General features: G+C 35.6%; 6 protein-coding genes and 1 non-coding gene across 9 annotated transcripts; 4 read left to right on the top strand and 3 right to left on the bottom strand.

Moving 5' to 3' along the window:
- Positions 1-21,327: 21,327 nt before the first annotated feature.
- Positions 21,328-21,399, top strand: TRNAT-UGU. The gene has a single exon. It is a non-coding gene; the product is annotated as a tRNA-Thr (tRNA).
- Positions 21,400-23,058: 1,659 nt separating this feature from the next.
- Positions 23,059-26,396, top strand: LOC116001706 (basic transcription factor 3-like). Its single transcript, XM_031241612.1, has 6 exons — positions 23,059-23,231; positions 24,729-24,796; positions 25,143-25,291; positions 25,382-25,438; positions 25,905-25,943; positions 26,036-26,396. The coding sequence occupies exons 2-6, from the start codon at positions 24,729-24,731 to the stop codon at positions 26,206-26,208; spliced, it is 486 nt and encodes a 161-aa protein (XP_031097472.1). The 5' UTR covers positions 23,059-23,231; the 3' UTR covers positions 26,209-26,396.
- A 4,948-nt stretch (positions 26,397-31,344) lies between these two features.
- Positions 31,345-32,361, bottom strand: LOC116001342. The gene has a single exon (XM_031241226.1). It carries the CDS (start codon positions 32,359-32,361, stop codon positions 31,345-31,347), a length of 1,017 nt encoding a protein of 338 aa, XP_031097086.1.
- Positions 32,362-34,843: 2,482 nt separating this feature from the next.
- LOC116001598 (basic transcription factor 3-like) lies at positions 34,844-37,067 on the bottom strand. The gene is made up of 6 exons (XM_031241482.1): positions 36,894-37,067; positions 36,340-36,407; positions 35,853-36,001; positions 35,709-35,765; positions 35,325-35,363; positions 34,844-35,232 (listed from the first exon to the last, which is right to left on the bottom strand). Exons 2-6 carry the CDS (start codon positions 36,405-36,407, stop codon positions 35,048-35,050), a joined length of 498 nt encoding a protein of 165 aa, XP_031097342.1. The 5' UTR covers positions 36,894-37,067; the 3' UTR covers positions 34,844-35,047.
- Positions 37,068-58,088: 21,021 nt separating this feature from the next.
- On the top strand, positions 58,089-61,681 carry LOC116002966 (protein CHLOROPLAST IMPORT APPARATUS 2-like). Its single transcript, XM_031243155.1, has 3 exons — positions 58,089-59,600; positions 61,103-61,255; positions 61,358-61,681. The coding sequence occupies exons 1-3, from the start codon at positions 58,617-58,619 to the stop codon at positions 61,406-61,408; spliced, it is 1,188 nt and encodes a 395-aa protein (XP_031099015.1). The 5' UTR covers positions 58,089-58,616; the 3' UTR covers positions 61,409-61,681.
- Positions 61,682-66,392: 4,711 nt separating this feature from the next.
- LOC116001341 lies at positions 66,393-67,832 on the top strand. The gene is made up of 3 exons (XM_031241225.1): positions 66,393-66,446; positions 66,658-66,801; positions 67,086-67,832. The coding sequence occupies exons 1-3, from the start codon at positions 66,393-66,395 to the stop codon at positions 67,830-67,832; spliced, it is 945 nt and encodes a 314-aa protein (XP_031097085.1).
- A 5,109-nt stretch (positions 67,833-72,941) lies between these two features.
- On the bottom strand, positions 72,942-77,620 carry LOC116001813 (protein LONGIFOLIA 1-like). 3 transcript variants are annotated; one of them, XM_031241762.1, is made up of 5 exons: positions 77,477-77,620; positions 76,387-76,588; positions 74,794-76,281; positions 74,503-74,689; positions 72,942-73,879 (listed from the first exon to the last, which is right to left on the bottom strand). In XM_031241762.1, the coding sequence occupies exons 2-5, from the start codon at positions 76,504-76,506 to the stop codon at positions 73,299-73,301; spliced, it is 2,376 nt and encodes a 791-aa protein (XP_031097622.1). In that variant the 5' UTR covers positions 76,507-76,588; positions 77,477-77,620; the 3' UTR covers positions 72,942-73,298. The 3 variants fall into 3 exon arrangements, with proteins under 3 accessions (XP_031097622.1, XP_031097620.1, XP_031097621.1); XM_031241760.1 differs by having other exon boundaries at positions 76,387-76,584; XM_031241761.1 differs by having other exon boundaries at positions 76,387-76,563.
- Positions 77,621-108,736: the final 31,116 nt, after the last annotated feature.

Raw genomic sequence — 108,736 nt, 5'->3', positions numbered from 1 at the left:
GTTTTTTTCCCCCCCCCCTTTTTTTTTTTTTTTTTTTTACATTTTCAATGTCTCACGAAATTAATGCTTTCAATCCCCTTCACGTTATTTTTTTCATAATTTTTCAGTGCTTGATTGCAGTAATGTTTTTCCTGTAATTTAGCGCTTTAGAACATTGCTTTTTCATAAAAGTTTAATGGTTACGTGCCATAGTAGCCCTTTGAATATGCATTTAATTTGAGGTCTCTACTTACGTATGGAAAGTGCTTGATCTTGTATATTGCAAATTTTTACGAGGGTTTTTATCCACTAGTTTCTATTTTAATCTTCGAGTTTAATTTTTTTTAAAAATCCCTTTATTGTTCACACAAAGATATAAATTTTATGATTTTTTTCGTTTCTCTTTACTAAAATCATCTTTATTGAATCAAGATTGTCTCTATTCTCAGAGATTGTTCAAGTATGCTTCCACAACAAATCCTATATATAATTTAGTGTAGGTTGTAACACGTGCAGTGTATCTTTATTATGTAAACTAGTTATCGCACGCGCGTTGCACGATTAAATCAATGCCCAATGCGTATTTTTAAATTAGTGTTCCTTAATTGGTTAAAGTACTCATATAATAATGAGAGAAAAAAATTCTAAATTAATAAAAATAAAAAAAATAGTCTCGATGCTTATATATTTTAATAAAACATAACGAAATTGTAAAAATTGCAACTAAAGTAAGTAAAAACAAATAAAGCACTTACATGGGAGCAAATGGCGTGTCATCATTGTCACTTGTTTGGACACTGGTTCGACCATTTAAAACCCGTGTGTAATTATATTTGTGATCAAGTACTTTATAGTTCGTCCGGACATGTTTGACAATGACATTTGAGATGATGTACCACTTGTTGGTTTGTAAAGTGATATCATACATTCTAATGTCATTATCAAACAGTATTGATTGAACACGAGTTCCTTGCATTTAGATATAACATTTATAATGATGTTGGTGATGAATGAGAGCATCTTCATAATAATAATAATAATACTAATAATGATAAAAATAAAATAATAATAATAAAAGGAGAAAGTTTTTACTATTTACTTACTGTTTCATCCTCAAGTACGATGAGCATATATTTTTTCTTAGACGTCCAATAGCGTTTTTTGGTTCGTTTTTCTTAATCACAAGAACTGTACAATTCCAACCCACAGTTTGTGTGTCAATATCAATTAACTTTACTGCATTTATCATGACTAATATCCTTGTGCCATGAGAAATATGTTCATAAAGGATGTTATGATATAATATAATGGGAACACAACATAAATTCAAAAACATAGATTAGGAAGTTAGGAGTAACTAAAATGTGTAGATTATAGAGGAATATAATGAGAACCACAACATTACATACAATTATACAAGTATAGATGAACAGATTATACAGTAGATATATTTACATAACGATATTGAAGTTATACTAATTAATGAGTATATCATCATTGATTTTTTATTTTAAAAAAAACTGTAATCATTATGAGTACAAATAATAGAATTAGCATGATAATATTTTGACAATCATACCTATAGAATGTCAAATAGATAGTGTGTTGCAGAATATGTTAGGTTTAGTTTTGGGTGAATACCTGTGAGAAGGGGAAGGGTTTATATACTGTTATTTTGGGTAGAATAATGTTTTAGTTAGCAATCTATACAAAATTGTATTATAGAATCCTATTAAGACTTCAAAATTCTAATTTTAAGTTAGGAATCTATACAGAATTGTGTTATAGAATATTGCCAATTTTTTTGAAAACTGCAATAAAGAAACAAATTGCCTAAAGAATTTAATGTTAAACTTCCGTTATATTTAACGGAAAAAATTTGGTAAAATTATAAAACATTAGGATATATTAGGAATTTAATTGGAGGTTGCACAATAAGAAGAACACAAAGTACAATATGTTATAGCAGACTATATATTACACCAACATTTTTTTAGTTCTAGTTAGGGGTCTAACATTATTAGCTCTTATTATAAGTGTAGATGTTATATGCATGGGCGCAGGTATGCGGGGGTAGGGGGCCACCCCCACCGCCACCGCCACCCACACCAATAATTTTAATAAATATTTATGTATATATTACTATATTAGGAATAAAAATTCTCTTTTGGTCCCCTCAATTTTTAATTTTTTTGTTATATATATATATATATATATATATATATATATATATATATATTAAACTAGTGTTTTACCCGTGCGATGCACGGAAATTTTTTGTTATTATGAATTTAAATAAAAAATTTAAAAACATAAAAATATATTAAAATGTGCAATATAATAATATAGTTGCGTTTTCATATATTTGGTCAAGTATCTATTATCATAGCATACAAAATTAGAATTAAAATTAAAATTTTTTTATGATTAATATAATCTCTAATCATGTACATATTTAGATAAATTTATATAGAAAAATTTACATAATTAAATTGAATTATTCCTAATCGTATTTCACATATATTATAATTCTAACAATATGAATAATAACTAAGAAAATTATACTTAGAAATTTAAAAATGTAAATTTTAAATTTTTTATATGTGATTTTAAACTCTGATCAGGTGCATTTTCATATATAATTGTGCAATACAGTGTATATACAAATAATATTTATTAATATGTATGCATGCAAATTCTATAATATAATTTCTGTAATTATAATTTATATTGATATATTATAATTAAAATAATTAAATTTAGAAATTAAAAAATAGCATTTTAATGTTGTATGATTAATATAGTGCATAAGTATATGTATGTATGCATTTTTTAAAATATAAATATGTATGAACACATATTTTGTTAATTTTATAAGTTTTTAATTATATTTTATTAATTATAATTAAGAAAATTACATTTACAAATTAAAAATAATTTAATTTTTAAATTTATATGCATGGATTAATGTAGTCCCTAACTATATTACATATATTGAAGTCCAAATTCACCAATATTTTTTTTGAGCACTACTGACTCTGTATAAAAAGAAATAAATCAAGTAATTAATTAGTTAATACTGATTATGTATTTTTTTATTATGAAAAAATGACGTTTTTAATCCATTAATTATACTTAAATTGTAGACTCAATCCATGAATTATTACCGTATACAAATTTTTCCCTTTAATTATGCTGAAAGTGGTAGTTTCAATCAAGTATTTATAGATTATGTTAACATTAACAATTTATTTTAAAATTTCAAATTATTAAGGGACATATTGGTTATTTTGTAAATTTTTTTCAAATTTTCTCCATGAATCTTCATATATACGATACTCTTACCGCAAAACCCTTGTTAAATATTGATTTGTATTGATTGAAGAGGAATCCAATAAGCAAAAATGACAAGCAAGAGATTATTTAAGATTGAAGATACGCCAAATTGTAAGTTTAATATGTTATTTTATTACAATTTTTTATTTTGTTGTATGTAAATTACTATTTTTGATATCTCATTGAGTTTATGCATCAATAGGCAATATATGCAATTTAGTTATTTTAATATGTTAATTGATTGTGTATAGATGCTTATATAAAAGGTGAATGCAGTGGATTACTATTTTAATCTAAGTAATATTTTTGTGTATTGTTATATTTCGTTGGAGAAGCAAATCTTTATTTCACCATATCATGACGTTGGTTTTAGATTTAGTGGAAATTGAGTGGATGAGATAACTATCTTTATTGATCTTATGAAGCAAATAATGAAAAAATATATATAATTATCTAGCTTCCACCAATTAGTAGTCAATACACTTAGTAAGATTCAATGTAACCTCCAACATTTGTTATTACTTAGTCACTTCAAACTAGGGAGATTAAAAAAAAAACATCATTCTAATTTTAAGGAGCAAAATAATTGAAATCATGTGCTATGTATTTAGATGAAACTTGTTTTTTGCCAGTTAAACTATGTAACTCAAGTTAGCATTTTGTTGTTTTGGTGCCTATTAAACCATTTGCAAATTAGGTTTTATTTTATGAAAATTACACAAGGATGTTTTTGGTTGTTTTAGTGTCTGTTAAACAAGTGCAACTTAGATTATTATTTTGTGGTCTAGTGGCACCCGATTTACACTCCCACATGGATGGGAGTGGGTTCGAGCCTCTGGAGGCAGGCCACTTCAATAGGTTGAGAAAGTAGCTATGAACAGATACTACATTGTAACAGAGTCAGTAGTACTCAAAAGAAAAAGATTATTATTTTATTTGTGCAACTTAGGATGTTATTTTGCAATAAGAGTAGCGTATATATAAAGTTTCATGGAGGGAATTTGAGAAAATTTTATAAAATTACTAATATGTCCTTTAATAATATGAAAATTCAAAATAAATTGTTAATATTAACAAAATCTATAAATAATGGATTGAAATTGTCACTTTCAAGTTTCAACATAATTAAAGGGAAAAATTTGTATAGGATAATAAGTAATGGAATGAGTCTACAATTAGGTATAAATAATGGACTAAAGCCGTCATTTTGCTTTTTATTATTTATTTACACTTTTAGGATGTAGATTTGCTAATTCAAAAGATTAGTTTTGAAATTGAAAAAAAAAACTAATTTTAATATTAATTCTTTATTTCAAGATTTTGAGTTTGGTCCTTATCCCTCAAATTTTGGAATATTAAGTTAATTAGTAAAATGAATATCAGTTAATTATGTATAAAAATATTACCAACAAAATAATTGACAATTTTTATTTAATAAAAGAGTGATAAGCAAAATTATTATTGTGTATATATTTTGTGTTATGTGGAAAATTATAAAATATCGATCGACATCGATGCCAATCATTAAATAAAGTATCATTAAAAATTATTATCGATAATACGTAGTATAATTATGTATGGTATTGATGGCTTTATTGGGACTGGGTCCACCATAAACCGGGTATAGGGGTACATAATGAGGGGTAGGAAGAAAGCAACTTTATTACCCAGGACGCTAGGTCCGAAAAAGCACATACAAAGCCCGAGACATTGGCCCAAAACGACAGTCCAAAGGATACATAAATAATAAAATAAATACTACATCCCTAAGGAATTGAATATGGCCCAAAATGGAAGCCCGAATGATAAATAAATATATAAATAAACAAGCTATGGAACTAATAAATAAAATATAACTAAATACGTTACCAACAAGATTTGAACCCAAGCACACTAGTAGGGAGGAGAAGACTCAGACTACCTGACCAAGGAGAAGATTATATTGTGTTTTGAGTGATGTCCTAAACAAACCGCATCCCCCCCTTTTATACTATTCCAAGAGCAATCTGCACCACACACGTGTCCAGGGTCTTACCCTCACGCCCCTACCGTTCGACACCACCCCTAGCGCATACGCATATGCAGGGTCGTACCCCCCGACATGTACACACCACCACCCTTGCATGGTCGTACCCCCCTCGCGATGCACACCCTGCCGCCCTTGCATGGCCGACCGGTCGTACCCCGCCGCCAACAGCATGTATAATCGCCACACGCCTACACGCCATCGCACACCCTCACCAGTCACACACCCACACCCCTAGGTGCCATGCACCCTTCGTACACCCTCACCCGTCACCTAGCCGTTGTAACCCATGTCCTAGCATGCCACGAGACATGTCCAGCCGCCATGGGACGTGCCTAGCTGCCCATACCCCAGCCGCACGCTCATCACCACCCCCGCATGCACAACCATACCCCCAACCGCCTTGTACACGTCTGTCACCACCCATGCATGGTCGTACCCCAACCGTCATGACACGTACCCCAGTCCCCACTGCCATCCACCCCTCCTTCTTGGGCTCCTGCTTGCTTGCTTCCATGCATGCCGCCCACGTCACATGCCTTCCTAGCCCAACAAGATATGGGCCCAACCTCTTTCCTTCACCACCCCGATTTGGGCCCATGCTTAGTTCAATAAAATGGGCCCAGGGTCTCATGGCCCCATCAGGTATATATAATGATATCATGCATAAATGTATTGATGTTGATTGATATTGTAAATTTTTGTTATAATTCTGGTCCCCTAACATGAATTTTCTAGCTCCACCCTAGTTATATGTATGTGCATTGATATCTACTATTTTATACAATAATTTACCCCTTATTTTGATTGTATTTCCCTTATCCTAGTGAAATTGGGAATTGTTTGTGTGTTATATTGTCCAAATGTTGAATTATCTACAAGGAACAACAAAGGAGGAATTTTGGAGCATTTTGGACAAGTTCTGGAAGAAAAGGGAATTACAAGGAAGAAAGGAAACAAGAATACAAATGGGAAAAGAATTAGAAGTTGCCTAATGGGCCAAGGCCCATTTATCTCCTATATATTCTACCTATTCTCTACAATTGCAGAGGTTCCCTTACAGAGTTCTGAACCCTAGCTTTTAGTTTATATTTCCCTAGCATAGTTTAGATCAGTTTCACATTAGATTAGTTAATTTCAAGATTGGAATCAAAGATTGAAGATTGGATTTGTTCTTTATCAGTTAAGTTCTCTTATTCCTTTATTACTTTCTTGCAATGTTTATGGTTATTAATTATTGCTTTGTTTTGTTTACTCCCATCATGCGGGAGTAGTTCGTTTATGGGTTTGGATTAGGGATCCATTGTTAATCTTGATGTTCAATTGGTAATTAATTGCATAAAGGGATTGAATCTTTTACCTAGGGTTTATGTTGAATTGGGGATTTCTTTGCACTAGTTATTGGTTTGTGGCCAGAATTAATTGCTAGTCTAGGAGAGGGATTCATTACAACGACAGTTGGATGGAGACCTCGAGCCTTACCAATTTCAACCTAATTTTACTGCTATGAAAGTAGAGGTAATATTGGGGGCTACAATACTTAGGTGCTTAAGGTTATGATTGATGCATCACGACAGTGGGGCAATCTTAGCCTAATTCTCTTATTGATTACGAAAGTAGCTGAGTAGAATTATTTTGTGCATTGCCCATATATCCCTTGGTTAATTATGCTTTCCCTAATCTTGAGCTTGTTAGAACATCAAGGTTACAATCCCCCTAATCTGGCCCATACTTTTATCATACAGTTTACACCTTAATCAATTGCTTTCTTTTACACCATTCAGTATTTGTTGCTTGGATTCTATAAATTCATATACTCTAGTGCCTGGTAATTCACACAGTTTCGTGCCATAACACCAATCCTCAGCGAAACGACATTACACCCTTTTTACACTCATCATTTGTGCTCATCATACATTAGGCATAATTTCATATTAATAAGTGGTATCTAAACTTCCCCTATTTGATTTATGTATAATTTAAGTTCTATTGATTTAATTTAAAATCTATACTTTTTTTTTTGGAAAACCAGAAACACACTTTCATAAAACTCAAACCATAGTGTTCATACAGACCGAAGCCGAAAGAATGCGAGGAATATAATCAAAACATTCGACCCTACTATTATCCGTATGACATAAAGCCTGCTTTGCTAAAATATAGGTAGTCTGATTACCCTCCCGCTGCACAAAGCGAAACTGAACCAACGGTAACTCCTGCAAAAGTTGTCGAATCTCACAAACAATGCCCCTGAATGGCGTCAAATTATCTCCACGAGCGACCGCATTCTTCACAACCTGAGCATCAGTTTCAAGAATCACCCGCTGCCAACCCTTCCGCTTTATCCAACTCAGAGCTTCCCTTGCCCCTATGGTCTCAGCTTCACGAACGGAATACAGACCATCAAGAACAAACAGCACAACCCCCAACATCGCACCAATAGCATCCTGAACACTCCACCCAAAACCCATTCGGCGTTTTCCTTGATGCATAGCTACGTCGATATTTACCTTAACAAAAGGCGCAGGCGGTAACTCCCAAGTAATATGAAGCAGCTGCGTACATTGGGTAGGAGAAGACAGACCATCGCGAATGGAGCTCCAATTTTGAGCATAGACTAAGGCATGTCTGACCATTGTACTGGAGTCCACACATTCATTCCTCCAAACCATTCCATTTCTATTTTCCCAGATTGCCCAGCATATCATAACAACTTTCACAAGCATCTTAGTATACAGAACATCCCACATTTCTTCAATCCAAGCAGCAATAGAGTCAGCTTAGCTCAAACTCCAACTATCTAACTATCATTTAATGTATGCCAACATTCACGTGCAAAGTCACAGTTTGCAAAGAGGTGAACAACAAATTCATTTTCTTTTCCGCACAATACACAAACTAGATCACAATGAACCTGCTTAATAAGTAAAGCATCCTTAGTAGGGAGGCGAGAAGTGCACAGTGCCCAAAAAAACATTTCACTTTGGGTGGTAAATTCAGCTTCCACACACCCGACCAACTACTTCCATTCTCCCTCATCTCACCCCCCATGGCAACCCTATACCCGCTGTTTATAGTATACACCCCACTTTCCTCACTTGCCCAGAACATTGAATCGTCAATATCCAAAGAAGGACTATGTAAACTAAGAATAAGCCGGATATCCCGTTGACAAAAAATGTCCCTCAACAAATCAGCATCCCAAACATTTGTGCCCGGGTAAAACAAAGAAACCGCAAAAGGATTGTTTAAGTGGGTATATTCCGGAGTTGAGATATAAGGATTACTAGAATCAGGGAGCCACAGATCCCCCCACACCCTCACTCGACCCCCATTCCCAACCCTCCACCTAACGTCTTCCCTCAACAACCCCTGCGATTCCCGAATACTAGACCACACAAACGAAGGGTTCGAACCTGCCCGTGCTTCAAGAAAAGAACAGTTTGGAAAATACCGCGCTTTAAACACCTTTGTTACCAGGGCCATAGGATCAGTAAAAAACTTCCACCCCTGTTTCCCTGACATTGCCACATTCATTTCCCTAACTGTTCTAAAACCCAAACCCCCATATTTTTTCGGTCTACATAAATCTTTCCAAGTACTCCACCGAATCCCCTTACCCTCCTTTTGCTCACAACCCCACCAAAATGAGTTCATAAGTTTCTCAATCTTATCAGAAAGACTCTTAGGTAACAAGAAAACGTTCATAGCAAAATTTGGGATACTTTGAAGAACCGTTTTCAATAAAACCTCACGACCCCCTCTAGACAAAAATCTATTCCCCCAACTCATTATTCTTGCTCTCACCCTATCCTTAACAAAACCCAATATTTCTCGCTTTTTACGCCCCACATAACCCGGTAAGCCCAAATACTTCCCCGCCCAGTCTGTTCATGAATTTCTAAAATTTCACAAACAGCCTCTTTATCCTCCCGATGCACATTCCTTCCAAACACTATGGATGACTTCCCCAGATTCACACTTTGCCCACTAGCCAGTCCATACTCATTCAAGACCGCCCTCACAACCCCCGCCTCAAGACTATTTGCCCGAAAAAAATAAACAATCATCTGCAAAGAACAAATGAGAAATCTCTGGTGCACCCCTTGCTACCCGAACCCCATGAATACCACCCTCTCTCTCCTGAACCCGAATCATAGCGCTCAAACTCTCAGCAACCAAAATAAACAAACAAGGCGACAAAGGATCTCCTTGACGGAACCCCCTAGCCGGAATGATTGGACCCCACTCCCTACCATCCACGAACACCCGATAACTAACTGTAGAAACACAAATCTCCATCAACCGAACCCAATGAGCACTAATCCCCATCCCCTGTAGGACCTTCCCCAAAAAGTCTCATTCCACCCGGTCATAGGCCTTACTTATATCAACCTTCAAAGCCCCAAAAACCCCCTTCTACTGCTCTGCTACTTATTTAGCGTATGAGCCGACTCAAAAGCAATCAAAATATTATCGACAATAGACCGACCCGGAATAAAAGCACTTTGAGCACTAGAGATTACAGAATTCAGTAAACCCCTCAAACGATTTGCTAAAACTTTAGCTAGGATTCGGTAAATAACATTACACAAAGAAATGGGGCGAAAATCAGACATAGACTCAGGGTTCTTTATTTTTGGGATTAACACGATATGTGTAACATTTATACTGTCAAGCAGGATTCTAGAGGATATAAAGTTTTGACAGAAGGAAACTACCTCGTCACCAAGCGTACTCCAATGAGTTTGAAAAAACGCTGGAGACAAACCATCTGGACCTGGGGATTTGTCCGGATGCATCTCGAACACGGTCGCCTTACCTCATCCGCTAAAACCACCCGAAGAAGGGTCGCATTCTGTTCAGCACTAATAGATTGCACCAAACAGTCCAGAACTGGTTTCGCATCCCCTCCCTCAGCCGAGAACAAATTAAAGCAGTAAAATAATCAACCATCACCCCACCCATCGACTACTCATTTGTAACCCAATCACCACCAGAATCCCTTAACCTGTGAATCCGATTTTGCGTCCTTCTGTTAATAGAGTTGTGAAAATAACGAGTGTTACAGTCTCCTTCCGTATACCACATTTCTTTCACCCTCTGCCTCCATCTATCATTTTGATTTTTAAGAAGAGTCAAGTATTTCCTTTGAGTCTCCTTAAACTGATGCAAACCCTCCTCATCCCTTCTACCCCTCGCACACCCCATACTCTCCTCACACTATTTCAACGCCTCCCAATCTCCCCTGCTCATCTTACGACCCCATTCCCAAACCTCCCTTCCACACTGCTCTAACCGAACTGCAATACCCGCCTCTGAAAAATGAGACCGCGCCGATTCAACCATGACAATCAACTTACTTTGTATGGGGTGAGTGAGGTATGTGGAATGTATGTGTAATAATAAAACGAAGAGTCTAAACTCCCCAAGTGTCGGTCTCGAAGGAGGGACGTGGAGGTAAGTCTATGTTATTGCTTTCAATCGAATGAACATGTGATGAGACGTGTGAGAGTGGTGAAGGTGGTGAATGGCATTTATGAAATATGGGTGAGCAAGAGGTAACTAAGATCAAAGTAGTAAGTAATAAGAAATAAGGGGGTAAGGGAATGAATTGTGCTCGGCTATGTTGCTTCCTCGTGTGTCTCAAGTAGTGGTCTATTGATGCAATGGTGTTGGCTATTCAAGAGTGTGTTGTCTTAGTCCTTTTCCACCTTTGTGTACTAGGGCTTCTTAGGCTTAGGAATACCGGTTAGCAACCAAAAGCCTTAAGAGACATTTTATCAAACACCTAGGCTGTACACACTTTCCTACTATTCCCAATCATGGAATTCCATAGGATCTAAGATTGCAAAAAGCTTTAACTCAACTCAAATCAATACCATGGTAGATTCAAGGTCTCAATCTCTCAATAGATTGGCCAAATCTATGCAAGATCTAATAAAAACAACAATCCATAGACAAGAATAGATTTTCTAACATCAAAGCAATCAAATCCACCATAAGAAATAAGATCTTCACACTAGCAACATAAATTCACACAACTCTATCCCTAGATTGAACTAGCCACACATAATCAAGAATTCAAGATCATAAACTAATTCAATCCAAGAACAAGATATGTAAAATAGAAATAAGATTCAAATAGAAATCACCTAGCAAATGAAATGTAGTCTTCAATCCAAGCTTCAATTCTTCATTTACAAGGAGAAATGCAAAACCTAATCTAAAAATGGAAAAAATGATCTAATAGTATTCTCTTCTCTCCAAAAAGGGTCGCCCTGAAAAATTCTATCAAGCCTCCTTAAATAGTCTCCTCCAAATTGCCCTAAAATTAATTTCTCCGCAATGTCTCGTTCACGCGGCCTTCACGCGTGAATGGCCTCGTGGACGCTTACTAGAATGCGTCCACACGACCTTCACGCGTGAATGCCGCATCTTGGGTTCTTCGGGGCTTCTGTCCTGCTCGGTTTGCTCGTTTTGTTCATTTCTTGTTCCTAACAACTCTCGGGAGTTGTGAAATGTCTCAAAATACACCAAGGGTAGCTTTGCGTGTGGTTAATGAATTAAAGCACATAATATCGTAAAGTTAATCACATACAGATACTGAAATGCTATAAATTATCCCTATTTATATCCAAATATATATGTATCGTAGGAGCTTATCAAACCACATTCTGGCAGTTCGGATGTCTCCCCCAAGAATTTTCATATCTCGGCAAACGACGGAAACAATTTCTACCCTCTTGCTTCGTAACAAAAAACAAGGCCATATGATCGCTACTACTCCCCTCCACCGACCATGCCCTTGCTCCGGTAAACAAGTCACGCCACTCCCTTGAAACCAAAATTTTGTCTAACTTCTCCTAGACCCAAGTACTAGTCCCTCTCCCCCTCTCCCAAGTATACTGAAATCCCTCAAACCTAAAGTTCGACAAACCACTCTCCCTCACAGCTTCCCGGAACCCATGCAGCAACCATTGAGGGTGAGCCACCCTACCAATCTTCTCCCAATCCCACATGAGATCGTTAAAATCTCCCATAAGAACCCAATGAAGATTGGAAATAGAGGAAAAATACCTGAGCATCACCCAAGATTCCCGGCGTCGACTATGATCAAGGTTCCCGTAAAACCCTGTGAACCTCCACTGTGGGCGAGCACCATGTTGAGTAATAGTTGTATCTATGTAATGGTTGGAATATCCAACAACCTCAACACTTACCCCCCCCCAAATTCCAAAGGAGAGCAAGGCCACCGCTTCTACCATTGGCATCCACCGCAAAACAATTGTCCTAATGGAGTTTTAACCGAACCCACTCCATCCGACCCGCATGACACAGTTTTTGATAAAAAAAATAATATTAGGCTTTCTTTTATGAGCAAAGCCCAATAATGCTTGAACTGCCAATGGGTTTGGCCATCTTTGTGAATACTTCTATCTTTTCTTTTAGAATCTCAATTTCGTCCTTGGACGGTGGGATATAATCACAAGGATTAGGTGGGGTAAAATATTGAATGGAAGGTGGTGTTTCATAGAGATGTGAATCATTGTTTTCTTCGTGCATTTGTGATGGAGGTGGGTAGTGGTTGTTTAGGTGGGAACATGGGAAAGAATATGGCTCGTGAGTATAGCTTGGATCAATCTTTTTCATCATTTGGACAAGCTTATTCTCAATATTTTGGAATAAATAGAGTTCAACGAGTCATTTTCTTGAAAAATGGGGGGTTGTAGAGGGAATTCTTTTTTATAAGGTGGGGGTGGTGGTGCATATGGTGATGGATGATGGATATGTATATAAGAGGTGGAATATGGATATGGAGGTGGTGAGTAGTGGTGTGTTAATGGATAAGGATTTGGAGGTGGGTAATGATAGGTTGGTGGAGGGTAAACATAGGTAGAATGGGGGTAATAGGGGTATGGTTGGGGTGGAGAATTTCTCCAAGATCGTCCTCCATGGCGTGGATAACTATGGGGATTCATATGAGCACATATTGGCAAGCTTTCAATTAATTTTCAACAAAAATTTCCTGCACAAAGCTTAGCCAACAACAAATCTTTGCAAGTAAAAGTAGTTGCAAGTGAGCAACAAGATGTTCAAGATAATTAAGCTCACTTCTTCAATCAACCAACAAAAATAAGAAAACAAAATAAGCAAAAAGAAAAAGCAATTCAAGAACTCTTAACAATTAACTTGAAAAATGTCAAAACGACTCAAAAACCATTTGCCTTCCCCGGCAACGACGCCATTTTGAAGGTGTTAGTTTTAGCGGTGAGGTGTGTAATGTAGGTGTTAAAACAAAGAGTCAAGATTTCCCGAGTATCAGTCTCTCAAGGAAGACAGATTGGAGTCGAGTATCGTGTTGGCATTCAGGAGGTTGGAAGGAAAAGAGTTACGTGAATGACCAAGACTTCAAAAGACATTTATACAAGGCTTCTAGACTTAAATATACAGGCTAAGAAAGGGAAAATGAAGATTGGGGCTCTTAGCTAGCATTCATGGTCGACTCTACTAACGGATTTGTAAACAACATGATTTGGATTCGGCTAGGGAGTTCACGGCACGTCACCGAGTGGCGTCACACTCGGACTCCCACATCCTCATTCGGTTGGGGCATTTCATTGAGCACCTTGTCTGCCACTCCTCCCGGGCCTCATCCTCTCGGATAGAGGGTGGGGATATGGATGAGTTGGACTCGTGAGAGGACGCTATCGCGCACACACTCACTTTCACAGGGTTTGCTACCTAATGTGGCCACACTTAGGCACAAAGCATATCAAACATCACCCACACAAGCCTTTGAATCTAAATACATCAAGATCACAATTTTTAGAAAATTTCTTAACAAATCAACCACACAACTAGTTTCGGGGCCACTAATCCCCTATCTAATCTAAGCAAACATCAAGGACATAACAAGAGAAAGCAATAAAAGATCGAAAAGAAATAATAGCAAGATTAAATTAAATCAAAGTAAAGAAGAGTTACCATCCATAGCTAATGGATCCTATTACATTTTGCCTTGAATCATCTAGCTATGTCTACCTTTGGAGCATCAATCCAAAACTAAGGAAAAATGGGGTTTTCCCCCAGTGTGATAGACTCACCAGCCATGGTAAGCTCCTCCACAAGCATCTTCACACGACCCAGGAACTCCGCTGGCGTGTTGTCACCTTGGCGCAACTCATGTAGCTGAGTGAGAAGGCCTAGATAATGCGCACGTGTAGTAGAACCAAACGTGCGCACAATATCCACCCAAAGCTATTACGAAGTGGATTGACCAACTGCAAGGTAAAGGACCTCCGCCGATAGGGACGTAACCAGCATAGATAAGATCGCCTAATCTTACTGGACCCAGGCAGCCACCACAGATTCATCAGCCGACGCAGAGTCTTCTGTTGGCGTAGCGTTGTTCGCGGGAGTAGCAGGTAACGACGGACAAGGAAAGGTGCCATCAACGTACTTGAGCAGCCCTTGACCTCGGAGGAAAGGAACTAAAATAATGCACAGCGGAGAGAGACGCCAGAGCAGCAAACGGAGGGGCAGGCGGCGCACCGGGGGTGACCATGCGCTCAAAAGACGCATCAGACTGGACGTGAGAGGCCATCACCAGAATCGGCTAGCGATGATACCAAATGAACGTATAGTGTATTTGTAACACCCCAAAATTCTAAGGCCAAAACAAAGGAATAAATGATAAAGTATAAATATAATATAGGTTTCTAAAAGATTTCAATTGCAGAAGCGAACTCAAAAACCAAACTAAGGGGTGTTATGCCACGCTTGGGTCACAACTAAGCCCAAACACATAGGCTTCAAAGGTTTCTATTTACAACTTCCATTGCAATATTCTTTTATTCAGATCACAACTAACTACAAGACAATTCAAGTCCAATCTACACAAACTATGACATGAACATTTCTCGGGGCTTACAAGTTCTACGTCACGCTCTCAATTAGCCACAAGTCCAAATCCTGAAAACATTCAAGGTTTGGAAAACAAGAGATAAAAATGATTAGCACAGAAATGCTAAGTAAGCTCTACCCCGCCCCGTAAAATAAATACATATATACTTTTGAAATTAGATATACTTTTTAAATAGGTTTTGGAACCATTCAGTAAAAGAATTTGACTCACACCAAAAGTACGTAATATAGATATTTTCCCAAAACAGTTTCACCACACACACTACTCAACGATAATACTATGTTTAATACAAGGTAGTATAGTCCCCAAAACAATAAGATTTACTCTTACAAAATGGTATAACTAGTTTGTAGATTATTCACTCATTTTAAAAAAATAAGTATAAGTACGGAGGGTTCATAATGTAGCATTTCTCAATACTTCTCAATATCATTTAAAAGCATAGCTCTCCAAATAATCACCTTCCAAATAGGTTTAAATATATATAAGTATAAGGAGGAATTCACATCCATATAGCTAGCTCAAAACATAGATTTTCTCAATATCATTCTCAACATATATTCATAATCATAGATAACCCAAGTCTCATTCTCCAATATCAACATAGCATAATAATACATAAGTGGAGGTATCCGACAATTCTTAATTTATAGTTAAATCAACAAGTAAAATATAAGTATTGGAGGTACTCAAATCACCAATAGGAGGATAGGAACGGAGCTTACCTCCACTACCGAACCTTCACACCTATACAATATAAATGGAAACAGGAACTAGAAACCTAAGTGCGCACACCCCGGGGATTCCAAGCCCCAAAGGTAGTTACTAGCCCTAGTAACCCAGGATTTTTGCTACCAGGTTACCCACCCAATCAATAACCAATAGGACCGCAGCCCTAGGTTCTCATATCAATAGCAAATAGAACCGCAGCCCTAAGTGCTCACAATAATCTGGACCGCAGCCCAAGATTCTCGTAACCTCCAATAGTAAAAATATAGATAACCTCCATATAGATTATAACATAAATATATTCTCCAAAATAGGTACATTATTATAGAATTCCTCCAAGATAGTAATATTCTTTCGAAATAGTTTTCATAGATATTTTCCATTGCCCGTAAGCTATTCAAGTACACTTCCCAAAACAAGATAGAGTATATATATAGTATATACATTTCCAAAATAGGGTTTACATCAAACATAGGATTTATCCTCCAATCATAATATAGCTTATATCATTCAAAATAATTATGGTTTACACCTCCCAAAAATAGTATAGTTGCATACTCTCATAATTCACCTTAACATCCTCAATAAATACATGTACACAGATTCGTAGTTTATAAATCATAAGGTAACACCAAAAGGTATATACATTGTTATTTATCACACTTTTAAACCCAAACACATTTCCAAAATAGTTTAAGGACACAAATTAGATAAATAGCACATTTGATAGGGAAAGGTAGTTTTGACGGACATAGAAACTTACCTCAAAGTTCAAGCTCTAACAACCGATCTTTGGTTCACTCTCAAGCTAACCATTTCAATAAGAAACCTGCGAACCAACCAATCTTTATTCATTAACTATTAATATTAATATTAGTAGTCATGCTAACCCATTCCATCATAGTACTCTCATAACCATTATCTTAACCCACTGATACCTCCTTAGTCTAATAGTTTAATCTTCATCCTTTAATAACAATAATTCTAACACCTTTCTCCACCATCAACAATAATCCTCATACCTCCAATAATAACCCATAGTTATCCAAAAATCATTACTAACTTTAATAATTTTTATTTAAATCATTAGTTTTATCCATAGTCCATAATCTTCATCATTAGTCTGACAACCATTATTAATCCATAACTAACTCTTAGTCATCACATACCCATCCTTCTTATCAACTAACACCATTCTTTACCATAATTCACCTCTTACACTATAAGCATCATACTTAAGCTTAATAAGGATCATTAATCATAATTACCTCATAATTGGTACATAACCCTCAATTATTAAGCAATAAACCCAACGACATCAAACATTAAGCACCCAATTACTTTAATCATCATCATTAGCACTTCTAAACAACATTTAGTCAATAGCTTCCTAATTGAATAATCATCATCCATTTCTAGTATCATTATAAGCATGCTATACAAACACTAGCATGGCATCATCCATAATCATATTCATGTATACATTATATCATCACCATCATCATAAACACACTCCATCATTATCATTCACTAACAAACTTAATAACCATTATTAAGTTAATAAATCCATAATTATAGCATCATCATCAACCTATAATCATTAACAGTTAATCACATAATCAAGATTTAATCACCACCTATAATCATTAACAATTAATCACATAATCAAGATTTAATCACCATTATCATGACGTCTTTATTATCAATGACAATCAACATCTTAATCACCATAAATCATGCTTGTTCACCACTAATTACCTCATAAATCCATAATTACCATTATTAAACACCAAATAATTAACAACTAATCACCATTTGAATAACTTCATCAATAATCATAGTTAATCTTAACCGACCATTAACACTAATCACCATAATTAAACCATAAACAAAGTCATTACCTTCGTTAATCTTCTCTAATCCACCCTTAATCCACCTTTAATTTGCCATGCCCAAGCTTCGCAACCACCGTCGGCCACCAAGCACTGCTATCCTTATTGCCAGGCACCACCACCATGCCTCACTGTCCAGATCATCGAGAGAGAGAGGAAAGCCGCCGGAGGAAGCCCTGTTCACGCCGAACGAAAGAGAGCCAGAGGTCGCCGGTCGTCGCTGCTGAGCTCCGCCACCGCTGCCGTCGCCTGAGCTCGCTGCCACCGCCGGGACTTCATCGCCGATCCGTTGCTGCCATTCTAGACGAGGGAGAAGAGAGGCGCTGGTTCTGCTTCTTGGTCGAGGATGAGGAGAGGGGCGAGAGACAGAGATACGGGAATGGTGTTTGATTTGGATTTTAGGCAATGAACAAATGAGAGTGAGGTAATGAACATATGTGTATTTATACAATCGTTATACCCTGCACCACGGTGCACATAGCAATGTGCACCACGATCCAAAACGACGTCGTTTCGATGTTAGTGGACATGGACGCGAATGACTCCGGGGAATTCATTATCTATAACACACATAATTATTATCTAGAATACACAGAATGTTTGCCTAGAATACACAGAATGTTTGCCAAGAATACACAGAATATTGACACAAAATACACAGAACTCATCATTCTAACATTCGAATGCACAAACACATCACAATCTGTGTTAATAACATCAATACACAAAATATTGGCACAAAATACACAGAACTCATCCTCCTAAACATTCGAATGCACAAACACGTCACAGCATGTGTTACTAACATGAATACACAGAACGGTTGTCTAGAATACACAGAATGATTGCCTGAAATACACAGAACGATTACCTAGAATACACAGAATATTAACACAATACACAGGCCGGCCGAAACGGGAAACGTGATTTCCAAAAAAAGAGACGATTAATTTACAATGCTCAAAACGACATCGTTTACGTACGTGGTGCACATTGCTATGTGCACCGTGGTGCATGGTATAATTTGCCGTATTTATATACTTAGGGTTAGAAAATTTGTCTTGGGCTCAAAATAATTGGGCTTGAATAGATTGGGCTTAAAAAGAACTATTTAGGCTTAGGTGATTAAATCATTTGGACTTAGGTTTAGTTTGGGTTCACACTTAGGCTCAAAACTATGATATAAAGGTCACAGGTTCCTCTCAGATAGACTTTTGGGTCAGAAAATTTAATAATTAAATTCATCTCTTAAATAGGGCTTTCAAAACCATAAATAAATATATAAATATTTCTTATCAAACCATTTGAGGTAAACATATTTTATTTATAAGCTCATTCGGCAAATACAATTAGATTTAGTAACATTTTACTAAAATATTTAATAATAAGAAAATAAGCTCTTTTTGAAATAATATAATTAAATTAATAATATTGAGAAAATACGGGGTGTTACAGTATTTGTGTATTTAAAGTGTATCACAATAACATAATGCATGGCTAGACTAAATACAGATAAGTGTACATAATATCTAGAAGACTAACAGTAGTAGAAGACTTGTAGGTTTGAATAACTAGAGTCCTATTAGCGTTGTGCTACAACCGTAACAATATATATTTGTTATTACAAATATATTGTTGCGATTTTGGCTTTAATTTATATTGCTGCGGCTACAGCACAACGCCACAACCGGTATAATATATTTGTAATATGTATACTGTTGCGACTATGACACCGCACAACGCCGCAGTAGTGTGTGTGTGTGTGTATGCTAGGGTTTATTGTTTTATATTTTTGTAATTTGTATGTATTGTTGTTTTTTATTTTTTATTTTAATTTGTATGTGAATATATGTGTTTTTGATACATTATTTATGAGTTATTGTTTTAGTTTTAGTACTGTAAGTTTTAAATTTAATTTGCAGTTATGGCTCGATTGCGTTTAATAACTCGTACTGAAAGAAGAAAAAGATGTGTAGTTGTGTTGCGCGTGTGGTTGGATATGTGTGTTTATGTGAGTTTATTATTTATAATGATGATGTCTACCTTGACAATTTTGTGTTCTAATAAAAAACAAGTGAAATCTTATGTTATTAATACTTTAGGGTCTCGAGAATATATGTTATATTATACTTTGCATGTTGTTTGCTGCATAACTTTATTAGAAATGAGATGAATGTTGATAACAGAATTATCTGCAATATATCATAAGGATCGTGCAACTGGAAAAGATGCACAGACAGCGGATGATGTAGTTGAAGAAATACAAGTTGAAGAACAAAATGATATAAGAGTTGGCACAGATGATAGTGCATTTGTTGATTTGGATGATATTGGTTTCATGAGTACACAGCCTGAGGCACAAAATGATGGAAGAAAAAGAAACAATTCAAATAAGAGAAAAATGAGTCATGATGAAGTTATCGAGATATGTATTGAGAGTATGCTTAATGTTGCGAAGCTAATAAGCAATACAATGTAAAGTTGGTAAGAACTTGTCCGATGACCTTCAATACGATCGTGATATGGATATGTTTCAGAAGCTTGATCGTGTATTACAAGAGGTTGATAGTTTGACTTTAGACGAAATGGACCTTGTTTTGTTAAAGCTCACTGATCATCCTAATAATGTGGTTTTTTCCACTCTTGATCCTGATCGAAGACTACAGTGGATCAGAAGATTCCTTGATGGCCATTAATCATTATTCATATTTATATTTTATAAACATTGTTACTATCATTGAATTGTTTTAAGTATTTTGTTAAAAAAAACTTATGTTATTCTTTTTTCTGAATATTAATAAATGTTCATTAAAAATTTTTGTTATTTATATGAATATTTTGTTTCATAATTTACAGATCATTGTTTTGATATTGTTGATAAGGAATAATGGTGATATGTTGATTAGCAGATGAGGAAGTTGACGTGATGATGATGATATATTGATTAGAAGTTGATTATGGAATTGATGGTTAATTAATGCGTAGTAGTAATAATAGTAAGGAGTAACCACTCCATGATACTACTAAAGAAGACGGTCTAATACTCTAATATGTTATGTTTCAGTTCTTACATATAATTGATTGGACAAATTAAACAAAATCCTACAATAAATTGATAAAAGTAAAACTCTGAAATTCCCTTAAATAATAAAATATTTTTGATTAAAATGCATGCAAATTACCAAATACCTTGTGGTCAAGTATCATAACTGTGACTCTTCTAAATGGGAGGTCGTCACATGTTTGAACTCTAGTGGGAGTATTGACTTTTTGTATATCAATAGATTGAGAAAGTATATATAGACAAATATTGCATTATAATAAAGGTAATAGTTATTAAAAAAATGCACTCAAATAGATAAACACATGCACAATCAACAAATAAAATATTACTAAAACTACTAAAATTCATTGCGTAACAAGAATCAAACAAATAGGCCCCTATAGCTCAGTGGTAGAGCGTCAGTCTTGTAAACTGAAGGTCTGTAGTTCGATCCTGCATGGGGGCACAATTGCTTTAATGTTTTTTACCAGTATGCTTCTTTTCACATGAAAGTTCAATGATGTTTGGTAGATCACCCTATTCAATTTTGTTACAAACAATAAGTACTCACTGTATTTATTTATATTATTATTTTTCATTAAAATTTATATGAGACATGCTCACGAATTTTTTAATAGTTCTTGGGTATGGTAAGTATAACAAAAATAATTGTATTCAACGTCATATCATTAACTTTTTTTATATCTCCAAGACATGTTACTCTATGAACTACGTTGAGAAGAAATCTCAAACGGTACATTACACCACATCTCGAAAGCACGTAAACTTCATATTATTAAGGTGTGTTTGGTTCATGGGTTAAGCTATCAATAATGGGAATCAAAGTTATTGTTAGGCCATCCTTAACCCAGAAATTCTAACCATTTACAAGATGACTTGGTACGTCACATGAATTTCTTCTTCTTTTTTGTGTTTTTTTTTTTTACTTAATCAAAGTTATATCTGTAATTTATATATATTCTCAATCAAAGTTATATCCCTAATTTATGTCCATGTTTTAGTATGTTATATATATAATCAAGTTCAAAAACATTTAGTATATTGTGTAAATGATTTGTTATTTATTTATGGATTAATACATTATGTATTGCGTATTTGATTATTTATTTGTTATTATTGTGTTTAAAAAATTACAAATACATTAAAATATATGTTTAAAGTTTAAACTATCCAAATTATTTTAGTATACACTTATTAGTTTTTTTTTAATATTTATTTTTATTTAAATTTAAAATGTTTAAAATTTGGCGGGCATCCGCCAAGGCCCGCGGGCTTAAGGCGGGGTGGGGCAGGCCGACCTCTCATAGACCCGTAAAAAGCCCACCCCATCATATCACGGGCTTTGGTGGGGCTCGCCCCGTCAGCCCGTTTCAACAGCTCTATTTGTCATATAATATAATAACTTAAAGTCTAAATGGACTTCGACTCAATTATCTTAGTCTAACAAATTTTTTAAATCTTTTAAACTTCTATCTTCATTTTTCAAAGGTTATTAGAGTTATGTTTTTTACCTTTATAAATAAAAATCTATCATTATAGTGAAATTTAAATATTAAAAAATTCTCTCTCTCTATGTTATTGTGTCTATTATTATCTTTAGACAAAAATTTGTATGAGACCGTCTCACCATGAGACGGGTCGGGTCGAGTTGGGTCAATATGCAAATATAACACTTATATGAGCAAATGTCATACTTATATGCTCAAATGTAATACTAATCAGGAATAAAATTTTTGTTACTTATAGGGGTAAATGTAATACTTTTAAGGAAAAATACAATACTTTTACATTTCGATTTAAAAGTATTACATTTTTCCTCAAAAGTATTATATTTGCCCTTATAAGTAAAGGACACTTGTCAACATTACTTTTTATGAAAAATGTATTACTTTTTCTCTTATAAGTAACAAAAATTGTATTCTTAATTAGTGTTATATTTGAACATATAAGTATGACATTTACACATATAAATATGACATTTATATGGTGCTTTGACCCTACCCGTCTCATGAGCAAGAATATGTGAGACGGTCTATTCCTTATCTTTATTTTCATCATTGCAACCGACCAACACATTAAAACAACCCAAGACAAAACATATTGGCCGTTAGGGTTTTAGTTTCTTGACTCTACTTCTTTCAAAGACATTTCAACCTTAGCCAAACTGTCGCCACTCTCGCCCTCGCTACTTTTCGACCTAAGCCACTCTTGCCGTCCTCTACTCCGCCACTAGCTCTCGCCGTCGGTCAGCAGCCGCCTGAAGCATCGTCGTGTGAGGTAATGATCCCTTGCCTGTTATCTTTAAGGACTTTGGGTGCTGGAAGTTTGTAAAGAGAAAGCGCAGATTATAGAGGTTTAGAGATTTTTGTTCTGGAATTTTACATTCTCAGTCTGATTTAATAATATATTTCCTTCCAATGAAATTGAAATTACCAATGGCCAATAGGAAAAAAATGCAATCTGCTACTGGACGATTTCATAATTGACTTTCTTTGATTTCCTTTTATCATATGCCTTTTTTTTTGGATTATCTTATAATTATGTGATTTCATTTTCTAGTGTATTTCTGAATCTCTACTGCAACATATACACATATCCCTAGCAGCTATGGTAACTAGATAACAAGTGTAATGGCAGTGTATAGCGCTCTATACATAATATAATTATAAATTTAAATTTTATCCAAATGTACTTTTATGTATTTGCCAAATAAATCTTTAACTTGTAAAAAAAATAATTCTAAAAGCTTTTTCTTAACAATCTTGCCCTTGAGCCAAGGTCAAATAGTTCAAGTACTGTAAATTAGTTATTCTTCAGACAGTTCTTTGATGTCTTTCTAATTAACTATATGTTGTAAATGCTCTTAGAAAGAAATCAAAGAACTGTCTGAAGAATAACTAATTTACAGTACTCGAACTATTTGACCTTGGCTCAAGGGCAAGATTGTTAAGAAAAAAGCTTTTAGAATTTTTTTTTTTACAAGTTAAAGATTTATTTGGCAAATACATAAAAGTACATTTGGATAAAATTTAAATTTATAATTATATTATGTATAGAGCGCTATACACTGCCATTACACTTGTTATCTAGTTACCATAGCTGCTAGCGATATGTGTATATGTTGCAGTAGAGATTCAGAACTAGTTTTCTTTAAAAAAAAATTGAGTCAAGCAGAGTACATTTAAAAGCTCTGTTATTGCTTTTAATTTGTGAGTTAAGGTTACTTGACTTGTCTAATTTTGTGCTTGTCACAAGGATCATCAATTTCAATTCATAATGATTTACTAATTATGAATTTGAAAACCCAAAATAGTTCCAGCATACTTCACAGCTTCACTTGAGTAAATAATGATGGTAATGAAAGTATTGATAATAGGGGAAGTTGATAAGTAGGTGAGAGAACTAAGTGTGTGGTGAGATGGGTATATAGGTGAACGGCAGAAGTTATTAGGCTGGTGAATTGAAGTTCGTTAATAATAGCGATGATGAATTGATGATCATAAATGAAGCTTTTTTATGTTCTTTATTTCAAAGTTTTGGAGAACACTAAAAAAATTGTTACCTAAATTTCTTTGTTAAGTAGACAATATTTTTTCCCATTTTCTATATTTTAATTTAGAAAATAGTTGATTTTGAATATAAGACTCTAATTATCATTTTTGGTGATATCATATTTTTGGTGATAAGTGATACTTCTAATTCAATTTTTTGTTATGTGCTGTATATCAACTGCATCATGTCTTATGGAATTTGCTGCTTATTTATTCTGTGCAGATGAATGTAGAAAAGCTACAAAGGATGGCCGGTTCTGTCCGGACCGGTGGCAAGGGAACTATGAGGAGGTTTGTGTGCTATTAGTTTTATATAAGACTATTAGATTTTCTTTTCTGCACTCTTCTCTTTTTAGGAGAAAATGTTGTTATCATTTGAGTGATAGGTGTGTGCATCTACAATAAGAATGTGTTACAGCTCTACTTAATTTGGTTAGTGGTGAAAAGAAGTCTTTTTGATGATACGGAGAAATGTGTCTTAATTTTCTACGGGAGTGCCCATCTCCTACGTAGTTCTAAGTTCTAACTACTTCCTGTTGCATTATTTGTGTGATTGTTTTCATATATTTATAGTATTAAGAAGATACGGAGTATTTATTTATTGTTTGATTGTGTTTAATGCATTACCACTATACAGAAAGAAGAAGGCAGTTCACAAAGCTACTACTACGGATGACAAAAGACTTCAAAGTACCCTGAAGAGAATAGGGGTGAACGCCATTCCTGCCATAGAAGAGGTGAACATTTTCAAGGAGGATGTAGTTATCCAGTTCCTTAATCCAAAAGGTATTTGTGTTATAAATATGTGATATTCATATGCTCTTTAATCACCACCATCCATTAGGCTAAATAATTTCTCCCCATTTTTCTCTACAGTTCAAGCTTCAATTGCTGCAAATACTTGGGTTGTGAGTGGCTCTCCTCAAACTAAGAGTATGCTCTCTTTCATTTTCTCAACATGTAAAAGTTACTTTTGAGAGCAATGTTATTCTTGTTATCAATTTGTTTAGTGTTTGAAAAATGTTTATATGAAAACTTCCATTTTTTGGTGTTCTTTTTTGCTTAGATCATTTGTTGCATTTGTTGTCAAGTGTTGTTATTAATGTTGATGCAATTTTGTCTGCCTTTAGTGTGCATTTGTTGCCAGTAGTGGAGGTTTTTTTTTTTTTTTTTTTTTTTTTTTGAAACACTCGTGATTCTTTACAAAGTAGTATATATTCTGTACTTTTAATGCCCTCACGGCCTCACTACCATGGTTCGATGTTCTGACCACCCATTTGGAATGGTAACAGAGGTGTCATCACACTAATAGTAGTTGGCTGTTTCCGGTTTTTTTAGTGCTTTGTTTTACCATGCTTTAAGCACGACTTGACTGAAAACTAAACGCTTTTCCTTACAGAATTGCAAGATATTCTCCCTGAAATTATTCACCAATTAGGTATGCAATCATTATTCACTCTTGGTCTCGGTTTCAATAAAGCATGGAGCGTTAGACTATTTCGATTAATGCTTGTTTAAACTTGCGTTTAGGTCCTGACAATCTCGAGAACTTGAAGAAGTTAGCCGAGCAGTTCCAAAAGCAAATGCCCGGCACTGCAGATGCAGCTACTGGTGCAAATGCCCCACAGGAAGATGATGATGAGGTGCCCCAACTTGTGGAGGGTGAAACCTTTGAAGCTGCTGCTGATGAGGGACAAAAATAAAATTCAAATTCAAATTTGTTCCATTTAAGTGATTTGAGATCTTTCCTATCCTTGGGTGTGTACTGAATATGATGTCTATTATGGGATATCAAGCTTTATTATTACATGTATGCTCCTTTCAAAAAAATATTACATGTATGCTATTGCTATTAATTGAATCTACTACTCTTCAGAAGTTTTTGGACATATAGTTTATTGGTATTATCTCCTATTATAATATTAGTCTTTTATATGTGCAATGCGAAAAAATATATGTCCAATATTTATATTTTATATTTTTAAAAATAATTAACAAATTCTTACTAATTAAATTCTAAATGAAAAAAGTTATTTATTATATATATATATTTTTATATTAAGATGGAAGGGGGAAACCCAGATAACAAAAATTACAAAGGGCTCAACTTGAGTTGTACAACAGGCGCTATTTCGAGAGGCCTGCACAATCCTGCTCAAGCTTGCCATGGAGTTGGCTGGGGCATTGGATTCACGTGGAATGGTATTTATTTTCCATTCATCAATCTGCCTTAACTCGCGTCTGCATGCATTGATGATATTGCTAATTGCGTTGTTGACAATTGCGCCTGTATTAAATGCAGCTCCAAGCTCCTGGGAGTCACCCTCGAAGCTGACTCTCTTTACTTTCATATGATTTGCCAATTGGATACTTCTGAGGAGTACCCATGCTTCAGCTTCTAATGGTGGGCAGGAACCTATGTTGCAGATGAAACCTCCTTTCCATGATCCGTGGGAGTCTCTCATGACTCCACCGCAACCTGCTTTGTCGGATATCAGGTCAGCTGCTCCGTCGAAGTTGATTTTGATCGTTCCCTCTTCGGGTTTGGACCAAACTAGTCTTTCCCATTTATACGAGTTAATTGAGGGTAGTGGGGACGATTCTTTACCAAGGGCTGCTGTTATCTCTTCTACTTGGGAATTTATCCATGCAACCTTGGAATGGAGGTGTTGGGTTGAGTTCCTGAATATTTCTTCGTTCCTCCACTTCCAGACATGCCAAACTGTCACTGCAAATATCACGTTGTCGTTCACCGGTCTAAGATGGTTTCCTTTGCTGGAAATTCCACGGTCCAGCCATTCTTTGAAACTTACGTTCAGAGTGTTCGCATGGAATGATGGTTGGACCTTGGACCATAGCAAATTTGCTGCTGGGCATTTTCTCAATACATGATCAGCATCTTCTATCTTGTCCCTGCAAATGTGGCAGTAGCTGTCGTCTGTCATGCCTCTTCGAGCTCTTGAGCTGTTCGTCAGAATTTTCTCGTGACGGGCCAACCATAGGAAAGTTTTAATGCGGCTGGGGAGCTTTAACTTCCAGATGGCGTTCCACTTGGCTACTTCTGTTATGGATGGATGGTTGTACGCAATGTCATATGCTGAGCTGACAGAGAACAAGGATGCTGTTTCGTACCTCCAAACAGTGAGGTTTTCTAAATCCATATCATCTTCAATTATGATGGCTGCTATTTCATCCAAGGCTGCTTGGGGGAGGATGTGTTGGAACTGATCCCATTTCCATCCATTCCTACTACACCAGTAGGACCTAACCGATCTATATCGGTCCAGGAGATGAACAAATGTTGTTGCCTTATCAATAAGAGGCCCGTCACCTACCCATTTATCATTCCAAAATGCGGTTTTGGAACCATTCCTTGCTAGCTTTGCACTGCCCTTTAATAGAATAGGGACTGATCTCAGAATTCCTTTCCAGACCACTGACATGCTTGATTTCGGTCTCCATGTAGTGCAGTCTGTTGAAGTGATCGAGTATTTAGTCTTCAACACCTGGGCCCATAAACCATTCTCGTTTTGCAAAAGACGCCAACCGAGTTTGGCCAAAAACGCCTCGTTCATTAAGTCTAATCTACGGAGACCCAAGCCTCCACCAGGTTTGCTCATAGTGATTGTCTGCCAGTTAACAAGATGGCATTTTCTTGTGTTTTGTGAGCTGCCCCATAGAAAGTTTCTGATCAGCTGCTCCATTGCCTTGGTTACCCCGGCTAGTAGTAGCGTCGTCTGCATAGCGTAATAGGGGATGGCGGACAATACAGATTGGGCGAGAACAAGCCTCCCCGCGAAAGAGAGGGTTTTCGACTTCCAGCCCGATAGTCTGCTCTGCATTTTCTCGATCAAGCTCGCGAACGAGTCTTTCTTTAGCCTTCCATGGATCGATGGGATGCCCAAGTACTTCCCTAGGTCGCTCACCCTTGGAATTCCAGTCATGTTTGCTATTTGCTGCTGTAAATCCGCTTGTGTGTTTTTGGAAAAGTACAGCGACGACTTCTGGACGTTGACAGTCTGGCCAGAATTTTCGCAAAAGGCTCTTAAGCAACTGATCATTTCTCCTGCTTGCTCAATGGAAGCTTCCCCAAATAGTACCATATCGTCTGCAAAAAATAGATGAGACAAATTAGGTCCATGATTTGTTAATCTGATGCATTTCCATCTTCCCGAGCTCACAGATTTTGAGATTAGATGACTAAGCTTTTCAATGCATAAAACAAAAAGTAGGGGGGAAATGGGATCTCCCTGTCTAATTCCTCTGCTAGGTCTGAACCAATCTGATTGTTGTCCACTCCAGTTGATCGCTAGTCTAGACGTCGAGATGCAGCTCTTTATATTCCTTTTCCATATTTGGTTGAAGCCAATATCGGAAAGGGTATCTTCAATACAATCCCAGGAGAGCTTGTCATACGCCTTTTCCAAATCTACCTTCATTATCATCCACCCTACTTGGCCTTTCTTGGTTCGCATAGAATTAAGCACTTCCTGAAAAACAATGATATTATCCGCGATTTGCCTTCCTGGTACAAAGCTAGTTTGATGTTCCCCAACTAGTTTCTTAGAAATATCTTTTAACCGAGTTGTCATTGCCTTTGTGATTATTTTGTATGATACATTGCAGAGGCCAATTGGTCGCAGTTGCTTGACAGAATCTGGAGTTGCAACTTTTGGAATGAGGGTGATGACTGTGTCATTCGTTCCTGGAGGAAGAAACAAAGCTTAGCAAATCCTTACCCACCACAGTCCAAGCTTTCTGATAAAAGCCTGTCGTAAATCCGTCGGGGCCTGGTGCTTTGCAAGGGTCCATCTCAAACAGAGTGCGTTTAATTTCGTCAGGATCAAAAGGTCGATTAATTTCCCTCCAATCATCTTCTGTCAGTTTGGGAAATGAGCCATGAGATAGGGGCTGTGAGTTGCTGTTGCGATTCTCCGAAAATAGTTGGACGAAATAATTCCGGATATGACTTTTGATCGTATTATCATCTGTCAGCCAGTCTCCATTATCATTCCTGAGTTTGTCAACCTTAGTTCGTGATTTGTTCACCGAGGTGGCCGTGTGATAATAGCGGGTGTTACGGTCTCCGGATGAAATCCATTGCTCTCTTAAACGTTGGAACCAGATAATTTCCTCCTGTGCAAGGGTCTCATCAAGTTCATCCCTTAATCCCTTCTCTAATCTGATAAGGTTTTGAGTTGGTTGGTGAATAAGGCAGTTTTGTAACCCTTTGAGTCGTGCTAGGAGGCGTCTTTTCCTTTGAAACACATTTCCAAAGGTGTTTACATTCCATGCTTTCAAGGCTTCTGCTACTGATCTCTTGTTCGATTCTAAATCTCTCTTTGACCTCCATGCCTGCTGAATACACCTTAGGAAATCCTTATGGGTTGCCCCTACCAAATTAAATCTGAAACTGTTTGTACCTCCAGTTCTCACTCGGGGCACGGTTGTTATCACTAGTGGTGCGTGATCCGAATTTGCTATAGGTAGGTGTTCTACTTCAGCGTCTGGGAACCTTAGTCTCCATTCGGCATTGCTCAAGGCTCTATCTAACCGAGCTCCATTTAGTGTTGAAGTGTTAGCTCCTCTCATCCATGTGAACATTGAACCTTTGAAGCCTAGGTCTATTAGGCCTTCTCTGAATATCCAATCTCTAAAGTCTGTGCATCTGGACGAGTTAAAATTCTCCCTGTTACGTACTTCATCAATGTTGAGAACAGAATTGAAATCCCCACAAGCTAGCCAGTAAGTCTGAGGCGAAAAGGCCTACGAAGAAAGGTTAGAAAACAAATTTTTTCGCAGGGATGGGTTCGGGCTCCCATACACTGCTGTTAGGATCCATGGTGCTGAGTTCTGCTCTATCACATGCAGATTAATAAATTGTGGGTGTGTGCTAAGGACTTGAACCCCCAATGGCAGTTTCCAAAAGACCCAAATACCACCCGAAAATCCAACCGCTTTAACCTTTACCCATTCGTCGAAACCAAGACTAAAACAAATAGAATTAGCTTGGTCGCCCGAAACTTTTGGTTCGAGCAAGCAGATAATTTCTGGAGAAAAGTCTCTACAATGTAATTTAAGGGTGCGCCTAAAAGTCCTAGAGGCGGCACCCTGACAATTCCATATTAAAACTATCATTAAAAACAACGAAAATCAAAGAAAAGTGCACAATTGCACAAGAAAACTCACAGCAGGGGGCCATTTTGGCCCAGTTGCCCAGTGTCATCCTCCATAACAGAGTCATCAGCACCAAGATTGTCAGAAAAGACTCTTCCAAGGTCAGGTGGCTCACCAAGTAAATCATAATCAACCTCTGTTCGGTTCGATGATTCCGGATGGTCGTGTTGATGATGAACCACCGTGGTCGTAACCTGCTTCCCACTCCTTGATCCCCTGACTACCGTGTGTTCTGTCTCAGCAGCGACCCGTTTGGGAGGTCCTCCTCTACCACCCCTCCCTCTATATGCTCCACGACCGTTGTGCTGAGTTTGATTTCCCATAGCTTGTTGGGGAATTGGTCCATGGGGCTCCTGCATCTGGGTATGTGGGGTAGTGCGAATAGCTGGAAGATTTCTTGTTAAGTTCCTGGCTGTTGGTGTTGGCACATTGTCGTCATGTGAGGGGACCATTTCGGTATCGGTTAAGTGTTCCAATGCAGCATACCGGGAGCCGGTCTCCATTACCCCTAAGTTGGGATTTCTTGTTGGGTTTTGATTTCTTCCTTTGTCTGGCTGCCCTTGGGATTGGTTATCCGGCCTTCTCTGCCCTCTTCTGTCCTTCCTTGTTACCAGCATCCAGGCCCCGAAGTTGTCCTTGTAATTACGGGCTGGTGTGGTGGTTCATTGCGTCGTCGGCTGTGTCCTCGTTACTTGTTGATCACCAGATTGACCGACACTGGGAGGTTGCTCCTCCGCAACATTCGCCTCCCTGTTCTCTTCACTGTCACATTGCCCTACTTTGTGTCCATAGATTCCGCATTTGAAGCAAATCATATGAATGCCCTCGTATTCGATCTGCCATACTTCTTCAGCTAGTGTAAATTTCGACAGAAGGGGTTTAGACATGTCCAATTCTACACAGATCCTCGCAAACTTTCGCTTAGAGATTAAACTAGCCGTGTAATCGACTTTGACTGGGCGGTCAACTTCTTTGCCGATCTTCATCAAGAAATCTTCTTCGAAATACTCAATCGGCAAGGAAGGAAATCTAATCCAGACTAAAAGCTTATTCAACTTGTTCTTCCATGGTATGAAGTTAGGCACCCATTCTTGCACCGTTAGATAGTGCTCTAGGATGATCCAAGGTCCGTCGTATTTTGCTAATTTGTAATCTCGTAGGGATTCGAATCTGGCAAGGAAGAAATCTTGGTCGAGAGCGATTAAATCGAAGCTTGCTTCCGGCTTCCACATCCTTTGTAATCTGTTCATCAAGAACGAATAGCCCACCTTTCTTCCCAATAGCTTGATGATGAGAGTCCGTCGCCATGGTCGTCGTAGTCTCTCTTTTTTTTCCTTAGAAACTCGGATTATCGGACAGTTTGGATATGCTCTTTCGTCTCCCATTTCTTCATCATCTGAAACCATCTCTTTCTCAAAGGGGTCTTCGTTTGTCTTTCTTCCCCAGGCTGTGTTGGGTGTTTCGACAGGCATTTGCCACCTGGTGGATTCTGGTGATTTTAGGTCGGCGAATGTGGTAGTTTCTTGCCCCGTATCTGCGGCTTGGTTCTGATTTGATTTCTCCATTGAGTCCCTAGGTCGTTTCGTTTTCTTTGTACTGCGTTGGAGTAAGTCCTCGTCCTCCGGCGACCGAGGGGTCGCCGCTAGCGAGCTTGTCTCAGCGAGAGAATCTTCCGCCATTCTTAAGACATTTTAAGAGTAGAAGACGTTAACAACAATTTGACAGAGTTATTTATTATATTAATTCAGTATATAATGTTTACAAATATTATTATTATTAAAGAATATAAAAAAATCATATAATATTAGTCTTTTATATGTGCAATGCTAAGCCCGTTTTGACGGCTCAAATGACAAAATAAAAATGTAATAAAAAATTGTCCAAATATAATGCATAAAAATTCAACAAAGAAAATAATACAATTCAAAAGTTAATTTAAAAGTGTCATTATTCGTACATATTTAAATACAAAATTTTGATGTCATCAGTTCTTTCTAGAATTTTATTTTCAATTACAATTAAGACCAGTATATGAATTCAATATATATATAGAGTTAATACCAGCAATGATCCCCCGAGTATATTGATTTTTCAAAATTGGTCCTTTGTCTTTATTTGAACGAAAAAGAACTTGACTATTGATTTTGTTCCGGCATTGGCCCTTTCGTTTACAATCAGTTAGTTTGGCGTTATGTATTGGGGTAAAACTGTCTTTTTAGTATATGGCATTCTTTTTCCCTCTTGTTCTCCCTAATGTACTCAGCGTCTAATACATACTGATTCCACGCTCTCTTGTATTTGCAAATTCTCCCCATTTTGCTTCTATGGAGCATCACAGTTGAGGGAGAGAGTGTGAGTGGGGCTAGAGCTTTCTTAGGGCATTCTTGAATTGAAAGAATGAATTTTGTGGAAAAATTTTGGGTAGAAGGTGAGTAGAAGAAAATAATTGGAAAAGGTTGGCTATGGAGGTGGCAGAGGTTCACGGCCAAGAGATTTTCGCTGGGGAAAAATAAAAGGGGTTAGGGTTCGGGTTCTAAAATAAAGGGGAGGAGTGAGTTCACAAAAATGCCCCCGCGACAGGGCTACGTCGCGGGGCAAAGAGGGCCACGGAAAACTCCGCGAAGCCACACAAGTCTAGGGTGACGGACCACGCTACACCGCTTCAAGGTTCCACACCCTGTGGCTCGGCTTGGCGGGTCAGGTCCGGCGGTGCTTCCAGTTCCGCCTTATGACTCGGCTTAGCGGCTCAGGTTATGATTTTGGATAAAATGTTAAGTCAAGGTTAGACAATAATGGGGTTTGATTTATCTAAAAATAGGCTAGGTTGGTTTTGGGTTTAAGTTTAGGCTTGAAAACATTAGTATAAGATTCACAGGTTTCTCTCAGATAAACTTTATGATCAAAATTGGAAATCAATACTTATACAGTTATACTATTTAGGTATGGTATTTAAAATAATACTAAGTACATAAATAGTTTATGCTACATCATTCATTTCCAAACTATATAAGGTATTTATAAAATATAGTTTCATAGTTATAAAAATTCATAGAAGGAAATCATTAAATAAAAGAGCTTTTATTTCAAGAGTTTTGCTTGAAAGAGGTTTTGTTTAAAAATAGATTTTTGGGGTATCACATCCTAACCCCCTTAAAACAAGCTTCATCCCCAAAGCTAATGTTGTATTAGAGTAAAAAGATTTTTTTAGAGTGGGGAAACGGTTCAGGATGCGCTAGGACAAAGATTTAGTTATTCATGAAAGATGAATCGAATTTGAGGGGTATAATCCAAGAAGGAATTAATCGATACGAAGGAAGAAGTTGGAGTTTCATGCAAAAATTCTGAACTCTAATGAAAACAACAAATTCTATCTACCTAATAGAATTAGCTAAGACCCAAGAATTAAACTCGAGAAGGAGGGTTAGTCTATCACTGCACACAACCAGACCTAGAAACGAACTGCTTAGTTATAGCATGAGTTGCCCGATTCGCTAATCTCTTAACAAATGATAAAGAAACTTGAGAGAGCCGTCTCAATAAGTATTCTATATCTCTAATAACAAGATAAAATGGAGATTCTCCTCTACGATGATTTAAATGTTGAACAGCTAGGAGTAAACCCGTTTCCACTCGCACTCTTTCGAAATTTTTCTCTTTAGTCCAGCTAAGTGCTTCTCTAATAGCTGCAGCTCACGCTTCCCTTGGTGAGTAAAATCCTCTCCAATGTGAACCTCTTGCAGCTATGAACCTTCCCCTCTCGTGCTTGATGATGCTGTCGGAGCCCATATTTGCATTTTCTTTATCGATGGTCGCGTTCACATTCATCTTCATAAAACCAGCTGAGGTTTCTTCCATTTCGCTTCCCCAGTGCTTTGGTTTGTGGAATTATTGTTGGGATAGTTTAAATGATAATGTAGGAATATTTAGCATGATCCGCCTTAAAATCTCACTAGCTCAAGCAAAGTCTCCAACAATCATGCACAAACTCCATTTTCTAAAGAGATGGATAAGGGTCCCCTCCCCTTTATTAACTAGAAAGATGATTCCATCTTATTCAAGCTAACCCAATCTTGATAACCTTAATTAAACAGCAATAATCACTTGTATCCTACTTTTAAAAATAATGCATCTAAATAAGACCAACTGGGCATAAATTACATATCCAGAGGAAAAAAGGGCTACTTGCCATTCATCTGTGCTTCTGTCAAAAGGTGTGAAGAACTTCTAAAGGGTAAAATTAATTGATAGCAATAGCATCCATGTAATAAAAGCTTAGTATCTCAGAATACAAATCATATTCAGCACTCACCCAAGGATACGAAAGATCTCATAGAACTTAAAAAGGAACAAAATTTAATTGAAATTTTATTTTTGTCCCTCGTCAGCAGCAGCTTCAAAGGTTTCACCATCCACAAGTTGGGGCACCTCATCATCATCATCTTCTTGTGGGGCATTTGCACCACTAGTTGCATCTGCACTATCGGTGGTACCAGTCGTTTGCTTTTGGAACTGCTCTGCCAACTTCTTCAAGTTCTCGAGATTGTCAGGACCTACATGGAAGTTTAAACAAGCATTAAACGAAATACTCCAATGCTCGATGCATTATTGAAACAGAGATTAAGAGGGAATAAGGATTGCATACCCAATTGGTGAATAATTTGAGGAAGAATATCTTGCAATTCTGCAAGGAAAAGTAAATGTTAGTTTTTTGTCTAGTCTTGCTTGAAACATGGTAAAACAAAGTACTAAAAAAAGGGTAACACACTAACACAACCTCCACTATTTGACAACAAAAGCACTAAAGATACACAAAATCACATCAATATAAGTACATCAACATTAGTAGACATGCTTGGCAACAAATCCAATGAATGATCTAAGCAGAAAAGAACACCAAAAAATGGAAAAACAAATCAAAAATAAAAGTTTTCATTTAAACATTTTTGCAACATTAAACAAATTGATACCAAGAATAATATAGCTCTCAAAAGTAACTTTTACAAACTGTAAAACAAAGAGCACATACTCTTAATCTGAGGAGAACCACTCACAACCCAAGTATTTGCAGCAATTGAAGCTTGAACTGTAGAGAAAAAATGGGGAAACTATTTAGCCAAATGGATGGTGATTAAAGAGCATATGAATATCACATATTTTATAGCACTTATACCTTTTGGATTAAGGAACTGGATAACTACATCCTCCTTGAAAATGTTCACCTCTTCTATGGCAGGAATGGCATTCACCCCTATTCTCTTCAGAGTACTCTGAAGTCTTTTGTCATCCGTAGTAGTAGTTTTGTGAACCGCCTTCTTCTTTCTGTATAGGGAGATGAATTAAACACTATCAAACAATAAACTACTTCTTAATAAAGTAAATATATGAAAACAATCACACAAATAAACGGAATAGTGCATCAGCATGCAATTAGAACAGCTGCGCAGGAGATGGGCATTCCCAAACAAAATTAAGATAAATTTTTCTATATTGTCAAAACCATTTCCTTCCACCAATAGCCAAATTAAATAGAACTATCACATATTCCTATTGCAGATGCAAACACCTATCACTCAAATGGTAACTACATTTTCTTCTAGAAAGAGAATAATGCAGAAAAGGAAATCTAATACTCCACATAAAACTAATAGCAAACAAACCTCCTCATAGTTCCCTTGCCACCGGTCCGGACAGAACCGGCCATCTTTTGAAGCTTTTCTACATTCATCTGCACAGATTAAATGAGCACCGAATTCGGTAAGACATGATGCAGTTGATATACAGCAGCTGAACACCATTTTTTTTTTAAAAAAAAAAAAAAAAACCTGAATAGAGAAGAATCACTTATCACCAGAAATAGCACTGAGCTATTTGTTCATAATGTTGAACATTTAAACAGCTAATTAAATATTTATTCCTTCCACTATTAGCATCTAATTAAATAAGCACAACAAGTAAGTGTGTACGAATATAGAAACATACATTCAAACAGTGTAATCATCAATTCTGTAAAACGAACAATGATATGGGAAGAAATTAAAAGCGATAACAGCCAACACGCATTCTGTAAAATTGCAGAATAAAAATCTCTAAATCGCTATAATTGGCGCATTCTAATTTCCAAACTTCCAGCACTAAAAGTCCTTGAAATATATAGATTGCATTATAGGTTATAGGATCTTTATTAAAGACATAAAAACCAAGGGCTCGTTACCTCTCACGATGCTTCAGGCGGCTGTTGACCGAGGGCGAGAGATAGTGCCGGACGGCGAGTGTGGCGAGAGAGAGAGAGAGAGAGAGCTGTGATAGTTTGGAAAAAAAGCGGCGACAGTGGCTGGGGTTGTTATGTTTTTGGGAGAAGATAATGAAACCCTAACTGCGACAGTGAGATTGTTTCCCCAAGCTATATTAAGGTGTCGTTTGGAAAGAAAGGAAAGTATTTTCGTAAAACAGAAAATTAAAATTATTTTTCAGATTTATTTATTTTTAATGTTTGGCGGAAATTAAAAAATTACTACGTATTTTTTTGAATGAAAGTTAGAAAATTGTATTTTTTTTTAAGTTGGTTCATTTTCTTTGAAAAATAATATAAATTTTTTATAAAGTTATTTTTTATAAAATATTAATTATTTTAATGATTATAATATTTATTATTTATTATTTATAATAATAAATCTATTTATGATAATCTATATCTATCTATCTTCTATACTATTAATAAAAACAAAACCTTCATTTTAACTTCTCGCTCAAAATACACTTATACTATTAACGTTTACGTAATATTGTAAAATATGGTAAAATAATTCATACGTCATCAATCTGTTTACAGAAGGAGCTAGAGACAACATATATGAGCATATTATATGGCCAATTCCCATCAATACAAACATAGGAATGGTAGAAGATTAACAAACCTTTTTTCCTATGATGAAATTAAGCAGGAGCTTTTTAATATGTCTCCCTACAAGGTATCGGGTTCAGATGCTTTTAGTGTTGGCTTCTACCAACAAGCTTGGAATACAGTAGGAAAATCTATTATCAATTTTGCTACCAACTTCTTTGATAGTGGGCACTTGCTAGAGAGATGCAATGATACCTTAATTTATCTAATTCCTAAAATCCCAAATCTTGAGACGGTGAAACAACAAAGGCCCACAGGGCTAGGAAACGTATCCTACAAATTGTGCTCACCAAGGTCATGACAACTTGACTAAAAGCCATTTCGTAGAAGATGATAGGTTCCTACCAGACGAACTTCGTACCTGGCAGACAAATAACCAACAACATTACTGTATACCAAGAAGTTTTGAACTCTATGAGAATGAAGAAAGGTTCCACCGGCTAGATGGTCGTGAAGATAGACTTAGAGAAGGCATACGATTGCTTATCTTAGGACTTTATCCATGACACCTTGCAAGATATCGGCTTTAACCAAATATGGAGGAGGAACATTTTAGCTTGCATACGGTCACCAAGGTTCGCGATCACCTGGAATGGAGAGCATTCAGACTTGTTCAACCCTAAGCGAGTCATTAGACAGGGAGACCCCATTTCTCCTCTCATTTTCGTATTCTATATTGAGAGACTTAGTTACTTAATTGTGCACACTGTTAAGTCTAGTTCATGGAAAGGTATTAGAGTTTCGAGACAAGGCCCTAATATCTCGCACTTGCTCTTAGCAGATGATATGACATTATTTGGCGAGGCCACGATCGAACAAGTAAAAGTGATTAAAGGCTGCCTGGATACATTCTGTAAAGCCTCAGGCGAACATGTGAACTTCCAAAAGTCCTCAATCTTCTTCTTTGAAAACACAACCCCCCAGACGTGCAGCAAGCCATAGAGATGGCTACGGACCGGTTCAAGGTCGAACTAATCCTGAATCGACCTGGAAAAAAGTGAGCCTGGACCGGACTTAGCTCAAACCGGAACCGACTTATTAAGGGCCAGTTCAGGTCCTTCAAAATAAATTCGGGGCCCGGCACGGAATCGACCCATGCCCGTCTGGCCTAGGGCGGGAAGCGCATGCTTTGCTGCCATGGCTAAATGGATTTTATAATTTATAAAAAAAAAAATTTAATTTAACCTAAACTTAGCCCTGCAATGTGCAACGGCCAAAATATTTGCAATGTGCAACGGCCAAAATAAAATATTTTGGCCGTTGCATATTTGCTTGTAGCCTCTGCCGGAGGCCAAGTTACTCTCATATTTCTGGTCGGTGCAACGGCCAAATTTTTGGTCGTTGCACTGGCCGAATACAATTTTTTTTTTCTTTTTATCAACCATTCAACCCTATAAATACCTTTACCCAATTCATTTTTATCACACAAAAATTTTGTCGACTCCAAAAATGGCACCAACGATTCCAGCGCAAGTTTGAAGGAGTTCCGAAGAAGACAGTTTTCGATTAGCAACAGCAGTAGGGAATTGGACGACAAAGATAATTTCAACCATCTAGCTCTATTTTTGAGAGGTGCAAGTTTATTTTCAATGAATTGTTTTGCTCAATTTAAGAGATTTTGTTGAGATTAGAAGTGTATAAATAGTAGTGAGTTTTTGTTGTTGAGGCAATATAATCAGAGTAGCTAGTTGCTTTATTTTATATTTTTACAGTTCACAATTTTTCTTCCATGTTAAGTTTTATGGTTCGTAGCCCTGCGAGGCTAATTCTCTAAACTTGGTCAAGATTATATGAACCCTAGATCTTTTTGTACTGTGAAATTGAATTAGTTCTTAATGTTGAATTCATATCCATTTGAGTATTTGATATTCTCCTGTGCTTTTATTTGTTTTGATTAATTGTTTCATTTGATTGCTAGAAGGCCTACTAGTTTAATTATTTGATTCAATTCATAGCTAGAATAGGAAATGATTCTTGTAATTTATTTTCGATCTTTTCTAAGTAGCAACTATGATTAATTCTATCACGGCTTTAGTGTTAATTCAATCATAGGAAGAATATTAATATTAATATGAATTTAACATAACCGCTTGTGTTTATGTTGTTTAGTTTCGTTGATTTTTCTCGTTTTAATGTTGCTATCAAGTTAAATATAAGCGCTTGTCTTGTGTTATTTGATAGTTAGGGATAGTTGATACCGCTTGTGTTTGATTACCAATGACTAAGGAAAAACATGAATGAATTCCATAATGAATACTCAAATGCAAGTGAATTTGTCTTGGAGTCGATGAACAGTAATTAAGACTCGGACACTTGGTGGTGAATATTTTCTTAGACCAAGTGTTAAAAATTCAATTGATTTCAATAGTAAACTTCGCTTGATTCTTATCTTTTCTATTCTTAATCATTTATATACCTTGAACGTCAATTTCATACCAAACCCCCTCTCTATAATTTAAACACATAAGTGAATTAGTTGCTCCTCGTGGGAACGATCCTTACTCTCAATATTACATATTGTAAGGTTTTAATTTGGGAGCCTACGACGGCTCACCACTGGTCCTATCTACGTAGTCTAAAGGTTTGGAACCGCATTCGGGCCTTTTTATTACTGGTTAGACATGACAGAATAATGTCTAACAGCAATAGAGCTAAACGTGGCTTTACTACAAATGATAAGTGCTGGCTTTGTAGTAACGTAGTGGAAGACACTAAGCATATGATACGAAGATGCCCAAAGGCAGTAGCTATATGGAAGGTGATTCTCCCTGATTTCACCACGAGAACTAGTGCACTCCCCTTCACCAAATGGTTAGACCAAGGAACTAACGAGAAGAACCAAGGTAGCAACCCCCATAACAATGCCTCCCTATTTGCTATCAATCTATCATAGTGCGGTGGCTCTAAAAGTGGATATATAAATGAAGCAATCTTCTCTAACATTGAAAAGCCCATGAATTTCAAGATCAACTGGATCACCACCTAGCTGAGAGAATTTAATCTAGCCTTTACCAGGTCTAATTGCTCTAATGGAACTGGTTCAGCTAATTTTGGAGTCTGGAAACGAGTCAGCTGGGTAAAGCCCTAAGGAAAGGAAATTATTTCAAAAATAATATTGATGGTAGTGTGAATCTTCAGAACAATGCAGCGGGTTATGGAGAAGTTGTAAGGAACAGCTCCGGTTTCTAGGTCAGTGGATTTACTAATAACATATGTAAATGCTCTCCCTTGGCGACCGATGAGTAAAGTGGTGATAGTGAAAAGGGGGTGAAAATATCGTCCCGCTGAGGATTGTGACTATGATACGTACTTGTATGAATTGCAAGATTCTAGACACTAATATATTGGAATTCAGAAGGATCCAAGCAAATTATGACTGAGTATGGAAAATAAAATGAATGCAAATTAAACATGGAATAAACTATATGAATAAAGATGGGTCCAGATTTGGAGTATTGCTTTCTTGATGCACCAACAACTTAGAATTAAGGGAAAAATAAATTCACCAAGGGAATTATGGCAATGCACAAAAGAATTCAGGTTCAAGCTACAGTAGTAATCAATAAACAAGAATTAGAGTAGGATTGCCCACTTTCGTGATGCATTAATCCTAACCCTTAAAACACAAAATCACTATAAGCCCCAAATACCCTGATTTTCATAGTAGGAAAATTGGGTTTGAAATTGGTTAGGATCGAGTCTTTCATCCAACTTTCGTTGAGATGAAATCCTCTCCAAAATAAGTTAACAATTGATGGCCATCAATCACTAACAAGACGAATTAACAATCCAATTCAAACATAAAACCCTAGGGGAGCAATTTATCCCCTTTGCTACTCGTCGTGGACAATTACACCTAAGAACAAATAACACACAAACGAGTCATAGATTCCCACTAAGATAAGGACATTTTGTACCACAAATAACCAAAATAAGGAGTAAATAAAGGTTCAGATTTCAGAATCGGATATATTAGTGGCGAAAGCCTGGGCATTGTTAAGAGGAATCCAACTGGCCAACTCATTGGGCGTTAAACATGTTGTGTTTGAGAGTGACTCAAAGGTTGTAGTTGACGGCTTGAACGGAGTTACCATGGTAAATGCCACAGTCCACAACATATTGTTAGAGCATCCACACCATTGTATAATAGGAGAATCATGTCAGTGTAAAAACTAAGATTAAGAACCTTGAACTGATGTAGGAGATATTTAGAGAAGAAAGAATTCATCTGCTAAAACATGGATATTGTCAGTTTTGACAGAATTAAAAATAAATAAATAAACCAAGGAAGTGCGCGTTTGGCGCACTTCCCGCCCCAAGCGGGCGCGTGTGGAACACGCGCCCGCTGGGCGAGTCAGAGTGGCGGCTGCCACTCTGACTTTTGCATTGCTTTTTAATTTTTTATTTTTTATTTTTTTTACAAACTGTCAGGCTTTGTGATTATTTTCTTTTTTCTTTTTCTTTTTTTCCTTCTCTCGATATTCTCTTTCCTAATCACACTTACAAAAACTCCTCAATAACCGCGAAAAAACTCCACTGATAAGGATGCTCTTAGCATGTACTCGTGAGTTGCGGGGCATGGATGACTGGCAGCTTTCTCTGGTTGCACACGAGCAGAATACAACGACAGATGTTCTAGCAATACTTGCCAAAAGATGGCCACGAGGCATGCATGTTCTCGATCAACCCCCAGAAGAGCTGAGGATTGTGACTATGATACGTACTTGTATGAATTGCAAGATTCTAGACACTAATATATTGGAATTCAGAAGGATCCAAGCAAATTATGACTGAGTATGGAAAATAAAATGAATGCAAATTAAACATGGAATAAACTATATGAATAAAGATGGGTCCAGATTTGGAGTATTGCTTTCTTGATGCACCAACAACTTAGAATTAAGGGAAAAATAAATTCACCAAGGGAATTATGGCAATGCACAAAAGAATTCAGGTTCAAGCTACAGTAGTAATCAATAAACAATAATTAGAGTAGGATTGCCCACTTTCGTGATGCATTAATCCTAACCCTTAAAACACAAAATCACTATAAGCCCCAAATACCCTGATTTTCATAGTAGGAAAATTGGGTTTGAAATTGGTTAGGATCGAGTCTTTCATCCAACTTTCGTTGAGATGAAATCCTCTCCAAAATAAGTTAACAATTGATGGCCATCAATCACTAACAAGACGAATTAACAATCCAATTCAAACATAAAACCCTAGGGGAGCAATTTATCCCCTTTGCTACTCGTCGTGGACAATTACACCTAAGAACAAATAACACACAAACGAGTCATAGATTCCCACTAAGATAAGGACATTTTGTACCACAAATAACCAAAATAAGGAGTAAATAAAGGTTCAGATTTCAGAATCGGATATATTAGTGGCGAAAGCCTGGGCATTGTTAAGAGGAATCCAACTGGCCAACTCATTGGGCGTTAAACATGTTGTGTTTGAGAGTGACTCAAAGGTTGTAGTTGACGGCTTGAACGGAGTTACCATGGTAAATGCCACAGTCCACAACATATTGTTAGAGCATCCACACCATTGTATAATAGGAGAATCATGTCAGTGTAAAAACTAAGATTAAGAACCTTGAACTGATGTAGGAGATATTTAGAGAAGAAAGAATTCATCTGCTAAAACATGGATATTGTCAGTTTTGACAGAATTAAAAATAAATAAATAAACCAAGGAAGTGCGCGTTTGGCGCACTTCCCGCCCCAAGCGGGCGCGTGTGGAACACGCGCCCGCTGGGCGAGTCAGAGTGGCGGCTGCCACTCTGACTTTTGCATTGCTTTTTAATTTTTTATTTTTTATTTTTTTTACAAACTGTCAGGCTTTGTGATTATTTTCTTTTTTCTTTTTCTTTTTTTCCTTCTCTCGATATTCTCTTTCCTAATCACACTTACAAAAACTCCTCAATAACCGCGAAAAAACTCCACTGATAAGGATGCTCTTAGCATGTACTCGTGAGTTGCGGGGCATGGATGACTGGCAGCTTTCTCTGGTTGCACACGAGCAGAATACAACGACAGATGTTCTAGCAATACTTGCCAAAAGATGGCCACGAGGCATGCATGTTCTCGATCAACCCCCAGAAGACGTACTTGCCTACCTTGATGATAACCTTAATGGTTTCCCCTCTTGGCGTCAAATGTATGAAATAAACTAGACTATAATTGGGTTTCCCCCTTCCTTAATTGAGATATAAAATAAAAATAAAAAATTAAGCGTTGTTTGGTAAAACATGAGAAGTTTAAAATAATAGTTTATTTTGAAACGTATTCCAAGTTGCGCTTCAAAATTTTTTTTTACTTTTCTTTTTCTTTCTTTATCATTATTAATTTACAAAAACAACACCATCTAACATTCATTAATTAAAACCCTAATATCTCAGTTTATCCTTTTATGTCATTTTTTTTTACACTTATCAACACCAAACATTACTTGCTTTTTAGCTGCCTAGCTTTCAACTAGATTTTCAGCCAAGTGTGTCAAACAGAGCATATATTTGACATCTCGGTTGTTATTGAAAATTTAAGTATTTTAGGATTAAAAATTTTATATTTAAATTATTTTATTTAAATATTAAGATTTATATTAGTTTGACTAAGGTTGACTGAAATGGGATAAAAAATATTCTTATCTCTTGTGACAAAAGGTGAAATTGTCCACCTTAGGCACCCCACACCTTGACCTAAGAGGATTGTGGGGGGTTAATCATGATGACTTGATCAATAGGTGCTAGACTTTTGTGAACGAGTCTTCTCATTTGAGATGTTGCTCTATGCTGCTATTGGTGAAACACCATCATTGATCTCTTGACAAATTTTACTTCTGTGATTAGTTGAGTTGTCCGTGTTGGCAAAAAATTCTTATCTCTAATAGGACGAAGACAAGGAGAGGATGAGATTTTAGGGATAGGACTTGGAGTATACTTCTCATTATCCCACCCATTGCCATCCCTACGGGGCTCGATCGCTCAAAAGAAGCATGAAACGAATTGAAGCAGCGATATGATGTTACGGAGCTTAGGGATCGGAGGAATTTGCAGCGGCAACGTAACGTTGGATGAAAGCAGATGGCCTTGGATGGGATTGGATTGTCATCAGCGAGAATTGAAGATTAGAGCAAGCAGAGAGCTAATTATGGGGCGCGGCAACGTAACCTCAGCTCTTCTGTAGGTTAGGTTATCCGAAAAGGAAGCAAAGGCCATCCATAAATTCTCCGATCCGATCCGAGATAAGGTAGTCAGTGAGTCCTCTTGGCCGGATTATAATCTTATACTTAATTTTGTGGCCAATATTAAACCTCCCATCCACACATAAACCTCAGCTCAAAAACCTCTCATCTCGATCTTTCAATTCAATTCGCCACTTAGTCAAACATGGCCGTATAAAGTCGCAGTCGCAATCGAAGATATCGTCTTGTCGGATCATACTCACTCGCAGATTATATTAGCTAGCTGCAAGCGCTGTTAAATGTTAATATATAGCTTTCCTCCCGGCCACTTGCAAGATTGCTACGTTGCAAATTTCCCTATATACTAAAATGCTTAGCGTTCTCCGTGATACATACTATACAACAAAAGTCTATAAGAGATAGTTGTTGAAAGAAAAAACAAAACTCTAGATATCGTTTGTGCTTGTCTGGCCAGTAAAACTGGGGTTTTATTAACCAAAGAATTCAATTATTATCATTATCCAATCTTCACTATTAGTACGGCCAATAGATTAAGAAGATACGGAGTACTACTTATGGCAATTACTTTGTACACGTACTCGTAATTAATATGGCTGTCGTCAGTTCAGCAGCCGAAATATCTACTATACTATATTTTATGGCAAAGACCTGTATTCCAAGTAACCTATCCCTTGCAAAGAGAATAGCTATTAGTTGGCCCTTCTTGATATTACTCTATTCCTGAGTCTTTTAGATTATCTATTTTATTGACTATTTTACCTTTATTTAACCTAAAATAATATACATTATTTTTCTCTCTGTCTTCTTATTACCTCTTCCATCATCTGCCATTTACATCTGATTGAGATTGAAATTCTTCTTCAAGTTTCAAACAAAATGTATTTTTTTTAATTTTATTTTTTAAAAATTAACATATATATATATAGCGAGAGAGAGAGAGAGAGATAGAGAAATCGGTTCTCGTGCGGTTGGAGCGCTCAAGTGTGATTGTGCAGTGAGAGGAGAGTCATTGATCTTGCTAAAATCAATGTCCAGGATTAACAACGCTTAAAAAACGCGGTGACAATTTGGTCATTTTTCATATGGGTCAAACTTAAGGTGCATAGGGTTTGGGATTGAGGTGTGTAAGTCTTGGACTTAAGGTGCGCAGGTCTTGCGCTTAAGGTGCGCCTTGTTTCTTCTTCAAAACCGAAACAAACCTATCCACATAACTAGCGGGCTAGGGTCGCCCATCACCCAGTACCTCAAGAAGAAGGCAACAGAGGATAACAGACACTCTTTGCCTGTCACCCTTCTCCCTTTTGAACTAAGGGGCCTGAGTGAGGGGTTTGACAGACCCCTAGCTTAGACCCTCAAGAACAAAACTTTTGAACTGATGGGTCTGTCAGACCCCTAGCTTAGGCCCTCAAGAACAAAACTTTTGAACTGATGGGTTTGTCAGACCCCTAGCTTAGACCCTCAAGAACAAAACTTTTGAACAAAATTTAAGGTGCGTCATTTTAACACTTAAGGTGCGTCTTTGTATCACATAAGGTGCGCCATTGTTATAAATTGAAGGTGCGCGATGTCAATACTTAAGGTGCGTCGTTTTAACACTTAAGGTGCGTTATTCTAACACTTAAGGTGCGTGTTTCTATCACTTAAGGTGCACCATTTTTAGTTTATGTTTCTTTCTTCTAGACACACGTTTCTTTTTTTAATTTTCATTGATTTGATCCATTGATCTAGATTTGATCAATAGCTCAAATCTAACCACATGACCGCACCTAGGAGCATCCCCGCACCCGAATTCATCCCTATATATATATATATATATATATATATATGGGATGGTTCAGGTGCGGGGATAGCTTCTCGTGCGGTTGTGCGATGATCAACGCTCTTTAAAAAAACTTCTAAACTGATGCACCTTAAACTTTTAATCTACGGACATTAAGTTGAATTAACATAAATATGATTTGTAGAGAAAATCTTATAAAGAATATTGGTTATGTTTTTAAACTCTTAAAAAAAAAAAAAAAAAACAAGAAAGATTGTTCTCAATTAAATAAGCAAAAGGTAAAAATATAATGACACACCTTAAGCTGGAAATAAATGCACCTTATGAATGAAAACAAAGTACCTTAAGAAGGGGAAAAAAAAACACCTTAAGAAGGAAACTCATGCAACCAAAGATTTAAACCGGCACACTTTAAGAAGGAAAACAAATTAAAGTACATTAAGAAGGAAAAAAATCACCTTAAGAAGGAAACTCATGCACTTAAAGCTTTAGACCAACACACCTTAAGAAGGAAAACAACGCACCTAAAGCCTTAGGCCAACGCACCTTAAGCTTCAACAACCAATGCACCTTAAGAAGGAAAACAAAGTACCTTAAGAAGGAAAAAACAACACCTTAAGAAGGAAACTCATGCACCTAAAGCTTTAGACTGACGCACCTTAAGAAGGAATACAACGCACCTTAAGAAGGAATACAACGCACCTTAAAAGGAAAACCACACACCTAAAGCCTTAGGTCGACGCACCTTAAGTTTCAACTATTAACGCACCTTAAGCACATAAATCACGCATCTTAAGAAGGAAAACCACGCACCTAAAGCTTTAGGGTGATGCACTTAAGTTTTCAACAACTGACGCACCTTAATCACATAGCACAAACACCACACACTTTAAGCACAAAAACCACGCACCTTAAATTTGACCTAGATGCAAAAAGCACCGCGATATTTTAATCATTGTTAATCCTGGACGTTGATTTATGCAAGATCAATGACTCTCATCTCACTACACAACTACACATGACACACCCAACCGTACGGGAACCCATATATATATATATATATATATAGATCAACTGAAGAAATTTTTTTTTTAAAAATGCGGTGACAATTTGGTAATTTTGTATGTAAGTGCGTATTTTGTCTATGCGTGCATTATTTTTTTGCGTTTGAGTGCACATTGTTAATAGATTGATTTAACAAGTATGTTCAACAGACCTATTGCTAAGTCCCGTGAAAGAGGGGCGAAAAGTCACGGGTTTAATAATTTCGTGAAGATGAATGCACAATTTTGTGTCTTTTAGCGCACATTGTTGAGCCTTCACAAATTTGAATAGAATGCAAAGACAATAAATTAGAAGTGTAAATTTTTTTTTAAAGCTGTTGATCTGAACATACCAAGGGCTCATATTTATTCGCACCGTCCTTCCTGAGCTCCTCTTCACATCTAATCCTATGCATATATATATATATATATATATATATATATATATATATATGTTCAAATGAGAACTCGTCATGAGAACTAGAAACTCATCATAACTTTTGATTATCTAAAATCTATATGGGTGAGATTTAAATGAAATATAAAATAAAGAAGGTACTGATTTAATTAGAGGAAGAAGAGACGTAAAATTGGAATCAAAGGGCAATAAGGAAATCATGTGAATCGTGCTTCTTGGAAATTTTGAAAAAGTGGAACGTCTATGATAGTTTAGGGACGAAAAATGAGCACAATCAACAATTAAAGACAAATTTTACAATTAATACGTTATAATTTAGGAACGAAAAATGTAATTTTCTTATCTTACATGAAGAATCAACATAAAATGTCAAATGGAAGAAGTTAACTCGATCTCAAAAGAGGTTCTTGATTAGAAGAGATTGACAAACGGAAGAGTTTTCACTTCTAGATTGAAGAGACTTTACTCTATAAAATATTTTAGAAGAATAGCTTATTTAACATAAAATATTTTTAACTAGAAGACATGAATCTTTAGAAATTGAAGACTTCGCTCTATAATTTATTTGTCCCTTTTGAACTTAGATACCAGTTAAGTTGGGTATCCACTACAAAATTTTATTCCAAGGAATTTTCATTGTGAGAAGTTGTTTAATACAGCAGTGCAATATATACATATTAAAGGTACATATTTCTTCCAACTATCAATAATATCTTTAAAAAAAAAAAATGGCATAGTCATTCAGCCTTTTCACTACACTTGACAAGAGCTATTATACAAGAAGAATTGTTATATACTTGTGCAAACCCACATCATTTTTCAATGTGGAACAATGGCTAGCTCCTTACAAGTTACAAGCCTTCCCAACTCCAAATTTTCCAACTTCATGAGTACAATTTGAGAATCAATTTTCTCATTTACCCATTATCAATTTTGAACTACAATATATCAATTTTTCGTCTCATTTAAAAAAACTCAAATATACTTTGACCGCCCAAAACAAAAGTGAATTCTACATATATTTGTAACACAAAATAGTCACTCAAAATGTCAATTTTAATCATATTTTCCAACAAAAGGCAACACAAATCTAGAAAATAATTCTTAAATACTGCCGTTATCCTATATACAACTAAGACAAAGTGCCAACATCGAAATTCAAAAGAATTTGAATTTCAAGGAAAGGATATAGAAATTCTTTCAACTTAGAGCATCATTATCAATGGAGGTTTTTCGCGATTTTTTAGAAGTTTTTGTAAGTGTGATTAGAAAAAAGAAAATGAGGGTGGAGAAAAAAAAATTAAAACAAATCAAATTTAAAAAAATAATTAAAAAAAATGTGGTCGGGCGCGCCTCGCTCCTTGCGGGCACGTGCAGTGCACGCGCCCGCATGGGCGCCTGCTGTGAGCACAGCAGCACATGAGCATTAAATTACAATGTCAGAAAATACTGTTCTATGAATCTTGTATAGCAGATGATCTCTTCTCACTCTCTCTCCTATTCTCTCTCTTGATACAATGGCATCTCTTCTGACGAGAAGTTCATAGCTTGAACTGACACTAGCTTACTATCTAGCGTTTAAATTAAAGCTCTTAAACCTACCCACAAACAATCTCTAAGCCACATTAAATCCTTTAAATCCATCAAAATGCGCATCCTTATCCTGACCTCAACTCAGATCATTCCTTGAAGAAAGATAACGAAGAACTAGAAAGTTGTGATAACTACTCTTGGGAAAGAACACCAGGGAGGTTGGAAATCAAGTATTACAATGAGACTTTATTGTGGTAAATATTTGTGAAGATTAGATGAGTCGTGAAGTTTAAGGTGAGTTTGTAATTAACCATGGAAGCAAAGAACTATGGAGGAAACATAAAGTAATCTAGGGACTTTGTGGAAGATTTTTGTGAAAGAACGACCACTTTGTATTTTTTTATCAAATTTATTAGTGGATCCCTTCCTTAGAGTTAAGTGAGAGTGGATTGTAGGAATTTTTATTATGAAAACAAACAAATTCCTCCAAAAAAAAAAAAAGTTAAGAAAACACAAAAAATTCAAGGTGTGTGATAAACCGCACTTTCTTTAAAATCTATTTATTTTCTTCTCTTCATGATGTTAGGAGAGAAAAATATGGACCATAACTGGAGTGCAAAGTAACCTTCCTATTTTACCTCCCTCAAAAGGGAAGTGCATGTTGAAAAAATTATCAAAAAATGGCATTTAAGTGGTGATTTTGAGACAATATTTTGAATGAATTCACTTTCAATTTGGGTCATGTCAAAATGGATTTAGGTTCTCCTAAGTGAGAGAATTAATTTGATATATTATACACTCAAAACGGATAATATGTGAATAATAAATTTATCTCAAAGTGTACTCATTAAATTGAAAAAAATAAAACTTTGAACGAATTATAAGTAGTCCCACATACATTGGAAAAGCATAACATATTAACATATGGGTTTGCACCAATATAAATATAATTCAACTTTTTAAGGGGTGTAAATTGTGTAGCATAGGACTCTCTAGAGAATACGGTGCAAATCAAACTCCAAAATAAGCTCCAAGAGCTTTAGGTCGCTCAAATATCCTATTGAACTTAATATAATAATAGTAATAATAATAAGTCCTAAACTACGATGCATAAGAGAGTGCATTCAAGCCTTCAAGCAATGCATTTCAAACCTCTTAAAAGATTAAAATATATTTATACTAGTACAAATTCACGTACTTTTTCAATGTGTGACAAAAATTTCTTTAAAACCTTTCAAAACTTCATAGTACATTTGAAAACCAATTACCTCATTTACCTATTACGTATTAACCATTTTGAGCGTGTTAATATACAAAATCTCAAATACACTTTGACCCGACTTAAATCGAAAGTGATCCCCTCAAATTAATGGGTCACACTTGTGTGAGACCGTCTCACGGATCCTTATTCGTGAGACGGGTCGGGTCGGGTCAACGCACCATGCAAATGTCATACTTATATGTGCAAATCTCACACTTATATGCTCAAATATAACACTAATCAAAAATATAATTTTTGTTACTTATAAGAGAAAAAGTAATACATTTTTCATAATAAGTAATGTTGACAAGTGCTTCTCACTTATAAGGGCAAATATAATACTTTTGAGGAAAAATGTAATACTTTTAAATCGAAAGATAAAAGTATTGTATTTTCCTTTAAAAGTATTACATTTACCCTAATAAGTAACAAAAATTTTATTCCTAATTAGTATTACATTTGAGCATATAAGTATGACATTTGTGCATATAAGTGTTACATTTGCATCTTGACCCGACCCGACCCGACCCGTCTCATGGTGAGACGGTCTCACACAAGTTTTTGCCCAAATTAATACCTCGTGAGACGGTCTCACACAAGTTTTTGCCCAAATTAATACCTCAAATAAAATCGCGAATTAAAATGTGATTTTTGCTAAATTGTTCTAACATGAATTAGAAAGATTACACAACCCACCGAAATATTATAAATTCTCTTATTCTCAACTCTCTTTACTTACGCATTTACATACTGCTATTTTATTTGCTCAATTTATACTATCAAACATTTCAAAATAGTGAAAATACATTTGTTAAACAAAATTATATGTTTTTTAGCTTGTCTTGATCAACAATAACTTCAACCATAGCTTTAATTCTGTCAACAAGTCTCCTTATCTTATGCTAACTGCTAAGTCGTGATCTGACTTAAGATTTCTACTAGCCAATCACTTATTGAAAAGACGACACCTCCAAGTCAATCTCACTGCTAAAAAATAAGTCATCCCTAATTTTAATTAAAAAATGTTTATCCCAAAATTTTTTAAACTTCTAAATTGTTTAAAACATTTTCATTCATTTATTGTGACACAACATACATTGCATGCATACAAAATATAGGATATATAATTAAGTGGAACATTAACCACTTCTACCAATTTGAATTGCATTGATAAACTATATATGTTGTATATTACTTGAATTTACGACGGGTTTATATTGTGATTGATTTTACTACTCTGTATTTATTTTACCAGGATAAGTTGTTTATGTATTAGAATTAAGGTGGAGCGACCCAACTGAGTTGGTCAAACAGTTGGTTTGGTAACTACAAGGTTTCAAGTTTCATTTAATTTAAACCACTCAATTAAGGACAAGTTAGGTTAGTTATGTTTTTGGATATATAAACATTGTCATCAATCTTATAGAATGTTTAATTTGATTTTTTTTTTTTTTTTGTAAAACTGAAATGTGGCTTGTTGAGAAGTGAACTCTGAATTTTTGTAATGGATGATAATAGATTGTTAATTTATGGAAGTTATGGTTTTTATTAATTTTGTGAAGAGACATTCTCAAAATGTTGATTTTGAGAGTTTTTGTACATGAAAACCACACCATGAAGTCTTATTTTTAGCCATTTGATGGATGGGTGAAAAACAAATGCAAACTTGCCAACTTTCTCCATATGTTACATGTAGTTGTGTATGAGCCTTCTAGTTGAAGGAAGAAATATCACAACCAAAACAAAATACGAAAACAAGCATAAAACTAAACATTAATAACAAAGCTAAATGTTAATAGTGCATGCACAAAATGTCTACTTAGACGAAAAAAAAAAAAGAGTTTAATTGTCATTTTGCAAGGATTTCATTCTTAATTGTATTGAAAAACCATCGCAAATACATTACAAGTAGCAACTAAATGTAAACTCTAAACCTCTAAGAATCAGAACATGCATAAAGTTTTCCTTGCAATCCCTAGATCTCTACTTTGCAATCTTTTTCCTTGCAAACCCATGCAATTAACAGCACATAAACATAGAAAGATATTCAAAATTCCCACTATTGTACAGGAAATAACCATTTTTACTAAATTATTTTTTAGAACCTTTTTTTGAGTTTTTAAACTGACCATGACTCTCTTGTGATATCATCTCACAAATCCTTATTTGTGAAAAAGGTAGAGTACGTGTAGATGAAAATGTAATATTTATGATGGAAAGTATAATACTAATAAAGAATAAATTGATTGCTACTTATAAAGGAAAAATGTAATATTTTTTTAAAAGAAAAATGTAATACTTTTAAATCAAAATGTAATATTTGTCCATTTTCATATTTTTCTTTTGTTATTTTTCCGGTTTGAACCGATTTAATTGGTTTAGGACTTTAAGTAACCTCTGATTTTTATTAACCATATTTTTCAACTGGTTTTTAGTAAAGCCCTAAACCAATTAATTAAACCGATTGAAACAAAAAAAATTATGAAGAGACAAAAATGTTCTTACTAAAAATAAGAAAAGTCATGAGAAGGACTAAAAGTATTCAACACATAATAAATCTAGGACGTTAAATGACAAAAACAATAATCTAAGACTAAATTTGGAGTTTCCACCAAAGACAAGGGACCTCTGGTGGAGTTAACAAGGAAAATGTAATATTTTTTTAAAGAAAATGTAATACTTTTAAATTAAAATGTAATATTTAGCTATTTAATCGTACATAAATTAATTACTCCGTATTATTTATGTGGGAAACTATTATACTTTTAAGGAAAAATACACTACTTTTAAATCAAACTGTAATATTTAGGACTTAATGAATTACTTATGATAAAAAGTGTAATGCTAAATGAGAATAAATTACTTGGTTGTTGCTTATGAGGGAAAATATAATTTATACATTTTTTTAAAATGTGATACTTTTAAGAAAAAATGTAATACTTTTTAATCAAAATGTAATATTTAAGAGTTAAAAAGTTACTTATGAAAAAAATTATAATATTTATAAAAGAAAATATAGTATCTATGAAAATATTTTATCTATTTTATAAATAAGAATTCATAAAGAATTCTACTACATGAACTCCCAAATTTTACTCCACGATGTGACGGACACTGAGAAACTACTTTTTCATGTGGGTCCCAATGTAAATGTCTGCATTAAAATTTTGTGCGTGGAATAAAAATTAAGATACACATAGTATTTTCCATTCATAAAATAGTGTCATAAAAATCTTTACCAAAATTTAATAAAAACAATTACAATCACCCAAACTCACCACAATCACGATTGTTGCTCTAATTTGGTGGCATCCACGTAGAGAAAATCTAGACTCAAATTGCCGAATTTGGGGCTATATTTTTCTAATCGGGAAGCCAATGATTCTAGATAGCTAAACGTAGGACTGTCATCTGCCGCACAAAAGGCCGCACAAAACACCAAAACGGCTTTAATCATTGTCTCTTTTCCTCAATCCTCAGATCCAAAACATATACCCCGCACCCCACCTCTCTCGTGAAAATCCGCTATCCCATAAAGTGCTGCCACGTCGCCAGAAATATCCCGGTCCTCCAATCAAGGGTCTCCACGTCATCAGATAAGGACCTACTTTAACATCCATGCGCGTCTCTGGAGTTTGGTATGGGTGAGACTGTGAGAGTATGTACTTTTGTTCAAAGTTGCGAACAAATGCCATCCCAAGGTTCCCATAATTAACAGTTACAAAATTGCCCCATGCTGGAGAATGAAACAACTGCCCGACAGGGATAAGAAAACGGAAAATATTATTTGGAATTCTCGAGTTATACTCTCTATTTTTACTTACTTGAAATTTTAATGTTTGGCATTTTTCATAAGACTAATAAGATGAAGATAACTTATCATCTTTTGTCACATCACGAGTAGAGTTTGAGAGTCCATGGAGTAAAACTTTAAAAAAAAAACCTTCATTTACATTAAAAATGTCTTTGGGCAACTCAACTATGTTGGTCAAACTCACTGTTGCAAAAATCTTCCACCTAGACACTAGGCGCCCCTAGATCGAGGGGCGCCGCCTAAACCGCTTAAGCGCTAGGCGCTAGTCTACCGCCCGCCTAGCGCCTACTGCAACCATGACACTCAAACTATTGACTTAATAATTGCAATGTTACAAGTTTGAGTCTAATGGAAATATTCTAGACTTAAATTCTTATGTTCCTTTTTTGGCTAGAATTACAAGTTGGTGGTTGGTTGTGGCGATTCAACTATCAACGTAGAAATTCATATTTACTATATTTATCTTTGAATATGTTTGTACCCCCTTAGGCTCTGTTTGGTAAAATATGGGGAGTTAATAGCTTATTTTGATACCCTACTTGAGTTAATGTTTCAAAATAAGTTCCTGGCTTTTTAATTTTTTTTCTATTTGTATTAATTTATAAAATGACACCATTTACCCTTCATTAATTAAAATTCTAATATCTTAGTTTATCTTTTTATGTCTTTTCACACTTATAAGCTAATTCAGCAACTAATTTTACCACACTTTATGACTATGTTTGGCAGAGCTTATATAGGAGCTTATATTTTAAGCTACTAATAAGCTATAAGCTCTGTTTGGTAATGTTATCAAAATAAGCTATTAGCTTAAAATAAGAGCTTATTTTGAAACGCTACTTGGGGTAGCTTTTCAAAAATAAGCTAGTAGCTTTTTAACTTTTTTCCATCTTTATCCTTACTATTTTAAATAAATGACATCCTTTACCCCTCCTCTCAATTAAAACCCTTTTGGCATTTTCTTTTCATTATGTTTGGTAGTAATTTCAGTTTGACATTTATGTTTGAACATTATTTTTGTATGAACTAATCTTATGAATTATAAACATTTTTTTACTTTATATATTTTCAAATATATGTTCTTACTTTATATTTTATTTAAAGATATTGATTTCATTATTTTATATTTTAATATATAAACAAACCTATTTAAATTTAAAATTATTTAAATTGTATGAAGATGTCCTTTTTAGTCTTTTTACATTCATCAGCTTATCAAAAAACTAATTTTACCAAACACTTTTAAGCATAACAGCTAGCTTAACAGCTCTTAAGATTTCAGCTTCGAGCTTATAGCTTTTCAGTTTTCAGCTACTTTTCAGCTTTCAGCTACCTTTTCAGCTAGGTTTGCCAAACATGGCCTAGGACTATCAAATTCAAATATTAGATGAGTAACTAATTCAGAATTAAACTTTACTATCAAGCAAAGATGCTTTATATTAAATGGTATGCTCATGCAGCAATACAAATGAACTTCTATTTTCAAAAAAAAAATAAAAAAAAAATGAACTTCTTACTTTAATAGAATATAATGGAAGCAAAACAAAAATACTATTTTCAATCCTTAAATTTTGAATACTATTTTTATTTTTTGACTTAAAAAATATATTTAAAAAACTTTTTTTTCAAAAAAAAAAATCAAATTAGTAGTAGGGTTGACCAAATTTAAAATAAAGAATTTCTATTTTTTTATTTATGGAAAAATCCTCCTCAAACCAATAGGTAGTTCCAATGTGGAGTTGAACTTAAAATATTGTCATTATAAAACTAATTGTCTGATTAACTTGATTAGGATTATGTCTAAGAGTTTCAATTTCTTTAAAGACTTCATAATTATTATTAGTAGGGTTGACCAATTTGATCACTTATAGAAAATTAATATAAAGATTCAATTTTTTTAAAGATAATGCAAAACTACAAAGTAAATATATATGTATTGATTTTAATAGAAAAATAACTTTTTCTTTTCTTTTGCAAATAATCGGGACGAATTGAAAAAAGAGTTATAGACATGATACTTATATTTTCATTATTAACATTGACTATCAATTTAAATAAGTTTAAGTTCTTAACATTTTGTATATGCTAACTTTATAGTACAAAATGTCTAAAGTACCGTCTCTTTTTTAGCATCTCTTTAAACTTTGCCCTTTTACAAGTGAGGATATTTTAGATACTTTAAATTATATTTGATAATTTGATGGATTCAAAAAGAAAGGAATAAAATGAAATTTTGTGAAATGAATAATTAAGAATTAAAAGTAACCAGCTTAATTAGTGTGAATGATCGTACACTTCTTTTTTTTCTCCCATAAAGAGAAGTTAGAGTTGTGTACTCTCGTTTCTTAAGAGAGATCGAGAAGAATGCTGAATAATGCACTCTCGTTCTTCAAGAGAGATTGGGAGGAATGTTGCTCTCGTCTTTTAAGAGAGATCGGGAAGAATGCTTGACAATACATTCTAGTTTCTTTTTTGAATACTACTGACTCTGTTATAATGTAGTATCTGTTCATAGTTACTTTTTCAATCAAATGAATTACAAAGAGTAGGGATGACAATTTCAATCCACCCCGCGGATATCCACCAGAATCCACCCCGCATGGGTCGGGTTTTTTTGGGTGATATTGGGTGATGGATCGGAGGTGGGTCTTAAAAATGTAAACCCGCGGTGGGTCGGGTTGGATTCAGGTTTTATATACAAAACCCGCCTAGCACCCCACCCGACCCACCATGTGTGCATACATATATATAAGAGTAAAATAAGTAGTATTAATATATAGTTAATTATAAAAGTTTCAATAACTTTGGGTAACTTTTTACTATTTTTATATCTAAACTACTAAATTTATTTTTAAAAATTAACAATTTAGTTATTATATTATAATGTTTCTATTATTTTATGTTTTAGTATAACTAATGAGTTTTGTTGTTTAATTATGTGTAAGTAATTTTGATATTATTTTTTGAAAAAATAATAAGTTGATAAGTGGTGGGTACCCTAGTGGGCACCCGCACCCGATGGGGGTGGGGATGAATTCTAAAAAAGTCCACCCGATGCGGGTTGGGGGTGGGGGTGGGTGGAGAAAATGAAAAGTGGGTCGGGTGATGGATATAGCCCTCCCCAATCCACACCCGACCCATTGCCATTCCTAACAAAGAGTCAATATCGTCTCCACTAAAATTCAAACCACCTCCTTCATGGGGTGTAACCGGTGCCACTAGACCACAAGATTTTTGGTTTAGATGGGAAGGAATGTTGCGGAGAGGCGGTTTGTGTGAATGAATGACAATCTAAAAGAGTCCAAACTGAGGAGTGAAGAGGCAGAATTTGCGATAGAGAAATTGTAAGGTGTGACACAGACATTGGGTATGGTGGTCCCTCCTCAGCCTTTTCCTCTTTTATCATCTCCATCACTCAACAGCTCATCTCCTCTCAATCCTCACCCTCTGTTCTGTTTGTTCTCTTCTCACCCCCCTCCCCGTGACTCTCCTCCTTCCCTCCTCTCAATTTCTTTTTCTTTTAATTATTACTCCCTATTTATATTTAAATTTAAACCGCTATTTATCTCCCCAGATATTTTCTCTTGCACTTCTGCCTCATCTGCATATTCATCCATGTAGTATAAGATTACATTTCGATGAGTCCAAGGTAGATTTTTGAGGTTTTGTAATTGTAATTGTAATTAATTTAAACCCTCAATTTTTTTTTGGGATTTTATAAAGGCTCTGGTATCTTCTAGGCTTCCAAAAAAGTTTTTGTTGTTATAGTACTTCACACTTTTTAGGGTTTAGGGTACTTCACCTTCAACTTGTAGCTCTCCGATGCCCAGTATTTTGTTGCCAATTGTTGTTTCTGGGTATTGAGTATTGGCCAATGGGTTTTAGCCAAAAATATGTGTGAAAGTGTGAAACTGTTTTGAGTTGGATTCATTTCTGGTTTCTGGTTTCTGGTTGCTCTGTTTTCTGGTAATAATGCTTTCTTCTTTGAGTGGGGGAGGGATAGCCTATAAATTGGAGCTTGAGATAATAAGGTCTCCATCTACGTCATGGGCGTCGCAGTCGTCTTCGCCGTCGTCGACTCTCTCGGAGAACAGTAATTCTCCGGTTGCAATCTCCACCAGGAAGCCTCGGACGCCTCGGAAGCGGCCGAACCAGACCTACAATGAAGCCGCGGCTCTTCTGTCCACGGCGTATCCGAAGATATTCTCGGCGACGGTGAGAAACCCGCCTGGAAAATTCACGCGACCTAACCAGTCCTTTTCCGGTTCCTCCTCCGACCTCCTCCTGCCGTTCTCCGCTCTAGACGGCGGTTGCGATGGCTTCCTTCTGCAATCGCCGGTTGAGCGGATCCTGAACCGACACCCTGCCGCTCCTCGCAAATTGCTCGCCGGCTGCGGAAGCCCTAGGGAAATCGACTCGAATTCGCGGCTGAGATTCGAGGATTGCGATGAATTTGAGGAGGATTTTGAGTCGGAATCGATTTTGGATGAGGAGATTGAAGAGGGAGGGATCGATAGCATCATGGGGAAGCTCAACGAGAGCAACGATTCGGCGCGGGAGGCGGAATGGATGAGCGCCTGTTACGGATTTCCGATTGGGATGGGATTTAAGGCCATAAAGCAAGCCGAGAATGGAGATTGGTGGAGATTTCCGGTCGCGAGCATTAACGTCGCCGACATCACCCCGAAAACCGAGAAATCTCCGGCGCCGGCGACGGAGAAGAAGAAGAAGAAAAAGAAAGTTGAAAAGCCGGCTGAATTTAGGGTTAACGACAAAGAGTGCTCATCTTCTTCAGCTCAAAGTGCATCCAAAGAGGAATCTAGCAATCCGAAGGCGAAATCGGCCGGTTTGCTCCTGAAATTGAACTACGACAGCGTTTTGTCGGAGTGGACGGACCGCCCGTCGCCGTTCTCCGATGAAAGTCCGTGCTCCGACGCTGCCGGAACTGATGTCCAAGTATGTTTCACAATCTTCTCCTCCCGCCATCATTTTCTTTAGAGACTTTACTTGCTACTTTAACTTTAGCTTGTTTGACAATTAATGTCAACGCCTAGCTAGTAAATATTTTATTATTTTAAATTCTAATAAAAAAGTTAAGTTATTGTAAATGTTGTTAAATTTATGGTGAAATGGTTAAATACGTCTTATAACTTTACTTAAAAAATTAATTAAGCGTCTAAACATTTTAAAATTATAACTTAATCCATCAACATTGTATTTTGGAGTAATGAAGTTCAAAAATCGGTTAGTGACCTGTATTACAGGTCACTAGATTTCGCAACCCTCCAGCGCAAATTCCGACAAGAAAACAACTGGCGGCCCAGAGTCGCCTTCTCAGGCGGAGAAGGCAATTGGCCGCCTTCCAAAGTGAGAAGGCGACCTAGAGTCTTATTCTCCGCTTTAGACTTCTTCGGTGATCTGAGAAGGCACCCAAGGTCGCCTTCCTTCTCTGTGTCCGGCGACCATTCGGTAGTCGTAGATTGTTTTCTTGTCGAAATTTGAGTCAAAGAGTTGCTGGAACCCAACTATTTTTTGAGTTTCATTGTACCAAAATATAATATTGATGAGTTTAATTATAATTTTAAAATATTTATAACTTAATTGACTTTTCAAGTAAAATTTTTTAAGGTTTATTTGAGCCTTTTCCTTAAATTTATTAGATGTGAAACTTTTATTCGACTGCTAAATATTTCAAGTAGTATAGTTTTTAATAAATAGTGAGATTGTACCTTTGAAAAAAGTGCATCATGGCACATAGGAATATACTAATATGGGTCCATAAGCACGTGGATTTCACACACAATTTTTAACATTATTTTTGTCATTATGAGTTTATGTTTAACTACTTTGAAGTATTCGCTAATATGTGTACGTTACTTTTTTGACAAAGTCCCCTTTTACTTTCCCAATCATTGTCCTGCCCCATTAGCTAATTAATTTAAAATTGATATTATTAATATAATCTATATTTATTTTATATTTTATCATTAATTATGAGTGGTAGAGTTTTTATTATTTTGAAGAGATCTGGCAAAGTAATGAATTGTAGTTGAATTTTTCATATTTGTTATTTCGCCGTCATATATTATATCGAAAATTTTGTAAGTGTATTATTGTGTTTTTATATAGCTTTGGAGTTTCTTTGTAGGATTACTCGACTTGGAAGCATTTTAGCCATTCCTTCAATATTTAGCTTAGCTTGGATTGGCTATTAGAATCTATGTGAAAATGAGAGAGTTGTTCACTTGTTCTTAAGACAAATTTTATTTTATTTTATTCCCTACCTAAAATATAATATTTATTTGTTTAATATGAATTGCTTTTCTATTTAATTATTACATGTTAGGTATGTTGTTTTACTAGTAGAATAATTCTATTATATATATTCTAGAAAGTAAGCTATTATTATTATTATTATTATTTTTCGCAAACTAATGAGATCTTTTGGTTTATTGCAGGCTAGATTGGCACAAATAGACTTATTCTTAGAGAGCGGAGTGAGAGAAGCGAGTGTATTGCGTTACAAAGAAAAACGACGTACGCGCCTCTTCTCTAAGAAAATTAGATACCAAGTCAGAAAAGTCAATGCCGATCGACGACCTAGAATGAAGGTGTGTGCATAAAAATGTCTATATATATATATACACACATACACACAAAGTCACACAAAAACTAGATAAAATGTTGTACTCATTGTTGTATGGTGTGTGCAGGGGCGTTTCGTGAAAAGTCCAAATTCTCCCGACGATAGCGAGCAAGGATGATGACCTATAATCCAGCAGGCATGTTTCAATTAGTTAGGATGGATTTTGGTCACCACATTCCTTGGCATCTGTACTTTTTTGTTTATTCTTCTCGATTATGCTACTATTTTATTTATTATCATTATTTGCCTAATTTTGTTTTTGGACATATATATTGAGCAAGGATGATAGACCGGTTGCTAAGAGATCAAGCAGATTAAATGATCAATAATATATAGTCCAAAACTCAGTTTTCCCCATCTTGATTTCGTAATATATTCCTCTTTCTCCTGAGTCCTGAGCTTGTCTAATTTTTGGTGCTTCAACTAAATCACACCATAATAACAGTATTTTTTCTTTTGAACTAACTAATTTGATATCTAGTTTTATTTATGAGAATTTTTTTTATTCTATACTTTTATGTGCAATGCTTGAACTTAAAACCTTGTTTAAAAGAAATTAAACTATTACTGCCTGAGCAACATGTCATGGATTGACAAACAAATTTTCTCTTCTTTTTCTTTTCTATAAGTTAATTAACTAGTCTTCTATGGTCTTGATTATATTTCACTGTTTAATTTCGTGACTTTACTGCTTCAAACATTCTTTACCCTTACTAAATTTCACTTCACTATTATTCAAATCTTTATTTGACTGTTCAGGGATACTTCACTATATTGCTCATTGTAGTTAGCTTACCTCACTCAATGTCTTGAGAGATCTTTGCTCGATTAACTTCTTAATTACTTTACTAAAGCGTTACTTTTCTATTCTATTAAATATTTTGGATGTACTACTTGCAATGCCTAATGCACTACTAGCACTTCACTAATTGTATTATATATTGATCCTTAGCTTTTCGGCGTTCATATTATTGAAGCCTAACTAATTTCATTGCTTTGCAAATTGCAATGAACATTACAAACCAGCAGTCTTGGAGAGTTGGAGACATCACTGTTCGATCTCGATACTTTATTAAATTTATATTGTCTATTTTCTTGACTTTACACTCTAAGTAAGTAAATTCAAAAAATCTATACTATTAATAAAAACAATATCCTCAACTTTAACTTCCTGCCCAAAATACTCCTATACTATTAAGGTTTGCGTAATATTGTAAAATATGATAATACAATTCCTATTCGTAATTCAATTGTAAATTAAAATATAGTAATACAATTCCTAATAAAATATATTCTTACCTACGTTCCTATTCGTAATATAATTCTAGATTAAAATTACTAATCGTAATAATACAGTACATATATTTCCCTGTAATGCAATCTATACTATTAATAAAAACAATATCCTCAACTTTAACTTTCCGCCCAAAACACTCTTATACTATTAAAGTTTGCGTAATATTGTAAATATGATAATACAATTCCTATTCGTAATTCAATTGTAAATTAAAATATAGTAATACAATTCCTAATAAAATATATTCTTACCTACGTTCCTATTCGTAATATAATTCTAGATTAAAATTACTAATCGTAATAATACAGTACATATATTTCCCTGTAATGCAATCTATACTATTAATAAAAACAATATTCTCAACTTTAACTTTCCGCCCAAAACACTCTTATACTATTAAAGTTTGCGTAATATTGTAAATCTATACTATTAATAAAAACAATATCCTCAACTTTAACTTTCCGCCCAAAACAATCCTATACTATTAAAGTTGATGTTACGAAAATTTGGCATAACTCAACCCACAAGGCCAACCAACATTCGTGCCTCAGGTGTTGGCGCACATGAGTCAAGCCTTTTGGGATTTGGTTTGCACCCTCCCTGCGCGCGAGAGAGAACATCTATGCTATACAATTCAATAAGCCTTAGAAAGACTCTTGTATAAGTAGTTGTGCAAACCCACTTCCCAAACCAATGTGGGACAAAAGCTACTTGAAAGCTTTTTCTCTCCATTTTTCAAACTTAAATGGGTCAACTTTGAGAACCAATTTCTCATTCACCCATTATCTTTTTTGAGCGTACAATATATCAAATTTTTCGTCTAACTACTAAGAACCCAAATCGACTTTGACCCGACCTAAATTGAAAGTGGATCCTACATATATTTGTACCACAGTATAGCCACTAAAATATCATTTTATGCTATTTTTTTCCAACAGTTATTTGTCTAGAGAATATCAATGCTCTACGGTCAACTAACAATCACTCAACTGGTTATCCCATTACTCCCAATTACTCAACTGATGAAATATGAAGTATGAGTAGTCTGATCTGCCAATCAACGGTTATTGACATCGCATTTCAACAGTTTGGATGAGCATCATTCCAAAAAACTATACACTCCATTTGGTAATCTGGAGTGAAGTTTGGATTAACAGTTTAGATATATGATTCATATATTCTGATATATTTTTGTTTATTGCCTGATGCAATTATGATGATTTGAATTTTGAGAGCATAGAAACAAGCTCGAAACATGCTTATATGCTTGAATGGTCTTACCTCAAATTTACTACCCACTATCACACAATGCCTTATGTTGTATGTTGTATTAATATTTGATGTTATAATTTATATAATTATATATCGATCCAAATATTCTTAATATATTATAACAAATCCATTCCGTGCATCCCACGTGTGAAAATACTAGTAAGGAGTAATAAAATCCTAACTTACATTACATGCATCATCAATAAATAAATAAATAAATATATATATATATATATATACATATATAATACACACACACACACACACACACACACACACACACACACACATATATATCCCTATTACATCACATAAGGGTGAGTCTGTTGCTAAAGTCTTGGAAACCTGTTTCCTTGATTAGGGGATTAGGAATGTGTACACTATAACAATAGACAATGCTTCATCTAATGACACTGACGTAGGTTTTTAAAAAAGAAATTGATGTCTTGGGGAACATTTACTGTGAAGGGCAAGTATATTCACATGAGATGCATTGCCCATATTCTAAACTTAGTTGTGCAAGATGGGTTGAAACAATGTGATGCTTCCGTCAAGAAGGTTAAGGAGACTGTAAGATATCTGAGAAGTTCACGTGCTAAACTTAAGAAATTTAGGGAATTATCTGAGTGGATTAGGATTGAACAGAATTCTTCCTTGCATCTAGATGTTCCAACCATATGGAGCTCTATATATCTTATGTTAAAAGCTGCAATTACTTATGAGAAAGTGTTTAATGCGCCTGAAGAAAGTGATAGTTCGTTCAAATCAAATCTGGGTGATTCTGTGCATGATTTTCTTGATTGGGAGTCTGTGAAGAGTTTGGTGGAGCTCTTGAAATGTTTTTATGATATGACAATAAGAATTTCAGGTTCTTTATTTGCCACATCAAACACTTTCTTTTCTGAAATTTCTTATTTATATTGCCTCTTGAATGGGATGGTGGAAGTTGGTGGATCTGTGAAACTGATTGGGGAAAATATAAAGGCTAAATTTGAAAAATATTGGGGGGATATAGATAAGATGAACTTGATGATATTCTTTGCAAACATTTTAGACCCTAGGGATAAATTAGAGTACATGACAACACAAATCAATCACATGTATGGTGAGGAAAAAGGTAAAACCTATTATAAAAAAGTTCTTGCAGCTTTGATAGAATTGTTTGATGATTATGTTGCTTCTACTGCCTCTAGTAGTCCTGCTGTCCCTACTGCTTCTGCTACTCCTACTGATTCTTCACAGTTTGGGAGACCCCAAGATTTGTTAAAGTCTCAGATTAAGAAACAAAGAATGGAAAGAGTTTCAAAATCTTTCTTTCTCTAGCTTGGATGGCTAGTTTTTTCTCTTGCCCTCTGTAGCAAGTTTCTCTTCTCTACCTTGCTTCTTTCACCTCCGCCGCTCTGTTCTCACCATGGATCTTGCTGATCAAATCAACACAATACCTCCTCTCTCACCCAACATTCATCTCCCCTCATCCTCTACAACCCCTACACCCTCACATCAACCTACTCAACACCCTCTGGACTCATCCGACGGAACCCCAAATCTCAGTGACATCGACATAGGTGGTATCGATCTTGGCTTCGACGATGAATAAGAAGTTGCTGATGACTTTCGTTTTACGCTTGTGGGCAGACCAATCACTGAAAGAATCATCAAATTCCCCTTTATGCGAGACACAATGGCTACGGTTTGGCGCCCTAGGAAAGGGGTAGCAGCAAAGGAACTGTCGGAAAACACCTACCTCTTCCAATGTTTTCACGACCTTGATATGAATAGAGTCCTTGAGAACAGGCCTTGGTCATTTGAACAAAATCTCCTAGTTCTTACGAAGATCCTTCCGGATGTTCCCCCTCTCTATATGCCCCTAAACACGGTCAAATTCTGGGTGCAACTCCACGACCTCCCCCTAGGGTTCTTCTTAGAGAAAGCAGCAAATGCTTATAAGGAAGAACGAAGGGGAATGGAGCTGGATCAACTTCCGGTATGAGAGGTTGCCCAACTTTTGCTTCATCTGCGGCATTATTGGACACACTGATATGTTCTGTTCGAAATCGTTTGATGATCCGAATCAATCCACCGAAAAGATGTTTGGAGCTTGGCTGCGCGCACCCAACCGGAGGCCCTCACCGGTGATAGGCAATCGATGGGTTGTTACGTTGGAAAAGTCTGATAGCAAAACGACAATAGTTCTGCCCTGCCAGAAAGAGGATGTGGTGTCTGGTACAAGCAGTATCCCAGGCCTGTCCACCAAGGACGCACAGTGTACGACCCGTCCCTTTGTTCAACACGTAGCCCCTGTTTCTGGTATGTCTCTCCCGACTAACGATTCAGTACGTAACGATGTTGCCATGGAGCACGTTGATAGTCAAGTATTTGCTGATGGGGTGGTCATTATGGACCCCAAACGACGACGCATGGAAAAGGGGCCTCCCCCTAAGCCCACAACAAACTTTGTTGATCTTAATGGGCCTAACTTCTGTTCAAAAAACTTGCAAAGGGCTGGACCTGTCTTTCAGGCCAGCCCAGAACAATGAGTATCATCACTTGGAACTGTCGTGGGCTTGGGAACCCGTCGACGGTTCAGGTTTTAATGGACCTGGTCTATTTGAAGAAGCCCAATGTTATCTTTTTAGTTGAAACTTTTGCAGGTCAAAATAAACTTAACCCGTTAAAACTCAAGTTGGGCTATCAAGGACTCTTTTGTGTAAGCAACGATGGTCACAGTGGTGGTTTAACCATCTTCTAGAAGGAAGGCACCTCAGTTTTTATTCAATCCTACTCAAAACACTATATAGACGCATTCATCTCTCTCAATCCTGAAGAGGCAGAATGGCGCTTTACAAGTTTTTATGGCTGTCCTGATCGAAATCGTCGCCATGAATCTTGGTCTCTCCATAAGCATCTTTCCAGCTCTAGCATCCTCCCCTGGGCGGTCATGGGTGATTTCAGCGACATCCTTCACCAAGACGAAAAGCGGGGCAATAATCCCCAACCCCAGCGCCTAATCTCTGGCTTCTACGACGCCATATAACACAGTGGTCTAAGGAACTTTCCCTTCAGTGGATATCAGTACACTTAGGAAAGTTCTAAAGGAACTCCAAATTGGGTTGAAGCCAAATTAGACAGAATTCTAGTCACTGACTCTTGGTGCAATCTATTTCCTAATGCGAAGGCAGCCTCTCTAACAGCAGCTAAGAGCGATCATATGCCGCTTCACCTTTAGATCCCACAACCAGTTTTACCTAATCCCAGAGCCTGCTTCCATTTTGAAAGCCTCTGGCTACGTGAAGCCCACTATCGCAATATCATGGTTGAATGCTGGTCCAGAACTTCAGGGCAAAGTCTCATGGATTGGGTGGGGAGTTGCAGTAAGGCAATATGGATATGGGGGAAGCATTTCACACGCAATTTTCATAGGCGCCTTGATTTTTGGCGTAAACGCATGGAGGCAACTAAACACAGGCATGATCATTATGGTGTATTTCTCTTTAAAGAAGCCCAAACAGAATATCTCCGGGTTCTTCAACATCAAAGTGATTATTGGCGCCAACGGGCAAAACAATTCTGGCTCAAAGACGGTGACACTAACTCCAGTTTCTTCCACCGGTCAGTGCAACGCAGACAACAAACCAACCGCATTACTCAGCTTAAGGATAACAATGGCGCTTGGGTAGAACGAGGTATTCAACTTGACTCACTCATAACCTCATATTTTCATGATCTTTTCTGCCCTTCAATGAGTAATTGCGATTCTGTGCTAAACTGTATTGATCCTATAATCTCTGATGTCCAAAATGCTGCTATGGGTAGAGGGGTTTCAATTCAGGAAGTAAAACTAGCTTTATTTGACATGAAAGCCGATAAATCCCCCGGTCCCGATGGTTTGAACCTGGGTTTCTACCAACACTTTTGGGATATCCTTAGTCATGATATTCACACTTTCTGTTCTGATTTCTTCCTCACTGGTTAGCTGCCTGCTAATGTTAATGCCACAAATATTGTCTTAATTCCCAAGAAAAATAAACCTGTGAGCATGGGAGATCTTAGGCCCATTGCATTGTGGAACACCCTCTATAAACTACTCTAAAAAACTTTGGCTAACCGGATCAAGCCCCTTCTCCGTACCATTGTGTTAGACACCCAATCAGCTTTTGTGCCTGGCCGTTTTATAACTAATAACATTATGATTGCTTATGAATTAAATCACTACCTCAAGAGAAAAAGGCAAGGTAAGGAGGGTTATGTTGGAGTCAAACTGGACATGAGCAAAGCCTTTGACAGAGTTAACTGGGACTTCCTTCTAATGGTTATCACTAGAATGGGTTTTTCTAATCACATCATCACTCTAATTCGTGAAATGATATCTACCGTCAATTATACCATTCTTCTCGAGGGTAGAGCCATTGGTTCCGTCGTACCTAGAAGGGGCTTAAGGCAAGGAGATCCTATGTCTCCTTACCTATTCATCCTTATTCTTGAAGTTTTCGACCTTATACTACAAAAGTGCCAAATGGAAGGAACTATGCATGGAATTGCCATCGCCAGGGGTGCCGCAACAATCACGAATCTCTTCTTTGCTGACGATTGCTACATATTCTGCAAGGCCACCACTGTTGAAGCTATCACTTTAAGGAATGCCATCGAATCTTTTACATCAGCCTCGGGTTAGACCATTAACTATGCCAAGTCTACCCTCACTTTCAGTAAGAACACTAATGGGATTTCAAGAGCAAATTTCTGCAACACCATTGGCATACGGGAAGGAGATTTAAATGGAAACTATCTTGGTTTACCCTCGCTCATTGGTAGAAATAAGTGTGAAATTCTTGGCTTTATTAAAGACAAAGTGGTTGGAAGGATAAAGAGTTGGACCCACAGATTCCTATCTAGAGCTGGTAGAGAAATCCTTCTAAAAAATGTTGCTCAAGCCATCCCGACCTTTGCTATGAGTGTCTTCCTTCTCCCAATCAACTTAAGTACTAAAATTGAAAGAGTTATGAACGATTACTGGTGGGGTTGTGAAGGCGATAGATCAAATGGAATCAGATCGAAAAGCTGGGACAAACTTTGTGTTCCAAAGAGCTGGGGTGGCATGGGTTTTAGAAAAATTCGACAGTTTAACATAGCCATGCTGGGGAAACAAGCATGGCGCCTTGTCAACTACCCAGACTCCCTGGTGGCTAAAACCTACAAAGCGAAATATTATGCTAACAGCAACTTTCTGGAGGCTCACATTGGTAACAACCCATCTTTTATCTGGAGAAGTATTCTTGAGGCATAGACTATCCTTAAGAGATGTTGTAGATGGAGAGTTGGTAATGGCGAATCTATAAATGTATGGAGTGATCCATGGCTGCCAAGTCCCAGTTGTTCTTATGTCCAATCAGCAAACACTTCCCATATAAACAATCTCAAAGTGGCAGATCTCATCACCCCTAACCCTCCCTCTTGGAATGAGCCTCTTATTAATTCATTATTTAGCCATGGAGACAGACTCATGATCAAAAGCATTCCCTTGCCAGTCACTAGGCCAAGTGATAAGGTAATATGGACTGAAGATGACAAAGGGGTTTATACAGTCAAAAGCTGCTACAAAGCCTTGATGGGTCACGTGGATTCTTCTCTAGCACCTACTTGGACAGTTTTGGAAACTCAAACTCCCACCAAAAACCAAAACTTTCTTCTGGCAATTATGCTCCTCCTCTCTACCAACTCATGATTGTCTAAGAGTCAGAAACGTCCACGTCTCGGATCTATGCCAACTTTGCTCCATTGAAGAGGGAACTCCATATCACCTCTTCGTGCGCTGTTCTTTAGCCAGAAGTTGCTGGAATATTATTGGGGGTGTTGATTATCTATCCAGTACCAATCTTGATGAATGGCTTGATCTTATTTTCTCTACTAAAACTGATCCTGAATTATTTGTTCTTATTTCTGTATGTTGGAAGCTTTGGGAAGCCAGAAATGAAAATCTGGAACCATACCATCTTATCAGCCTCCACAATCTGCAATGCTGCAAAATGTTTTCTCCATGATTGGACTTCTGTTAATGTCATTGCTAACACTGTCCCCAGGTTAAATGAAGCCAGCAATACTTGGTCTAAACCGCCCCTGGGATTATTCAAGCTTAATATCGATGCTGCACTAGATCAAAGCAATCATAGGATGGGTCTTGGTTTTGTCCTCCGAGATTCAGCAGGTCGTCTCATTGCCGCGAGACATCAACCATGGAGTACTGCATACAGACCAGCAGAAGCAGAAGCCATTGGGATCCGAGAAGCTTTAACATGGATGAAAGAACTCGGCGTTGATAATCTACAAGCTGAAAGCGATTGCCAGCAAGCCATTAATGGCATCCTTTATTCACATGCATTTATCTCTTATTTTGACTTAATCCTTGATGACATCAGACATATTGCTTCTAGATTTAACAATCTTAGCTTTTTGTTTGCTAAACGGTCTGCGAACATGGCTGCCCATTGCCTAGCTAGGGAAGCCATGTCTATGTCAGATTGTACGGACTGTTTTTCCCATCCTTTTCCCTCCATTGCTCATGTTTTGAGCTTGGATCTTAATTAATGATATATCTCTCTTCCTTTCAAAAAAAAAAGAATGGAAAGTGGGGGAAAGAAAAAAAAAACTAAGTTGGAAATTAACCTTGCTGAGGCAATAGTGGAAGATGAAACTTCTTTTAACATACTTAGATGGTGGAAGCTGAATGTTGAAAGATTTCCTATACTTCCTAAGATATATAGCTAGGGATGTCTTAGCTATACCAATATCCACTTTTGCTTCTGAATCTTCCTTCAGTACATCTAGGAGTGTTTTAGATCGATCCTTTTAGGAGTTCATTAACTCCTAAAATTGTGAAAGCTTTAGTCTGTACTCTGGATTGGCTTGGGTTGCCAAATACTCCCTTATCAATTGAGGAAAATCTGGAGGAATTGGAGAGATTTGAACAAGGTAACACGCTGTTTACTTAATTAATTATTTACTTTTAACTTGTCAAGTTTCCTTGTTCATGTTTACATTTTAGTAATTTACTTATTTACTCTTTTGTTTTATTCCAGAATTTGGTGCTGATGGTGGCAGTGGAACTGAAATTGGGAGGAGTGGTGGTTCTACACTTCCTATGATTCTTGTAATGGTATGCTTATACTTTATACTTTATATTTGAATGTATTATGTATAATCTATTATACATTTATACTGTATGTCTGTTATTCATGAGGCTTGCTAGCTTGGTAACTATTTTATTTAGTTGCTGCCTAATGCCTATTGAGGCTTGGTAACTTGTTAGTTGTTGTCATTGTTGGTAAGTTGGCAAAGTTGATCCTTGTGTGCTGGAAAACTGGTAATGTTTCTATGACTGTATTTGGGACATTTTAATTTAATATATTATTATTATGACAATGATGAAAGCTTCCACCAATGATATGAAAAATAAGGGATTAAGCTGGTATATTGCTCAATCCTCATGGCGATGTTATGGCAATTTTCCCTTAATCCTTAATTCTAACTTTGATATGGACAAATTAAAAAGCTTACTGAGCCAAGTTTATAAATTATAATTGTCTAATCATCTAATGTATAGTTGTTTACTTATTTTCTATTGCTCAAGTTTTTGCTAATTTTGCTTAAGTTTTGAGTGTTGTCGGGAAGAAGAAGAACAATAGGAACTAGTCAACTAGGAACTAGGAAATTAGTTGCAATGTTGGATGAGGATTGAGGATCACTGGACAGTGGAATGACTTGATTACTTATCAGTTATCACTTTTGAGTTTTGAAGATGTGGCTACTTTATAGTAATTACTTTTGTTAAATTTTATGTTTGTATGTAGTAGTACTACTTAATGTAATATGTAAATGTGGCATTGGACCAAACCAAGTCCAGATCCGAAATCCTTGGACTCAGGCGACCTTGGAGACGTCGGCCAGAAAACTTTTCGGTGGCCGGAGACGGCACACGCGTCGGCGCGTGACAGAGGTGGCGGCGGTAACGGAGGCACGTGAGACCCATGCACTAGGCAGATCACCGTCGAATTCTGCAGATAGGAGCGTCGGACGTCGACGAGCCTTCCTAGACGAGTGGTGACGACAGCGGAGTGGAAAAAAATCCTTTATCGTAAAGGCTCCGTTACCATGTTCAAAAGTTTGAGAGAAATACCTTGACTGGCAGCTCTATGTCTTACACTCCTTAGAGGAGAATACACCATCCTATAAATATAAGCTAGAGGACATATGGTATGGAAACTTGTTTCCATATACCTCCACCTCAAAACCCTAGCTTCCAAACTTCCTAATATGCAGGATTCCATATTTGATGAATATTCTATAATAATAATTTACAAGTAAAAAATGTTTTAGTTGTTTTTTAAGAATTCAAGGTGCAATTGACTTTCCCTAAATATTTTAGGGGTTTATTTGTTCATTCTCTTTAAAACAAAATGGATTTCTTTAAAGTCCTACTCTCAAGTCTCAAATGAGAAACAATTGAACTCAAATATAGTTGTACATCTCACATTATCAAAAAAAATAAATGAAAAAAATATATATAATAATTCTAGAAACAACTTTACCTCTTTTGAATAAAACACCATATGAAAATTTAAAAAGAGTTAATTCTATTTTTTATCCTAAATTTATAGATGGCAGTCCATTTAAGTCATTTTTTATTAGAACATTCATTTTTTATCCTAGTATTATTGTCGCATGACAATTTTTTATCCTTTATCAATAAAACAGTTTAAATATCATTAAATACAAGGGCATTTCGGTCTTCACTTATGGATGTTTTCAAAAAAAAATAGACATAAAAAATATAGTAGTTCAACCTACTTTGTATAAAAAAGATTGAAATGTCGTATTTAATGATATTTCAACGATTTTGTTGATGGAGGACTAAAAATGGTCATGACACAATAATACTAGGATCAAATGTAGATATTCTAATAAAAAAGGAAATAAAAGTAGATTATCACATATAAATCTAAGACCAAAAATGGAATTAGCTCATCCAAAAAACAAATAGTTCATTGTTAGAAGTTAAACTCTAGTGTTTGGGTAAAAAAACATTACCCTCCTTTCATTTCCACAAAATGCTCAAAGCAAAATTTGTTTTCCTCAATAAATTATAAACAATGGAAGCTGTAAATTCAACATCTTTAATACAAGTCTTTCCCCCAATTTTACAGCTTTGCAAGCAAACTATCAGCAATTAGAAATTTCTTGGTAGTTAAAAACCAAATAGAAGCTCAAACAAACTTGGCAAGGCAAAAGTGCAAGGGAACGATTACTAAAGAAACCATGAATATCGGCTGGCTTCAACTTAGAGTTCACCATCAGAAACTCAAAACAAATTTGGCAAAGAATGAAAAAAGTGCATAAATTGGAAGCAGTTAGTTTCTACCTGTAGTTTGCGTCAGTGCCTCTCGGTTCAAAAGACTAACTTCCTACGCGATGCTGTAATGGCGCTACTTTTGCTGGCAAATGATGCAAGTTCACTGATTGTTTCGCCCATTAAGTCCTTGTATATAAGCCTTTCCATGTACAACACTGTCTCCGACATCTCTATTGGATAATCTCCCCAACCATTAACAGCATCTTGTGCCAGATCTTTTTTGAGAGTTCTGCAAATGATCTCAAACAAGTCATTGGAAACTTCCTGTTCTCGGATTCTTTGGAATTCCGACAAGACCTTTTGCACTGATGGCTGTGCAGTAACAGAATTCGACCATGAATATACTTTCCATGGAGGCACTTGCCTGCTCCTGTCCCGAATTTCAGTGATAGTGTCAAAGATCAGCTTCCTTTGCAACCTAGAATCTTCTGATGTGTCTTTTCCTTTGAGAAATTGTTGTTTCTCCAAAAGTAGGAAGATGTCGGATTCTTTGGGAAGGCAATCAGATGCCCGAAGAATGTCTGTGATATAACTTATATCACAGTCTACTGTTGTGTCCTTGGATTTTGATTGGACCGGTGGAATTTCAGCCCTTGGTATCTCATTGTCAAAATCGCCTAATTGGTGAACATTATAAAGTAAAGTTACCAGTGATTTAAGTGGAAAATAAACATTTAGGGATGCAAAAACTTCAGGTTTTGCACATAATACTTCTACTAATATGCTGTCTAGTAAGTAGTAACTGTTGGTTTAAAAGTATTTTTATTTTTATTAGGAAATAAAACACAAAATTTTAACATATTCTTTTTATATTTCATAAAATGAACAAAAACTTTTAGATTACAAAACTACAAATTGCAGCTCTTTTATGGTTTCGTAATCTCATGCTGAAGAACACTATAACAAATAATTCATAATGGGCATCAATCCCGGAATCAGGACCATCAAATGGGAAAAACAAAAATGTTTTGGCATGTAAATTTCTTTTCAAACCAAGGAGAAACACGTACTCCTCAATTTAAATTTCTCATATCATATATCAGAGGCAATTCTCATTTAATGGCTCACATTTTGGGTTAATGGTACCACACTGATATATCTATCCATCACCACATATGGTTGCAGTCAATCATATTTCAAAAAAGAAAAATTAATAACAATCTATGCCTGTTATATGATACATTTGCTTGCGAAATTAGATGAAACCTGAGTAACATAGAGATGGAAGAAGCTCGCATACCTAAGAATTCAATGCTTTGCTTCCTTATAGGTGAAGGAGATGGTGAGTCTTCCTTGTAGAAAGCGGAGTCCAGAACGGATACTGGGCTTGGTTGCATATCTGTGGCTGTCATCTCAACAATACTATGAATCAGCTTGTCACACCTCTCCAAAAGGTTCCTTCCTTCATTGTACTCTGTGTTTGATCTCTACCATGCCATCCAAAAAGAAAGATTAACACAAAAAAATCATTAAAAAAATGATATTGTAGAATGCAGCTTCAAAGTACATAAACAACTTTAAATAAGCTTACCTCTCCTCGGGTCTGAAATGGCGCAGTAAGGCTGCTTTCAGAAATGGAAGACGATTCATCATATGCTATGAAGTTTGTGATTTTCTCCTTCTGATGAACCTGTGCCAGTGATTTTTTGTTCCATGATTGTTTTGTGGAATTTTGCTCGAAACAATTCCTTCTAGAGATAACTTTAGGTGACTGAAACGAAGAGGGCTTTTGATACTCAATTGACTCACTTGCTCTTCGCTGGGGATCAACTAACTTAGGTTGTATCACAGAATTTGAATGCCTCACACTTCCATCTCTTCGATTTGGCAAAGTGGAACCGGTAGTTCTTAAAGGACTGTGAGCATTCCGATCAGTAGGCCGTTCCCTATATGGGCTTACTGATGGCAGACTTTCAGTTGAGTGATTGATATTCTGGTTAAAACCAGTTCGGCTACACATGTTAGGTGGAGGTGTATCATTCCTATTTTTTCTATTGACTGGTGAAATGGACCTGGAAGATTTCATCACTACTATCTGAGACTCGTCACAGGTGAAACAGGGATCATATATGACATTAAGGCGGTTGATTTGCTCTGAAGGCTTTTTGCTATGCAGGAGCCCTTTGAGTTGCAAAGCCTCTAGAGTTTGCTTCAACGACTCCAGATCTTTAGAAGGTTCATCAAGCCCTCTGATCCTCAATCTCTTGTTGATCTCTCCATGGTGTGGGACTATCTGTGTAGGCTCTGGGAAAATGTCAGCTGTATCATAAAAGCATTTGCGATGTTGTGGAGACTTCCATGATGTTGAGCTTAAACCTCGATTTGAACTCCTTGGCCTTTCGGATTTCTCAATTCCTAATCCAGACTCCAATTGGCCTCGGTGCCTGGCATTCAGCATAGACCTTCTACAATCAATTTCTACATTCTCAGTCATTACACAGTTCGGAATGTTAAACTGCAAGTAGTTTGGTTCGTTGAACTCAAACCGATTTCCCTCAATGAAGTGACATTGAAACAAGTCTCTTGAAACTCTCGACTCCGATGCAGATCTTCGCAGCTCAGCTTTCTGTGTAGTCTGTGAACTTGATTCCGGCAAAGCCTCAAGTCCCATCAGCTTTGCAATGACACTAGGGCATCGGTGCTGTTTATCCTCATCAGTGACAACTAAATCTTTGGCATTTTCACAAGTGTTTGCTGACATACTCGAAGCATTAATTTGGATCTCCTTCGGGTGAAGGCTTCCCTTAGCATCAACTGTGGCTCGGCTGTCAAGTGAGAGCCTCGGAGCTTCTTTCCTGATCTTCCAAGAAGACTTTCCCCCATCTTTCACTTCAAAAATTGGAAGAGGAAGCGGAGATTTTGGTGGTGTCTCAGTTGCAACAAAAGCAGCATGGCAAACCGATTGGAGCTTTGATGGAGGAGACTCTTTTAATCGCTCTGGACTAGGTGCAGCCACTACTTTCGCTGGATGCCCTTTTATCCTTTCCTTCCCTATTTCCTGGGATGTATCATTAACCTCCTGAAATGTTTCATAAGCTGGAATGAGTAAATGCATATTCAATAGTTTCCAGACATATACTGCCAGAAATAACACCAATATTCGAAGCAACAAAATGCTCATCACCGTAAAAGGAAGAAGACGCTTAGTAGTATACAGCCTTTTGCCGGCTAAAATGTGATGTCGATCAAAAAGCTGAAGAAATCCAGACATACACCCCATCTTCCTATCATCCATACCATCCATGTTCCAAGATAAAGGAAGCAAATGTTGAATTCAAACTTGTTGCAAATTTGCAATCACCTGGTGAACATTTAACAGAGACTGTCTGCAAATCAGTCATCAAAGGACAAATATGCTCATTAAATACCAATACTAGCAAGAAGTAGTCCTAGTAATTACTCCCTCTTACTCATTTTACCTATTTGTTTACTATTCATTGATCAAACAACTCTTTCTTCTTCACTTATTTTCTTTAGTAATTTTAAATTTGATTTTTTGTGCTTAATAAAACTTTTAATGTAATTTCTAAATATATAAACTTTATATACTAATACTAAATTTAACATTACAAAAAATTGAATTAAAAATAACGTCAGTTAAACCTCGTTAACCAAACCACACACATCATGTTGGGCAGAGGCCGATAAAAGGCCAAGTCCATCAATTGGTGGCTAGGGAATGATTGAACAGAGGCCCGTGAAAGGCCATGTCCAACCCCTACCACTCGAAAATATAAAGTTGCACCTTGGCTATCAGATATAGCTTTTGACGGCGTAGTGGTAAGCGCATGATCCTAACAAATCAAATGGGACAGGAGGGGTAACTATATACTATATTCATTCCTGCACAGCTGAATCCATTAATCCTACAAGGGCTCTCTCTCTCTCTCTCTCTCTCTCTGTGAACTACAAGCATCTTTTGAGTTGCAAATCTTTAAAGAATCTAGTTTCCCAATTTCTTCACCACACAAATAAATACAAATAAGAAAGAAGTGGAGAAATGAAGAGTAAAGGGCAGGGCATTCATTAATCACAAGCGAACACCTAACAACAACAAAAGCCAGTGAAACAGGTAAATCCTTTTCTCAATAATGCCTGCCTGATTGATATCACTAGGGAAAAAAAACTGATAATAATGGAAGAGAAACAAGAAATCGAGAGAAGAAAATACAAAGAGCAAAGCAAGGGAAATAGAGAAATGAAGAAAAGCATACTTGGAGGTTGGGGAGAAGTGGTTACACAGATCCGGCTCCATTGATCTAAGAGAATATAAAGGAAGCTCCAAAACAACGGTCTTTGCTGACACTCTCGTCTGGTGTATCTGGGAATTCCAACTCCACCGAGTGAGTGAGTGATAGCATAATATATATAAAGTATCGTTTTATGTTGCCAAATGTACGTGAAGTGACAACTCTAGTATCTCACCCAACCTTAATACGACGGTCAAACCCCAATTCAATAAATACATTTTTTTAAATACTACACAATGTAGTATTTGCCCCCGCCGAAGATTGAACCTGTGACCTCTCATGTAGAAAGGCCATAACTATGCCGCTTGATCACAAGACTTTTGACAATTGTGAGTTGTCGCGTTAGTCCCTAGGTTCCCACACATTGCTTGTACACTCTACGTGCAAAGAGTCTTTTTCACCTCTAATCGATCAATATCTTTCTTTCTAAGAATTTAGAAATGCATTTTTTTCCACTTTTAGTCTTCTAACTATTATACATTATTCATATTTGGTCATTCGCTATTAATTTGCTCATATTTGCTAAGCTATAAGATTCATGTCGCATTTAATATTTTCGATCAATTTTCTCGCCTATCTTTTTAAAATTTCATCAACACTAACCCCACGATTATTATATTCTATTATGTTATTTACATGTTGCTTAAATTTAAATAACTCACATTGCTAATATATGAGATATTTCCACCGAAGTTTGCTGAATTGAAACAAATAAAGAAGAAAGAGTTTGTTCGACCAATGAATACTTGAATAGTAAGGGACAGAGGGAGTATATTCCTATTACTTTCATGCAATCAGATGATATAATTGTTCACATGAGGATATGACTACGTTCGCATTTATTTTGTAAATTTATGAGTCATTTCCATTTTTGGTCCTACTGTTATTGGAGCATTGCCAATTTTAGTCCACTTCATTAATTTTTGCCACATTGTGACCAGTCTTATTTAGTCCTTGACACTTTTTTAGTCCACCGTTAAAAATTTTGTCAAATTGCCGTCCAAAATAGGGGTATTTTTGGTCTTTTCATGCTTTGGTCATCTCCTTGACCCTTTGCAGTGGTTTTCCTTAGAAATTTTCATCCATTGAAGAGGTCTGGCGAAAGCCATGTGAGCCACATTACAAAGCCATGGCTTTCGCCGGACCTCTTCATTGGATGAAAATCTATAAGGAAAACCATTACAAAGGGTAAATGAGATGATCAAAGCATGAAAAGATCAAAATACCCCTGTTTTGGATGGTTATTTGACGAATATTTTAACGGTGGACTAAAAGTGGCAATGACTAAATAAGACTGGCCGCAATATGGCAAAAATTAATGAAGTGGACTAAAATTGGCAATGCCTCAATAACAGTAGGACCAAAAATGGAAATGATCTAAATTTATTCATACTGATTGAGAGATGAGTGATCAGGAAATTTTTAAAATTATTTAGAATTTTAATTTTACTAAATAAACACTGTTCTTTTATTGGTATGCCATCCTATCCAGTCTATCGAAACCGAACTAGTCTGGACGAGTTCTATTTCAGTTTCGGTTTGTTACTTCAAATTAATTATTAATTAAATATATAAACCTACTTATAATCAACTGGTTCGATCTTTGATTTTCGAGTAGGGGTTGAATTCGGCCAACTCGATCGACGCCCAACAATCCACCTCCCAACACTTACTATAACCTTTGAACACCTAGCCTAGCTGTGTAGCATGCCTGACTCGGTCCTTAACCTCTGCGTCCACTAATCCCTCTTCTAGGACTGGACTTGCCTCGACCTACGCCCTCATCCCATCTGGGACTGGAGTTAGCTTTTGCCTTGCCATCGATTTGAACCTGTGATCTCGGCTCTGATACCAATTGTTAATTTTTTAGTTTATAATGCAAGGATGTACGTTTACTAACGATTTAGATTATTACAAGAAGCAATCCCAAAAAAACAAAGGAAAATATTGCAGAATAAGAGACAAGTAATTATGAACACATGTATTTGATAACGTAGTTGAAGACTGCCTTCAATTCTGCAGGACCACGCTCAAAATATTTTTCAACCAAGTGCAAATCCAAGTTTTTACACTTTACAAGATTTAATGAATTACACAAACTAGGACTGGCACCTATTTGAGCCACTAATCTTGTAAGTAACTTTCTAAAAAATAAAGAATTACATTTGAGCTAATTCTACAAATTACACAAAATGTAACCAACCTGATTTTCCAATTTCAATCGTTGAAGTCGTATCACTTCGAGTTTGCCTCCGTTCAATTTCTTGAAGTTTTCTTCTAGATAGGAATGAATATTTCTCAATTGTGTTGTCTGAAAACTTCGATCTTTCAACTTATTACAAGGAACTTATTTATATAGTGCAATAAGCCCTTATAATTGCAATCATCATGCTTCAATGTCGACACTGACTTCCTACGATCAACATTTCTTGTGCCTTTGACAAATGAGGTGATTCCTTTACCAATTGTTTTGAGCTAAAATTGAGGATCCATATTTTGACTTTGATTTCAACACCACTTGTTTGAGCAAAAATTGATGATGCATATTCAGACATTGAATAATGCATTTCAGATGTCCATTTCCCATTTAATTTTTTGATTCTACCATCCAAGTACTCATAATGCATTTCACAGGTCCATTGTAATAATCCATCACAGAATTCACACAACTCATGTGTTAAATTCGCACAACTCTCGTGTCAAAGCATTAATTTTTCAACATTGAGCCAACACAGTAATTACGAAATTCACAAACTCTCCCTTTAGCAAATGTTGATAAAAAATTAATGTTATTCCCTCTGTGTCGTATGTATTCCCCCTCTTGACGAACAGGTGCCAAAGAAACCATTCTTGAAAATAGCACAATCAATCAGCAAGTCAAAATCTCTATCGCGAACAACAGAACAATAAAATAATCGAATGTAACTAGAGAGAGTGACATCAACAAGCTACCCAAAAAAGCCCATAATGAATTGGCAACCAATGAGGATAAAAAAATGTTTGTTAGATTGTGATAGGTGTACTATCAATGTAGATCATTGCTATGATAGGTTCACAAAAAATAGTGAATCTGCATGTGTGGGATTTGCATGTAGCATGCACAACATGAATAAAATTGGTTTGTCATACAAGAAGCGCAATGTGCCAGAAGAAACTTTTCCTTTTTTTTTTTTGTTTTGTATGATACGGGTTTTTCTCTGTCTGTTTAACGGTTTAGGTTCACCCAACTAATTCTCGTTCACAACGAGAAAGAGAGAAGCAATGTGCCAAGTGAGAGCAATGTGACAGGAATTCTCATTAGTATACATCTAGTCGTGACAATAAAGGTTGTTTTGCCTATGTTTAGTATTTGAGCCACAACTGTAAATAGAGTTGTCACATTTTTACACGATGAACACCACTTTGGGTATTTCAAAAACAATAATATTCAATCTAAGAGAGTGAGCATGAATTTGATGAAAGTTTGGCATTTCAGGCATAGAAATAGCATACTGAGAAAATGTAAGGAATCCTAGCAAAATCAACCTCTACTTCTAGTCACATTGGAAAAGTTTATTGAAACTAGAAGAAATTATTGACAAACCAACTAGACATGAACTTCCAAAAAATGGATAAAGGGCTACCATTAGGAGAGTAGGAACTAAGCATCTCGAGATTGAGTTGTGTCACCTAGTGCAAGTGGTGAATATCCCAAGGTGGAAGCAAATGAGGCAGCATTATGTTGTGAGGGCTTGGCAGGTGCAGCAGCGTCCCGTAGTAGTGAGGACAAGAGTGCATTTGTCATCTTTTCTCTAGCTTTTAGCTAGACCTAACAATTCGTGTATGCAGGTTCGTTAACGGGTCGACACGAAAATGACATGAACACGATCAAGCTAAACACGAACACGACACGTTAAGGTTAACGGGTTCAAATTTTTAACACGAACACAATCACGATGTGTTAACGAGTTAAACAGGTTGACACGATAGACATATTTTGTTATTAGGTTTTAGGTCGTGTCGACACGATATGACGCGAAACCCATTTAAACCCGCTAAACCTATTAATATTTTTTAAAAAAAAAAACTAAAATTTAAAGTTAAGTTCTATAAAAATAAAAAAATAAAAAAAAACCTACAGTTCAATCCATCAAACAAACTAAAAATATATTCAATTTATAACATTCATAAAATGATAAAATAACATCCAAAAATCATAATTAAAGAAGTCCATATTAGTTTTTAGAATAAAATTGAATACAATAAAAATTCAAATATCAGATTATTAAACATTAATAATTGGTGTAGGATATTGGCCTAATATAGTAAATTTATCCTTAGTCATGTTCATGATATCTTTTGTAATGTCATTCATGACAATGGTTCTTACCTAAATGACAATGATTCTTAGCGGGTTATACCATGTTTATGTAAACGGGTTCATGTAAGCGAGTTAACACGATAATATTAACGGGTTAAACGGGTTTTTAAATATGTTTAATAGGTTGACCCGTTAAGACACAAAACATAACAGGTCAACCCGTTAACAACCCGGGACACGTTAAGGCTAAACACTAACTCGTTATTTTCGTGTCCGGTTTTGTGTCATGTTATCTGATCGTTTCCATAATTGCCAGGTCTACTTTAACATTCTTTGTTGATCAGCAATCCATTGTAATTCTTCTTGAAGGAAGCTAATAGTTCGGTGACTCTTGAGAAAAGATGTGGCGAAGTCCGTAACTCCAATGTCATCAATCATTATTGTGTGGACCATACTATTAAATAATGCACATTCAATATAAAAATAATGTACATTCAGTATGAAAATAATGTACATTATATTCAGGGGATGTACATTATTTGTGTACTGAATGTACATTATTTTTATAGTATAAAAATAATGTACATTTAGTACATTAAAAATGTACATTTGATTATGGTCCACATAGCTGTGTGGACCATGGTCCACACAATAATTTGCCCAATGTCATCAAAATGATCTCTTACTAGTAAGTAGTATTGTCAAAGCGGGCCAGCCCGTCCCATCGTGGGCTTAATTTTTGGCGGGCTTTTGTGGGCTGGCTCACGGGCTAGGATTCATACAACCCTAGCTCGCTCCACGCGGGTTGGCGGGCCTCGCGGGTCGGCCCGCGGGCTTTTTGGTTTTACTTTTTTTTTTTTTTAAAGTATAGTGTGTACACATAAATATATATTCATGTGTTCACATACTGTACACATGAATATATATTCATGTGTATAGTACATACGTGTATACATGAATATATATTTATATTCATGTGTACAAAGTGTATATATATTTTTTATAAAAAAAATAAATAAAAAAGAAGAAATGGCGGGTTGCGGGCCTTAGCGGGTTAAGCCCGTTAGGCCCGCTCCTTCACGGGCCATCTTTTTGTAGTCCTAAGCCGCCCTACCGCGAGGCGGGTGTGGACCCACCCGCGGGCTTCGACCCACTTTGACAGTACTAGTAAGCATGAATCCACCTTAATGGGCTCTTCCTCCGTCTCAAAAAAATCACCTTTTTATCTTTGGAATCCCTGCATAACTTCATTTCTCCTTCGCTTGCAAAAGCACTTGATAAAACAACAGCTGCCCCAAGTTAACCTTTATGCCATTTGCAATTTTGTGCAAAAACGCGGCTAATGACGCCTTGACGTAGCATTTGTGCTTTGTTGGCATCTAGTTATGTAGGTCAATTTTATGCAACAACGCATTTGTGGAAGTGAGGATGGCTGATTACATAGTGTCTTTTGTTGTCCACAAATGCTTGACCCTACGAGTCAATACATATGCCACGATATCTAAATCCTCTCTGTATTCATCATTTATATTCGGTGAACCGAAGAAGGAATTAATCACAGTTGGATTAAAGTCATAAAACCTCTCTCGTAGAAACATTTTCCCTTGTTTAACCAGTTCTGGTACTAGATTTATGTAAAATTAAAAAACCACTTTTTTAACAAACCTGTAAACTCTGACAACAATTTGCAGCAGTCCAACATTTTCAAGTAACCCTGTGACTCCAGTTTTTACGTTAAACTCACCAAGGAGAAGTTTCCGTTGACAAATAAATTTTTTTTATCATGATATCGAACACAGGTTCCAAATCATCAGCGAAAAAAATTCTTTTTATCATGATATTGAACGCAGGTTCCAAATCATCAATGGAAAAAATTCTGGACTTATCTGGAACGGAGAAGTTGTTGGTCTTAGCGTCCTTTGAGATGGGGCACATACCTTCTTCTCGGTTTCTGGATCACCGGCTCGGCCGTGATGAATTTTAACAAGGCTTCTTGACGCTTTATGGCAGACCGAGTCATTCAGTGAGGATAGATAGGGACATTCAGTCGTCGTCTTTCGGTTTTGGTAGTACACACATCTGGTGGATTATCCCTGCTAAAAGGTGACAGCACGATGCCTTCATTGTCAGCAGCAATGTTGAAGTTGAGACTTCGTTTGGTAGTGCATTTGTTCAAACTATACGAGATTTCGTCTTCCTCATTGACATCGCTCACATAGTTTTCAATATCAAGCATAGATGGGGCTTAAACTGTACTCAGACGGATCAGAGGTTTGAGAAGTTGAACTAGTTGTGATTTTGTCCTTGGCAACGGTGCTGCCAACGACGGCTTTTTCAGCGTTGGTGGTTTCTTTCCTTGAGCTCTCGTCTTTTTCTTCCCTTATTTCTCCTTCTTTTTCTATTTCTTTTTCTTCTCTGTTTATGGTTCCTATGGTGATTGATGGATGATGATAGGAGTTTGTTCAATGTTCTATTAAGAGAAGAAGTATGTACAAGTACAAGAGTTTAAGTCTGAATTAAATAATAAAGCTTGGGGAGAATGGAAGTCCTGAAAGCAGCAAAAAAGTCGAACAAGAAATTGATTTTATTTTTTTTAAGAAGGAAGAGAATCTGCTAGAACAAAAGAGAAGCATAAATTAAAGTATGAAATAAAAGGGTTCTGGAGAGAGAGAAAAAATCAAGAACAACTAGTCTTCTTCTTTTTTTAATAAGAAAAAGAAAAAAAGTTTGTTAGTACTAAAAACAAGAAAAGAATAAAAAAAATAGAAACAAATTAATTTTGAACATAAATTAAAGTACTGCTTGAGTAAGAAAAAAAACAAATAAAAAAAAATCGGTGGTTAAGCGTGTTACAACCAGATAGTAAAAAAACTCTAGGGGGCGTTTGGTTCACGGAATGTTAGATTGCCTTAGGGAATGTTAGATTACTGGGAATGTAAGATTTCTGTGGTTGGTAAAAACTGAGGCATGTAATATAAACATATTTGGTTGATGAGTTGTTTTTTATGTTATAATGGTTATTTTACCTTAATACCCTCAAATGACAAATCACCTTGCACACATACAAATATGTCAAACTGCTACAATATAATGTTATTTGTTTTCCAAATTTATGTTTTCTCTTGTATAATCCTATTTCATAAAAATAAAATAAATAAAATAAGGTTCACAATAGCATGTAAATAGCATTTTGCCAATAAATGTAAGTTTCAGAACAAAGGACTCATATAGTTTCATGTTTTCTATACATATATTGCTCCAATACTAAACCAAAATTATATTACCTAAAGGAAGGGAAGGGTAGATTTTGTAAAACGGCAAGGAAATGTTATATTACCTAAGGAAAGGAAGGGTATCACATTCCCTCAAAATTAAAGAAAAAGCTTATGTGGATGGTAAATAACATTCAATGGGAAAGTTGGATTACTTCAACCAAACATAGGAATCTTGTATAACCAGCCAAATATAACCTTTGTTATCCTAGATAACCCGAACCAAACGCCCCCTAAGGTTAAGCTTACTTGACTTACAACAATCACAGGATGGGTGACCCCCGATTTACAACAGTCACATGATGGATGACTCCTTAGGAAATAAGCATAATGCAACGCTGAGATTTATCAATTGACTTATTTTAGATTCAAATACGTTCTTTTTGCAAACTAGTACTAGTAACTCAATTGCACATGAAACACTACCAACAAAAAAAGAAGCGAACAAGCAAGGAAGAAGAAGACAATGACAAATCTATCCGAAAGCGAATTATTAAAAAAAAAAAACTTAAAGTAATTTCAACCAAAAGTAGTATCTACTACCTAATACCATATTGACTACAATACATATTTAGATTGTTTTTAGAAAAGTGCAAACATTAATTTTAATGCCAACTATAATGAATTTCTCCAATATAATTGATATGGATTAAATCCTTTGTATTTTGTATGTATATGAGGATGAGTATGAAAATCACATGAACAAGAGAAAGTAGATAAACGAAAGATAGCCCTCAAAAACCCTTCTCCTTCATTGCTATTCTTGAATCTGAGAGGAGAGAGCTTTGTTTCTGTGTTTCTAGAGAGAGAGCCCCTGAGAGGAAAAAGTCAAAAGTCCCCTACCTAAAGGGCTAGGGTCCCTTTTATAGGCTAGTACCCGTATAATACACTGAACATACGTATAAAGTACACAGGACTGTATACCCAGGGTATATTCCCTATCAATAATTAACCTTGCATTGATATAGTTTGAATTACTTATTTAAGTACAAACATTGGACATTAAATCAGTTGCGCAATGCGCATTTAAAAACTAGTAATAATAAATATAATAAGAGCCAATGTTGGTAAGGCTATAATATGAATAAAAGTTAGGAAAAAGTGTCAAATAGGCCACTGAACTTGTCGCTTTTGTGCAATTAAGCCATTGAACTTAAAAAGTGTGTAATTCAACCATCAAACAAGGAAAATTTGTGCAATTGGACCATTTTTTCAAAAATTTTTAATTCAATTTGAGTTAAAAACATTTCAATATTGACTCCCAACTAGTATGGTAGAAGAAAATGCCACTCTTAATACATATATGTTAGTAATATAATTGGATTTTACCAGAAAATTTTTGTAAAAATGGTTCAATTGCACAAATTTTGCTTATTTGATGGTTGAATTGCACACTTTTTAAGTTCAATGGCCCAATTGCACAAAAGCGATAAGTTCAGTGGCCTATTTGACACTTTTTCCTAAAAGTTATAATGGTATAAGAATGTGAATTGATAACTTGTATATTTTAATTTATTCCTTGTACAATGATAAGATATTTCTAAAATTACCATATTTCACTTTTTACTTTTCCAAAATGAGTAAATTACCAAAATGGTCCCTCGACTATATCGATTTCACCAATTTGGTCCTACTTATTTTGACTTGGCTAATTCCATCCTTCGACTATCAAAATTTTAACCGTTTTAGTCCTCCGGTCACCAAAGAGAGAAGATGGCGAAGGGAGATAGATTTGATGGAGAATGGAAGAAATTTGAGAGAATGAAAGAAGTAGAGAGCAAGAACAAAGAAAGGGTTGCCGTGAATCGACTCAATTTTTTGCTGCAAAGAAATTTGAGGGTATGAAAAACCCTAACTATCTGTGTCCCAAGCTATTAATATAGGATGCAGATTATATTTAGCGGAGACATGGAATTGCATCCATCCGCCGTGTCGTCACCGTCGAGAAGCATGGAAAGCGCCATCTTTGTTTATTATTTGAGAAGGCCAAAAGAGACAAACTTGTAGTCTCGTAAATCATATTGATCCAAAGCAACAAAAACTCACTAATTAAATAAACCATAAAAATCGGAAAACAACCAAAATCCAAGCATTATCGGAGGAAAGCCAGTCGGTGCTAAGTGAAGTTCCAATAATATCCCTCAAAATAAGCCGTCTANTTTAGTCCTCCGGTCACTTAGACGGCTTATTTTGAGGGATATTATTGGAACTTCACTTAGCACCGACTGGCTTTCCTCCGATAATGCTTGGATTTTGGTTGTTTTCCGATTTTTATGGTTTATTTAATTAGTGAGTTTTTGTTGCTTTGGATCAATATGATTTACGAGACTACAAGTTTGTCTCTTTTGGCCTTCTCAAATAATAAACAAAGATGGCGCTTTCCATGCTTCTCGACGGTGACGACACGGCGGATGGATGCAATTCCATGTCTCCGCTAAATATAATCTGCATCCTATATTAATAGCTTGGGACACAGATAGTTAGGGTTTTTCATACCCTCAAATTTCTTTGCAGCAAAAAATTGAGTCGATTCACGGCAACCCTTTCTTTGTTCTTGCTCTCTACTTCTTTCATTCTCTCAAATTTCTTCCATTCTCCATCAAATCTATCTCCCTTCGCCATCTTCTCTCTTTGGTGACCGGAGGACTAAAACGGTTAAAATTTTGATAGTCGAAGGATGGAATTAGCCAAGTCAAAATGAGTAGGACCAAATTGGAGAAATTGACATAGTCGAGGGACCATTTTGGTAATTTGCTCTTAAGTACTAATCCAAACTTAAAAATTAGATTACTAATAAGATGAAATTAATGATATACGTTTTTATTTAAGGAATGAGATTTTTAATTGAACGGGTAATCAAATCTCATAGTTATGCTTTAAAAAAATTTCAACCAAACACTAACTGTGATTTTGATTCCATTCATAGTGTGGCCCATGAACCAAACACAACATTAATTCTTGTTGTGCTGAAGTTATCTGATGTACCAAATTAATTGTTGCGCTGCTTAAAAAACATTCCTAATTATTCTCAAAAAAACATTCCTAATTAGTGATTTGGAAGAAGAGATAAACAACGAACAACCTCCAAGGTGAATTGTCTTCGAACCCAAAAAAAATTTAAAAAAAAAAATAAAAAATCAAGGTGTGTAGACTCAAAAGGCCCCTATATGACTTAAAATAGGCACCAAAACAATGATATGAGAAATTTCACATAACTATTTTGAGAATTGACTATACTTTCAATCAATCAAATGCTTGTGTATATTTTAAAGCCATTACTTCAACTTTTGTCCTAATATGTCTATATGTTCATGACATGTTGATCTTTGGTGCAGGCATCAACACTAATACACTATAAATAAGACAAATACTCTTGTCTATAAAATTTGACATAAAAACTTAGGTGAAGTCAATATCATATTAGGAATAAAATAGGTTAATCACAACAAATGATACTCCGTACATTTTATCATAGAATCACTACATAGAAAAAACACTTGAAAAAAATTCAACAGTACAGTTATGACGTAACACCAACTAGAATGCTATATCATTCAAGCCAACCACTAAAAAATGAATCTTGAAATTAATGAGTGCCTAAAGAGGAGTACACAAAAAATTATTAACAATCTCATGTTCTTGAAGAATAATACAAGGGCAAATATAGCATAAGCTGTAAACAAACTTAGTTGATATACTCATAATCCCATCACAGAGTATTGGAATACTCTTAAGCACTTGATGTAATACCTTAGAGGTACTATAGGCTAGGGTTTGCATTATGTAGGGTTTCCTTCTATGCTAGAAGGTTATTGGGCTTCAAATTGAGTAACAAATACAAATGAAGTGAGTTCCACAATTGGATAGTCACTATGTGTGGAACAAGTATTTCACAGAAGTCTATTAAACAATCTTTTATAGCTCGATCCATTATAGAGTCTAAATTCATAGATTTTGATCTAGTAGGACAAGAGGCAAAATGGGTGAGAAGCCTCTTGGTAAATATACCATTTTGGGGATGTCTAGCTCCACCAATATGACAATATCAGTGAAGCACGATTCACAGGCTGTCTCTATGTTGTAAAGAATATTATCTATAGCTTTAGAAGGGGTGGGTGAGGGGATGGATCATGATCAGTCACGAGTTCAAATTCTTGCAAACACTTTTTTGGTCAAACTCATCGCACAAGGTCCGATCTACATAGTGCAGTTTACCTCTTTTATGTTCTTTGCAGGCTATTATAGAGGAGCGGGGTTTATCCAATGTACAACCTCAAGTATTTGTTGTGTGTTTCTTTGTAATCCAAAAAGAATATTATCAATAATGGAAAAAGAATGCACATTATAGTCAGACATGAGTCTATAAGGCAATTGATAATGAATAGAGTATGTATGTAAGATCTGAAAAGAATATAGTATATCTCCTAACAAAGGGACTAAATAGAAGGCTAGTCCTTGATGCATCTAGAGAGATGGAGTTAATGCCCATGTGGTGAAGAATTGATACTACTCTCGTATTCAAACGAAATCATGAAAAGACTCTCATATAAGTTTTAGAAAATAAATTGTCTCAAAGTAGGGGATTAACTAAGAGGTTGAACTTGAAAGAGAAGTCACCTACATGAAGGTAAATGTATGACCACCTTTTATGAACAATATCGCTAGCTAGAATGAACTTTCTAAAGCACTTATGAACATCCGGAGGTTAAGATGGCTCATATGAGTTAACTAGTATTTTGTATGCACAATGCGCGAAAACTCATGCTTAATATTAAAACATTAATAAATATAAATAACTAAAATTTATAATTCGAATTATATATACACAAATAATATATGTATTTTATACACATATATATGATTTACCATTAATAGAAATTTAATTAAAATATAATCAATTATTAAATTAATTATATAATGATTTTAATAAAATAATAATTAAAGAATAGGAAAAAAAGATATGATAGATATAGGTGTATGGTAATAATGATGAAATTAAAATTAACGGTGTTATAACGGTGTAAGAGTAGTTTTGTATAACAAAAATGTAGTAGGAACATTTCTGTCTAATAACATTGAAGTGTACAACATTTAAAACAAAATGTATACATTTATTAGCATACAAAAAGATGGACATAAATCAAGGATATAACCTTTATTGAGACTTATTATGTTTTTAGATTATCGCAAATCTTATACTAAACGCAAATACAATGTGCCATTGAATTTAAAACTATTTGTCTTATTATTCTCAAAAAAAAAACAAAAAAAAAAACTATTTGTCTTATGAGTTCAAGACATACTCGCTCAGAGATGATATACTCCACCCATGTTATTATGCATGTTATTATGCATTAGTTCAAGTGATCAACACTAATCTACTATACTAATAAGAGCCAAAGAGAGTTAGGCCTAAAATGGGTAGAAAAAATGACGGTCAAATTATTTAATCAAATGGATGGTTCAGATGAATTATTTAATCAAATAAATGGTTAAGATAATTCAGATTAATATTATTAATAGAGGTTACCTAATTTAACCTTACTTTTTTGATTATCCGTTAAATTTTCCATTAAATATTCTCTTCTCCGTTAATTAACTTTTAACTTAGCTATTAATTTCTATAATAAATGTCTTAGGTTCGAACCATGGTTGTAAAAATCACACCTACGCTAGGCGATACCTGGCCGCGTCGAGGAAGGCCGGAATCGGCCTCCTCCGCGGCCAGCCGCCTAGGCGGCCGGCTAGGCGGCCTAGGCGGCGCCTAGACCGCCTAACCGGCCGCCCCATCTCAGCCTCCCGCACTTTTTTTTTTTTTTTTTTTTTTTTTNTTTTTTTTGGGAATGATTTATATATAAAGATGATAATATAGATATGGATGGATAAGATTCAGAACTCCAAAGTAGTTAGCAGTCGAAGCAGTCGCATCCGCCGCTTGAAGCACTCACGAACTCACCAAGAAATGCGTCTACCGGTCGCCTTTGCCTCCGCCGGAATCGCCTCTGCCTCCGCCGGAATAGCCTCTGCCTCCGCCGGAATCGCCACTGCCTCCGCCAGAATCGCCTACGCCTCCACCATTAGCTTCCGCCTCCGTAGTCTTTGGTTCAGATGTGTTGGGTATTTGGGAGTTGCGACCTTGGGTTCATAGATGTTTAGACTTTATTTAATATAGCTTTAACCCTTAGGTTCATGTTGTTATGGAAGCCTCTGGTTCACACTTCACAGATTTTTGAAGATGGGAGAGATGATTTAGCTTTATTGGGAATGGAATCACGTGACAAAGTCAAATCTGCTTTATTGCTTTATTGGGAGATGAATATACAGCTTTATGCTTTATTATTGTAGTCTGCCAGAGTGCCAGCTTTGGTTTACTAAAATAAAATTAAAAAAAAAAATAAACATAGCGCCTAGCGTCTTTTTTAATCTTGGTTCGAACCTCAACCCAATTAAATTTGAAATAATTAAGTTGCTCACTCTATTTTTTTCTTATTAAATTAAATAAATTAGTAACTACAACAAAAAATAATACATATGTATTTCTTTAATTTAGAATTATGTGTCTACATTACCTTTATTTGAAAAAAATTATTCATTATCAAAAAATTAAATTAAATAAGAGAAAATAATTTCATTAGTTATATTGTCTTTATTTTCTCTCATGCAAAGATTATTTACATTCGAATTTATCAATTGTTATTCATTACATTGTCCATTATCTTATTTTTACAATATCTTGTAATTAAATATCAAAGTTATAGTACAAAATAATGTTATATATTTATTTACCAAGTATTTTATTAATACTATGAAAAAAAATTTAAATAATTTGAAGCTAATTATATTAACTACTTGGGGATTGGTTGACAAAGAGAGTACTCAAATAATAACCCAACAAATTGAAGCGGAATCACTCTATATTTACTCTTATTGAATTAAATAAATTAATAGTTACACCAAAAAATGATACATATGTATTTTCTTTAATACCATGAAAAAAAATAAAAAAGAATAGTTTGAAACCAATCATATTAACTACTTGGGAGATTTGTTGACAATGAAAGTACTCAAATAACCCATTACCCAGCAAATTGAAGCGAGAAACTACCTTTTAATATCTTTGGAATACATAATATTTTAAATTTTTAAATTTTTATTAATTTATTTAATCTTTTTTCTTAAAATAGGGAAATTTTTATTAATTTATTTAATCTTTTTTCTTAAAATAGGGATTTTTTTATTAATTTATTTAATCTTTTTTCTTAAAATAGGGATTTCTTTATCCACAAATTTAATCTTTTTTCTTAAAATAGGGATTTCTTTATCCACAATAACTCATTCAACAATAATGGTTGAACCAAATGAACCCCAAGCAAAACACCTAAATGAAAGTCCATAACTCCTATATCATAATCTCATTGCATGACGTTGTCATCTATGCTACCAACAATAACCGAATTGCAAATAATACACTACCAACAAAAAGGAAAAGAACAAATAGTAAAGATGAAGACAATGACAATGTTACTCAAAAGAAAATTAAGAACACAAAATTCAAATTAAAAGTAGTATTTATTTAGACTATCATTTTTAGACCAAATATTTAGATTATCGATTTTACAAGGTTACAAATATTTATTTTAGTAATAATTATAATGAATTTTCTATATTATCTTGGATTCATATACTTTGAGTTTGTAAATCAGTGAAGAAAAGTGTTTCTTTTTTCTTATTTTGTAGCTAGCTGATACATCTATATTTATACACTTGAGGAACGACATGTTTCCTCAAATTCTGCTGCCTAACATTACTGCTGCTGCTGCCTAACATTACTGCTGCTGCTGTCTAACATTACTGCTGGTCTACTGCCTAACTTAACCACTAACATAATAATTAATATTCTATAGACTACAACACTCCCCCTCAAGTTGGAACATAAATGTTGATCATGCCCAACTTGTTACATAAATAAGTTACTCGAGTTCCGTTCAAGGCTTTAGTAAAAAGATCTCCCAATTGTTCAGCAGTCTTCACAAATCCTGTGCTGATCAAGCCTTGTTGAATTTTTTCTCGAATAAAGTGGCAGTCAACCTCAATGTGTTTTGTTCGTTCATGAAAAACTGGGTTTGATGCAATGTGAAGAGCAGCTTGATTATCGCACCACAATTTTGCAGGAGTAGAGGTTTTGTAGCCAATTTCATTCAAGAGTTGGCTTATCCATATTATCTCGCATGTTGATTGTGCCATTGCTCTATACTCAGATTCTGCACTAGAGCGAGAAACAACATTTTGTTTCTTACTCTTCCATGAAATCAGATTTCCTCCAAAGAAAACACAATATCCAGTCATTGATCTTCGATCTTCTTTAGATCCTGCCCAATCAGCATCTGTAAAGCATTCAATCCTGGTATGTCCATTGTTCTTAAACAAGATTCCCTGTCCAGGTGATCCTTTTAAGTAACATAAAATCTGTTCTACTGCAGCCCAATGATTATTTGTAGGGGATGATAAATATTGGCTTACCACACTGACAGGATATGCAATATCTGGACGAGTTACCACCAGATAGTTTAGTTTTCCAACTAGTCTTCTGTACCTTTCTGGATCCTCAAATGGTTCCCCTTCCTTTGTCAGTTGTACATTAGGGTTCATAGGAGTGTTGCATGGTTTAACTCCCAGTTTTCCTGTCTCAGACAATAGATCAAGCACATACTTTCGTTGAGATAGGAATATCCCCTTCTTGCTTCTTGCCACCTCAATGCCCAAGAAATATTTTAGCATTCCTAAGTCTTTTGTCATGAATTGAGAATGAAGAAAAGACTTAAGAGCTGTAATACCTTCATTGTCACTTCCTGTGATAACAATATCATCCACATAAACTACCAATAAAATAACACCTGCTTTAGACCATCTGAAAAACAATGAGTGATCAGATTTTCCTTTTATCATTCCAAACAACTCAATTGCTTGACTAAATTTTCCAAACCATGCACGAGGACTTTGTTTCAAACCATATAGAGATTTCCGGAGTCGACATACCTTTCCATACTCCCCCTGAGCAACAAATCCAGGTGGTTGCTCCATATATACTTCTTCATGAAGGTCCCCATGCAAGAATGCATTCTTGATATCCAATTGATGTAGTGGCCAGTCATAGATAGCTGCCATAGAGATGAGCAGACGAACAGATGTTAATTTAGCAACAGGAGAAAATGTGTCACAATAGTCTACTCCATAGATCTGCGCATATCCTTTTGCAACAAGACGAGCTTTTAGCTTGGCAATAGACCCGTCTGGATTCACTTTGACTGCAAATACCCACTTACATCCAATAGATTTCTTCCCTGTAGGTAAGTCTACCAAATCCCAAGTACCATTCTGGTCTAAAGCATTCATTTCCTCTATCATAGCACTGTTCCAACCAGGATGAGACATTGCCTCTTTTATTGTTTTAGGGAGAGAAATAGAATCAATGGATGTGGTAAAACAGTAGGAAGAGGGTGACAAATGTTTATAAGAGACAAAAGAAGAAATGGGATAGGTACACTGACGTTTACCTTTGCGAACAGCGATGGGAAGCTCTACATTTGTAACTTGATCTGATGACGAAGAGATCGGTGCAGGACATGAGTCTGGTACAAGATCAGGTGTTGCTTCAGATGTAGTATGTATGATAGGAACAATCTCAGGAACTCGTGGTCTTCGGGAGTAAACTTGTAAAATAGGAGGTGGTGGGTCTGTATGATGGATGAGTTTGTAGATTAGTATATCATCTTCCTTATCTTGAGGAGGACAATTTTGATCAGGAGAAAAAGGTACTTCTTCCAGGAAGGTGACATCTACTGACACAAAATACCTGCCAAGTTGAGGACAATAACATCTATACCCTTTTTGGACACGTGAGTACCCAAGAAAGATACACTTCAAAGATTTTGGGTCCAACTTTGTAACCTGAGGACGAACATCCCTAACAAAACATGTGCAACCAAATATGCGTGGCTCAATGGGAAACAAAGGTTTTGATGGAAAAAGGCTATGGTATGGAGTTTGTCCTTGTAGAACAGTGGATGGCATGCGATTTATTAAAAAACATGCTGTAGCGATAGCATCAGCCCAAAAATGTTTAGGAACTTTCATTTGAAACAATAAAGCTCTTGCAGTTTCGAGTAAATGCCTATTTTTGCGCTCAGCTACACCATTTTGGGATGGTGTGTCCACACAAGAAGATTGATGAAGCATGCCCTTCTGAAGCATATAAGACACAAAAGGATATGAAAAATACTCTTTAGCATTATCACTCCGCAAAATTTTCACAGGTACATTAAACTGAGTTTCAATTTCAACACAAAAGGCACGGAAATGATCAAGCAGTTCAGAACGACTCTTCATGAAATATAACCAAGTCATACGAGAAAAATCATCAACAAATGTAACAAAATACCTATATCCAGTTTTGGACATAACTGGACATGGACCCCAAACATCAGAATGAACAAGTTCAAAAGGTGTACTTGCTCTTTTATTGACTCTCGGACTTAAACTCACACGGTGATGTTTAGCAAATTGACAAGACTCACAATTTAATGAAGACACACTACGAAACTGTGGACAAAGCACTTTTAATAATGAAAGAGATGGGTGACCCAATCGACAATGAGCTTCAAGTGGAGTTACTACTCCTGGACACGCAACTGGTCTTGGTTTCTCTATGTCAAGGATATAGAGGCCCCCGGATTCATGTCCTTTACCAATAATTTTCTTCGTCATGAGATCCTGGAAAAGACAATAATCAGGAAAAAATGTGACGGAGCAATTTAAAGTGCGAGTAAGCTTGCTTACAGAAATCAAATTAAAAGACAGATTTGGTAAACTAAGAACAGATGTCAAAGGAAGTGAGGGGGTTAGAGTGATAGAGCCAGATCCAAGTACTGGTGAAGTAGATCCATCTGCCAAGGTAACAGGGAGACTAGAAGTATGGTTTGTAATTGTTGAGAACAACCTAGAGTTACCTGTCATGTGGTCCGTGGCTCCAGAATCTATCACCCACTTAGAAGATGAAGAAATGAGACAGGTTTGTGGGCTTCCTGTATCTGCAACGGTGGTTGAAGGAGTAGATGAAGACTTTAGACTTTCTTGGTACTTTGAGAATTTTGCAAACTCCTCTGCCGAAATCAGAATGTTTTGAGCTGACACATCACTTGTAGAAGCCACACTAGCATACTGCCTCGCCCTGAGCTGGAACTGTAATTTCCTGCAATCACGTTGCAAGTGTCCTGGTTTATGACAAAAATGGCAAGTGATGCCACTTGGGTTATGCCTTTGAGTGGTTTGATTGTTCCCTTTCTGCGGTGGTCTTGCTGAATTCTGATTTCTGCTGACAAGAGCACTATTCACAGAAATAGTTTGAGAAGTTTCTGTGCGCAATACTCGTGAAAAAGTTTCCTTCAGTGTTGTTATTTCTGGACTTGAAAGAACTTGAGACTTGGCAGTATCAAATTCAGGTGGAAGACCGGCAAGGAAACTCATGATAGCCATTTGCTCCCGTTGCTTTTGTTGTACCTTTACATCCTCATTAAATGGCATTAATTGGTTCAATTCCTCGTATGTTTTCTTAAATTCCATGAAGTAATTTGTGACAGACTTGTCTTGTTTCTCAGCCCGATAAAAGGCTTTACAGACATCAAACATACGAGTAATGTTCCCTTTGCCAGAGTACAAAAACTCAAGATATTCCATCAACTCTTTAACTGTGTCACAATGACTAATTAAATTAATCACATCATTTTCTATTGATTTTCTAATTAACAGAAATAACTGAGCATCTTCCCTAAACCAAATTTTCTTAGCAGCTGCATCTTTTGGTTCATCATCTGTTCTGTGAGCATCTTTATCTATACTAGTTAGATAAAGTTTAATAGTTTTACTCCACTCCATGTAATTAAGACCATTCAGTTTATAGTCTGTGATTTTAGTTGTCACAGGAACTATATCTGAAATCCCAGACTTATTTTCAGCCATAACTTCAAGCAAAAAACTAATTACCCAGTTAAAGCTTTAAAACAAGGTCTCAAACCTGGACCGTGAACTGGAAGCTGAAGGAGGTACTGCGTACTGGAAGCTGACGAAGGTGTATTTCCCGAACAAACTTTGTCCAAACTGAGCCCCAAAATGCGTTGTATGGACTCAGGCGACTACGGGAAACTAATCAGAAAAATTTTCCGATCACCAGAACAGTGTCACGCGTCGGCGCGTGAGATGCTGGCAGACTGTTTCGTCGGCGCGTGAGGGCCACTCGCTGGTCAGATTGTCGCCGGATTTCTCAGACAAGGTCGCCGGAAGGTGGCGAAACTCCCTGGGTGGGTGGTGTCAACAAAGGATCAACAAAATCTGATCCCAATACCTACTGTGAACCGTGTCCGAAACACTGTTGCAGAAAAAAATTCTGGGTACAGAGATTAATACTGCAGCTCTGATACCATGTAAATCAGTGAAGAAAAGTGTTTCTTTTTTCTTATTTTGTAGCTAGCTGATACATCTATATTTATACACTTGAGGAACGACATGTTTCCTCAAATTCTGCTGCCTAACATTACTGCTGCTGCTGCCTAACATTACTGCTGCTGCTGTCTAACATTACTGCTGGTCTACTGCCTAACTTAACCACTAACATAATAATTAATATTCTATAGACTACAACAGAGTTAGATATTTAAATAAAAAAATTCAACATTCAATTACCCATGTATAAACTTCTCCTATATATTCTTGCATTGATATACTTTCAAATATTTATTTAAATATAAACATTGAGCATTAACCCATTCACGCAATGCGCGTATAAAACTAGTACATAATAAGTACCAAATCTTCGTTTAAAAGCTGATTTAGCCGTTGTTATACAGTGGACCATGGTCCACACAATCGCTGTGTACCATGATCGTCGAATGAAATCGTAGTAGAATTAAAATACCCCTTTAGTGTTATTATAATGAAACTAGTGTTTGCAGAAAATGAATCTAAAAAACATAGTACACTATATTGTCAAATGAAACTTTAGTATAATTAAAATGATAGTACATTATATTTGTCCTGATTTGGACCACCGTATACTTTCCTTCCTACCGCATACATGATACATTCCGATTGTTGATATAATGTAAAGTTTGGACCACTGTATGTATAGTATACTTTCCTTAGCTTCCGACCATATAGTTCATGTGGGCAACATTTTGTGTCCATCAAAATTCTAACATTGTTGTATTAATGTGGTCAAAATTTGTGGCTGAATCAAGAATTAAACTCATAGTTTCTTTAAGTATGAGAATCATTGTTCATCGTCACTTGTGGGAACCGAATTCGGGTTCTCCCAAAGAGAGCTCACTCGTCACTTGAGCTACCCCATTGGGTTGTATTATATATACATATATTAAATATATATATATATATATATGTGTGTGTGTGTGTGTGTTTCCTTGTAAGTAATGTTGTACTTATAAAAGAAAATGTAATACTTTTACATTATATCAAAATATAAAAGTATTACATTTTTCCATATAAGTAATAAACATTTTATTCCTGATTTAGTATTACATTTGCTAGTATAAGTATTACATTTCATCTTGACCCGATCTGTTTCACGGACAATGATATGTGAAACGGTTTTACACAAGTTGTTTGCCTAAATCAAGATATTTGAATTATTTTTAGGATTCGACATTATAGTTGTTATAATTATTCATAAAACACAAATGTTTATAATTTTCACTAAATTTTAAAGATTTTGATATAATTTTCACAAGACAAAAAGATTTGAAAGTTTCTTTTTTTTTTTTTTTTTTTTTTTTGTTGCCAACAACGAAAACAACAATAACAACAAAGCAACAACTACTAGACGACGACGGCAATAATAATAATAAGTTTAAGTTTGAGTTAAGAAAGTTATTGCACTATTTACTCAAATTTAGGAGACATATTTCACCCATTTTCCTGTAATTTATTCTAAAACAAGTACTAAACCTTAATTATTCAAACCCTAATAATTATAAGTTGGGGCAGCGGTTTATTGATTTAGTTAAGGATGCAATGCATTCCAACTCATTCATCATATTTTTCCCTTGTTTTGCGCTGCGAGTTTCAAGATAATTGTCTCCCCCCCCCCCCCCCCNCCCCCCCCCCCCCCCCCTTCCCCCCAAAAAAAAAAAAATTGCAATAGCTGACAGTCAACTTCAGCCTTTGATTACCAATTTTGGGCTGACTACAAATAGAAAAATTAGGTTTACTAGTTAATAAATATGATTTAAATGTTAATAACAATTTTTTACTAATTTAAAGATGGTTAATATTCGTAATATATTTCCGTTAATATTAATTTTTGTTCCTTTTAACGGTGTAACAACATATTGTTCATCATTAGTAATATATTTCTAATTGTTTGTATATATAATCCTCATTAATTTTTTTTTTGAAATACTTATGATTCTTTATAAGGTTTTATCTGTACCTTACATGTATGAATTATGTACCTCGTCGTTTCAATTCAAGGTCCATAATTCTATGTGTCTTGTGTTGTAATTTTTTGTGTTCTGTGTTATAAAATTATATACCTTACGAGTATTAATTCTATATCTCGTCGTTTCAATTTAGGATCCATAAATGTACTATGTGGACCATAGTCCATGATATCAATTGTCTATTTAGTAGACATGTACTTTAGTTTTAGTACAACAACTTCCATTTCTTTTATTGTAAACAGGTTATAATATCCAATTTGGCCAGCACTTTACCCCTTAAATGGGCCGGCCCGGTGCGAATGGGAATTAGGCTGAGTATGGTACAGGCTTAAAGGTGCCTCTTATGGGCAAGTTATTGCATGGACCATGGTCCACACAGCTGTGTGGACCAAAAATAAAAAGTACATTATTTTTGTACTGAAGGTACATTATATTTGTACTGTAGGTACATTATTTGATAGTATATATCAAATAATACCTACAGTACAAAAATAATGTACTTTTTATTTTTGGTCCACACAACTGTGTGGACCATGGTCCATGCAATAATGATTGCCTCCTATGAGTTAGGGCCTGCTCAGGACACCTCATGGTATAACAAAAAGAAAAAAACAGGTTATAATATTTCTAGTTATGATATTATATTATCAACTTTAATTTTAAAATGTTGGACCATAATTTCCACAACACACGAAAATTTAATTTAATTTTTTACTATTGAACCAATTTGATGAATATGTAATAAAAAATAGGAGTTTGGTCTTCGTTGTAAAAAAATTACAAATTATACCCAACTTTTTAAAAGTGTAGCAATTTTGTGTCTAACTGAAAAAAGAATTATGTTTTTTTGCATGATTTTTCATAATAATCTCATGGTTTGATATTAATTTATTTTGCTATAATCTCACAAAATCCTAAAGTGTCTAAGGGTTTTGATTACTGAGGAGTCAAGTTGTAATAATTTTGTAAAACTCAAGAGAGAATTTGTAATTTTTAAATTATTTTAAATATTCAGGTAACCTAACATTCAAAAGAACTATACTAATACTGTATATTAGTAATACATAATGATGAATAATTTTGAAAAATAAAATATTCTCAGTTAATCAATCAAATAGAAATTGTATGTTCCCATTCGCTGATTCAAATCAAGAATCTACAACTTAAATTAATAAGTCAAATATATTTAAAAATAGCTTTACAGCCTAATTAAAAATAAAACTAATTCTTGCATGTAAAATGGTCAAAATATTTAAACAATGATACCACACGTCAATGTATGCATAGGTATGTGCTTACAAGAGCATGACATTACCTATGCATACGTTGCACATTTATAAATATTGACCAAAAATATATACTCTATTTCCAATCTTCCAAGTGTTATCATCCAACGTACTCGAATTGGCCTCATTGCAAATTACCGTGGACCAACAACCTTATTTTTCTATAAATAAAGAAAGATATATGTAATATAACGGACATTTTTAGTTAGAGGGAAGAAATTAATTATGAGGAAAAAGGATTGTAATTTTACGAGAGAGAAATTAAATACTGTGGAGATAAAGTGAGAATTTAAATTTTAATGTTTGGTTTATTGAAATTTAAAAAGGAATAAGTAGTATAAAATCTAATATTCTCATACTTATTATTATTATTATTATTATTATTATTATTATTATTATTATTATTATTAGGCAAATACGCTATATCTATATGCGTATATCTATATGCGTTATACCTATACAGAATACAAATTTTGTTGTTGAAAACACACAGACCAAATTCAAATTTTGTTTTAGAAAATTTATGTAACATGCTATAAATAAACTCTAGAATTGAATTGAAAGTATTTAAATAGATAAGAGAGTTTTGAGAAAACATACTTGATTGATGTTGACCCACCGATTGATGTTTTGCGTTGAGAGTAGAAGAAGAAGAAGACACACTATATATGATCGAGAGGGAGATGTCAGACATCAATTTTAGATTTAAAAAGATGGGTAATTTTGTCTCAAAGTTGTCATTTTTTTCTTCCTAAAAACCACATAATTGAAATACCATAAGGAATGAAAATGGAATTCCCTCTAACCAAATGCCCCGTAATATAATATAGACACTGTAATTAACAAACATTTTATTTATAATTAGTATTATACTTTTCAGTATAAGTATTACATTTTTATATTGACTTGACCCGTCCTACACAAGTGTGACAAATTTTTTTTTTTTTACATTTCCACTCTTGTAGGTGTTGGAAAAGTTAGCATAAATTGACATTTTAATAAAAGTGGATTCATTTTTTTTAGTACTACCGACTCTATTATAATGTAGTAGCACAAAGAGTCAATACTCTCACTGGGGTTCGAACCTGTGACCTCCCATTTGGGAGACGCTTCTAATTTCGGTCCGGTCAAAGTGAATTTGAATTTTCCTAGTCAATAAAATAAATTTGCATTGATAGATTATACGTTTAAAATTGAAAATGGATAGATGAATAAGAAATTAATTTTCAAAGTGTATATGTTGGGCAGAGGCCAATGAATAGCCAAGTCCAGCAATTGGTGACTAGGAAATTATTGGGCAAAGGCCGGTGAAGAGGCAAGTCCAACATCATGCCTCTCGCAAATGTGATGGCAGTATAAGAAAATGAAGTTGTGCCTTCGCTACGAGATATATATCTTTGGACATAATAATAAGTGCTTAATCTTAACAAGTGATGTAAGTGTCAGATATGGAGTTGAATTACCATCTCTAATGTAAAGTGGATATTTTTGGGGTTGTGAGAGCGGAGAGGGGCTAGTGTTTTTGCATGTGTGTAGATCGAGTCAAGGTCAGCAAGGGGGTTGTTAAGTCTGGGCTTTCCCAATCAACGCAAATCTTGGATGATGCAGCAGAATTTGTTGTGTCCAGTAGACTCCAACGTGTGGATGGGTGGACGCCTGCCATGGAAACATCTATAAAAGCATATGCTGAAAGTGACAGGACAAGGAGAGAAATTGAGACAAGTAGGAAGTCTCCTTAATTTGTTTTTTTAAACAGCTTAAATTTTCAGACTTCCAATGTAAGATTTTACCTAATGATTCATATTATATATTATATATTAGGGTCTTAATTAAGCGGTGCAAGTTAACTCGACTTATTAGGTAGTTTGGTTGGATTGAATAACTAGTATGAGTAGTTGTTATTCAACCATATTCTACTTATATAAACCTGGATTGATGGAAAAATACTATGTGTATTGCTAGTTTTTATTCTCAACTTTTACTCCCACACATAAAATTTTGATGTAGATACTTGTATTGAGACCCACATGAATAAAGTAGTTCATCAGTATCAGCCACATCAGGGAGTAAGATCTAGTAAAACTCTAAAAAATGTAAACCATGAATTGTATAACCATACATTTTTCAGCATAAAAAGTTTTAATGATTTAAATCTCTCAATAAGACAATAACACTTCAGATTTTCAGTGGGGATCAAACATTTACTCTACGTGATGAAATTAATTAATCCAGAGTTCGAATTAAATAATACCAATAATTAAAGGAATAAAGCAAGGTAAATAAGTAAGACAATGTATTAACCTTGGAGGATAATAAGCTTTGTATTAAGGTGATTTGAACAAGAGTACAAGTATTGTAATGTTAAGACAAGATGAGGATGATTCGCTAAGACAAGGAACGACCATTTTTATTCTAAAATCGCCCCTCCTAACCGCCCCACGCGAATCGGGCAGGAGGTTACAAGACGTGGTCCACCGGTGCCTGGCTCCAAAGCCAAGCGCCGAGCTCAACCTTGGCACAAGGCCTTAGGCGCCTAAGGACTTGACCGTTGAGGTCAGCCTCCGAGGCCGACTTTGATATTCTAGCTAGGGTCGACTTGGGTTGACTTGATCCGGTGCTTTAGATTGATTTGTCCCATACTTTCTTCCAATATATTCATCACTACCACTCAAAACAAGAATAAACTAACATTGATTTGTCAAATATTAGAGCTACATGTCCTTAATTGGATTGACAAAATTGTGTGAACATACTTTAATGAAGAAATCAATTTTATTCTGTCTTGTACTTTTGATAATACAGCCAAAGTGGTCTATTTTGACTCCAAGCTGATGATGTGTGTGTGTATTTCATTAATTGGGAGAAAGATAATGATAAATAGAACAAAAAATGTGAAAATTTTCTAACACTGGCAGGCTTTTAATTGCAAACAAAAAAATGTGAAAATTTTCTGACACTGGTAGGCTTTTAATTGCAGTGAGAGAATTATCTAGAAAGAAATTGTAATTCCACGAGAGATGAATAATGTGGAAATGAAGTTAGAATTCAAATTTTATTATTTGGTAGATGGAAATATAATTACTTACAATTTCTATTGTAGTGTTTAGTTTACTGGTGAATTTCCTGTGAGACCATCTCACAAATCCTTATTCGTGAGACCGTCTCACGGATCCTTATCTGTAAGATAGGTTGGGTCAAGATGAGAATGTAATACTTGTGATGGAAAATGTAATACTAATCTTAATAAATTGTTTGTTACTTAAATCGAAAGTGTAATAATTTAAAATCAAAATGTAATATTTTAGGATTGAACAGTTACTTATTATAAAACTTGTAATAATACTAATCAAGAATAAATTGATTTATTGTCACGTATGAAAGAATGTGTAATAGATATGAGGAAAAATGTGATACTTTTGATGGAAATGTAATACTTTTAATTAAATCAAAATGTAATATTAGGGTTAAAGAGTTACTTATAAGAAAAATTGCAACTTATGAGAAAAAAGTGTAATACTTATGAAAACTCGACTCGTCTTGCAAACGAGGATCATTGTGACGGTATCATAGGAGATTTTGCCTTAATTTACATAAGAATTGGAAAGAATGAAAGAGAATAAGTAGTATAAAGACCAAGATATCAATGTATAATAATAATAATAATAAGGGAAAAGGGTCAAATAGGCCCTCGAACATTTCATAAAAAGTCAATTAGGTCCACGAACTTTTAAAAGGTGCAATTAAACCCTCAAACATTACAAATCGAAGCAATGAAGCCCAAAAACCGGTAATTGACCTGTTATCACCGGTCATTGGCATTTTCCGGCAATCGGCGTCAATTTCCGGCGAAAAGGTCGCCTTCTCCAGCAAAGGCGACCCCACTGGTCGCCTTCGCCTTCTGGTCGCCTTCTCCCGGGAAGAAGGCGACCAGTGAGGTCGCCTTCTCCGGCGAATGCGACCAGTGAGGTCGCCTTTGCCGGAGAAGGCGACCTTTTCGCCGGAAATTGACGCCGATCACCGGAAAATGCCAATGACCGGTGATAACAGGTCAATTACCGGTTTTTGGGCTTCATTGCTTCGATTTGTAATGTTTGAGGGTTTAATTGCACATTTTAAAAGTTCGTGGACCTAATTGACTTTTTATGAAATGTTCGAGGGCCTATTTGACCCTTTTCCCTAATAATAATAATAATAATAATAATAAATTATACATTAAAATGAATTGCATTTCATGGATTATAATAAATTATAATATAATAATAAAAATTAGTATTATAAATTATAATATTATATATTATAATAATATAAGTAGGGGTATTTGTGAGACCCAAAATTTTTTCCCACCAAAACTCCTATTAATCCAAGTTTTCAAAATAAAACTATGTATAATTTTTACTCCTACGATTATTTTGCTTGAGCTTATAAATAAAATATTTTAAACTCTTTATTTCAAAATATTCATTACAAAATATTTATATACTTATTTATGGTTTCAAAAGTCCTATTTGAATAAAATATTTATGAATCAAAATATTGACCCAAAAGTCTATCTGAAGCGAACTTGTGAACCGAGTTTTTTCTCAAAATGGTCCCTCGACTATTGCTCATTCTCAATTTTGCATTTCGACTTTCAATTGCACCTAATATGGTCCCTTGACTTTCAAAAACTCACCCAATTTGGTCCTCCGTTACATATTCCGTCAAATCAGTGTTAAAATGGAGGGCATTTTCGTCCATTTACCTATTGTTAGCCTAATAAACATTGAGAAATAGTTGAGGGACCATTTTGAGAATAGTAAGGGACCATTTTGGGAAAAACTATTTTATTTATTTCATTTTTGTTTATTTTCATTTTTTAGACTCTATAAAATTAGAATTTTTATACATTTTTTTTTCTTACAAATATAAATACTTAAAATCGTGCAATCCATCCTAAAAATTTTTAACTTTTTTACAGACTTTTTCCCTCTATTTAAATATACAAACTATTCCTATACAGATTTACAATAAGTTTCGTAAATTTTATAAATACTCATTTTTTAAGTACCGATTAAAATAATTTTTAGTCACATCCGTAGTACTAAATATATTACTTTGGATTTTTTATAAATTAGATATAATATTATTAAACTCAAATAATTAAAAATAATGTGCCCACAGCACAAAAGATTTTATGATTGACTTAAAAATTAACTATAAATTTTATTGTTGAATACAAGTTGACAATTATTAAACATTATTTATAATAATTATTGTGTCCCGTGTAATATACTAAAATTAATAGGTATGATTTTTATAATTAAGGTCTAATTTAATTAAATCAAAATTTTTAAAAATAATGTGTCCACATTACAAAATAAATTATACTTGCCTTAATAATTAATAATTAATAAAACAATAAGAAGAGGAAAACATATAAAAGATGTCATACAATATCTTAAATAATGTAAAATAATATAAAATTTAATAATTACTTCGAAATCAAATACAGAAAATATTGCAGGAAACATTGACGAGATTTTACTTTCCGTTCACCTGAGAAGTTTACTAGAAAAATTTACCTTTCAGTGAATTCGGTCCAATATTTTCCCTACATTTTACACTCTTTGGGTGTCTACGCTTGAAAAAAAAAATTATTTTCAATGGTAAAAGTAATATTTAATGTGATACATAGTGATTGATTGTCTATGAACATANATTAGGTGCAATTGAAAGTCGAAATGCAAAATTGAGAATGAGCAATAGTCGAGGGACCATTTTGGGAAAAAACTCTTGTGAACCTAATAGGTTTGATTTTCAACCAAACTTGATTTCAAAACGAATCTGTGATATTCATATATCAATCCTATCATATTTCCCTCAACCCTTATATCATTTTTTTTTACCTAAGATCAACCATTTAAGATTTAATAATTTCAAAAAGGTAAAAAAATACCCTTATAGCCGTGTATCAGCCTTGCCTAGGTTTTGAGCCTATAAAAGCTTATTATTCACTCCCCAACCTTCAATCCCTCCATTTGCCTCTTAATCTTTGTAGAAGAAAACCACCAAGGCAACTTCAAGTAATAGTAAGGCTTTTACTGATCATTTTCTTCTTTCTTTGCTTAACATCTCCATCTTCTTCCTCTATTCTTATTCTTTCCTCCATGAATGTTTATATTCCCTGTGTATGAATGTGTATATCCGTGAATGCAACCTTGGAATGGTTAGGAGGAGAAGATAGATGTCACCATTGAAGGAAGGAGGAGGGATTCGTGATTATAGGCTAAGAAGCTTGAGGTATAACCCATCGAGACCTAAAACCTATTATTTTTTATGAATGTGTTGTGAAATGTGAACATTTGTGGGGGTGCTCTGGTGATGAGCTTTGTTGATGATATGTGATTTGTTTGATGTGTATATTGTTGTAATATTGATGTTAGTATGGAGTAATGTTGTTATTGAGGTGTTGAGGTCGTGCCAAGGTCTGGAAAAAGAGTTTTGAGGTTGCAGGTGGAAGAAAATGACGAGAGTTGGGACTCTGTTCCCCTCTCTGTCATTTTCGCAGGCTACCCCGTAGGCCACAAGGACATGCGGGCATAACCCGCGAGAAAGAGCAGGGCCACCCGCGGGCCTCTACCGGCCATGCGAGGTGGCAAGGTTGGGAGCCCTGCCACTCAAAGACCCCAGCCTTGCGAGGTCCTGGCGGTGGGCTTTAACACTTGCTGCCAATCTCGCGGGGGATGAGGGGCTCAACTGGTTTTGGGGCGTACCCCCTTACCTATTGGGTCCGGTCACTTCGCGTTTGTGTGTCCGGTTGAACCGTGGAGGTCCGGGTGCTTGATCTAATTGGTTACCTAAGATGAGATAAATTATTGATTAAACATGATATTCTTATTCGATATGTAATTATGTGATCAAGCATGATATTCCCTTGTGAAATGATATTATGAGATTAAGTATGATATTCCCATGTGAAATGATATCATGATTAAGCTATGTGACTAAGCTTGATACTCTTATTTGAAATGAAGTCATGAATTGAGCTATGTGAATAAGCATGATATTCCTACTAAAAATGAAGTTATGAAGTGAATTAAGTGATCAAGTATGACGTTCCTAGTTGATAGGAAATTATGAGATAAACTAATTGCATAAGCATGAAATCCCTATGTATTGAGAGAATGGGGTTATGAGATGATTTATGATCATCCTATTTGAGAATAGGATGATGAGTTAAAGTATGAGAGTTTCGAGAAAGAAAGTGAATGATATGCATTCTATCTTTGATATCAAAATATCATGTTGGAAGTATGATGAATAGAATCATTTATGAGATTATTGTTTGTGTATTCATTTGCAACCTCATGCATATGTCCATGTTTACCAAACCATCTTATGCTTGCATAAAAGGCTATTTTCTTATCTTGAAAGTTTATGATAATAACTACATGTATATTATGTATATTTTTCCGCATTATAACTCTTTTAAAATATATATCTATATTCTAGTTTTATTTCATGTGCATATAAAGCCATATATGTCTCTTATTCTCTATTTTTGGACTTATTATGAAGAAAGGTTTTTAAATATTATACTACTACTATTTTATAAAGGGATCTAAGAAAACTATATATTTTTGGAGGATCCGATTGGACTGCAGTCCCTTTGGAAGAGATGATGAGATGGAATCTGGTAGAAAAATCTTGGATTATGTAGAGAAGTGGCTTGGTAGAAAAATCTTGGGCGTACTTTAGGACTTGAGCTATTAGTCGCTGGGCTTGGAATCCCAGTTAGGGGGTGTGCACACTTAAAGTAGCGGTCTTAATTCCGCATGTGATTGATAATGATGAGAAAAATGAGGGGGGGGGGGGGGGGG

The sequence above is a fragment of the Ipomoea triloba genome, chromosome 13 (genome assembly GCF_003576645.1).
Source record: "Ipomoea triloba cultivar NCNSP0323 chromosome 13, ASM357664v1".
In the NCBI taxonomy this organism is placed as follows: Eukaryota; Viridiplantae; Streptophyta; class Magnoliopsida; order Solanales; family Convolvulaceae; genus Ipomoea; species Ipomoea triloba.
Note: the sequence above shows the minus strand (reverse complement) of the source record. Positions and strands in the feature narration are given on the sequence as shown.

Bases quoted from the DNA above. Each gene is read 5' to 3' on its own strand.
- LOC116001598 (XM_031241482.1), bottom strand. From the start codon at position 36,407: ATGAATGTAGAAAAGCTTCAAAAGATGGCCGGTTCTGTCCGGACCGGT. The intron at 35,766-35,852 runs GTATAAGTGCTA...TTTTCTCTACAG, and splicing joins CCAGTTCCTTAATCCAAAAG to TTCAAGCTTCAATTGCTGCA. The intron at 35,233-35,324 runs GTATGCAATCCT...ACTTCCATGTAG, and splicing joins TCAAATTATTCACCAATTGG to GTCCTGACAATCTCGAGAAC.
- LOC116001706 (XM_031241612.1), top strand. From the start codon at position 24,729: ATGAATGTAGAAAAGCTACAAAGGATGGCCGGTTCTGTCCGGACCGGT. The intron at 24,797-25,142 runs GTTTGTGTGCTA...ACCACTATACAG, and splicing joins GGCAAGGGAACTATGAGGAG to AAAGAAGAAGGCAGTTCACA. The intron at 25,439-25,904 runs GTATGCTCTCTT...TTTTCCTTACAG, and splicing joins TGGCTCTCCTCAAACTAAGA to AATTGCAAGATATTCTCCCT.
- LOC116002966 (XM_031243155.1), top strand. From the start codon at position 58,617: ATGCTTTCTTCTTTGAGTGGGGGAGGGATAGCCTATAAATTGGAGCTT. The intron at 59,601-61,102 runs GTATGTTTCACA...GGTTTATTGCAG, and splicing joins CTGCCGGAACTGATGTCCAA to GCTAGATTGGCACAAATAGA. The intron at 61,256-61,357 runs GTGTGTGCATAA...TGGTGTGTGCAG, and splicing joins ATCGACGACCTAGAATGAAG to GGGCGTTTCGTGAAAAGTCC.
- LOC116001341 (XM_031241225.1), top strand. From the start codon at position 66,393: ATGAGTATCATCACTTGGAACTGTCGTGGGCTTGGGAACCCGTCGACG. The intron at 66,447-66,657 runs GTTTTAATGGAC...AACACTATATAG, and splicing joins GGAACCCGTCGACGGTTCAG to ACGCATTCATCTCTCTCAAT. The intron at 66,802-67,085 runs GTGATTTCAGCG...CTTCACCTTTAG, and splicing joins CCTCCCCTGGGCGGTCATGG to ATCCCACAACCAGTTTTACC.
- LOC116001342 (XM_031241226.1), bottom strand. From the start codon at position 32,361: ATGGCGGAAGATTCTCTCGCTGAGACAAGCTCGCTAGCGGCGACCCCT.
- LOC116001813 (XM_031241762.1), bottom strand. From the start codon at position 76,506: ATGGATGGTATGGATGATAGGAAGATGGGGTGTATGTCTGGATTTCTT. The intron at 76,282-76,386 runs GTGATGAGCATT...GAAACATTTCAG, and splicing joins AGCGTCTTCTTCCTTTTACG to GAGGTTAATGATACATCCCA. The intron at 74,690-74,793 runs GTAAGCTTATTT...ATGGCATGGTAG, and splicing joins CATTTCAGACCCGAGGAGAG to AGATCAAACACAGAGTACAA.